At 54.4% G+C, this 120,109-nt stretch overlaps 1 protein-coding gene and 1 non-coding gene across 6 annotated transcripts; both read right to left on the bottom strand.

The window, feature by feature from the left end:
- Positions 1–15,714: 15,714 nt before the first annotated feature.
- GRIP2 (glutamate receptor interacting protein 2) lies at positions 15,715–119,592 on the bottom strand. Of its 5 annotated transcripts, none has more exons than XM_024983320.1 (24): positions 119,506–119,592; positions 53,601–53,681; positions 52,994–53,129; positions 51,582–51,727; positions 50,837–50,923; positions 49,827–49,902; positions 48,405–48,550; positions 45,199–45,346; positions 44,919–45,088; positions 43,122–43,247; positions 42,689–42,838; positions 39,376–39,562; positions 38,579–38,724; positions 37,813–37,893; positions 35,761–35,827; positions 35,518–35,663; positions 25,888–26,032; positions 24,945–25,084; positions 24,158–24,337; positions 23,042–23,213; positions 21,306–21,411; positions 19,996–20,139; positions 18,870–19,016; positions 15,715–17,904 (listed from the first exon to the last, which is right to left on the bottom strand). In XM_024983320.1, the coding sequence occupies exons 1-24, from the start codon at positions 119,558–119,560 to the stop codon at positions 17,746–17,748; spliced, it is 3,141 nt and encodes a 1,046-aa protein (XP_024839088.1). In that variant the 5' UTR covers positions 119,561–119,592; the 3' UTR covers positions 15,715–17,745. The 5 variants fall into 5 exon arrangements, with proteins under 5 accessions (XP_024839088.1, XP_024839089.2, XP_005223212.1 ...); XM_024983321.2 differs by lacking the exon at positions 119,506–119,592 and adding an exon at positions 78,016–78,294; XM_005223155.5 differs by lacking the exon at positions 119,506–119,592 and adding an exon at positions 62,227–62,273.
- Positions 51,032–51,099, bottom strand: MIR2888-2 (microRNA mir-2888-2). Its single transcript, NR_036355.1, has one exon. It is a non-coding gene; the product is annotated as a microRNA mir-2888-2 (primary transcript).
- Positions 119,593–120,109: the final 517 nt, after the last annotated feature.

Genomic DNA, 120,109 nt, shown 5'->3' with positions numbered 1-120,109 from the left:
GCACCCTCAGAGGGCTGACCCCCCAGCAGACCAGGGAGAGCCCATGCAAGGTTAGCAGCCAATTCTTAGTCTCAAGACAGAAAATTCCTGGCATTAGGTGATTAGTTGGGGCTTCCCTGGTGGCTCAGACGGTACAGACTGCCTGTGATGCAGAAGATGCGGGTTCTATCCCTGGGTTGGGAAGATCCCCTGGAGGAGGGCAGGGCTACCCACTCCAGTGTTCTTGCCTGGAGAATCCCATGGGTGGAGGAGCCTGGGGGCTACAGTCCATGGGGTCACAGAAGAGTCAGACACGACTGAGCGACAAACCCTTTAGAGCAACACAGGCTGAGTGCCAGGGTGAGCGTTTCTGCCTAGTTTGCACTCAGGGGGCCTGCTGGTGATACCCAGGGGGGCTTTTGGCAATTGTGACGAAGGGGCTCCGCCCACTTCGGAGGTGACCTTGGTTCTGGGCTCTGCTTCTGTGGCCGTGGGGCAAGATTCCGCAGTAAAGAGTCAAGAGGGGACAGTTTGCCTCAGGACGCAGAAGTCCCTGAAAGTGTGGGCAGTGGAACTCAAGTCCCTGAATCCCTGGTCGGCTTCAGCAGCTTCTAATAATAGGGCTCGGCCAATCACCTGGGCCCGGGCGGGGTCATCTGATCGAAAGTGCCGCGGGCCCATCGGAGGTGCTGCCCACCACGCGCTGGCACCAGGCACCACCCCACACTAACACCCTGGTCGGGCTCTGATCGCCACGACCCGGGGGCGCTGAACACAGGGCGGCTGGTGAGAGACCAGCCCCGCCAGGAAGGGCCCCGGACACTGGGCCCTCAGAAGGGACAGCCGTCAGGACCCCGAGGTCAGGGTTGGCGCCGCCGCGTTTGGGCTCAGGAACTGTGAGCCCAGCCCGCTGGTACAGATGGGAGAACTGAGACAGGGAGACCAGCTGGCTGCCCTGGGGTCACGGGGCAGGGGACATCTGGGGCAGCATTCACGCCCACTGGCCCAGCCATCTTTGTGAGTGTGCGAGGTCAGGGGGCTTGAGGGGTCTTTCCTCCCACTCCTGAGACCAAAACAAAAAGCAAAACCCAAAAAACAGCCCTTCTCCCTAACTCCTGACACAGACACGAGGCTGGAGTAAAACCTCCCTCCCCGCCCCTTCTGGGCACCTAACCACATGGCCTGTGTTTGTGTCCTGGTCCATCCCTGACTACCTGTGTAAACTCCGTAACCTCTCTGCCTCCAATCACCCCTTTCTGTTGCTGGCGTGACGATGCAGCCGCCTCCAAGGCCATTGGGAGAATCTGGAAGGGAATTTTTTGTTTTCTTTAGGTGGTTCAGTGGTATGGTAAAGAGTCCATCTGCAATGCAGGAGACAGAGGTTCCGTCCCTGGGTGGGGAGGATCCCCTGGAGGAGGACATGGCAACCCGCTCCTGTATTCTTGCCTGGGAAATCCCACGGACAGAGGTGTCGCAAAAGAGTTGGCCACGACTTAGCGACTCAACAACAACAAATCGTTAATTTGCAGCGTTGTGTGTCAAGTATAAAGCAATGTGATTCAGTTATGCACACATGCTTGCTTTTTCTGATTCTTTTCCATTGCAGGTTATTACAAGGTACTGAGTACAGCTCCCTGTGCTATGCAATGCGTGGTAGTCATTCAGGCGTGTCCGACTCTCCATGGCCCCATGGACTGCAGCTCGTCAGGCTCCGCCGTCCCTGGGATTCTCCAGGCAAGAATACTGGGGTGGGCAGCCATTCCCTTCTCCAGTTCTATACAGTAGGTCCTTGTTTATTTTATATATCGGTGTGCATGTTATTTGTTAATCTCAAACTCCTAATTCATCCCCTCATCCCCTTTTGTAAGCATTCACTTTGTTTTCTGCATCTGAGTGGATTTCCGTTCTGTAAATAACTTCATTTGTATGCTCATTATTCCACAAGTAAGTGATATCATCGGCTGTTTGTCTTTCTCTGGTCTCTAGGTCCATTCACGTTGTCGCCAATGATACTATTTCATTCTTTTTATGGAAGGTTCCCTTTTCTCCACACACTTTCCTGCATTTATTATCTGTAGACTTTAAAAAAACAAACCTTTTTTGGGAGTCTTAGTTGCATCCTGTGGGATCTTTCTTTGCGGTGCGTGGGCTGCAGAGCCTGCAGGCCCGGTGCTTGGCGGGACACAGGCACGGAGGCTGAGGCACGTGGGGTCCACACTGCACAAGCCCCGTAGTTGGCTGGTCGCACAGGCTCTGGAGTTGCGTGGGCTCAGGTGCCCTGTGGCCTGCGGGGTCTTAGTTTCCTGATCAGGGATGGAACCTGCATCCGCTTCATTGCAAGGCAGATTCCCAGTCACTGAACCACCAGGGAAGTCCCTGGACTTCTGAACGACGGCCACTTTGATTGGTGTAAGGTGATAGCTCACCGTAGTTTGGATTTGCATTTCTGTCTGACAATTAAGGATGTTGACCATCTTTTCATATGCCTGTTGGCCATCTGTCTTCTTTGGAGAAATAACTATGTTTTATGCTAAGATTGATGGGATGTGTTTTTTTCCCCCATATTAAACTGTATGAGCTGTTTTTATATTTTGGAAATTAATTAATTCCTTGTCAGTCACATCGTTTGCAAATATTTTCTCCCGGTCCATAGGTTGTCTTTGTTTGTTTGTTTACAATTTCCTTTGCCGTACGAAAGCTCTTAAATTGGATTAGGTCTCATTATTTTTGTTCGTTTTTATCTCTATTACTCTAGGAGATGGATCCAAAACTACACTGCTGCGGTTTATGTCAGAGTGTTAGGCTGATGTTTTCCTCTAGGAGTTTTATAGTTTATGGTCTTATTTTTAGGTCTTTACTCCATTTTGAGTTTATTTCTATATATGATGTTAGAGAATGCTCTAACTCTATGCGTTCTTGCCTCCTCTGGTGTGCGTTGGCTGGCCAAAAGTGTGCGGGTTTATCGCTGGGCTTTCCAGCCTGTCCCGTTGATCGTCAGGCGTGTTTTCTGTGCCAGTGCTCTTGTGCTTTGAGACTGTAGCTTTGTAGAACTGCCTGAGGTCAGAGAGCTTGATTCCTCCCTCCTGACCCGTGCTTTCCCAAGATTGCTCTGGCTAACTTTTGTGGGTCTTTTGTGTTTCTATACAAACTGGAAAAAAAGAAAAAAAAGCGGTTGTTCTTGTTCTGTGAAAAACGCCATTGGGAATTTGAAAGGGATTGCCCTAACTCTTTTGAACTGTGGCGTTGGAGAAAACTCTTGCGAGTCCCTTGGACTGCAAGGAGATCCAACCAGTCCATCTTAAAGGAGATCAGTCCTGGGTGTTCATTGGAAGGACTGATGTTGAAGCTGAAACTCCAATACTTTGGGCACCTGATGCAAAGAGCTGACTCATTTGAAAAGACCCTGATGCTGGGAAAGATTGAGGGCAGGAGGAGAAGGGGACGACAGAGGATGAGATGGTTGGATGGCATCACCAACTCAATGGACATGGGTTTGGGTGGACTTTGGGTGTTGGTGATGGACAGGCAGGCCTGACGTGCTGCAGTCCATGGGGTCACAAAGAGTCAGACACGACTGAGCAACTGAACTGAACTGCCCTGCCTCTGCAGATTGCCCTGGGCGGTGTGGTCATCTTAACAAAACTGAGTCTTCCAGTCCGAGAACGAGGTAGACCTCTCCATCTGTTAGAAGGAGCCTTGCAGAGCACTCAGACGGTGCTGGGCTCACAGCCAGGCTGTAGGACCAGTGCCCCCTCTCCGTCTTGCCGGTCCAATCCACACCTCCTTCCCATCTCAGATGTGCCCCTAGCCTGTCCCCCCCCCAGCACTAAGGAGAACAGCAGTGCTCTGAGCACACGTCTGGCCCCCCAGCCACGCCGGTCCAGCCACGCAAACGCGCCTGATGTGACCCAGGGCCTGCCTGCACCCCTCCCAGAGATGGGGCTCACGCCATCCTGCGAAGCCGATGGCATGGCGGCACTTGCTCTGCCCACGCAGAGCCGTGGTTCCCCCAGCCAGGTCCACACTGCCCCCTGGGCTCCTCCTGCCCTGGAGGCCTGGGAGAGACTCAGGGGCGTCCCTGGGCCCCCACCCCCAGGCGAAAGGAGCTCCGTACAGCAGACCCACTGCTCACCCACATCAGTGGCTCCCCCTGCACCCAGGGTAAAATCCGCAGTCCCCAGCCAAGCCTCACTACCGCGCCCTGCCACCTCCAGCCCCGCACCCCTCCCTGGCCTGCTTTCTCTTCCTGGCCCACCGGGCTCCGTCCACCTGGGGGTCCTTGCACTTGCTGTGTCCTCTGCCTGGACACTGTTCCTCCAGATCTGAGCATAAGTGTCACCTTCCTGCCCCCTGAGCTAAAACCCCCCTGGTCACTTTACCCTTGACCCTCTGTTGTTCCAGCCTCCAGGGCCCCCTGTCCCTCTTGGAATCATTGGTGGCCCACTCACTGGTAAACTGTCTTCCGTGAGGATATGAGCCCCCGCATGCACACAGGCCTTCGTCTGTCTCGTCTGTGCTGTCTGCCCAGGTGGGAGAATGAGGCTGTGTGTGTAAGCTTAGTTGCTATCTGTGTCTGAGTCTTTGTGACCCCATGGACTGTAGCCCACCAGGCTCCTCTGTCCATGGGATTCTCCAGGCAAGAATAGGTTGCCATGCCCGCCTCCAGGGGATCTTCCAGACCCAAGGATCGAACCCAGGTCTCCTGTGTCTCCTGCATTGCAGGCGGACTCCTCACCTGCTGAGCCACCCAGGAAGCCCAAGTACTTTACTACTTTTTGAGTTCATGAATTACTCAAGAGCAGGTGAGCTGTGACAAGATCCAAAATAAAGATGACTCTTGCCAGGCTGGGATGTTCCTTCTTCATTTTTTTCTTGAAGATATTTTTTTTTTTTTTGATGTGGACCATTTTTAAAGTCTTTACTGAGTTTGTTACAATATTGTTTCCGTTTTATGTTTTGCTCCTTTGACTGTGAGCCCTGTGGGATCTTACCTCCACGACCACGGACAGAACTGGCAGGCCCTACACCGGAAGGTGGAGTCTTAACCACTGGACCGCCAGGTGAGTCCCTCTTATTTAAGCCGACGTATACTTCGCTTACAACATTATGTGAGTTTCTGAGGTACACAGACTAATTCAGATATATATACAATAGATACAGATATTCTTTAGATTCATTTCATTATAGGTTATTACATGATACTGAATTTAATTCCTAGAGTTATTTACTAGAACACTGTTGATTATCTGTTATCTGTATAGTGTTGGTGTTCAGTCGCTCAGTCGGGCCCGACTCTTTGTTACCCCACGGACGGCAGCACGCCAGGCTTCCCTGTCCTTCACTATCTCCCAAAGTTCACTCAAACTCAAGTCCATTGAGTCAGTGATGCCATCCAACCATCTCATCCTCTGTCGTCCCCTTCTCCTCCTGCCTTCAATCTTTCCCAGCATCAGAGTCTTTTCCGTTGAGTTGGCTCTTTGCAGCAGGTGGCCAAAGGGTTGGAGCTTCAACTTCAGCGTCAGTCCTTCCGATGAATATTCAGGGTTGATGATCTTGCAGTCCAAGGGACTCTCAAGAGTCTTCTCCAACACCACAGTTAAACAGCATCAATTCTTTGGCTCTCAGCCTTCTTTATGGTCCAACTCTCACATCCATACATGACCACTGGAAAAACCATAGCTTTCACTAGATGGACCTTTTTTGGCAAAGTAATGTCTCTGCTTTTTAATACGCTGTCTAGCTTGATCATAGCTTTTCTTCCAAGGAGCAAGCATCTTAATTTCATGGTGTAGTTACCATCTGTAGTGATTTTGGAGCCCCCAAAAATAGTCTGTCACTATTTCCATTGTGTCCCCATCTATTTGCAATCAAGTGATGGGACTGGATGCCATGCTCTTAGTTTTTTGAATGCTGAGTTTTAAGCCAGCTTTTTCACTCTCCTTTTTCACCTTCACCAAGAGACTCCTTAATTCTTTGCTTTCTGCCATTAGGATGGTATCATCTGCATATCCGAGGTTATTGCTATTTCTCCTGGCAATCTTGATTCCAACTTGTGCTTCATCCAGCCCAGCATTTTGCATGATGTACTCTGTATACCATGTATGCAGGTCAGGAGCCAACAGTTAGAACTGGACATGGAACAACAGACTGGTTCCAAATCAGAAAAGGAATACGTCAAGGCTGTATATTGTCACCCTGCTTATTTAACTTCTATGCAGAGCACATCATGTGAAACGCTGGGCTGGAGGAAGCACAAGCTGGAATCAAGATTGCCGGGAGAAGTATTAATAACCTCAGATATGCAGATGACACCACCCTTATGGCAGAAAGTGAAGAGGAACTCAAAAGCCTCTTGATGAAAGTGAAAGAGGAGAGTGAAAAAGTTGGCTTAAAGTTCAACATTCAGAAAACTAAGATCATGGCATCCAGTCCCATCACTTCATGGCAAATAGATGCAGAAACGATGGAAACAGTGAGAGACTTTATTTTCTTGGGCTCCAAAATCACTGAAGATGGTGACTGCGGCCATGAAATTAAAAGACACTTGCTCCTTGGAAGAAAAGTTATGACCAACCTAAACAGCATATTAAAAATCAGAGATATGACTTTGCCAACAAAGGTCCGCCTAGTCAAAGCTATGGTTTTCCCAGTAGTCATGTATGGATGTGAGAGTTGGACCATAAAGAAGGCTGGGGGCCGAAGAATTGATGCTTTTGAACTGTGGTGTTGGAGAAGACTCTTGAGAGTCCCTTGGACGGCAAGAAGATCAAACCAGTCCATCCTAAAGGAAATCAGTCCTGAATATTCATTGGAAGGACTGATGCTGAAGCTGAAACTGCAGTACTTTGGCCACCTGATGCACAGAACTGACTCATTTGAAAAGACCCTTCTGCTGGGAAAGATTGAGGGCAGGAGGAGAAGGGGACGACAGAGGATGAGATGGTTGGATGGTATCACTGACTCAGCGGACATGAGTTTGAGTAAACTCTGGTAGTTGGTGATGGACAGGGAGGCCTGGCGTGCTGCACTCCATGGGGTCACAAAGAGTTGGATATGACTGAGTGACTGAACTTGAACAGAACTCTGCATATAAGTTAAATAAGCAGGGTGACAATATACAGCCTTGACGTACTCCCTTTCCTATTTGGAACCAGTCCATTGTTCCATGTCCAGTTCAAATTATTGCTTCTTGATTTGCATACGGGTTTCTCAGGAAGCAGGTTAAGTGGTCTGGATTCCCATCTCTTGAAGAAATTTCCACGGTCTGTTGTGATCCACAGTCAAAGTCTTTAGCGTAGTCCATGAATCAGATGTTTTTCTGGCTCTTCTTTTAATCCCAAGCTCCTATTTTATCCCTTCACCCCATATTTCTCCTTTGGTGATCGTAAGTTTGTTGCCTATTTCTGTTTCGTAAATAAGTTCATTTGTATCAATTTTTCTAGATTTTACATTTAATTGATATCACATAATATTTGTCTTTGTCTGACTTACTTCACCTAGCATATTAATCCACAGGTCCGTGCATGCTGCCGCAAGCGGCATCATTTCATTCTTTTCTGGCTAGTAATATTCAACTGTGTGTGTGTGTGTGTGTGTGCGCGCGCGTGCGTGGCGTCTTCCTTGCCATTCAGCTGTCAGTGGACACTTAGGAGGCATTTGGGTCTTGGCTATTTGTAGGTAGTGTTGCAATGCATGTTGGGGAGCAAGTGTCTTTTCAAATTACGGTTTTCTCTGGTTATATGCCCAAGAGTGGGGTTGCCAGATCATAGGGTAGATGTCTTTTTAGTTTTTCCATAAAAACCCAAATACTTTGCTCCAAAGTGGTGGTTACCAGTGCACATTCCCACCAGCAGTATAGGAGGGTTCCCCTTTATCCAGGTCCTCACTCACAACTCTTGTTTGTAGACATTTATAAAAATTATTTTTATTGCAGTATAGCCGCTTTATAATGCTATGTCAGTCTCTGCTGCATAGCAGAGTGAATTGGCCATATATGCCCTATTTTTGGATTTCCTTCCCAGTTATGCCATCAGAACAGATTGAGTAGACTTCACAGTGCTATACAGTAGGTTCTCATTAGTTACCTGTGTTATAAGATCCCTTGGAGAAGGAAAGAGCAACCCAACCAGTATTCTTGCCTGGAAAATCCCATGGCTGGAGGCGCCTGGCAGGCTACTGTCCATGGCCTTGCTGCGAAGAGTTGGACATGACTGAGCAACTTCACTTTCATTTCACTTTCATACATAGCAGTGTATATCTTTAGTATACAGTCCACAGGATTCTCCAGGCCAGAATACTGGAGCGGGTAGCTGTTCCCTTCTCCAGGGGATCTTCCCAACCCAGGGATCGAACCCTGGTCTCCCGCACTGCAGGTGGATTTTTCTGTAGCTCAAACGGTGAAGAATCTGCCTGCAACACAGGAGACCCGGGTTTGATTCCTGGGACGGGAAGATCCTTTGGAGAAGGGAATGGCTACCCACTCCAGTATCCTTGCCTGGAGAATCCCATGGACAGAAGAGCCTGGCGGGCTACAGTCCACAGGGTTGCAAAGAGTCAGACACGACCGAGCGACTTCACTCCTGCGAGTGTATGTCTTTAAGTGCCAGTGCCCCAGTTCCCTCAGCCCCAGCCTTGCACATGTTCTCTGTGTCTGTGTCTCTATTTCTCCTTAACGTAAAAGCTCATGTTTATCATTTTGGGGGGTTCCACATAGGAACAACATTATGCAACGTAGGTTTTACTCTTTCTGAGTGACTATACTCTGTTTGACAGTCTCTGAGCCCATTCACAACTCTGCAGAAGGCACGATTTGGTTCATCTTAGGAACAATATTCCACTGTACGTATGACACACGTCGTGTTTGTCCATCACTCTGTTGCTGAATATCTAGGCTGCTTCCGTGTCCTGGTTATTTTAAATAGAGTTATGTGAACGTTGCAGCGCCTCTATCTTTTGGAATCACGGTTTTTACAGGTATATGTAGTAGACATTATTATGAAACCCATTCTGACTGCTGCCAACTGATACCTTATTTTAGATCTGACTTCAATGACTCTGATCATTTGCAGTGTTGAGCATATCGTCATGGACTTTCTACTTACACAAAAAGAGTGAGCCAACTACCTCCTGAAATTGACGCCCGGAACCGTGGAGCTTCCCAAGCTCCTCGAGACCAGGGGTTTGGACCAGCACCCTTTAGGTGCCCTGGGGACTCTGGTCCCAGCCAGAGCCAACCAGGCTGTACAGGTTTAAGAGGGGACTCAACTGAGGGCACCCTGCCCGGCTGTCTGGACCCCACCCCAATCCAGCTGTGGCACCAAACCCTGGCCAGGGCCAAGGACAGGACACGATCTCGAGTCAAAAGGCCGAGGCTGTGAAGCAGCCACTGCTTGTCTTTGCTTGCCTTTCATTCCCTGATGCCAGTGCTCCGTCAGAGGACAGCCGACTTGCAGAGCTGTGCTCCTTGTCAGTGCAGAGCCGCCTGACTGAGGTATTACGTATCCATGAGTATATCGATTCTGTTCTTGTTTGGATTCTTTTACCAGAGAAATCATTGCAGAAAGTGGGGCAGAGTGCTGGCCACAGGTCCTTGTAGAGCGCTACAGAAACGGGGGGGATGGAAGGAAGGAATGAGCTAATCCCGCGGATTATCTCTTAGAGTTTCAGATTTCTGTTTGTTAGAGACACAGATGTCTGTGTATACATGGAAGGAAGGAGATAATCCTTTTGATTATCTATTACGATTGCAGACTGCTGTGTCTACGTTGTTGCGACACCCTGATTAATATCGGACCCTTCAATTTTGGGGGGGGAGCCCTTTGGATTCTCAGGGACTCTTTGGTTGTAAATTACATGTTTTTGGTTGTAAATTACATGTCTCCCCAAAGGGACATGATACGGTCTTGTCACCCTCTGTCTCGCTGACTTCACTTCGAGCCTTCAGACTCCATCCAGCGGCTAGCATTTCACAGTTTCAGGGGCATTTCTCATGGCTGAGTGATCGTTCACCACACACGTGTGCCACGGCGTCCCAAAGCTTTATCTGTTGGTGCGTATTCTGCGTTTCTCTGTCGTGGCTATTGTAAGCAGTGCTGCAGTGAGTGTTGGGGTGCGTGTGTATTTTTGAATGATGGATTTTGGGGGGTACAGGCCCCGCTGTGGGTGTGTCACATCCTAGGCTTAGCCCCTCTTGATATTTTTTTCAGGCATTGGGAAACTGTCCATTAGACTGGCGTTGCTCGTGTACATTCCCACCAGGAATGGAGGGGGAGTTCCCTTTCCTCCAGACTCTCTTCCCCATTTACTGTCTGCAGACTTGTGAGGATGGCCATTCTGACTGGTGGGATTTGATTTCTCATCGTTTTGATTGGCTCGCCTGCACGGATTAAGGACACTGAGCACCTGGCCCTGTGGTGGAGTTTTCGGTTGATTTTTTTTTTTTTTTTTCCTTCAAGTGTGTGAAGAAAATTTACCTGTGCCAGTTGGTGTCTTGAGTCACTTGTGTTTGGAAATTATTTCTGCAGTACTCACGCCAGGGCATGTCCTGAGGGCAGCTGTGATTAAGGGCACCCCGTCATCTCTATGCACCTCCGTCCTTTAAGCTTTAATCTGTCAGAGAATTTGCTGATTCTGTGTTTTCATTCTGTATGTAGTGTGAGCGTGAAGGATCGGGGGCAAGTGTCTTTTTGAATGACAGTTTCTCAAGATACAGGCCCATGTATGGGAAGGTCAGATCCTAAGGTTAGCCTCTCTTAATAGCATTTCTGTGTGTGTGGCATTTCGATGCTGTCCATTACAATGGACCTGGCCAATGTACACTGTTACCCACAGCTTAGGGAAGTTCCCTTTCCTCCCGGCTGTCTCCCGCATTTAATGTTTGTAGATTTTGAGGATGTCCCTTATCACAGGTGGGATGTGATTTCTCTTTGCTCTTTGATTGACATTCCTACAGTAATTAGGGATGCTGAGATCTTGTTCTGTGGTGGATGTTTGGGGTATTTTATTCCCTAAACGGTGTGAGGATAACTGACCACTGGCATTGGGCTTTTTGAAAGTCAGGTGCTTTGGAAATTTTTTTTCCATTACTTAGGCAGGATGTATTCTCAGGGCAACTGTCCTTAACAGTCCCCCCAGGCCTTGTGAGTGAGACGGGCAAGTAGACACACGTAGTCAGCTGGTGGCTACAGGAAATGTCGACAAGGCGGAGGAAATTTTCGGTGCCCACCTTTGTTCCTGAGGCAACTAGAGCTTTAGGGAAAGAGGTCAGCTGTTATAAGAGCCCCCCAGGCCTTGTGCTGAGCGCCAAAGAATTGATGCTTTTGAACTCTGGTGTTGGAGAAGACTCTTGAGAGTCCCTTGGACTGCAAGGAGATCCAACCAGTCCATTCTAAAGGAGATCAGCCCTGGGCGTTCTTTGGAAGGAATGATGCTAAAGCTGAAACTCCAGCTTTGGAGTTTGGCCACCTCATGTGAAGAGTTGACTCATTGGAAAAGACTCTGATGCTGGGAGGGATTGGAGGCAGGAGGAGAAGGGGACGACAGAGGATGAGATGGCTGGATGGCATCACAGACTTCATGAATGTGGGTTTGGGTGAACTCCGGGAGATGGTGATGGACAGGGAGGCCTGGAGTGCTGCGATTCATGGGGTCGCAAAGAGTCAGACACAACTGAGCAACTGAACTGAACTGAACTGAACAGGCCTTGTGGGTGAGAGGACCAGGAGGCACCAGAGCGCAAGATGTAGTTACAGAAAGTGTCCACAAGATGGCAGCGCCGCCCATGCCCAACTCTGATTCCTGGGCCAACTAGAGCCGTAGGCAAAGGGGACTCCCAGGACTGAATGAGAGTGGGATGTGCCCAGGAGACGCACTTAAGGCCTTCATTCTCATTAATTCTTCTCCTAATGAGTCACACCTCCCATCTCAGAACTACCTGCTGAGGGCTTTGGTGGTTGCACACACAGGAAGGAGGCTTGGGGTGCGAGCCCAGGTCAAGTGCAGGCTCGGTGACTCTCCCGCCACAGTCCCAGTGGAGACTCTGGTCTCAGCCCAAGCAGAGGACACACCGGAAGTTAAAGCGGCTGCTCACCGAGGCGACTCTGCCAGGCCGTCCCGACCTAGCTGCAGTGCAGACAGGGCACTCCAGCAGGCTCAGGTGCCAGGGACAGCGGAGCAGCCCAAGGCAGGGAGGCTGGAGGGGTTAGAAGAGGCATTTCCCTCCCCTTTCATGTCACCCACATGCTGTGGTTTGAAGCTCCCGCCAGCGTCTGTTGGAGGCGAGGTGATCTGAACAAGGGCGTGTGCTCTGAGTGCACACCAGCCTGATGCAGGTCTCGGGTCTCCGGGACGATATCACTCCTATAGTCCTGGGGAGTCTTTGGCCACAGAGCTTATTTGAGAAGGCCCAGCAATGTGCTCAGGTCCTTGCAGTTTCTGTCTTCCTGATACAGGTCTCTGCATATGAGGGAAAACGGATGGAAAGAACCCTCCTCCTTCCTTCCTCATACACACAGAAATCTCTGTCTAACCTCTAACAGAGACCTGTGATCAATACTGCAGAGAGGATCTGCTTCCTTCTGGATACACACTGAAAATCGTGGGGCTAGATAACAGATCAGCACCTGATGCTCAGCTTGGTGCTCGACCTTCTGCAACGAGCTCTGTCCAAAACAGACTAGACACACTCTGTGGCAAAGTCATACCCGAGTCAGGCGGCTGCACACTGAGGACAAGTGCACCACTGCAAACCGACCGCTGCGGGAGCACATCGGCCGACGCGAGCGGGAAGGAAGGAAGGAAAGGGAGGGAAGGGAACCACGCCTCCTTTCTTTCCTCCCACCTCCCTGACTTGGGCTGTGAAACCCATCCTTGGGGCCCAGGGCTGGGCCAAGTGAGGGTCCACACAGCCTAGCAGCCCCTGAGGACACCTCTACTGCCTGCTCTGCTGTGGCTCGGCGCAGAGTTCCGATGGCATCCAGGCAGCGAGGATCTTGGAGGCTGGAGTCACTTGGCCTCCACCTCTCCAGTGCTGGGCTTCCCAGCGCGAGCCTCCTTTCTGACAGTCCAGCTTCCTGGGCAGTGAGCAGTCTCAGCAGCGTACAGGGGCCCTCATCGTGATCAGTCTTGAAGGGGCCCGGTGATGACATCTTAGGGGGAGTAATGAAATGCCCTTGGGCGTTCGCTAAGGCACATCCCATGCTCACTCCCAGCCCAGGAAGCTGCCTTTCCCTCTAGCTTGGTGGCCCTAAGAACCAGAGGTGGGCATGAAGAAGTGCTGCCACCTTTTGGACGTTTCCTCTAACAACAACTTTCCCACAAGTCTGTTTTCCCTTCTGATTCACAAGGCCTGGGTTGTGTCATGACCCTATTCTCAGGAAAAAGCCTGCAGTAGATAATGCTAAAAAAAATTTGAATCTCAGCTGACTTTCAGGAAGTCAATTTGAAGAAGTAAATATACTCACACTGGGGATAGAGAAATAAGTAAATAAACCATACCCCAGGATGCTCTAGATAAATAAACCGTACCCCAAGATGCTCAAGATCCCTAATATTTACGAGAATGCCAAGCAAACCTACAAAAGACGGTCACTGCTCCAGGCAGGAGGAAGTCTACAAACAGTACCTGCTGGAGCGACCGAGGAGGAAAGGAGAACTCCTGCACTGTTGCTGGGAATGTACATTGCTAAGAGCCACCATAGAACACTCTCCGACATCCTGAACAACGCTTACAGCAGAACAGGCCCCTGATTTGCCATTTTCTCTCCCGGATGTATGTCCAGAGAAAGCTCTAACTGGAAAAGAATGCACCCCAACATTCACGGCGGCAATGTTTCCCTGTGCCCACGCAGAGCAACCAGGAGACTGTCCACCCGGAAACGAGTGGCAAAGGAAGCTGTGCTAGAAATAGACGACGGACTATTAGCCAGAAAAAGGGATGAGATGCGCCACTGGCCACAAAACGGATGCCCCCATGGAGACCCTCCACCAGCTGAACTGCTTCACACAGAGGAGGGCAGGTAAGACACGCCATCACACGTGGAGGGGTTGAAGCACAGATGGAAGAGACCGACTTTGCAAACGACAGAGTGGCTCAGAGACTTCAGCCAGACAAGGAGGGTTACAGGAACGGAGGAGATGGTGGGGCGGCAAGTAAAGAGGCCTGGATTGACATACGCAGAAATATGTGTGTGTGTGTGTGTGTGTGTGTGTGTGTGTGTGTGTGTGTGACAGATAATATAGAAGGGCCTGAGACTGAGGAGGTCTGCATTGACATACACAGAAATACATGTGTGTGTGTGTGTAACAGATAATATAGAGGACCTGAGATTCAGCACATGGAGCGCTTCTCAAACTTCTGGAATTCTCAACTGCAAAAGATCCAAAAGTGAAGAGATATGCTCTATGTATAAATCAAGGAGAGCAAACCAGTCCATCCTAAAGGACATCAGTCCTGAATATTCATTGGAAGGACTGATGCTGAAGCTGAAACTCCAGTACTTTGGCCACCTGATGCAAAGAACTGACTCACTGGAAAAGACCCTGATGCTGGGAAAGACTGAAGGCAGGAAGAGAAGGGGACAGAGGATGAGATGGTTGGATGGCATCACCGACTCGATGGACATGAGTTTGAGCAAGCTCTGGGAGATGGTGATGGACAGGGAGGCCTGGCGCGCTGCAGTCCATGGGGTTGCAAAGCGCAGGACACAACTGAGCGACTGAACTGAGCCGATAAGTCGAGTCAAGCTGCTGTACATGGAAAACAAACAACAGTGTAAACCAACTACACTCCAGCATGTCATAAAAATGGAACTGGAAACAAAAAGTAATGAAAGGAAAGGCTTTTCATAATGCTCTGTCCTCCTCGTCTTGGGCTGCTTGGTATTACATCCCTGGAGCCTGAGCCAGCTTGGGTCCCATGGCTGAACTGCCCTGGGGCTGAGAGGCCTGGCGTGTGTGTGCTCTCGACCGAGCCCCACTTTGCTCCTGGAACACATCTGTTTTGCTCCAGATACCACCGCAGTCTCCAGACCTAGGCAGACCGTCCTACAGCTAAAGCAAGCCTGGTACCCCTGAGCAACAGTGGACCTTCTGGCCAGGAGGAGTTTAAAAAACCTCACGTAGCCTCTGCGTGCCCTGGTGTCGGGTCCCCACCTCAGCCTGCCTGCTCCGAGTTACCCCTTCTATGAACCGCCGGCCACTGAGGCGGCCATTTGTGCAAGGCTTGGGATGTTTTTTTGTCTCGGTTGAATCTTAAGGGGGCATCAGTGGTGAGACACAGGCCCGGAGTTCTTTGCTCAGGCGCATTCTTCATGAAGAACACGTCCCCTAAGGCTCTAGCTCCCCCAGTAAGCACAAGGAGATGTAAAGAAGGGCTACTCCCTCATGGACGTTGCCCGTAACAACTTTAGTGTGTAAAGGTATCGGGATTACAGTATCTTCTTCCTGTGTATTTCTGTCTCCTTTGTCGAAGACTAATTGGTCAGATGCTTGTGGGTTTATCTGTGAGCCCCGTATTCCCTTCTATGGATCTATACGTCATCTCTCTGACAGCGGCATGCCGCTTTGATGACCGTAGCTTTGCAGTGCTGTGTAAAGTTTGGGAGGCTTATGCATCGCTGTACGTTCTTTCTCTTCGGGATTGCTTTTTACAATTCTGGGTCTTTTGCAGTTCCATAAAAATTTTAACATTACTTTCCGTTGTGTTGTGAAAACCATCATCAGTAATTGGGAGAGGTATCACAAGCCGATGATTTATTTTTTACAGCAGGCACCCTAATCCAGGTGGTTGTAAATAGTTTTATTTTTTAAAAAAATCACCCCAACAGCAATCTCCCACCCAACCTCCAAGTCATTGCAACTTGGGGGGGTCTGTACACGTGTCCCCAGACAGACCCCAAACGGCCTTTACGATCTGGCACCCTTGTCACGTTGTGCTTCCCAAGAGCCCTAAGAAAACCCCTTGTAGAAAAATACTTTACAAGGAATATGCTCTAATCTCAGCCAGAGAAAAATACAGCTTTTAGGGGTGGGAGGGGCACGTCGCGGGGGGCTGTACTGAAAATGCATAGGCAGGCAGGATGCTCGCTGGGGAGACGGGTGTCAGGAAACGTGGATTCTGCGGGTGACCAGTCCCCGTGAGAAGACAGGAATGTTGCATATGAGAAGGCCGGCCGCAGCCAGGAGGCTGAGGCTTACCCGCAGGGCCCGGCTGCAGACGTGTGGGGGAGTGGCAGAGGCCTCAGCCCGAGGATGGGGGGGCTGGCCAGGTTCAGGGCGCATCTTCCTCCCACAGGCAGAGCCGGCTCTGAGACCATCTCCGCCCTAATCGTGCAGAGGGGTCAGCCCGCAGGGGGCACGTGGCAACGTGCAGTGACCCAGTGTGCAAACAACACAGCTCTGGGGTCCTCACCGAGCCCCTTGAGGGGAAGAGCGTTACTCTGGGGCACAAGGGTGCGAGGAGGAAGGTGCGGGCGGGCGGCGCCTCCATTTTCCTGGGACCCTGTTAAGAGCTGGGCAGGGTCCAAGCACGGCCGGAGAACTGGCTGAATGCTTTCTGCCCACCTCTATCCCCGGGGTGGGGTGGGGGGCCCAGTCCTGACCTCCAGGTAGATGTCCCGGGCCCTTTTCCAAACCCAAAGGTAGCAGAACATGAGGAAAACCATTTTAAGCGATGCTGGTGCTTCCAGATTTTCAAGCAAGAATCCACTTCCCTCCATGACCCCTTTGGACACTGTTGCCCCCAGGAGTGAGGAGGAATGGCCCGTCTCCCCCCGCCCCTCCAGTCTCTCCATCTGCTTCTGCCCCCTCCTCCGCCGGCCTGGTGAGGAGCTGGATCCCCTCACACGCATCTTGTTTCCACGGTTCCCCATCTTCACGGTCACAGCAGTGGAAGGGAATGCCCCTGGCTCTTCGGTCCGAGAACGACTCCCTCCCGCCCTGAGGGGCCTGGGCTGAGAAGGGTGCACTCGTACCGGGCAATGGCCACACGTCCGATGAAAGCAGAGGGAGAGATGGACAGCCTGAAGCCCGCTTTGTGAAGCTCACCCAACGGGCCCAGAAATGCGATCACAAGTCACAGAGGCTTCGACCAGAGTCTCAGAAATGGAAGAACTGCTCAGAGGGCCTGGGATTCGAGACGCCCCAGCTCCAAGTCTCCTGAGTGCAGCATGGGAGGGTGTGCCGGTGAGCCCTGGACCCAGATTCTGGAGAGAAGGGAGTTGGCCCCCTTCCATCTTTCCTGGCGGGAGGCCGTCCAGATCAAGTAGCCCCCAGCCTCACCCTAGATGCTCCCCTGAGGGGAAACTAACCATCCCCGAGAAGCTGCACATCCCTGCCTGCGACCACGCAGCTGGGATCGGCTCCTCTTGCTCACCTCCTGAGACAGGGAGCTCACTCCTGCCCTGCAGTCACTCGGCTCCACAGCTCTGCTGGGCGATCGCTCCCTGCGTGGCGCTGAGCTGTGCCCACTTGGACGCTCTTCCCAGGGGCCCTGCAGGGACCTGGAGTAGCCCCTTAACTCCTGGCTGAGCAACCTGCCTTCACCTCTATTGGGTGCCCCGCCCCACCCTGGCACATCTCAGAGGTCCAGTTGGAGAAAGACCTCGATGTCACTGGAACAGGCCCAGACCCCTGCCACCACAGATCTGGAGGACAAAGTCCGGTCCGAGCCTGCCTGATGACAGACGGACAAGCGAGTGGCCACTTCTCCAGTCCGGCTGCAGGCGTGGGAGCCAGGATCTTCCTGGATGTCCAGATCACGGGCCAACTTCAGAGCATCCGTGGGCCGCTGGGGCCGGGTGCTCGCGGGGACCGGCTGGTCTGGGCCAGCGGGTTGCGGCTGATGATCAGCTCCACGACATCGCCCGCGTCAGCCAGGAGCGGCACGGTCAGGCAGCAGTCAAGGTCCCGCGTGCGGACGTGGTTGACCTGCACACACGCACAGCCATGGGGCAGACGGCGTCCACTCAGCCTGGGCTCAAGTGGGTGAGGACTTCCCAACACACAGACCCTGCCCGGCCCGGACACGTGTCAGTCTGAACACTGGCCCAGAGGCGGGCACTCCCATTTAACTCTCTTAGCCCTTCCACGCATCCTTCACTCTCCAACACCTGCACCTTCTCTCTGTTTGTTAACATCACAAGCAGACCACACGCTGAGCCTCCTGCCCAGCAGGGGCATGAGCAAGGGTGTGCCCACTCACAGTGCCCAGGCTCCCTTGCTGTGAGGTTGCACGACTTAGCTGCCATGGAGTCTGGGGCATTTCCTAGAGGGTGGACCCTCCCAAGCCCAGGTGGAATAAGACCCGCGGTGGACATATAGGAGAGGTGATAGATAAGTGTTCATGTGCGTTAAATCATTGAGGTTTGGTGACTTCTCTGTTGATCCAGTGGTTAAGAATCTGCCCGCCGATGCAGGGGACCTGGGTTCAATCCCTGGTCCAGGAAGATCCCACATGCCGCAGGGCAACTAAGCCGCGTAGCACAACCACTGAGCCAGCACTCTAGAGCCTGCACACCCCAACTACGGAAGCCACCAGCACACCTAGAGCCTGGGCTCTGCAGAGAGGAGCCACCGCAGTGAGAAGCCCACGCACCCCACCAGAGAAAGCCTGAGCACAGCCAAGAGCTAGCACAGCCAAAACTAAAATAAAAATATTTTAGGAAAGACATACTTAAAACCACTGAGATGTGGGGTTGTTACTGCAGCATAACTTAGCCTAACCTCACTGATATAACTGTGCGGTCAGCCCCTTCTCTCAGATGAAGCAGCTGGCTCTCAGAGACGGGAAGCCACCTGCCCAAGGCCACTCAGCCAGGGTAGACGTTGGGCTTTCTCCCCACCCTGGGGCTAGGGAAGACCACTCTACCACAGTATCCCCACCCTGGTATTACCTGGAGAAGCCGGTCAAAGGGCCGGAGACCCCCACGCTGGGCTGGCCCGTCAGGCCGCACGGTGTGCACGTAGACGCCCTTCTCCAGGAGGCCGTCTGAGACGCTGAAACCGAAGTCACTCCGCACGGGGTCCTTGTGCAGCGTCACCTGGGAGCAGCAGGAGGAGGGGCCCTCTGGAGCCCTGACCTTCCCCCAGCGTCCCACAGTTGCCCAAGTCCCTTGGGCTGGCATCGGATGCCTCTCGGACTCAGCCCCAGCCCACCTGGATGCCCCCCCGACCTCTGAGGACCCTCAGTCTGCAGCACTCGGTCACCGCGGAAGCCATGGGAACAGAGTTCCTTTCCATTTCTTTTCAGTCTTCCCGCTTCCATTCCAGAACCACGTCTCCGTAGGGTGGCCATGTGCACTCACCAGCCTCCGACACTTCCCATTGCCCTGCCCACCAAAGAGCTCAGAATCTCCTGAAGACTATTATGGGGCCAGAGGTCTCTTTGCTCCTGTGTATCTTATTTTCCTAGACTATAGCCTACAGTTGACAAAAATGCTGGCCTTTCCTTGAAGGTAGCGACATGCATGCGTACACACACATGGGCTTCCCTGGTGGCGGCAGCGGTAACAAAATCCGCCTGCCAATGCAGGAGACGCGATCCCTGGGTCGGGAAGATCCCCTGGAATAGGAAGTGGCGACCCACTCCAGTACTCTTGCCTGGAGAATGCCACGGACAGAGGAGCCTGGCGGGCTACAGTCCACGGGGTCATAGAGAGTTGGACTCGACTGAGTGACTAAAGCAGCACTGCCATACATACATACACACATACGACAAGCTTATATATCGTATATACTCACACGCACAATCACTTCAGTGGGATAAAAGTGAGTCCACTTAAAGAAAAGCATCGCGCGTGTGTGTGTGTGTGTGTGTGTGTGCGTGTGCGCTCACAAGTGCACGAATGTATATGTGTATGTTTCACTCAAATGGCAGGAGTTTTGGAAAACTCTCCCTTCCACCTACTCTTGTGTTTTACTGGTGGAGGAGAATGAAGCCTGGAGAGGACTGGGGCCCAGCGGGGGCCGCATCGGGACATGCGCCCCGGCCTCCCGCGCACCCTGAGTCCCACTGCCCACCTTGTGCATCTCCACGGGCGTTGGCAGCAGCAGCTCCTGCATCTCTTCGGGGGAGGCTCGCAGCTCCCGGCTCCTCCTCCAGGGCCGGTGGCCGGGCCTGCCCTCCGGGGCCACGCTCTGCACGGTGCCTGTCATGATGGACGCCTGAGGGGACACAGCCCTCCACTCAGACGCTTCCCGTTCTGTCTGCCGTCAGCAAACTTTTGCAAGCGTATCCAAAACGGTTACTAAAGCTGATCACGTCCTTGGCCACCAAGAAAGAAGTCTTACAAAAACTCCCAAGAGTTAGTATCAATTCGAATGCAGTTTCACAACCCAGTGTGAATGGGTTTTAAAGTTGGCATCAAAAAATAAAACCAAACATATGCAGTTCCAAAATCAAACACCCCGCTTCTAGAAGTGTAATTAAAGGGCTTCAGCAAAAATCACAATGGAAATTTTTTAAATATTAGGAATTGAATAGACCATAAAAGTACCACAACTTAGAGTTTATGGGATGCAGTCAAGCAAGGGCTGTAAGTACAGGTAAATTCGTTCTTTAAATGTTAGGGAACAAGAAAGATTGAATATTAAGGAGTTGAGAAACCAGGAAAAGTATCAGGACTTAAAACACAAGTAAAGTAGAAGGAAGGGAATATGGAAGCAAAATGTGAAGAAGGGTAAACAAAAAACCAAAGAAATGTGAGAGAGAATGAACAAAACTTGACTCTCTGATGAGCCAAGTACTTGGCAAGACTAATAGAGAAAAAAAGCTCAATCCAAAATCCAAGGAGCAAAAACAGGGCATAAGCACAGATAAAGAGAGTGTAGATTACTGATCTCGGAGCGGGAAGGCGCTCCAGGAGTGACCCGTAGGACCCCCAGCCCGGGTCTCCCCACGCAGCCTGCCCCATCATGGGGGACGTGGAGCTCACTGCAGCCACACTCACCTCCCGGCCCCGCATTTCCTGCTGTTACCGATGCTGACATCCACAAGCTTCCCAGGGCATGCGTACAACCATGCCAGACCACTGTACTGCACACACACACACACAACTGCCCTTATGCATTGACATGTGCACACCCGGACACGTGTTGTGATGATACACTGCACTGTGCATGCCTGAGCGTGCTCACACGCATGCACACACATGCTCCAAACATGCTTGCAGCTGCACGTGCCCAGTCGCACACGTGTCCATCCGTGCATGTGTGCAGCATCTTCCCCCGGAGGACACCGGTGCGTGCACTTGCACACATTACACGGGAGCACAGCCCCACCACCGTGCTGCCTCCCACGGGCACACGCACCGCGGTGCCCAAGCCCGTACCTCCAGCTCCCTCAGCAGCTCTGACTGACCACACGACTCCAGGTCTTCGAGGGCTTCCCCGAACGTGCGCCAGAAGCCCTCCTCGCGGCTGGGGCCAGGGGCTGGGCTGCAACGTAGGAACCAGAGAGCGTCAACTCCCGGCGGGCGGGCAGGCGGGCAGGGGTCTGAGGCGTCTTCCAGGCCCTGGGGACCCTGCGCTGGGCTCAGGGGGGGCCAGAGGGTGGGCGGGCGGGCGGGCTGGAAGGCAGCTCTCCTCGGCGGCAGTGCTGGGGCCCCGGGGCAGTGGCTGGTGACACGGAATGGGGGGGAGACGCAGTGAGGGGCCACCGGGACTGGCGGTGAGCGGCTAGAACAGGGGCAGATGAGACGGGGCGGACAGCGGTGACACAGGACGCCTGGGGAGAGAGACAGACGGACAGACAGACGGACAGAGAGACAGACAAGAGAGGAGATCCATGGTGCAGCCCCGGAGGACAGCCCCTGGCCTCCCCTCCCCGCCCAGACACGAGGCATCACAGGACAGTGACAGACACAGCTGGAGCCGGCGTGGACACGGACGGATGAGGATGAGGGTCTGGGCTGGGGGAAGAGCCACCCCCCCGCCCTCAATTTCCATCACAGGAGGTCAGGCCCCTTCTCGCTCTAGACTCGGGTCCCATCAGAACGCAACGGGCCACATTTTCACGCTTCACCGCCTGCAACGCCCTTCTCTGTCAACACAGCCCCGGCCGTTATTGAGCGTGCCGTGGTGTGCAAAGTACTCTCTCTCTCTCTCCGGAAGGCACCCAGGCTTTCATCTCCTAGGCAGCCTGAAGGATGATGATACAAATGAGGCGGCCCCCTCGCCTTCCCACTTCAGAGATGGGAAGACGGAGAAGGCCATGGGCTGCGTTCAAGTCCATTCTACAGACGCGCTGAGCCAGGCCTTCTCCTGGGCGCAGGGCCGTGGAGGGGACTAAGGTGAGGGCCCTGATCTCACGGCGTGTGTGCGTGAGCAGCTACTGGGTGCCAGGCTGAGCTAGGGGTGCCACGCAGAAGACTCGACAGCCAGGTCGTTAACAGGCAGACCCAAGGCGGCCAGAGCCACCAGGGGGCTCGTGTGCACGGCCGTGGGTTCCCGCGGAGGGAGGCAGGCCTTCCTTATGAGACTCAGGGAAGCCTGCCGCGGGGAGGGGACTTTGAGCCCGGTCTGGAGGGGACAGCACTCTCGGCAGCAGGCACGGTCGGGTTGAAGCACGGAGGTGGGAAGAGGGCGGCTGGGACTCCTTGGGATCGCTCCTCGCAGGAGCCGTGGGCAGCCGAATCCCTCCGAAGACGCCACCACAAACACCATCACACCCACAGCCCAGGGCTGGCGCTTGTGACCACAGGCACCCCGGGGCAGGGGGGGTGGTCCCCGCAGGAGGGCCACTGCCATCTGGGCCAAGTCGGGAGGGTCCGGGTTCAACGTCTCAGGTTCTGAGAAGAGCCGATCACCAGACACAGGGTGGGGTGGGGTAGGGTGGGGTGGGGGAGTCAACCAGGCTGCCTCGCTGCCCCCTACCTGAGCCTCCTGAAATGGAGACGGCTCTGCCCCACGCTTGCTCTCCTCTCCCGGGAGGTGCCTCTCCTGGGGGCCACACGAGACTCATCCATCACGCCCACCGCCCTGGTACAGGGACCAGCTCCCTAAGCCCATCCCAGCCGAGAGGCCAAGCCTGCTTCCTCCCCTGGGGTGCCCCCCGCCCCCCACAGACCTAGTGGGTGGCTCCCAGTCCTCCTCCTCCTCCTCCGGGACGCTCTCATCAGCAGGGCCTGGGGTATAGCTCGTCCTCCGGGGCTCGGTCAGCGGGGGACTGCTTCTCAGCCAGCTGGACCGCCACTCCTGGGGGGTCATGGCCCGAGCTGCCGTCTGTGCAGTGTAGGAACCTGGAGGTGGGAGAGAGAGGGTGTCGAACATCCTCTCCGTGTGTTCTGCTGGCCCTCCTTCCTGCCCCACCTCCAGCCTGGCTGGGTGGCCTGGGAGAGAGGTCTTTCCCTCCTCTAGGCTTGCCGGACCACCCGGACCACCCAGGCCCCTACCCCAGAACCCCGTGACCATCAGCAGAGTGAATGCCAGGCCTCCAGGACCCTGTCCCAGCTCCATGGGGCTCAGCGTGGCCAAGCCTGAGAAGGGGTCCACTCTTAACCATCCCTTTCCCCCTCCCCTGAAGGTCCTGCCCTGCGGGGTGATGCTGACCCAGGGCTGCAGGTGGGGAAGCTGAAACCGAGCGGGCAAACACGCAGTGAGGGATGACCAGGGCCAAGGGCCCCTGAGACTGCCTCGAGGCCTCACCCCATTTCTCCCTGAGCTGGGCCTTGGGGAGTTCCCTGCGGTTCTGGGTCACAGAGATCAAAGATTCAGACGTCCCCCAAGGCTGCCCATGGGTCTCCACTTGCAGTGGGCAGGGGGGCGTGTGTCCTGGGGAGTGGCCTCCCAAGTGGGTCTCGTAGGAGGGACGGCAGGGGGCTTTCTGCCTTCCTGTCTTTGATGGGATACAATCAGCATTGAACACTTGCTGCGTGCCGGCCATCGGGCTGGGAATGGAGGAGGCAGAAGTCAGACCCCTTAGTCTCAAGCCTCATGGGGGAGATCTGGATGGGCAGCTTTGTGCCATGGATGCCAATCAAAGTCCAAGAAGGCCTGCGGTCCACGCTCTGAGGGTGAGGGGCTGTCAGAATGGCTGACCGGGCCCAATCAGCTCTGCCGTCAGGAAGTGTCCCTAAGGGATGGAGCCAGCAGAGGAGGAGCAAGGAGGTGGGGCAGGGGGAGGGCGCGGCCCTGCAAAGGCTCAGAGACAGCACAGCACTTGTCCAGGGGTCCGAGGCGATACCTGGGCCCCCAAAGCCACCCTCTGTGGCCGAGCCGCCCCAGGACTCCACAGCACTGTCCACGCTGGGCACAGTGGGCGAGGATCGGGCTGCCAGCAGACCGCCTTTCAGCGCCTCTGGCGGGTCTTCATCCGCATCACTGGCTTCGCTGAGGCTGCCCGACTTGCGGGGTGTGAGGGGGCCTAGAAGGAAGAGCGGGTGTCACTGCCACTGGCTTCTGACCTTGGAGACAGAGATGTCCACCCAGTCTGTTTCCCTGCTTCGGCCCGGTTTGCGGAATCAAAGGCCCCTGGGTGACCAAGTGGACACACAAGGTGGGAGGCAGGCTAGTGGGCAAACCCATTTCACAGACGGGAACACTGAGGCTTTGGGAAGGCTGCACCACACACCCAAGGTCACATGGTGGGCAACAGTGGAGCCCAGATTCAAAGGAGAGCTCCAAAGTCTGGACTCGTGTCCACTCCCTACCAAAGCGTGGGGGATAAACACAGGGGAACTGAGGAACGTATAAGTGACAGCCAGAAGGGAAAACAAGCAGGCTCCTTAAGAGGCAGGAGGCCGAGGCGGGAGGTGATGACGAGCATGGCTCAGGCCCAGAGAGCTCCACAGTGGCTGTGTGACCTTGGGCGCATCACTCCGAGCCTTGTCTCCTCATTGTCCCAGGGACCTCCTCGGGGTGAGCAATCAAATCATCTTGTGAGGCTGGGCCCAAGAAGCGGGCCACAGTGCCCGAGGGATCTCTGTCCCTAAGTGGGCTGGACGGCCCCCAGGGTGCGGGGTGAGGCTCACGGTCTAGCTGCTTCTTGATCTTCAGGGTGACGGTCTCGCCAGCCACCTGCAGGAGGTGGATGGCCTCGCTCAGGGGCCGGCCCTTGAGGCTAACACTGTTGATGGCCAGGATACGGTCCCCAACGTGGATGGCGCCAGTCCTGGGGAGGAGGCACAGGGTACAGGATGGGAGTTAGGGACTTGAAGGGGGGGGGTGGTCTGCCCTCTGGGAACTCAGGAAACCCAAAGCACAAGCCTGGATAACCCCAGGCAAACCCACCTGTGGGGGATAAAAAACAAAACAAAACAGCGTGATTGTGTTAATAGAGATGTCAAGTCTTTTATCTGGGAGGGGTTCTTCCTGCTCAGCTCTAAAGTTAGGTTCTGGAACCAGTGTTCAGCATGAATTTTGAGGATGTTTGGAATGCCTCTTATTAGCTACCAAATACTAATGTGGTCTTTTCAAGCTGAGTGCTGAAAAATTGATGCTTTTGAACTGTGGTGTTGGAGAAGACTCTTGAGAGTCCCTTGGACTGCAAGGAGATTCAACTTGTCAATCCTAAAGGAAATCAGTCCTGAATATTCATTGGAAGGACTGATGCTGAAGCTGAAACTCCAATATTTTGGCCACCTGATGAGAAGAGCTGACTCATTTGAAAAGACCCTGATGCTGGGAAAGATTGAAGGCAGGAGGAGAAGGGGATGACAGAGAATGAGATGGTTGGATGGTATCCTGCGTCTCCTGGATTGCAGGCAGATTCTTTACCCACTGAGCTGCCCGGGAGGGATTTATCCAGCACTTACCTGAAATCGGGATGGCTGCCAGGGGCTAGCCCCCATCTAAGGAACTGAGGTTCAGAGAGGGATAGGACAGGCCCCAGACCATCGATACTGGAACAAAGCTAAGAGCCAGTTTTGACTGACCCCAAAGCTCGGCTCCTGCCCCATGAGGTCCCTGGCTCACCTCTCAGCCAGGCCACGCTTGGTGAGGCCCGAGATGACGATGGGATCAAAAGGCTCCTCTGTGCCTGAGATGGTGATGCCCAGGGGGCCCCCATAGCGTTTCAGCTCCACTGTGTAGCTGATGGCACCTGTGGTCTCCTGTTCATCTGTGGAGGGTGGGTATGCATCAGAGGTTCGGGGCACGTATCAGGGGCTGGGGCATAGGAATGGGCACGCCCAGAACCCCGCAAAGCTTTAATGCACCACACTCATCATGCTGCTGCTGCTGCCGCTGTCACTTCAGTCGTGTCCGACTCTGTGCAACCCCATAGACAGCAGCCCACCAGGCTCCCCCGTCCCTGGGATTCTCCAGGCAAGAATACTGGAGTGGGTTGCCAGTTCCTTCTCCAACACTCATCATATGCTTCCATTAATACACCCACTCCCTCAGTCAAAATAAAGTTACCCATTCCCTACACCACAGATATCCCCAATTCCTCTGCCATTAATACACACATTCCCTCAGTCACTGATACACTCATCCCCTCATTCCGTTAATACACCTATTCCCTCAGTCTTTCCTTGTGTTAATTCAGCCGTTCCCTCAGCCATTCATTCAGGCATTCCATCAGCCATTCATTCAACCATTCCCTCAGCCATTCATTCAGGCATTCCATCAGCCATTAATTCAACCATTCCCTCACCCATTCATTCAGCCATAATTTCAAACATTCCCTTAGCCATTAATTCAAGTCCTTCATACCATTATTATACCTATTCCCTCAGCCATTAATACACCCATTCTCTCAGCCCCAATACACAAATTCCCTCAGCTATTAATTCACCAATTTCTTCAGCCATTAATTAATCCATTTTTTTAGCTACTGATTCACCCATTCCCTCAGTCATTCATTCACCCATACCATTTACCATTAATTCACCAGGAATTCATCCATGCACTCATTCCATTAATACACCCAGAACCTCATGCCTTGGTTCCACCCATTCCCTGAACCATTAAATCACCTACACCCTCAGCCAGTAATTGATTCATTCCCTCTGGCATTAGCTCACCCATTCCTTTAGATTCTACTGTTCCCATTCACTCAGCCATTAACCCACCCTCTGCCTGAGCCATTTACTGCAGCCATTGTTTCACCCACTAACACACCCATTCTCTCATCCACTAACACACCCATGGACTCAGCATTTAGTTCACGCATTCTCTCAGCTTTAACTGACAGATTTCCTCTGCTCCTAATTCATCAATTCTCTCCACCATTAAATCAGCCTTTTCTCATACATTAGTTCACCCATTCTTTCAGCTACTAACACACCTATTCCGGCAGCTATTTCATTCATCCATTCCCTCAGCCATTAATTCACTGATTCCCTTAGGAATTACTTCCCCATATCCTCAAGTATTAATTCACCTATCCACTGAGACATCAGATCACCCACTCCCAGAGCCCTTGATTCAGCCAAACCCTCGGCTGTTGTTTCACACGGCGTGCACGCTACTCACTCAGTCTTGTCGACTCTTTGAGACGCTGTGAAGTGTAGCCTGCCAGGCTCCCCCGTCCCTGGGATTCTCCAGGCAAGAATACTGGAGTCAGTTGCCATGCCCTCCTCCAGGGGATCGTCCCGACCCAGGGATCAAACCCAGGTCTCCCACATTGCAGGCAGATTCCTTGCCATCTGAGCCGCCAGGGAAGCCCCTGTTTCACACGTTATCTGCTGTTTATTCAACTATTCCCTCAGCCATTATCACCCATTGCCTCAGTCATTAATACACCAATTCTTTCATGGCTAACATACCCATTCGCTCAGAGATTAGTTCATCCATATCCTCAGCCATTAGTTCACTGATTCCCTTAGGAATTAGTTCAACCTCTCCCTCAGCTTCCCTGGTGGCTCACGGGGTAAAGTGTTTGCCTGCAATGCAAGTAGACCTGGGTTCGATCCCTGGGTAAGGAAGATCCTCTGGAGAAGGAAATGGCAACCCACTCCAGTACCTTTGCAAGGAAAATCCCATGGACGGAGGAGCCCGGTATGCTACAGTCCATGGGGTCGCAAAGAGTCAGACACAACTGACCGACTTCACTTTCCCTTTTCCCTCCCTCAGCCATTAATTAATCCATTCCACACCCACTAGTTCACCCATTCCCTCAGCCTTTAATACACCATTCCCTCAGTCATTAATATACAATTCCTACGTCCATTAATTCACCCATCCTGCCTCCAGTAGTTCACCCTTTTCCTTAGCTATTAAATCAGGCATTCCTTCGGCTATTAACTCAGCCAATACCTGAGCCATTAATTCACCCAGTCAGCCATTAGTTTGCTACACCTTCAAACATTAATACACCAATTCCCCCAGCCTTAATACCCTCATCCACCTAGCGATAAGTTTACCCAGTTGCTCAGCCATTAATTCACCTTTTTCCACAAAAATTAGGGGACCTATTCCTTCGGCCACTATATACTCATTCTATCAGCACTTAATTCAGCCATTCCCTCAGCCTTCAATACACCATTTCCTCAGTCATTAATGGACTCAACTGCCTCCATTAATTCACCCATTCCCTCAGCTATTAAATCAGGAATTCCTCAGTCATTAACTCATCTAATACCTGAGCCATTAATTCACTCATTCCCTCAGTCATTCACTTAAACCCTCAGCCATAAATTTATCTGTATCTGTTCAGTTCAGTCGTTCAGTTATGCCCGACTCTCTGCAACCCCATGAACCACAGCACACCAGGCCTCCCTGTCCATCACCAACTCTCGGAGTTCACCCAAACCCCTGTCCATTGAGTCAGTGATGCCATCTAACCATCTCATCCTCTGTTGTCCCCTTCTCCTGCCCTCAATCTTTCCCAGCATCAGGGTCTTTTCAAATGAGTCAGCTCTTCCCATCAGGTGGCCAAAGTATTGGAGTTTCAGCCTCAGCATCAGTCCTTCCAATGAATATTCAGGACTGATTTCCTTTAGGATGGACTGGTTGGATCTCCTTGCAGTCCAAGGGACTCTCAAGAGTCTTCTCCAGCACCACAGTTCAAAAGCATCAATTCTTTGGCGCTCAGCTTTCTTTACAGTCCAACTCTCACATCCATACATGACTACTGGAAAAACCATAGCCTTGACTAGAAGGATCTTTGTTGATAAAGTAATGTCTCTGCTTTTCAATATGCTACCTAGGTTGGTCATAACTTTCCTTTCAAGGAGTAAGCATCTTAATTTCATGCTGCAATCACCATATGCAGTGATTTTGGAGCCCAGAAAAATAAAGTCAGCCACTGTTTCCACTGTTTCCCCATCTATTTGCCATGAAGTGATGGGAACGGATGCCATGATCTTAGTTTTCTGAATGTTGAGCTTTAAGCCAATTTTTTCACTCTCCTCTTTCACCTTCATCAAGAGGCTCTTTAGTTCTTCTTCACTTTCTGCCATAAGGGTGGTGTCATCTGCATATCTGAGGTTATTGATATTTCTCCTGGCAATCTTGATTCCAGCTTGTGCTTCTTCTAGTCCAGCGTTTCTCATGATGTACCCTGCATATAAGTTAAATAAGCAGGGTGACAATATACAGCCTTGACGTACTCCTTTTCCTATTTGGAACCAGTCTGTTGTTCCATGTCCAGTTCTAACTGTTGCTTCCTGACCTGCATACAGGTTTCTCAAGAGGCAGGTCAGGTGGTCTGGTATTCCCATCTCTTAGAATTTTCCACAGTTTATTGTGATCCACAGAGTCAAAGGCTTTGGCATAGTCAATAAAGCAGAAATAGATGTTTTTTCTGGAACTCTCTTGCTTTTTCCATGATCCAGAGGATGTTGGCAATTTGACCTCTGCTTCCTCTGCCTTTTCTAAAACCAACTTGAACATCTGGAAGTTCACGGTTCACATATTGCTGAAGCCTGGCTTGGAGAATTTTGAGCATTACTTTACTAGCATGTGAGATGAGTGCAATTGTGAGGTAGTTTGAGCATTCTTTGGCATTGCCTTTCTTTGGGATTGGAATGAACACTGACCTTTTCTAGTCTTGTGGCCACTGCTGAGTTTTCCAAATTTGCTGGCATATTGAGTGCAGCACTTTCACAGCATCATCTTTCAGGATTTGGAATAGCCCCACTGGAATTCCATCACCTCCACTAGCTTTGTTCGTAGTGATGCTTTCTAAGGCCCACTTGACTTCACATTCCAGGATGTCTGGCTCTAGGTCATTGATCACACCATCGTGATTATCTTGGTCGTGAACATCTTTTTTGTACAGTTCTTCTGTATATTCTTGCCACCTCTTCTTAATATCTTCTGCTTCTGTTAGGTCCATACCATTTCTGTCCTTTATTGAGCCCATTTTTGCAAGGTGGCTGTGACGGCGCACATGGCAGGCCGAGAGGAGCTGCCCCACGTCCAAGGTCACCCAGGCAGTTAGTCATCAATTAGGCCAATCCCAGAGCCATGACTTCACCCATTCCTTCAGCCACCAATTCACCTATATGCTCAGAAATCCATCAATTCTGCCAGGCCTAATACACCCAATCTCTCAGGAAATAGTACACCCATTTGCTCAACATTATTTTCCTCACAGCCATATGACATTATTTCACCAATTCCTTCAGCTGTTATTCCAACCATTCCCTTAACCATTAATTCAGTTAATCCCTCAGTCATTAACTCAGCCAATTCCTCAGCCTTTAAGTTACCCATTCCCTCTGCCATTAATTCACCTATTCCCTCAACCATTAGATCATCTGTTCCATCAGGCACATTCCCCCATTTCCTAAGACATTTGTTTATCCATTCCTCATTAGCTGACCCTTTCCATCAGCCATTTAATTCAGACATTCCCTCAGCCATTAATACAACCATTCTTTCATCCATTAATACACCCATTCCCTCACGCCATGGATTCGCACATTTCCCCATCACTGATATACCTGTTCCCTTCTCATTTATCAGTAATTTACCAATTCCCTCGGTTTACAATTTACTCATTTCCTCATCCATTATTTCACCCATTCCTGCAGTCTCTAATACATCTATTCCTGCAGCTATTCATTCATTCATTCCCTCAGCCATCAATTAATTAATTTCCTTTGGAATTAGTTCACCTGCTACCCACCTAATTTACCCATCCCCTCAACCATTAATTCACCTATTCCTTTGGCCATTAATACATCCATTCTCTGAACCATTAATATACCTATTCCTTTATCTATAACATACTCATCCCCTCATGGCATTTCACACCCATTCTTTCAGCCATTAATTCATCTATTCCCTCAATCACTGATATATCCATTCTTTTTGTCCATTACCATATCCATTCCCTTATACCACTAATTCACCCATTTTCACATCACTAATACATCTATTCCTTTCATATTTAATTCACCAAATTCCTCAATTCGTAATTTACTCATTCCGTCACCCATTAATTCACTCATCCCATCAGCCATTAATAAAGCCATTATTTCAGCCATTCCCACAGCCTTGATACATCAATTTCATCAATCATTAATACACACATTTCCCCATCCATTAATCACTCATTTCTGTCTCCGTTAATTCACCCACTCAGTTTGGCATTAATTTAGGCACTCCACCAGCCTATACCCTCACCCATTACTACACCAATTCCCCCAGGTCTAACACCTAATCCCTCGGGAATTAATTCATCCATTCACTCAATCGTTATTTTACTCATAACCTCAGGATATTGATTGATAACCAGTCAATCCTAAAGGAAATCAATCCTGAATATTCATTGGAAGGACTGATGCTGAAGCTGAAACTCCAATACTTTGGCCACCTGATGCGAAGAACTGACTCATTGGAAAAGACCTTGATGCTGGGAAAGATTGAAGGTGGGAGGAGAAGGGGATGACAGAGGATGAGATGGTTGGATGGCATCACCAACTCAATGGACATGAGTCTGAGTTAACTCCGGGAGTTGGTGATGGACAGGGAGGCCTGGCGTGCTGCAGTCCATGGGGTCACAAAGAGTTGGACACAACTGAGCGACTGAACTGCTCTTCCATTCCTTCAGCTGTTATTTCCACCATTCCCTCAGCCATTAATTCAAGCAGTCCCTCAGCATTATTTCTGTCATTCCCACAGTCTTTGATACACCAATTCCTTCAATCTATAATACCACATACCCGCATGCATTAATTCATCCATTTCATCAGCCATTAATTCAGGCATTCTCTCAGCCCTAATTCACCCATTCCCTCAGCCATTAATCTATTCCCACACCCATTAATATAGCCATATCCTCATGCCATATGAAAAGATCCTCACCCATTTCCTCCACTCTAAGTCACACATTCCCGAAGCCATTAATTCCCCCCTTCCCTCAGCCATTCATTCCCCTATTCCTTCAGCCACTAATTCACCTATACCCTCAGCCACTAATTCATCTGTTCTTCCAGCCATTAATTCAGCCATACTCTCAGCCAGTAATACGACAACTCTGCCAGGCCTAATACATCCAATCCCTCAGGAATTGTTCCACCCACTTGCTCAACCATTATGTTCCTCATAACCTCATGTTCACCAATTCCTTCAGGTATTATTTCAACCATTCTTTCAGCCATAAATTCAGCCATTCCCTCAGCCTATTTTTTGTTTGACAGGTAAGAAGTGGATTTATTTAGTTACACATTCCATAGACAGGGTGTGGTCCATCTTGAAAAGTGGGAGCGACTTTGGCAGAAACACTCCACAGAGGGTGGGCCATCTCAGAAGGCAAGAGGCCTCCCTTAATCTTTGATACACTAATTCCCTCCGTCATTAAGACACACATTCCTATATCCATTACTTCAACCATTCCCTCAGCCATATTTCAGGCATTCCTTCAGCCAACCAATCCCTCAGTCATTAACACACATTTCCTCATGCTATTAATTCACACATTCCCTCAGGCCTAATACAAACTTTCCATCGGCTATTAATTCACCCATTCTCTCAGCTATTAGTTTCGCATTATCTCAGCCACTAACCCATTTACTTAAGTTGTTAAATCACCCGCTCCTTCTGCTGCTGAGTTCAGTCATAAGCCCCCAGTTCACCCAGTCCTGCCATCATTAAATCACCTTGTACCTTGGCCATTAGTTCATTCATTCCATCAGTCACATCCACCTCTTTCCTTTGAAATCTCTCACCCATTAATTCAGCCAACCCAAGACGTTTTTACACATTCTCTCGGCCATTAAACTATTTCTTCAGGTAGTAAATCCCGTATTCTCTCAGCCATTAATATAGCCTCAGCCACTCCTGCACATATTCTCTCAGACATTAATTCACCCATTCCATCAGGCATTAATTAAACCAATCCCTTAGCCATTATTTCACCAGCCCTAATACACCAGTTCTCTCATTTTAATACAGGTTCCTTAAGTGATGAGTTCACCCATTCCCTCAGCCATTAATACAGCCAGTCCCTTAGTCATGAATTCAACCAATCCTGCAGCTATTAACTCAGCCAATTCCTCAGTGATTATCGGAGCCATTTCCACAGCCTTTGATACACCAATTCCTCCATTAACATACACATTCCCCCATCCATTAATTCACCCATTCCCTGGCCATTAATTCAGTCAATCCCTCAGCCATGAATTCACAAATTTCCTCAGCCACTAATACATCAATGCCCTAATGCCTAACACCCTGACTTTCTAGTTAGCAGTTCACCCATGTCCTCATGCCATGAATATGCTCATTCCCTATGTCACTTATAAACCCATTCACTCAACTATAAGTTCAGTTACCTCAATCTTTAGTCACAGATCACCGAACCCATAGTTTAATCCACTCCTTCAGCCACTAATTCACCCATCATTTCAGCCACTAATTCTCTACCACTTATTCAGCCAATCCATCAATCATTAATTTACCCAAACCCTGAATCATTCACTCACCTATTCCTTCAGCCATTAATTCGCCATTCCCTCAGCCACCAATACACAAATTTTCTCATGCCTAAACAGCCTGTTCTCTTAGTGACTAGGTCACCCATTCCCTTGTGCCAGCATAGAGCCACTGCCTCAGCCATTACGCCACCCACTCCCCCTCAGCCATTTTTCAAACACTCCCTCAGCTGTCAGTTCACCCATTCCCTCTGCCATTCACATACCGATTCTCTCAGCTCTAGTACAGATTCCTTCAGCCACTAATTCAGCCATTCCCCCAGCCACCAAGTCACCCACTCCCTCATGCCATTAATTCGCCCATTCTCTCATGCCACTAATTCACCCATGCCGTCATGCCATTAACATAACCATTCCCTAGGCCACTACTTTCAGAGAAGGCAATGGCACCCCACTCCAGCACTCTTGCCTGGAAAATCCCATGGACGGAGGAGCCTGGTAGGCTGCAGTCCATGGCGTCACTAAGAGTCGGACACGACTGAGCGACTTCACTTTCACTTTTCACTTTCATGCATTGGAGAAGGAAATGGCAACCCACTCCAGTGTTCTTGCCTGGAGAATCCCAGGGACAGGGGAGCCTAGTGGGCTGCCGTCTATGGGGTTGCACAGAGTCGAACACGACTGAAGCGACTTAGCACAGCATAGCATGGGCCACTACTTCACCCATTTCCTCTCCATTTATTCACCCTCCTCCCAGGCATTATTTCACTATTCCTCCAGCCATTACTACACTCATTGCTTCATGCCTTTAATACACCTGTTCTCTCAGCCATGAATTCACCCATTCCTTAATCCCATTCATTACACCCATTCCCCCAGCCATTAATGCAGCCATTCACTCTGCCATTATATCATCCATTCACTCTGCCATGAATACACCCATTGTTTCATGCGGTTAATACACCTATTTCCTCAGCCATTAATTCAAACATTCCGTCAGTCATTAATCCACCCATTCCCTCAGCCATGAATACACCCATTTCCCCCATGGGAGGACTTCAGATGGCACCACTTGAGGCCATCTTCTGCTGCCAACAATGTTTCATTTCACCCAAACAGCCATTTCAGTAAGAGCAGAAACCCTGAACCAGCATTTTTATAATAAAGATTTCACATACCACGCAGAACAAGAATAATGATGGTGATGATGATATTGGCTATAAGACGACACCAGATTTCCTGTTTTTCTTAAAAAAAACTCTGAAATCTGCCCATAAGTGATCCTCCTACCCAGGGTGGGAGTTGGTGGCAGCCCTTCTAAACAAGATTCTCACCAGTGGCCACAGTCCTCTCCTTCTGTCTACCCAGACTGAATCATTTTTCTCAGCTTCGGCCCAATTCCCTCCCTCTGTCACCTGTCCAGCCTCAGATGTGCCTGAGTTTGCAGCCTCAGCTCATTGACAGCCACCCATGCCGTGGTACATCCCCCACCCCCACCCATTCATCGTCACACCCCGTCATCTGCGCCCAGCAGCTGTGGGCAGGGCCTGTTGGGTCCAGGTCTCGCTCAAACTCTAGCAAACCTCACAAGGGCCTTTGGAGAAGGCCAGATCTGGGGACAGGGACACATCTGCCATCTTCCCCCCCGCCACCCCACATCTTCATTCAAGGGCTCTCCACCAGCAGCCCCTGGGTGGCATCCTTGGCTGGAGGGAGCACCAGATTGCCAGCTGGGCACCGTCTGTTGGCATGGGTGGGCAGGGATCAGGGCCCTCACCCGAGTTGTCCTCATCCTTGCGGATCTTTAGCTTCACCAGGTCCTCACACTGGCGCAGGATTTGCACAGCGTCCTCCATGGGACAGTTGTCCAGGCGGATGTTGTCAATGGCCAGCAGCTTGTCCCCTGGCTCGAGGGTGCCGGTCCTGCAGGAGCAGGGAGGGGACATGGAGGATTGGGCACATGCAGGCGCCCAGCCCACCCCCGTGGGCCAGCCCCCCGTCCTGCCAGGGGCCCCCCTACCTGTGCGCCACGCTGCCTTTCTTGATGTCGGAGATGACCAGGGGCTCCCCTCGCTTCCTGCTGGCCGCTAGGGGAAAGAAGCCAAAAGCCCATCCTTGGCCACCTTGGCCTCAGGGGCCCAGGAGTTGGGCGTGGACTCGGAGCCCCATGCCCCGCTTCCCATCCCTCCCGGGCTGGGTGGACTGTGAGCAAACAAGCTCCCCTCTATGTGCCTCAGTTTCCCCTCTGTAATATGGGGATGAGGCCACAGAGTTCACAGGGACATCCAAGATTAACTAGACGAAGCAGGACAACACCTCCCACACTCAGCTCATTCTCTAGCACATGGAGCTCCCTGAGGGGCTGTGTCTGGCTGGTGTCTGTGTTCCCAGCAATGGGCAGACAGGCCCAGGTTCCAGAACCAAGTGACTTAAAAGCTGAGTTCTCCCTTGCCCGCTGCAGGGAATGCTGGCTGCGAACACTGCAGCAGGATCCTGCTGGGGAATGGCCTTTAGCTGAGGGAGCAGCCTCACCCAAAACAATGTCTACATCCATCGACCGGTCCACTTGACAGTGCCAAGGCCCAGCTCCCAGCCTCTATGCAGGACAACTCCCACAGAAAGTGAAAGTATTAGTCGCTCAGTCATGTCCGACTCTGTGACCCCATGGACTGTAGCCCACCAGGCTCTTCTGTCCATGGAATTCTCCAGGCAAGAATACCAGAGTGGGTAGCCATTCCCTTCTCCCAGGGATCTTCCTGATACTTGGATTGAACCCACATCTCCTGTATTGGCAGGCAGATTCTTTACTGTGTGAGCCACCAGGGAAGCCTCAGCTCCTGCAGCCTCTCCAGCAAAGAAGACTGGGGGAGCCCTCTACTGACTACATCGCAGCCTAGCTCCTCCCACTGCCTGGTCCTACAGTCGCCTCCACCCACAGGTGTTCATCCTAAGAGCCCGCCTCAATAAGGCCCCTCTACATCACTCCTTGTGGGAGAGGCTATTTCCCAGGGAACACGATCTAAGACAACGAGGGGCTGAGTTTTCCTGCAGAAAGAATCCATTTGGGTTAATGGATTTTCCCATGACTGATCAGGTGTAAAGCGGTCCCTCTAGCCCAAACAGCACCTTTGCAAATGAGACAAAGGGGCCCCATCTACTTAGTCTGTTGAGAAAATGTCAGAAAATCTAAGTCTACCTTGAATGGGCACCTTGTGTCATGTACAACCTGTGCACTGCACCTGGTGGCCCTGCCCAGAGGTTCCTGGGCTGGAAGCACCTTCTCCCCAGCAACTGCTTCAACTTCCACCACCACTGGCTATGAGGTCTGGGGCCAGAAGGAGCTGCAGCACCAGCCCTTCCGGACAGCTGCTCCTCCAGGGTGTGGTGGGGAGATGGCAGGAGATGAAGTCAGAGGGGGCTTCCCCAGTGGCTCAGTGGTAAAGAATCTGCCTGCAATGCAGGAGCCACAGGAGATGCGGGTTTGATCCCTGGGTCGGGAAGATCCCCTGAAGATGGGCATAGCAATCCACTCCAGCATTCTTGCCTGGAGAATCCCAAGTACAGAGGAGTCTGGTAGACTACAGGCCATAGGGTCTCAAAGAGTTGGACATGACTGAAGCGACTTCGCATGCACGCACGCACAAAGTCAGAGGACTTCAGCTTTTCCAGAGTGAGATGAGGGCTGGGGGAGGGTCTGTGACCGTTCCTCTACCTTCTTCCCATTCTGCAGTCCCTCACTTTCACTCCTTTGACAAACATGAATTAAGCACTGACTATGTTCCAGACCTTTCCTGGGCCCCGGGAATACAGAGGCAACAGAAAACCAAACCTGGGCCACGTGACTGGTGCCTCATAAAACCACTTAACCACCCCTGGAGACTAAATAGGCCAGGAGACTCCCACTGTGCAGAAAAGAAAACCGAGGCTTCCAGAAGCCTTGCCTGAGGACACGCACTGCAGACAGAGGGAAGTCAGGTCAGCCAGCCCCCTCTCCCACCCAGAGTCTTCCCCTGATCGCCTCATGCTGGGCGGACTCGGGGCAGGCTGGAGGGCACACAGGACGGGGACTCACAGCTGATGGTGATGCCCAGCTCCACGCCGCGCCTCTTGGGCAGCTTCACGTGGAAGGTGCCGCTGCTTGGGATGACGGACTCTGGGTGCAAACAGACACAAACCTGGGAGACTCAAGCGAATAGCCTCAGGGAATCCACACCCCACACTCATTCTGGTCCAGTGGAGAGGGATGCTAAACACAACCCCATCCTGCTTCCTCCACCCACAGAAGAAACTGAGGCACGGTGCACCGATTTGTCCCAGAAAAGCACTCACCGGGTCAGAGCAGAGTCAGGATTGGTACCCCGACCTACAGCTGCCACTGGGGCCCCCTAGCCTGGCCCAAGCCATTCGGATCCAGCAAGGACTTAAAGGGCACCTCTCACATGACAGACCTCAGCTGGTGCTTCCAGGAGCTTCATCTCAACAACACCCCTTGGGATAGAGGATTCTATCCACTTTACACTATTTTTACACTGGGGAAAACTGAGGATGGAGGAGGACAAGCCCTGTCCGAAGTTACACGGTGTCCAAATCAGGAACCAGAATTCTAACCGAGTTTTTTTGGGATCTTTGCATAAACCCTCACCTCCCCCACCCGCGGCTGCTGTTCCCTTGCAAAAACCTTCATTCACACTGGCGTGTGCAATTCCTTCACTCCCGCCCCGTGCCTTTCTCCCAGCGTTCTGGGGACACGCTGCAAACGCGGAAAGAAGCGGGGTGGGAGGAGCAGGGTGGAGAAAGGGGTCGCGAAGGAAACGAGGAAGCCGCAGGTACCCACTCACCAGCCACGTCAAACTCCACCTCCAGCACGACCTTGTGGGCCAGCGCCGCGTCCCGCAACAGCTGGTTGGCCTCCTCCATCGTCCCGTCCTCGGTGGCGATGCCGTTGATGGCTAGGACGCGGTCCCCTACCTGCAGCAGTCCACACCTGAACCGGAGAGAGAAGCGGCCCCTTTAGAAGCCAGAAACATGCTGCGCAGCAGCAGTGCCAGGCCCCGCCCACATCCCGGGCGGGGGCGGGGTTTGGGCGGGGCGGGGATGGGGCGGAGAGAGGAGCGGCCCCTTTGGAAGCCAGAAACATGCTGCGCAGCAGCAGTGCCAGGCCCCGCCCATATCCCGGGCGAGGGCGGGGCCTAGGCGGGGCTGGGCGGGGCCTAGGCGGGGCTGGGCGGGGCTGGTAGCGCCCCGCCCTGTACCCGCGCCAGCGGCAGCTCCTCAGGCCATTTACCCGGGACACTGGCTATAAGGGATGCCCTCGCTGGGCCTCAGTTTCTCTGTCCCGTGGGGATGATGCCATGCCTCAGGAGATGTATATACAGGACTCGGACTTCAGACCACACTGGGGTTCGTGTCATGGGTCACTCCCAAACTGTGTGACCCTGGGCAGGTGAATCAGCTTCTCTGAGCCTCAGACCCCTCGTCTACAAAACGGGGCCGGCGACGGGGTGGACCGTGATGGATGGTAAGATACACCTGTGCAGCCAGGCTAAGCGTGTGACTGGACTTCCCCGGCTGTCCGTGAGGCCCCACCCCACCGAATCGGAGTGGCAGGCCCACGGCGAGGGGGCAGTAGGCTCACCTCTCCGCCGGGCTGTCAGGCTCAATAAAACGCACGAGGGGTGGGGAGGACAAAGTCTCGGTGGCGAAGATGCCGCCCTGGAGCTGGAGGCCGAAGCCGCTGAGGGGGTCTCCGCAGAGCACGACCTCCGTGGTCTCCGTGTGCACAATCTGTCCGCCTGGCCCCACCGTGCTGGAGGCCAGCGACACTGCGGGGCAGGCGGGCACGGCGCTCAGGGCACTGTCCCGGGGGTTACTTCCTGCCAGAGCCCACCCACCCTCGGCGGGACCACCTGAAGTCGGAGAGGGCGCGTGAGTGGGAGGCCCGCCCCGCCCCGGGGCGGGGCCAAGTCGCGGCCCATTCTGAACCTTGGGGTCATGGGTTCCACCTGGCAGAGCGGCGCCCAGGATCCAGGAAGACAGCTCCTGGAATGCCATGTTATAAAACAGGCTCTGAGGGTCCGTGATATGACGTCCTGTGATGTGTGATGTTATGCCGTGCTCAGTCGCTAAGTCGTGTCCTACGCCTTGCAACTCTGGGTTGTAGCCCTCCAGGCTCCTCTGTCCATGGGATTTCCCAGGCAACAATACTGGAATGGGTTGCCATGCCCTTCTCCAGGGGATCTTCCCGACCCAAGGATCAAACCCGTGTCTCCTGTGTTAGCAGATGGATGCTTTACCCCTGAGCCACCACGGAAGCCCTGTGTGATGTTATACTTCAACTTATTTTATTATTGTATCATATATCAAATATCATATTATATTACTATTAGATGCAATAGTATATATTATGCCATTTTTGGCAACAGCTTTATTGAGATATAGTTCAGCTTCCACAGTATTCACCCACAGAATGTACAATTCAATCGGTTTTAGTAAATATATTGATTATTTAGTATATTCAAGTTGTACAACCATTCCCTCAATTAATTTTAGCATTTTCAATCCCTCAAAGAAACCCTGTTTCCATTAGTCACTCAAATCCTCCCGTTTCTCCCAGCCCTGAGCATACTTTCTGTGTCTATAGATTTGCCTGTTCTGGACATCTCATATCAATGGAATCATACTATAAATGGTCTTTTGTATGTGGTTTCTTTCACTTAGCATGTTTTCAGGGTTCATCCATGTAGCATAGATCAAGATGTCCTCCTTCTTGAGGCTAATATCCCACTGTATGATGGTACCACATTTTTTAAAATTCATCCATCGATAGACATCTGGGTTATTCCCACCTTTTGGATATTATGAATGACACTGTATAAACATTCATAAATATGTTTTAGGGTGAATATGACATATGTTCTCATTTCTCCTGGGTATTTACTTAAGAGTGGAATTTCTGTGTCACATGATAATTCCATGTTTCACTATTTAATGTGTTATTTAACATATTGTATTTTATATTCCACATATAAAATACACTTGTATTATTAATATGGATATTGGATATCATTTATTAAATAAAATTTATATGTCATTCTATTAGTTATACCATTGTGTCTTTATATATTATTTTCTTATATTATTATACATCACACATTATAATATGTGTAACCTACTTTATTGTTGGATATATTGTATTATTATATTTCTATTCATTATTTTTTTCACAATTACATCACCAATGATAAAAGTGGTATTTGGAACATTGGAAGTATTCAAAATTTTTTATTTAACTAACTAGTCATTATCATCAAGGAAGGAGACAGGTAAGGGGTCCCAAGAGTCTCCAGGCTCCATAAGCTCCTGCCTGTGAAAAATATTTCTGAATCTCTTCACCTACATACCCGCTGCTTCAGTGGGTGACAATGGTGGCTGGTAAAGTTGTATTTTATCTATCACCTGACTCTGAATTCTGTTTCTCTTTTCGCCTTGGCTGCCAGGAAGCTTATAACCATGTTTAGCGCCTTTCAGTGCCAAACTGACTTATATTTCTCTCTTCCCTCACCTGGTTCAATCCTAACTGGCCCAGTTTGACCCTCCATTCTTCCTGGAGGCCTCTGCAATTCACATGGAAAGAGGCTGGGAACCCTCTCTACGTCAACAAAGGAAAGATTCTTCCCAGGCAAGATTTCAAAATTCAGGGCCCTGGACTTCGCTGGTGGTCCAATGGCTAAGACTCAGCACTCTCAATGCAAGGGGCCTGGGTTTGATCCCTGGTCAGGGAACTAGATCCCACATGGTGCAACTAAGACCTGGCGTGGCCAAATAAATAAATATTAAAGAAAAAGATTCTGGGCAATCTTATGACTTTTTGCTACTTCCACATGTCTCCTGCATTATCGTTCATTACTATTCATTTTAAAAAACACTTAAGGGACTTCCCTGGTGGTCCAGTGGTTAAAAGTCTGCCTTGTGATGCAAGGGACACAATCTCTGGTCAGGGAACTAAGACCCCACATGCTGCAAAGCAACCGGGTCTGTGCACCACAACGGCTGAGCCCACCCGCCACAACTAGAGAGGATCTGTATGCCACAACACAAGATCCCAGGTGCTGAAACCAAGACCCAGTACAGCCAAATAAATAAAAACTAAATAATTTTTTAAATTGTTAAATAAAAAATTCTTAAATGCCTTCATTTCAAAAGGAACTATATGTATTGATCACAAATAAAGAAAAGTGTCAACAAGCAAAGGTTGAGTAGAAATATATACCTAATAAAACTAAAAATTACTATATTCTGGATGGCTAGTTTCAGGCCTGGATGGCTAGTTTTCACTGCCTTAGGGAAAATTAACAAATGTCAGAAGGGTGGTAAAGACAAAATAACACCACCCCCTGGAATGGATCAGAGGGTTGAAGAAGAGAAAAATGAAAGGAAGTTACTCTGAGACCGTCACACAAATCTGGAAAAGGCAGCCTTTCCTCAAGACACTTTGCCACCACCTGCTGGGAATTTTTCATAATAAAGGCTTCCCTTGTGGCTCAGCTGGTAAAGAATCCGCCTGCAATGCAGGAGACCTGGGTTCAATCCCTGGGTTGGGAAGATCCTCTGGAGAAAGGAAAGGCTACCCACTCCAGTATTCTGGCCTGGAGAATTCCATGGACTGTATAGTCCCTGGGGTGGCAAAGAGTCAGACACAACTGAGCACCTGTTGGGAATTTTTCATAATAAAATTACAAGACAAAGTGTACAAATTCACTGTCACTCCTCAGGAGAGCCCTTGTGCAGTGTGCAACCTGCCCAACCATCCTCAGCAACCTGGTGTACCACATACTCTATGTAATGCCACCTCCCCACACCTGGCCCTGCCCCAAATACCCCACATGTTGGCAAATCTCTCTCTCAGGCATACTGGCAGCCCAGAGGGGAGAGAAGAGACCACGGCTTACATGAGCTCTTGTGTTCCCTTCTCCGCGGCCGCCTCCGCCCCATTGTGGTCCGGGGGCTCATGGGCTGGGATCCACGAGGCAGAGTGCTGGGGTTGGTGCAAGAAAAGGTGTGGTTCACGGTCGGCGAGGAGAAGGGAGATGAGGATAAGGCTGGGGAGATGAGAGCAGACCCATGAGCCCAGCAGAGCCCTCCACCCCACCCCAGGGAGACACAGGGGTGCCTCCTCCACCCCCGACCATGCTCGCTGTGTGACCTCAGGCCTGTCTCTCCCTCTCTGGGCCTCAAAGCTTACAGGCTTTTCACAGACCTGGTGAAACTCAGCTGCCAGACAGGGGCCCCTCACTTCTCTGAGTCTCAGCTTCCTTCCCTATAAAACAGGCTCCAGCACCTCCCCAGGGACAGAGAAGAGTGACCGTGGGGAGGGCACTTTACAGCGGTTCTGGTCCTGGCCGGCAGGGGCGGCCCAGGTGGGCGTCCTGCAGCGGCCGGGCCGGGGGCTGTGGCAGGAGGGCACGCAGGGGTCCCAGCGATGCGGCTGCTCGCTCCTCTGCACCTTCACTGTGGTGGAGGAAGAGGAGAGACAGGCGTTAGGGGCTGGGCGGGTCTGGACTCCATGCCCCTGAAGGGTGAGCTCCGTCTGCCCAGCAAGGGGAGGAGAGCGGGAACAGAAGGTCTGGAGTTTCTGAGCCAGGCTGGGCATTCCAGACTTTGCCCACATGTCCCGGACGCCCGCTGTGTGCTGGGCCCTGTGCTCAGGGCTCAGCTACGCAGCAGCCTGAGAGGCAGGGATCCGAGAGGGAAAGCCGTACCAGCCCACAGGTGGGAGGGCTGGAGGAGCAGGATGTGAACCAGGCCAACCGACCAGTCAGCTCCAAGGAGTGCAGCTGGCAGACAGTGACCAGCTGGAGCACCTCCGGGGACTGTGGTCATGCTGTAGCCTGGGCAGCCTTGGCCTGGGGCTGGGCAAGCAGGCACCGGGGCCGGGCATTTCTGCCCCACGCTGAGCTCTTGGGGGCCACATGGGTCTCTGTTGGATTGGCCCAGGCTTGCAAGGACCCGCATCGCAGTCTAAGGCTGTCCCCCCTCAACCTTTCACGGGCCTTGACTTCAGTGAACTCTTGACTCCAGCTAAGCATCCGCTTCCCAGGGGAGTCCACGGACCCTGCCTCTCTCACCTCCCTGACCTGGTCCTCCTCCCCGCAGCCCCAGACCCCGTTCTGGCTCTTCCTTCTGCTGCAGGACTTTGTGGGGAGTCGGGGTGGGGGATGTCCAGCCTAGGGCAGCATGCTCTTGGATGGACGGACGAGGTCCCTGTGATCTCAGCCCATTGATTCTGCCTCCCTGTGCGGCGTTCCCACCGCCACCCAGGGGCTGGGCCGACTCTGGGGCCAGGAGCTGAGTCCAATCCCAGCTCCATGGCTGACGAGCTGCGGGACTGGGACAAGTCCCTGCACCCCGCCCTGTGCCTCGCTGTCATAACTGTAAAATGGGACAAGGCGGCTACTTCCCAGGGAAGCTGGGAGGATAGGAGTTACCACATGGGCTTGGCAGACGTTTATTTAGGGAGAGCCAAGGGGACTGTCGGCAGCCAACTGTCATCAGAAGGACCTGCACTGCTCAGACCCTCAGAGCCTCCATACTGACCTTGTAGACGTGTCACGGGGGTGTACCCAGATGACCCCTGGGAAGCCCCAGCAGCACAGCAGCGGGTGGGAGAACAGATGCTGGGACATCTGAGGGACTCACAGGGGTGGCTCTAGGCCCTCCTGACTGCCTGGCTGCCTCCTCTGGACCTGCTGAGGGCCCTGGGGTGAGCCCACGGGTCCAAATTCTGAGTAGCACAGGGCACAGAAGGACTATCCCCTCCCTTGTTCCAGCCCTCATACTTCTATTAATGCGACCAGTGATGGATCTAGCTTTGGGGGTATCCACGCCAGCAAACTGTCAGATCAGAAAGTATGAAAGTGTTTGTTGCTCAATCCTGTCTGACTCTTTGTGACCCCATGGACTGTAGCCCACCAGGCTCCTCCATCCATGGGATTTTCCAGGCAAGAATACTGGAGTGGGTTGCCATTTAAACACCCAAGTTATTTATCTGCCCTATCTCCCCACCCTTAGCTGCTGCACTTGACACTTTGAGCGTCCCTGTGGGACTGGACATTTGTTCCGCTAAATGCTAGCCTGCCCCTTGCCCTTAGGGTTGAGCCCTGAGGTCTGCAGGGGACTCACCTGCCTCTGACGGCTTGAGGGGCCGCCGGCTCTGGGGCGCAGGCAGGATCTCCAGCCGCACTTTCTCCGACACGCTGGCCAGGAGCTTGGTGGCTTCAAGCAGCGAGCAGTGTTCAGTGCTGGTACCGTCGATGGACAGGATGTGGTCTCCGGCATGCAGGGCCCCGCTCCTGGCCAGGTCAGGGAGCAAAGGGGAAAGGGTACAGCCAGACAGCTCCAGACGATTCTCCCCCTGCACCCCCCCAACACACACCACGGCAGCTCCCAGCAGGTGCCCCACCTGTCCACCACGCTGGCCGGCTTGATGCGGTCGATGGTGATGACGGGCTTGTTCCGGTGGGAGCCGGTGGTGAGGGAGATCCCCAAGGCTGACCCTGGAGTCTTGGTGATTTCCACTATTAAGGGCCCTGAAGCGTTGGCCACCGTATCTGATACATGGAAGGAAAGAAGAGTTTGAGATGCAAATAATTCAGCACCTTCCTCCGTCTCAGCTTAATTCTGTCAGGTAGGGATCAGTGCATCCACTTTACAAACAAGAAAACTGAGGCGCCTGGAGGCAAAGGCCTCGTCCAAGTTCACATGGCCTCTCGGTGGCAGAGGAGGGGCAGGAATTCAGGTTTCAGAGAGGCTCTGACCCCAAGGCTTTGCTGAACAGTACTAATTTGCTCACATATATTGAGAGCCTGGGCTTCCCAGATGGTGCTAGTGGTAAAGAATCCGCCTGCCAATGCAGGAGACATAAAGAGACGTGGGTTTGATCCCTGGGTCAGGAAGATCCCCTGCAGGAGGGCATGACAACCCACTCCGGTATTCTTGCCTGGAGAATCCCATGGACAGAGGAGCCTGGCGGGCTACCGTCCATGGAGTCACAAAGAGTCAGACATGATGGCAGCGACTGAGCACTCAAGCATCAAGAGCCTACTGTATACACTGAACTGTGGGATTTCACTACCAGCCTTCCCCATCTCAGAAAACAGCACCCCGTGCACCCACCCAGTGGCTGGAAAACAAAACCCGGCTTTTTCCACTCTTTTTCCCACCCACGTGTCGAAACCTCAGCAAACCAGGCCAGCAGAGCTTCATCATCTTTCCCAGATCTAACTCCTCTCTACACCCCCACTCAGCCCCTGGTCCAGCCACCATCACTTTTCGCCCACCTGCACGGCCACAGGTTACAAAGTATCTCCTAGCCTTCCCCATCTCTCTCCCTGATTTTTTTTTTTTTTTTTTTTGCACACTTATCATCCTCTGTGAGTACAGTTTCAGTGTGTCTGCCCTCTGATGACCTCTTGCAATACCTACCGTCTTATTTGGGTTTCTCTTACCTTGGGCGTGGGGTATCTCTTCACCGCCGCCCTTCCTGACCTTCAACATGGGATAGCTCCTCTAGGCCCTCCTACCCCACGTCTGAGGTCAGGGGCAGAAGCCGGGAGGACCCCATGCCCAAAGGGCGGCGGCCAAGAGGAGTTACCCCATGTCCGAGGTCAGGGGCAGCAGCCAAGAGTGCCAGGCTGCAACGGCGCAGGAATGGCTGAGAAGAGCTACCCAAGTCCGAGGTCAGGGGCAGCAGCCGAGAGGAGTTACCCTGCGTCCGAGGTCAGGGGCGGCGGCCGGGAGGACCAACCCCACATCCAAGGAGCTGTAGCTGTGCGATGGTGTGATCACTGACCTAGAGCTGGACATCCTGGAATGTGAAGTCAAGTGGGCCTTAGAAAGTATCACTACAAACAAAGCTAGTGGAGGTGATGGAATTCCAGTTGAGCTATTTCAAATCCTGAAAGATGATGCTGTGAAAGTGCTGCACTCAATATGCCAGCAAATTTGGAAAACTCAGCAGTGGCCACAAGACTAGAAAAGGTCAGTGTTCATTCCAATCCCAAAGAAAGGCAATGCCAAAGAATGCTCAAACTACCGCACAATTGCACTCATCTCACACGCTAGTAAAGTAATGCTCAAAACTCTCCAAGCCAGGCTTCAGCAATACGTGAACCGTGAACTTCCTGATGTTCAAGCTGGTTTTAGAAAAGGCAGAAGAACCAGAGATCAAATTGCCAACATCTGCTGGATCATGGAAAAAGCAAGAGAGTTCCAGAAAAACATCTATTTCTGCTTTATTGACTATGCCAAAGCCTTTGACTGTGTGGATCACAATAAACTGTGGAAAATTCTGAAAGAGATGGGAATCCCAGACCACCTGACCTGCCTCTTGAGAAATCCGTATGCAGGTCAGGAAGCAACAGTTAGAACTGGACATGGAACAACAGACTGGTTCCAGATAGGAAAAGGAGTACGTCAAGGCTGTATATTGTCACCCTGCTTATTTAACTTCTATGCAGAGTACATCATGAGAAACGCTGGACTGGAAGAAGCACAAGCTGGAATCAAAATTGCTGGGAGAAATATCAATAACCTCAGATATGCAGATGACACCACCCTTGTGGCAGAAAGTGAAGAGGAATTCAAAAGCCTCTTGATGAAAGTGAAAGTGGAGAGTGAAAAAGTTGGCTTAAAGCTCAATATTCAGAAAACGAAGATCATGGCATCTGGTCCCATCACTTCATGGCAAATAGATGGAGAAACAGTGGAAACAGTGTCAGACTTTATTTTTTGGGGCTCCAAAATCACTGCAGATGGTGACTGCAGCCATGAAATTAAAAGACGCTTACTCCTTGGAAGGAAAGTTATGACCAACCTAGATAGCATATTCAAAAGCAGAGACATTACTTTGCCAACAAAGGTCTGTCTAGTCAAGGCTATGGTTTTTCCAGTGGTCATGTATGGATGTGAGAGTTGTACTGTGAAGAAAGCTGAGCGCCGAAGAATTGATGCTTTTGAACTGTGGTGTTGGAGAAGACTCTTGAGAGTCCCTTGGACTGCAAGGAGATCCAACCAGTCCATTCTGAAGGAGATCAGCCCTGGGATTTCTTTGGAAGGAATGATGCTAAAGCTGAAACTCCAGTACTTTGGCCACCTCATGCGAAGAGTTGACTCATTGGAAAAGACTCTGATGCTGGGAGGGATTGGGGGCAGGAGGAGAAGGGGACGACAGAGGATGAGATGGCTGGATGGCATCACCGATTCAATGGACGTGAGTCTGAGTGAACTCCGGGAGTTGGTGATGGACAGGGAGGCCTGGCGTGCTGCGATTCATGGGGTCGCAAAGAGTCGGACACGACTGAGCGACTGAACTGAACTGAACTAAACTGATCATCCTCTGACACACTCTATATATGACTTATCCCATCCATGATCCATTTCTCCCCACCAGAATGTCAGCCCCATGGGAACAGAGACCTCATCTGTGTTGTTCTCAGATGGATCCCTGGTGCCTGGCAGAACGTGTACCACCCAGAGGGGCCCAGAGAGGCTGCGACCAGGCCAGGGTCACACAGCCCTTGCAGTGATGGGGATGTGTGCCCCCCACTCCCTGCCCTCCACCCCGGGGCCTCTTCTCGCTGCAGCCCGAGCCCTCAGGCCACAACTCACCCGGAATGGTCACGTCGTACTCCACCTGGAAGAGCGCCTCGTGGCTGCACTGCCGCAGCGTGGCCAGGGCAGTGGCATGGCTGGCCCCCTGCAGCGGGATCCCGTCAACGCTGAGCAGTCTGTCCCCCACCTTCAAGGAGCCCTCCCTGTGGGGAAGGGCCAGGTCATGCCGCCTCGTCCAGCGAGCGAGAGAACAGATGGAGGGCAGGGATCGGAGGAAGGAGACAGGGGCAGAACGGATGAGGGACAGCACGCGTGGGTGAACAAACCAGGAGGGCATGTGGAAGAAGCCGAAGAACTGACGGAGGTCGGGTCAGCGACGACACCCCCCGCCCCAATTCAGTTCAGGTCAGTTCAGTCACTCAGTCGTGTCTGACTCTTTGTCGGACTGCAGCACACCAGGCCTCCCTGTCCATCACCAACTCCCAGAGTTTACCCAAACTCATGTCTATCGAGTCGGTGATACTGTCCAACCATCTCATCCTCTGTCGTCCCCTTCTCCTCCCGCCTTCAGTCTTTCCCAGCACCAATTAGTGCTTACGAAATTCACAGTCCCAGGTCAGCCCTCCAGCGGCTGAGCTGGAGATGCCCTTTGAGGTCACCTCCAGGGCCTTACCGGGGTCCCAGCCCTGCCAGGGCCGCCCAGCACCAGGGGCGGGCCGTCTGGAGGCTTGGAGCTGTCTGCACACAGGGCGCCCGCCAGGGCCCCTCCCTGGGTCTCAGCAGTGACTCTGGCCTGGTGACAAACATGCCTGGGAAGGAATTCCGCTGGGTCCCAGGGGTACGGCCCAAGGGGGTTCGCCTTGGCCTGGGTCATATCCCAGCTCTGGAATGCCTGCCCCAACAGGTGGCCAAGGCTATTCTGGGTGGTTCTATGAATAGCTCATCACAGGCCCCAAGGACGGGTTTAGATTTCTGAGGAGGCCATTCCAGGCTTTTCTTAAAATGGCCAGGAATTGCCCTTCGGGAGGTCGGGGGGCCAGGAGCTGGGAGCTGGGCGTGTTCCTCCCTCACCTTCTCTCCTCCTGGAGCTTCTGAGCAGGCCCCGGGCAGGGCCAGCCGGCAGTGTGGCCAGGACTGGGGAGGCTGTGTCACTGAGGGCCACAGTGACGCCCGTCACCAAGCCCCACAGCCCTCGCATCAGCTCTGCGGGGCTCCACTATTGGGTCCATTCCACAGATGGGAAAACGAAGGCCAGGGAAGAGGCAACAACACCACACCAAAGCTCTCCACCCCGCAGACAGCAGGATCTTGGGAAGAAAGAGCTCGGGGCCCCCCTCATGTGGGACTTAGGGCTGGCTCCACCAACAAGCTGCTGAGTGACGCTGGCCGGGGGTGTCCCCCGTCTGGACCTTCGTCCCAGGGGAGCTGGGCGAGGGTGGTGCAGGCCGAGGCTGTAAGCTCCCCCCAGCTCAGGCTCACCTGTCGGCAGGGCCGCCGGGCCGCACGTAGGTCAGGACAAGTGGGCGGGACTTGTGCCCGTCTTCATGGGCACCTCCTGGACAGAATTTGACAAGAAACTGCAGTCATCCACCCATCGCTGCCTGGTGCCCGGAGGCCCCGACCCAGACCTTAAGCAGGCTTCCTTCATCCCCTCTGCTCCAGGACTCTGTCCCTGCTGTTCCCTGCCCCTCCTATGAGACATGGGCTCTAAATCCCATCCAGAAGTGGGACGGAAAGTAGGGAATAAAACCAAAGTCCTCTCTTGATTAAACAGCTTGCTTTCTCTCCTGCAGTCTCATCCAGTTTCCCTTTTCTCCCTGGTTGCTAGGGAGCTCCGAACTTAACTTTCTGTTACAACTTTTCCCTTTCACTTCCTCAATCATGCACACTTGGTTGGCCAAGTTTTCCATCTAATACTTGATTTAATGATCCTGGTTCTTAAAGTTCAGAAAAAGATTATATAAATATAAATATATTTATATAAACATATAAATATAACTGCAAATAAATATATAAATATAAACATTATTATATATAGTTATATAAATATAAGCTATATTTAAAATATAAATTATAGTTGATAAATATAATATAGATATATCATAAAGATATATCAATTACATATTTGTAAATATATTTAAATATAAATCTAAATATAAATTATATTAATATATAATTATAAAATGTAAATATATTAATAAATATAAATTTATTTAAGTATAAATATAAATTTAAGTATAAATATAAATTTAAATATAAAATATATGTATTTATTTAAATATAAAAATGAATTTATTTTAATAAACTTATGTTTATTTTAATATAAACATGTTTATTTATTTAAATTTAAGTTTATTTAAATTTAAATATATATTTATTTATCTAAATTTAAATATAAATATATTATAATTCATCAGAGCAAAGCAAAACACACAGAATTGGCATTAGCCTTCCCGTCCCTTGACCCCAAAGGTGACTCTTACACTGACCTCTGAGGACAAAGCCAAAGCTATTGCCCTCCTTGAGGAGGGAGACATCCACTGTCTTTGAAACGATCCCTGGGTTGTTCTCGGGGGCTGGGGAGAAATGGAGACCCTCCTGAGTCCTTGGGTCGCATCACCGAGCTGGCAGCCGTCCCCAGAGTTCGTTCCAGGACAGGCGGGTCACCAGTCGCAGATACTACAGGAAAGGCCAACCCCCCCACCCCACCCCATTTGACAGGCAGGACAAGTGAGGCTTAGAGGCACCCTCCCCCCTGAAGCCCACTCAGTCCTCCACTTAGAGAAGGGACAGGGCCGGCCCGGGCTCTCACAGAGACAACAGCAGGACTCAAGCCTGAGTCCAGGGCTGGCAGTCTTAGGCCCGAGCTCAATTCCAGACAGTTATTCAGATTTCAAGACTTCAGACCAACTTTGGAAATTCAGAGCTGAGCTAAAGCACCCCAGGCCACTGTACTCGGTGCAGCACGGGAAGGGCGGGGACCTATGTACTCAGAGACATTCCTAAAACCTTCCCCCCAAAGAAGCATCTGGAAACCAAGTACGACAAGGGTGTTACAAGCAGGCCCTGCCGCCTCCTGGTGACAGCGCACTGCATTTGCAGCAAAGCCCCGGGTGCGGCCTGGCGGTCTGTGGCCAGTCCCCAGGTCCTGCCCACCCGGGTGCTGGTGGGGAGGCAGCCGCGTCCCCCCACGACCAAGGCAGTGGAGGGGGTTCCCGGCCCGAGGGCACCCACCGGGCGGGGGCAGCTCAAACTCCACCTCCAGCACCACGCGCTCGCCCACGTTCTTCAGTAGGGTGATGATCTCATCGTGGCGGAGCCTGGTCAGGTGGATCCCGTTCACTGACCGGATGTAGTCGCCCACGTTCAGCAGGTCACTCCTGGGAGAGAGAAGGCCAGTGCACGCGCCGGCTGACACGCTGGCGTGCACATCCTCCCCGCCCACTGAATCCTGGGGGTCTCTGCGGCCCCATCTTACAGGTGTGGAAACTGAGGCTCAGAGAGGGCAGGCCTGGTCCAGGGCCACACGGCGGGTGAGCAGGAAAGTGCGGATCCTACCCTGGATCTGGGGGACACGCAGGCCTGGCCTTCTCCCCACCACCCCCCATCGATGCTAGCCGGCCTGCTTTCCCTCCTGCGGGGGCGTCACCCTCACAGAGCTCTACAGAGTGGCCAGATGTCAGTGCTTGCTATCCCTTAACGCTCTTCCGGGGCCCAGAGGGGCAGTAATACAGAGGCTAACTCCCAGTTTTCATGGACCTGAATCTGCCTGCAACGCAGGAGACCCTGGTTCGATTCCTGGGTCGGAAAGATCCACTGGAAAAGGGATAAGCTACCCACTCCAGTGTTCTTGCTTCCCTTGTGACTCAACAGGTAAAGAATCCACCTGCAATGTGGGAGACCTGGGTTCGATCCCTGGGTTGGGAAGATCCCCTGGAGAAGGGAAAGGCTACCCACTCCAGCATTCTGGCCTGGAGAATTCCATGGACTGTATAGTCCATGGAGTCGCAAAGAGTTGGACACGACTGATCGACTTTTACTTCCATGGTCCAGGGAGCCCCCGAGGTAAAGTAAACAGTACGAAAATGCAGGCAGTGTGTGCGGAAGTGCCAGCCAAGCAGAGTGGCGCTTCAGCCTGGGGCCTGGGGAGGGCTTGCCAGAGGCAGTGAGAAGGGAGGAATAGGAATTTGCCAGGAGGGTCTCTGGGCTTCCCTGGTGGCTCAGCGGTAAGGAATCTGCCTGCCTGTGTAAGAGACCCGGGTTCAGTCCCTGGGTCGGGTGGAGCCCCTGGAGGAGGGCATAGCAACCCACTCCAGTATCCTTCCCTGGAGAATCCCATGAACAGAGGAGCCTGGTGGGCTGCAGTCCATGGGGTTGCACAGAGTTGGACACACAATGAGAGGAGGAGGGTGTCTAGGGAAGGGGCCTTCTGGGCAGAGGGTTCTGCGCGTGAAAAGGCCTGGAGGGCCCAGTGAGCGTGGGGTGCTGGGGTCGGGTTGGCTCCGGAGGAAAGGGAATGAAGTGGCCTCTAGCCCTTCCTCCACAGACACCCAGCCCTTACTGCTCTGCAGAAGCCCCAGGACCCCCACCCCTCCGCCCGGCCCCCTTCCTGCCCATCCCCTACCCACTGAGCCCAGGCTTCTCACCTGGCCGCAAGTCCCCCAGGCCTCAGGTTGGAGACCCTGGGCTTCCCATCCTTGTCGGTGCCCCCAGAGATGGTCAGGCCCAGCGTGCTGCCCTCCTTCTTGGTCAGCTCCACCGTGGTGACCCCTCGGAACTCCTCTGCCAACAGAGAGGGGGTGAGCAGGCAGTGTGGGGCAAATTCTGAGTCCCCGGCTCCAGGACAAACCAAACAGATGCTTGGTAAGCAGCATGCATGATGCTGGGTGAACTCATCTCCTTTTTACGGATCAGAGAGGCTAAGGGACTAGTCTAAGGTCACAGAGCCAACTCATTGGAAAAGACCCTGATACTGGGAAAGATTGAGGCGGGGAGGAGAAGGGGACGACAGAGGATGAGATGGTTGGATGGCATCACCGACTCAATGGACAGGAGTCTGACAAGCTCCAAGAGGTGGTGAAGGACAGGGGAACGTGGCGTGGCACAGTCCAGGGGACAGCAAAGAGTTGGCACGACGGAGCGACTGAACAACAAGGTCACCGGGCGAGTTAGCGGCAGAGCTGAGGCGGTCTGACCCCCGCCCGGAGCTCTCTGTGCCTCCAGAGAGAAAGGGGAAGGCGGGAGGCTGTTTACCTGGGATGCTCTGCCGGCGGCGCGCCAGAGCCCCGTCGGCTGCTCCGGTGTCCTTGTCTCCTTTGGTGTAAGGCCCATTGTCTGCAGGCGGCAAACAGAGGGAAGGCCCTGAGCCGCGCGGTCATTTCCATCAGGCAAACCCCTCCTGCCTCGGCAAGCTTCTGCTTGGCGGATGCGGCCCCTGAGTGGTTCCTTCTTGCCTCCAGCCCCACCCGGGACGTGCTGGGGGAGCCTCATGGCTTCTCCCCCGCAAGGGCAATGCTGTCTCATCTCTCAAGTAACACGCTTTGGGGCGCCCACCACAGTCTGGGCGGTTCTCTGCCACGCAGCAACTCGCCATCTCTACAGCCATCATACCACGTGCAGAGAAGGAAGCTGAGGCTCAGAGAGGGACGACTCGTGCCCACGGTCACAAAGCCCTCGGCCAAGGTAGCTTCTGCAAAAAGCCAGACGCCTGGCTCTGTTGTCCAGCCCACCCCATGTTCCAGGTTCCCTGGACTGGGTTCTTCTTCTTTTTTTTTTTTCCACATTCCCTCTCCAAGTCCCTTCTTAGTCCTGCACAGAGCTGGGTCAGGTCAACTGGTAAACCCTCAAGCAGGGTGGCTCTCCCATGCTGCCCCTGGGGCCGCCCCTCCCCACCTCCAGGGACCTGTACAACCCCCCAGGCTTTTGCTAAAGAGCCTGCCTGCCAGTGCAGGAGACACAGGAGATGCACATTCGATCCCTGGGTCAGGAAGAGCCCCTGGAGTAGGAAGTGGCAGCCCACTCCAGTATTCTTGCCTGGAGAATCCCCATGGACAGAGGAGCCTGGCGGGCTACAGTCCATGGGGTTGCAAAGAGCTGGACATGACTGAGCACATAGGCTTCACCCAAGTCTGCACACGCCCCCACTGCCCCTCAGGAGCCCCCTGTGCGGCACCCGCCTTCACCACTCACCAGTTGTGGGAAGGCCACTCCCTCCCCGGCCCCCTGACCTCCGCAAGGCCTCACTCACAGGACCGTCCCCCTTCCCACACTTCAGAAGGGGGGATGAGAGAGGGCTGGGGCAGGGGCAGAAACATCCCATCCCATCCCATCCCATCCCAGCCACATCCTTTTCACAAGGGAGAGGCTCAGGTTAGTGTTCAGCCAGAGATGGGGTCAACCGGGGTCAAGATCAGGACACAGTCTGGCCAGGGCTCCGGGCTCAGTCAGAGGCAAACAATGGGGTTCAATAAACGGCAGGTTTCTCAACAACACTCCTGATGCTTTTTCTGCCGGATGCTGTACCGATGTCTGGGCTTCCCTAGTGGCTCAGATGATAAAGAATCTGCCTGCCAACGCAGGAGACCTGGGTTCAATCCCTGGGTCAGGAAGATCCCCCGGAGAAGGGAATGGCGACCCACTCCAGTATTCTTACCTGGAGAATGTCCACATTCAGCAGCATCCCTGCCCTCTAGCCGCTAGAGGACAGCAGCATTCCATGCCATCATCACAGCCAGAAATGACTAGACACCCGCCTTGTCCTGTAGGCGAGCAACACTGCCTCCCGACCCCCACTCAGCCCCTCACTGAGAATCAAACTTTAGATCAGGGGTGAAGCTCAGGCTGGGTCCGGGTCAAGTTCAGCCTGGGGTCAGGGCTCAACCCAGGACTAAGGAAGCCTGAGAACCTTCACCACCTGCAGCTCTAACCATTGAGAAGCGGTTTCTCCAGACCAGGGACAGGCTTCCTTGGCTTTGCCAGAAGGTGGGAAGTAACAAATCAAACCGCAGTTAAGCCCAGAGTCGTTTCCAGGGCCCCTGGAGTGAGCCCCCAGCCGCTTTGCTCACCACAACGCAACCCCAGGCCCCGTGTTCACATTCTCAGCCACGGATTCAGGCAACACCCCATTAAGTATAATGCCTCGTATTACGGTTCCCTCATTCGCACTTCATTTAGATTCAACAAGACGTTTCTGAGCTAATCAAATTAAAAAGACCAGGTTCTATCAACTGCGTGACAGTGAGCGTCTCTGATATTTCAATGTGGGCAATTCTGGAATTAAAATGTCTTGTTCCGTGCAAATTAGATTCCGTCACTGGAAAATCCTTCTCTCCTGGGCTGCCCCGGGAAGACCTGAGGTAAGCTTGCTTCCCAGGGGGTGCTCATGGTAAAAGAACTCGCCTGCCTAATGCAGGAGACTTAAGAGATGCGGGTCTGATTCCTGGAAGGAAGGCATGGCAACCCACTCCAGTCTTCTTGCCTGGAGAATCCCATGGACAGAGGAGCCTGACGGGCTATAGTCCACGGGGTCGCAAAGACTCAGACACGACTCAACGACAAACACTTTCACTTTGCTTCAAGTTTGCTGGCTCCAAGTTTGGGAGTCTGGAGACAGGGGAAGGGGGAGATCTCCTAAGGACAAGAAAGCAGAGAGTCAAGTTTGCCAAATTCAGAGCCGGAGAATCTCAAACAATGGAGAGGAATGGCAGCGGGTTCTGGCTGATTCTGGGGCACAGGATCTGTTTCCTGGGGTGTCTCTGTGGTTTGTCAACACAACCTCACTGAGCTTTCCTCACCCCAATATTCAAATTCTGCTCCAGTGAACGATGTGGTGCCTGCGATGTCACCAACTGGGCTGTGACGGCACGCTTGTCACGGCTTAGGCCGGGCGGGTGTGGGGAGGGGGCGTCTGCTGGCTTTGGGCTGTCAGGCATCTGACCCCGCGATGCAAACGAGACGCATACAACTATGTGCGGACAGTCAGCAGGCGATAAGCGAGGACAAGAGAGTCTTCTTCAGGGAAAGCACATGCATTTTAGGGTGTGGCCTTGATGAGTTCTCCGGGAAGCTGAGGCCACTCAGGACAGCTGGCTGCCAGGTAAGGGGCTTCTGGATATTTCGGACCCCTGCCACTTTCAGAAAGGCACCCACAAGGAACGCTATGATGTTCACTGATGCTTGCTCGGAGGGGACCGTCCCCCACTTTCACAAGTTTCCCCCCTCAGGTCAGGGGGAAACAGGCGGCATTTACAGCAAAAACCAAGACAGGGCCAGAATTACTAGTTAACCGTGTGACCCGAGTCTCTATTTCTCTGTGAAATGGGGGTGTCTCCCCCATCACAGGCAGGAGAATTTGAGGGAATTATTTTATTTATGGAAAACCCTCAGAGGGCTCAGACCCCAGTCCTGCTCCCTCAGAGAACACGCCTGCTCTCTTTGGCTCTCTCTCTTTTTTGTTCTGGGACCTGGTAATTATATGCTTAGAGATGAAAGCTTTTCAAAAACATCTTTCCCACCAATTTTCAGCTGGAAACGTGCATAAAAAACAGAGATATTTTTATCTGGGTGTTTTTTTTTTTTTCCCCTGTCTCCTCCTTCCAGCAATGGGCAATTATGAGCTCTTGCCTTCAGTCAATCTGTCCTGTAAGAACTCGCTTCAGAGAGAAATTCATTTCCGCAGTGATGCCAACCCATTCAGCAAGCGGGCTGGGCAAGTGGCGGGGGACAGGAGGGAGAGACGCCTGGCGGAACACAGACTTTACACGTGGTCCCCAGGCCCCAGGCTGCAGTCCGGGTGGGTGGGCTTCTCTTCTATTTCATTTCTCTTGAAAGCAGTGCTCATTTGCCTTCATTATCTCCGTTTCTCTGAGGCCCCAGGGAGCTATTGAGCTTTGACAAAGGGGAAAGGAAGTCAGCCCCCGGCCAGGCTGCCTTTGCCAGGGTCCCGCCTAAGCAGGGGAGAGGGGCTGGGGCGTGGGGCTGGGCAGGGGGGCTGTGGATGGGGCATGGCTGACCTTTGGCTCTGCAGGCCTCGAGGAGGGAGCACTCAGCATCTGAGAGGGGCCACTGGGAAATAGAGGCCCTGGTGGGAGGTTCAGCTTGGGCCGGACAGAAAATGACCGCTTGACTGAAAGCCACCAGCAGGGCCAGCCCGGCCCGAGTGCCGATGGAGAGAAGGGGGGCTCCCAGTCGCCTCTGGGTCCAACCACAACAGTGCACAGAGTGACCCGCTGTGGCTTGCTCCCTGCCAAGTGATCTGCCGAACCTGGCTGGCTTGGCCCCACCTCGGAAGCCATTGCCAGCTCGACGCAAAGGATGGACCCTGGAGCCTCAACCTGCTGCCGACTGGCTAAGCGGTCTGGAACGTGTCGCTTCGCCTCTCCAAGTCTTGGCACAATGCTGGTGCCCACCTCGCGGGCTGGTGGGAGGAATCAGTGTGGTTATGGGGTGCCTGGAGCCAGGACGCATGTGAAGTTCTCCCCGTGGCCCTTCTTGTCGCCTCAGTAGAAAGACTTTCCTATTAATAATGGTAACAGTCCCTACTGATTAAGTGCCAGTGCTGTGTTAGAGGCTTCACGAGCTTTATGTCATGTATCCTCATCACCTTCTGAGGTGGGATAATCGCCATTCCCATTTGACAGATGGGTGGGGGGTGGTGGGCTGAGGCACGACAGCTTAGGTGACTTCCCACAGCAAGGGGCAGGGCCAGGATTGGAACCCAGGCTGTAGTCTAAGAAACTGCAACTTGTTACCACTTTATCCTCACATGGGGCTTCCCAGGTGGCACTTGTAATAAAGAATCTGCCTGCCAATGGCCGAGACCTATGAGACGTGAGTTCGATCCCTAGGTCGGGAAGATCCATTGGAGAAGGGCATGGCAACCCCTCCAGTATCATCGCCTGGAGAATCCCATGGACAGAGGGGCCTGGCGGGCTACGGTCCGTGGGGTCACCGAGAGTCGGACACGACTGAATGTCTGAGCAAGTATCCGCAGGTGGGTGGGTGCCATGATCATTCCTACGCTATCAAAGAGGAAACCAAGGCAAAGAGAGGTTATGGGAACTGCCTAAGGCCATACAGCTGCTGGGTTGCATAGCCATGGGCCGCTCCTGCCTCCTCCCCTCGCTCCACGACGGTCTTGAGGGGACTCAACTCGGGGGTGATGCCTGCGGCCCTCCTGCCAGCAGCCTCGGCTCCTTTGGGCACTCCTGACCCACCGAGTGATCACCCCCTGGCCCCGGCGGGCTAGACCAGGGCAGACAGCCGGATGGAGGAGCAGCAAAGCCAGCTGCGGGCTGACCTCAGAGGACAGCCCCAACCCTCGCAGCTCACAGGGCTCCCCAGAAGCCGTGGAGAGGTCACTGGCTCAGCCACGAGTGACCCTTGCTCTGTTCAGCGCATGTTTTTAAGAGAAACAAAAAGAAATTTATTAATAGATTTAAAAGGCAGACACCTGTTTCACTTGGAGCCAAGGACTGAAAAAAAAAAAAACCTGACAAAGGAAGCGGGAGCTGATCAGCCCGGCGCCTGGCCCGCTCCAAGCTCTTGGCCACAGATGCATTCAACTCCTCCGAGAGCTCGCGAGCATCCCCCTCTACGGACAAGGGGACTGAAGCCCAGAGGGACCACTCAGCTGGGGAGCTGCAGAGGACAGACTGGAATTGGTCTGTCTGGCCCCAGCAGACCACATCCTTAATCACCAGCTCTGCCCCTTCCCGCCAAACACGAGGGCAACGGACCCCAGAAGAGGGGTGCCTGGGGAGGCAGCGCCCGCCCCCAAGAGCCCCCTGTCAGGGCTCGGGCACCCACAGGCTGGACATGACCAGAGAGGTTGCCAGCCCCGCAATCTCCCTTCCACAAGGCATGTGGGGCCCCCGGTACTGGACCCTGAGCCCACACTCTGGCTCATGTTCCCCCTCTAGGGGACCACGATGACCCCGGCATCACGTGGGGCTGAGCACAGGCTCAAGAGGGGCCGTGGCCTTCTGGACCTGTGCTGTCCCACGTCCCTCTGAAACCCACCATATCGGAGTGCACGACCCCCAGACCAGCTCACCAATAGGAGCCGTGAAGACTCAGTTCACCCAGCAGAGAATCAAAGCAAAAGATCTGCCCACAACTGACCGACCTGGGCCTCCCTGACCTCGCCTGCTGAAGCTCTGTCCTGGGCCAACTCCACTCCGTGCAATGGTCGTCCCACACCCAGCTTCCACAGCACCCCAGGGCCTTTGCACTGGCTGTTCCCTCTGCCCAGAATGCTCCTTCCCCAACATCCACAAAACCCCCTTCCTCACCTCCTTCAGGACTTGTGGAATCTTTACCTTCTCATCTTCCCCAAGCAGCTTGTTTGAATTCACACCTGAACCACTGCTATTTCCAGTATGGAGAGTCTGGCACACAGGAAATGCTCAGTAAATCATTCGAAACGCAATTCCCACTTACAGGTTAGATGAATGGGGATCAAAGAGGTGGAATGAGTTGTCCAAGGTCATGGAGTCAGGAAGAGACAGAGGCAGGAGGCAAGCCCGAGTCTCCCTGGGTCTGGAGGCCTCGGCCTCCATGGTCTGGCGCCGGGGGTTCCCCCCCATGACCAGGGCTCTGCTAAGAAGCAGGAGGTCAGGCCTGCCCGAGGTCAGGCTGGGCTAAGACGAGGTCAGGCCTGCCCGAGGATCCAGGTGGTTCTGGTGAGGGCCCCCCCCGCCAGCCTGGAGGAGTGGGCAGCTCAGGCCGTGGCAGAAGGACCCTCCCACCACCCCGACGCACACGCACCCTGTCTGAGCCTCCCAGCTGGGACAAAGTCCGCTTTGTGGCTGGCCGGCAGTCAAAGGAGAGTGCACACTGTGGGGCGTGGGGCTTCCTGCCCAAATCTGCTTTCAAGCCTAACTGCGCACCCCAGTCCAGGACACACCCCTTCCTGCAGGGCTCGGGGTCCGTGGGGTGAATAAGGCTCCCAGCACCAAGACGGCAGCAGCAGGGTATGGGCCTGAGAAAGGACTTGTGCTGGCAAAGTCCATCGGGGAAGAGAAATGGCCCTGGGCACTGTGCCCCACAGGCCCCAAGCCCCAGCCTGGCTCTCCCAGAGGAGCCTGCCTGAGCACAGCCTGCCCGGTCAGGGCCCCAGCCGGCTCTGAGAAATGCCGAGGGTGCATGGACTGGCCACCTGTTGGCTGCCTTTGGCCCCAGGCTCCAGAGAGGCCATGTGGCCAGAGGCCCAGTGGGTGGTCACGTGATCCAAGCTGGGTTGATGGGAACCAGCCCTGGGACGTTTGCTGGAAATACCCTTAACCTCAAAGGCACTAGGGGTCCCCTGGGCACCTCAAGGAGAGGAGTCTGCCTGGAAATAAAGCCTGCCTAAAAAGAGGCAGAGAAGAGGCAGAGACCTGGGGTCCTAATCATGTTAACTGAGCACCTGGATCACACTGTGCCTGAAGCCACATCTGGGACTTTTCCTTTTAAGAAGAAGCCTGAGTGCCAACACCAAGTGAGACAGGGGTGATCGTGAAGCGATGTGACCCGGGGAGGAGACCACGGTGGGGTCCGCAGGCGTAAGGGAGGGGGTGTCAAGGAAGCCAAATATTCAGAGAGGAAAAAGCCAGGGAGATCATGAAAGGCCTTGAATGCCAGGATAAGAAGTTGTGACCACATCTGAGTTTCAGCAAAAAGAACCGTCCCAGAGCAGCATGGAGAGGGTGGGAGAGGGGAGGCCCAGGAGGCCAGTGAGGAGCCTGGGGCTAAGGTCAGGCAGGTCAAGGGCAGAGACCACAGTACGGAGAAGAGCGGGAAGACATCTCCCCAGCGTTGTTCCAGGTGAGGTCTCCAGGGCACTGCCACCCTTGTGGCTCCGACCACTGCAGGACGAAGTAATCCCCACTTCTTGGGCCTGATGTCGAGAAGACAGATATGCCCAAGCCAAGAGAGGGGTGGAGTTTCCAGGAGGGGGCAAGGGCAGATCACAGGGGGTCAATCCCAGCCATAGCCCTGGACAAGTCACTTAACACCGCCCTGCCTCGGTTTCCCCAACTATAAAATGGGGAGATTAACTGTGGTGTGAGGACGCCATGAGAAAAAGCACAGACAGCGCTGAAAAGAATCTGGCACAGAGTCCAATCTCAACAGCTGTCAGCTACTATTATTATTTGCATTATTATTATTATCTGGGGGCCTGGGGGTAACTCCGCCACCTGTGGGGGGCGGGGTGGGGGGAGGCGAGAGCTTCAGTTCCCGGGCCCTCGGAAGCACGGTGCAGGGAGCTCTGCTATAAGAGAGATCTGGGTGCCAAGCCCGCCTCGGCCCTGTGGGTCTTGGGGGCAGCCGAGGGCCCCTCTGACCCTCAGCTTCCCCACTGTGACCACAGTCCCTACCCTGGGAGCTGTTGTACAGAGATGACACCAGGAGTATGCCAAATATGGGAAGGCATCACTGGGGCTGCTCAGGACACGAGCTGAAGGGTGAGCTAGTGGCCCCCGAGCCCCGCCCAGGGTCCCAGCCCTGGGGCCACCCAGGAGTGTGACAGCTGAGCGATACCTGCCGCCCACCCCGCCTCCTTCCCACCAACCAGTCGCCCCCGCAGGTCAGGGGCGCCTTGAGCCAGGGCAGGAGTTCTCCAACAGCACCCGTGGGGCACACGGGCGGGACATGCCCCACTGGTGCACCCCGGAGGCCGGAGCGCTGGGGCAGGACAGCCCAGCAGACTCGGGCCCCCAGGGCCGGGTCAAACAGACAGCCCTGCCACCTGCCCACCAGCTGGGTGTCCGGCCCCCGCCCACCCTCCCCGTGCGGGGTCTGGAAGTGGCCGTCCCAGGCCTGGCCCCTCTCTGGGCAGCGGTTCCAGAGGACTCCGTGAGTTCAGGCCCCCTCGCCCCTCCTGCCGTCCGTTACTCACCCGCCTCTCCATGGGTCTCCCGGCTGAACCCACACAGCATGACTGCTATTGTCTCCCCGGTGCCACCACCGGCTCCCTCCCTCGCCCTCCCCAGGGAGGGGCCGTGGGAGGGGAGCTCCTGGCTCCCACTGGCTGGGCACATGTCCACCCACTGCAGCGGGCGGCCCTCTGCTTAAAGGGGACACGGCTGTCGTCACGGCTGATTCCTGGACGGGGCTCAACACCCCTCCCCACCCCTCAGCCCCCTGCCACCCAGTCCAAGTCTGGGCAGGGGGTCTCTGGAGATGGCAGTCCGCCCCCAGGGCCCTCAGGCAGACAGATCCCTGGGCCAACTCTGCCCCTGACGCGTCCCGGGACTTTGGGGAGTGACTGCTGCCCGCCCCAGACTCAGTGTTTCCACCCGGAAAAGGGGAACAGTGCCTGCCAAACTTTTTTTTTTAAGTAGCAGATGCTAGTGGAATCTTGCACGGGATTCCCAGGACATAAGGCAGAGGAAAAGCAGTCGTTGAACGAGGCCAGGGCGAGTCTGCAGGGCGTGTCTCAGTATAGAAACCCTCACCCTCGGAGCCCCTTGGCCCTTCCACGGACATTCCAGCTTCTTCTCCCAGGCCTCCGTCTCCTCTGCCCAAAGGTGGGAAAGACGAGCCCAGCCTGTTAGCCGGAGCATCCCCCAGCTATGTGGGAAGACAGAGCAAGCCCGGAGCAAGTTCCGGCTTGATGAGCAGGGGCAGCTGGTCACAACTCCAACCCCCATTGGGCCTCGGGCCAGCACCCTCCTGGCTTCCTCTGCACCAGCCTAGGATGGCCCTGACGACCCTGATGGCCCCCTGGGGCTCCCCTCCAGCGCTCCAGCTGTTCCTGCTCCCCACCCACCAACACTGGTACTGGCAGAGAGCCATACACCGCAGAGGTGCTGGGAGAAGGATAGGGGATGGGGACTCGGGGTGTCAACAGCCTGGAACTGAACAGCATGTTGCAGCCAGCTGAATGAGCAGAGAAAGAGATGGACAAGGTCTCGGCTCCCTGGAAGCGCTCCAATGCATGGGAACAATGGGGCTCAAGTGTCCCCAGGTCCTGCAGCAAATGGGAGGGTACAGCCCGTGGCCGGGAGCCCGGGGCTTTATCTGAGGTTCCTCCCCAGCAGGGACGCCCACCACAGAACCCAGCCCACAATTCCTGGGCTGCCCGTGCTGGCTCTTGCCAGCCCCACCCTACTGGCACCTTCAGGACAAACTGGGATGCTGAGTGTGTGTGGGGGTGTCTCTTGCACCCCTGGATCCACAGGTCACGTTCCTTGCCTGATGCCCACCTCCCGAGGGTGCCTTCCTGTTTGGTGACTTCAGGTACGTCCCAGGGTGCAGGGTGCCTTGGGCTTGCAGTGAGGTCAAAGGTCAAACAGAGATACCAAGGTCTCAGCCATGGGAGGGAGGGTGAGCACCGAGTCGGAGAGGGAACCTGATTTGGGAGGCGTTTGCTGGGAGAGGGCCTGTGGGCTCTCTGTGTGGCCCGCGATGCCCTGCAGCCGTCACGATAAGGCCCTCGATGAAGAGCCTGACAATCCCCAGGGCACCGAGAGCCACCTTGGAGCAGCCCAGCTGCACACCAGGCAGGAAGGGGCACAGCTCTTCACAGACCCTCATCCTCTTCCCCCTCCACCGCCCCGACTTACAGCCCCTTCAGGGAGGAGGGCGCTATGGTGCCCAAGGCTTTGGAGTTCCATTTACCCGCTTTCATAAGAAAATATTTGCTCTCCGAACACATGGATTTAAATGAGCGATTAAGACTGAGGGTCTGAAGCCTTGCCGTGTTTCTCTCGCGGCTCCTTTGGAATTTACTCTCGTGGACGAGGAGCGGCCGGAAAGGTCACACCACGGGTTATGGGAGAGCAAGCGAGGGCCAGCATCTTCCTACTGCCCTCTGTCCCTGCCAGCCCACCAAGCACGTTTCACTCCACTTTATCCAAAAAGTGGGTTTGAAAGCAACTGTGGGTCCATTCTGGAACAAGGCAGGGTTTCAGTGAATATTTGGCACAGAGAGAGGTTAGCTGACTTGCCCGAGGCCACCCAGCTGTAACAGCAGAGCCAGGCATACGCCTAAGAGGGCTGTTCTTTTTTTTTTTTTCAGAAGACTGCTTTTTTTTTGTTTGCTTTTCCTTTAACATAGAGATGCAGTACTTTTATTTTTTATTTTATTTGGCTGCGCTGGGTCTTAGCTGCAGTATGTGGGATCTAGCTCCCCGACCAGGGACCGAACCTGGGGCCCCCTGTATGGGGAGCAACGAGTCTCAACCATTGGGCCACCAGGGAAGTCCCAGAGGTGTGTTCTTAAAGGCACGGCTAGATGCCTCTCAAGGTGAAGAGGTTTGGGAGTGAGATGAGGGGGGTCCCCCAAGAAGGTGTCTTTGAGCCTGAATGTGCAGGATGGAAAGGACGGTGCCGTGAACACAGTGCCACGGGACAAGGGAGGAGGAGACCAGGCGGGAGACACAGATGGAGCCAGACCACCGAGGGCTAGTGGCAGCCACTCCTCTGGGTGTGGGCTGAGGACCAGCAGCATCAGTATCTCTGGCCCCACCAGGAGCCCCCCAAGAAAGGCAGACGCTCAGGGCTCCCCGGGGCTGCTGACCCGGCATTTCAACCGGCTCCCCAGAGGATGCGGAAGAAGTTTAAGAAGTGCTATGTTACGAGCCAGGCTTTCATCCTGCAGACAGTGGGAGCCATAGATGGTTGAAGAGCAAGCGTGCGAGAGGCTCTGCGAGGACCTGAGACACAGAACACCGGCCCCCGAGGGAGGAGGTGGGAGGCCCTGGGATGAGCAGCAAGGGCCCCTTCTGGGACCTGGGAGCGGGGGAAACTGCAGCGGGGCCCTGCCCCAGAGATGAGCCCTCTCGTCCACTGCGGCCGAAGCTCGGGGAAGCAGAGGAAAAGAGGCACAGATTGCTGGGCGTGCGTGCGGCTAGAAGCCAGGTCTGCAGGGGCCCGGGCCGCCAGTCGCTCGTGGGCACAGGGTTTGAGTGTTCTACATTTCCATCACTGCGGATGCCCCGGGAGGGGCACTGGGCAGCCTGGGGAAGGAGGCAGGGCCACTGAGCTGACGAGCGGTCCCTCCATGGCCAGGAGAGGTCCTGACACCTCCACGTCCTCAGCTCTTACGGGACAAAGAATCGATTGCTGTGTGACCTGGGGCATGTGTCCAAAGCTCTCTGGGCCTCAGCTTCCTTAGCTGCACAAGGGGAATAATAACAGCACCCACCCTCCAGGGTTAGGAGTCCAGATATAGACTCAGGAAGCATTTATGAACCCACTTTTCTTGCAAGGGTCTCATCCCAATGCCTTGGATGAATGAGGCCAGAGAAGGGGAACTTCAAGGTAGCTGAGCACACAGGCCAGGCGCACCCAGGTTCAAACCCCAGCTCCGCCACCCAAGGACCTTGTCATTCCGGGCAAATCACTTCTGTGCAAACTGCGTCCCCACCGGTGACAAGCGAGGGCACAGAGGCCTTAGGAGGTCGGCCCAGTGCCCTGACCTCCTCCCTGCAGGGCATTCTCGAAGCCTCTGAGGGTACCATGCGGTGTAGGACCCTGGCATCACTGACCCCCACCTACCCAGGGACAGTGACCCCCTCATCTCCATGAGTGGGAACTGACCCCACGCTGCACAAATGGGAAAACAGAGACCCAGAGAAGGTAATGTTGGAGCCCCCCCAATCCCCCTCCCCCAGAGCAGAGTGGGGCTTGGACCCCAGCCTCTGTCCCTCCTCTCAGACCCCAGGGCTGGTTCGTCATCACCATGCAGACAGATCATGTCCTGAGCTGCCAGACACCCTGAATGACGGCCGGAAATGAAGTCTGGGTGGGAAGGATGCAGAGATGGCGGTCCGAGGACAAGAGATAAACCATTTATTGCTGTTCTGTTGCTTCTTCCTCCTGGTCTCCCTCCCTCCCTCCTCACACTACCCCTAGGGCCAGGCCAAGACAATCACTCCCCTCTCCTCTCTCAGACATTCCGTAAGTGGGCACTATCGTCCCCATCTCACAGATGGGGACACTAAGATCTGGGGTAAAGCCACACCTGGGCTGTGCCTGGGAGTGGGCCCCCGGGCTGACACCTGCCGGTCCCCAGTGCCCTTCACCCCAGCCTCCCTCCAGCCCTGGAGGGCAAGGTGGGCTCCGGCAGGCTGTGTGCAGAGACGGGGAAGGGTGAGGCTCGGGAGGCGAGAGGAACCGCAGCGGGCTCTTCACGGAGAAGCTCTGCGCCCGGCCGCATCCTCAGCATTTTACACCTGTCTTCTCGTTTCATCCATATCCCTCGGACGTGAGGAAACTGGGGCCCAAAGAGATGAAGCCACTTGCTCTGAGTCACACAGAGTCCGAGGACCAAGTGGGATTTACACCCAGGCCCTGCTGATGCTATCTACACAAACATCCCACTTGCAGGCCCCCCTGAGAAATGCACACTCACGGACACAGGAAGAAAGAGAAATGGGTGGGGGGGTCCCCAAGCTGCTGCTCCTGGAGGATCTCTCTGTCCTCTGACTAGGGCAGGCCAAGGGGCCATTGTCCAGGCCCGGACACAAACGGGGAAGCTCCTTGGGGCTCCCTCTCGGCCTCCATGCAAGACACCGGCAATGGCTTCTCTCCAGGAGGAGAAACACGGGGTGATGACCGTGTAGGGTCCCTGGAGCCTTGGGCTCCTCCTCTGAATGATGAAGCTGTCTGTCCTCATGGGGTTTTGTTGAGAAACTCAGTGACTAAACAAAACGCCTGGAAAACTGTGGTGCGCAGGCCCCATGGAGGTGGTCAGGGTGAACATGGCCGTGCCCTGCCTCTCTGGTCACTCGGCACCCGAAAGCACCCACTGCCTTCCAGACACTGAGCTGGGCGCCAGGTTTCCAAGAGGCCAAAGCAGGTGTGGAGCCTGCCTCTCGGGCTGCTGCTCTGGGGGAAGGACAGAGCTCAAAGGAGTAGAAGTGTAGTCGCTCAGTCGTGTCTGACTCTCTGCGACCCCATGGACTGTAGCCCGCCAGGCCCCTCGGCCCATGGGATTCTCCAGGCAAGAATACTGGAGCAGGTTGCCATTCCCTTCTACCAGGGGATCTTCCCGGCCCAGGGATTGAATCTGGGTCTCCCGCATTGTAGGCAGATTCTTTACCGTCTGAGCCACCAGGTAAGCATCCAAAGGAGAGAAACACACAAATACAGGTAAGTGATGGAGTCAGTGCTAAGGGCTGAGGGGCCAGGATAACAGGCGGCGGGCGGGGGTCAGGGAGGCCCTGGAGGAGGTGCCTCCAGGCTGAGACAGGTTGGGAAGGAGCCAGGGTGGCTGCGGGGGTGAGCGTGGGTTGTCTGGGGAGCAGGAGGAGGAGGGGAGCCGGGATTCTGCTCTGAGTGCGGTGCCAAGGGAGGCACCAGCAGGTTTAAACAGGGTCCTGAGTGATCTGACTTGTGTCCAAAAAGCAGCCGGAGGGGCTGGGCTGCCAGGGTGCAGATGGCATGGGGGGACCAGAGCAGGAAGGGCCAGGCACCTCAGGGGCAGGAGACCGGGAAGCCAATTTTCTCCATGCCTCCGGCCAGTCCCTTCCTGCTCTGAGCCCGCTTCCCTCCTCGTGACCAGCAGTGTGAGTCTGGGGACCTGCCAGGGGGTGAGGGCGGAGGGGAGAGGTCGAAACCTGGAGTCAGGATGCATCGCGATGCAAAACAGGAAGAAAACGGAAAGGGGGCCAAGCTTAAAGGAAACATCCCAAATGTGTGCAAGGAAACGCAAATGCGTGCGAGAGCCGCCAGACTCACTGGCAAGCAGAGAGGTGAGGGGGAGGCAGTGCTTCTCCCACTGGACTCCTCAGGGTGGTGGACATGAGACATGCAGGTGAGAGCAGACACTGGTGCCCACCGGGAGGCGGAGGGGCAGGGGCACTGCAGCGGGGTAAACTGAGGCAGCCAGGAGAGACCCAGACCCTCCCCCCTGGTAGGCAACCTCCGCAGTCAAAGGAAGAACGCTGAGCGCCAAAGAATTGATGCTTTTGAACTGTGGTGCTGGAGAAGACTCTTGAGAGTCCCTTGGACCAGGCAATCCTAAAGGAAATCAGTCCTGAATATTCACTGGACGGACTGATGCTGAAGCTGAAGCTCCAATACTTCGGTCATCTGACACAAAGAGCCGACTCACTGGAAAAGACTCTGATGCTGGGAAACATTGAGGGCAGGAGGAGAAGGGGACGACAGAGGATGAGATGGTTGGATGGCGTCATCGACTCGATGGACATGAGTTTGGGTAAACTCCGGGAGATGGTGAAGGACAGGGGAACCTGGAATGCTGCCGTCCACGGGGTCACAAAGAGTCGGACGCGACGGAGCGACTGGACAGCAACCCTGAGGGGCAGCAGTAAACGCCATTTGTGGAGATGACCTGCATCTCCATTCTGGGGGAGGGGGCGCGTAACACGACGGCCACACCCCGGGCACAGCCACGGGGATGGGTTTAGAAATATAGTGTCGAGTTCACGGGAGCAAGGAGAGGCGGAAATGGCAGGAGGAGAAGGGAAGGAGGACAGAGGGGAAGAAAAGAGGCCGGGAGAAGGCAGGAAAGATCATGAGATTTCCCTGTGACATCATTTATAAACTACAAACACACATAAAGTGCAACGTGTGCCCAAGGGCACATACGCAGTACAGATCTACTTCACAGAGTGAAGGTTTCCAGGACGGTAACTGGGAAGAGAGGCAGGGCACGAGGGAGGGAAAAATAAAGCAACCAGAGCGGGTGCCAGGCTGGCTCAGGACCAAGTGCGCTATGAACTGAAGAATCTAGCTCAACCGCTGAAGCCTGGGATTAAAAGTAAAAAATAAACAGATGCCTCGAATGGCTTGTTAAGAAGCTGAAGCTCTCTCCTGAGGATACTGGGGAGCCACGGAAGGTTTTAGAGGGAGGGAGGGATGGGGTCAGCCCAGCTCCTTAGAAAAGCAACCAAACTGGGAGCTGAGAGAGCCCTGGGTGAGGGTGGAGCCTTGGCTGACCTCAGTCACCCTCCCCACCAGGACCACACAGACTGCCCACCTGCCCACTCGCTGCCTGAACAAAACCAGAAAACAAATGGGTAGGCAACACGCATCCTCATCTCGGAGTGCCAAGGACACCACGGCAGTGCCCTCCCCAACCCCCACGCGTGTCCAGCCTTGCAGAGAGCCCTGGGCTGGGAGTCAAGAGATGCAGGTTCGAGGCCCAGCTGCCGCCCACACAGGACCAACTCTGTGCCGAGAATATCACAGGTAATGCAGAACACCAGGGTCTCTTGTGGAAGGGACCACCCTCAATGAGGACCCGCCAGGAGCCCAAATATAACAAAAGGGGGCCAAAGAGTCAGGCCGCTCAGGGAGGCACCAGGGAAGGCTGCCTGGTGGAGCCGGTGTCCAGGCTAAGCCTTAAGGGACGCAGGAACCAGACCCTCCGAGATGCTCCAGGAAGGGCATTGCAGGCAGAGGGACAGCCTGGGCAAAGGGTGGGAGGGGGAAGGCACGCAGTATCGTAGGGAGAGGCACCAGCCCACGTGGCTGAGGTTGGAGGTCCCCCAGGAGCAGGTGGGCTGGACAGGCGAGGGGCTGAGTCCTGATAGCCGGAGACCTGCTTTAGGGAGAGAATGAATTGAATGGAGCATCCTGGTACCTTGTGGATAACACCTGAGGAAGGAGGGCTCTCCTCAGCTCCCTCCACGAGATGCTGGCAGGAGGACACGTGGAGGGCCTTCCCACGTGACCGAGCTGTTGGGAGCAGGGCGAGCGTGGAGAGAACTGGACCCAGAGGACCGCGACGTCCCTTGGGGCTGGTGACCCATGAGGCTGTGGAGGGGCAGGCGCAGCTCTCCTCCTGTGCCCTCAGCCACCAAGAGGAGAGGCAGGTGGGTTCAGCCTGTGGCTAACTCTGGACTCCCACCATCCCGCTCTGGATTAAGCCGTGCCCTCTGTGTCCTTGTGTAAACACCCCAGAGAAAGGGCATCTACACACAGCTTTGCCATTTTGAGTGCAGGGCCTCACAGAACCCCTCAGGAGCCCTTGGATGTGGGCACTCCTGCTCCGCTCTTACAGAGAGGAAACTGAGGTTCAGAGAGGGGAAGGGACTTGGCCAAGGCTCCCTGCTAGGACAGGCCGAGGGTCAGAGCGTCAGAGTCAGGTGCTCCCACCCGGGGTCCTTTACATGGGCTCTTCCTTCTGCCTGGAACTCCCTTCCCCCTGCATCCCTAGAGCCCAACCTAAATGCCACCTCCACCAAGAAGTCCGCCCTGACCACACCAGGTGGGTCCTCTTTTCCCTCTCCCAGCCTTTCCTTCAGTGCATTTGCTCACCTGACCCTGGACTGTCTTGCTTATTGATTTTGACCCTGTGCTCCGGGCTGGGCTTCATACAAAGTAAGAGCTAAATAAGGGTTTACTGGATGAATGACTAAGAAATAAGTAACCTCTGGATTGCTCTATTGGAAAGAAACCCATCATTCATCCCTCTTCAATCTCATGAGGAAAGCCTTTCTGTTGTCTGGGAGAGCTTGCATACTTCCACGAACAGGGAGCTCACCACCACACAGGCAGCCCTCCCTATTTCTGAATGGCTGTCAGGATGGGAGTCCTTCTGTTATCCTGAGCTGGAGCCTATTTCCCTATGGCTTCTCTGGGCCCTGCCCCGGACCAGCCTGCAGAGACTCATAGGTCGTGCCTGGAGCCAGGTCACCCTGGCAAGAGAAGTCAGAGCTCAGAGTCTGGATGTGGTTCCAGTGGGGACCCACCAGCTTCCCTCCCACCCTGAGGGTCTCTCCTGGGTGTGTGGCTGGAAAGAGTGGGCGGCCATCGACACCCCACACCACCAGGAAGTCTGGGGCCAGGCTCTTCAATCCCCTGTGAGTGTCACTGTGCTTCTAACGTCCAGTGGCTTCAGGCCCACGAGGCTGGCACGATCACCTCTTTTTACAGATGAGGAAACTGGAGTCCAGAGGGGCAGGAGACAGGGGCAGGTGTCTGACTTCAAAGCCTTAATCTCAGCCCAACACATTCTCAAAAGGGCTTTGTGTGATGGTCTTATTTTGTGTCCTCCTGGTGGACTATTTGAAAGAGAATCCTGCTGTTGTGGACTCATTAGTGGTACAAGCTCATGCAGGGAGAGACTTTGGGAAGGCAAATTTTGGAGAAGGGAATGGCAAACCACTTCACTATTCTTGCCTTGAAAACCCCATGAACAGTACGGAAAGGCAAAAAGATATGAAACTGGAAGATAAGCTCTCCCCCCAGGTCAGTAGGTTTCCAGTATGCTCGAACGGTGGTGCTGGAGAAGACTCTTGAGAGTCCCTTGAACACCAAGGAGTTCCAACCAGTCAATCCTAAAGGAAGTCAACCCTGAATATTTATTGGAAGGACTGATGCTGAAGCTGAAACTCCAGTACTTTGACCACTTGATTCGAAGAGTCGACTCATTGGAAAAGACCCCGATGCTGGGAAAGATTGAAGGCAGGAGGAGAAGGGGACGACAGAGGATGAGATGGTTGGATGGCATCACCAACTCAATGGACATGAATTTGAGCGAACTCTGGGAGATAGTAAAGGACTGGGAGGCCTGGTGTGCTGCAGTTCGTGGGGTCTCAAAGAGTCAGACGTGACTTAGTGACTGAACACCGCCACCACCAAGGAGGTCGCACAGCCAGCTGAGAATACACCGGTGAGATCCAGGCAGCAGGACTCCCTGGTGGAGGTGCAGGGCAGGGGTGGCCCCTAGCACAGGCCACTTATTTGAGGACAAGGCTTGACGCTGAGATTTCTGGGTCAGTGCCTGCTCCCGGCCAGTTGAGGCTCCCCACGTTCCCTGGCTCCCTCAGTGCTGTTTAGGAAGAATCCTTGGGAGGTTGCCAACTGGTGTCAAGAACCCGCCCACCCCTGCAGCCTGGCCTCCCTCCATCCCCACCATCAAGCCTTCACGCTCTTGGTCCCCCAGGAATGAGCTGGCCCTAAGGCCTCCTCTGCCTGGCAAAATATGCTCCCCAGGGTTGCCCTGCTGTCGCTTCCTGGGGGCCGCTCCAGCTGGTTGGTGTCCCGCCTGGGTCTCCAAAGCCCTGGGGCATCCCTCAGTGCCACTGTCAACTCACCGGCTGCCCCCCTCTTCCTCGCCCATCTACTCTGGACAAGCCTGACCCCTGAGGGGTGGCAAACATTCCACCCCTGCCAGCACCCCCTCCTCCAGCAGCAGCAGCGTGGGGGCCTGTGAGGGGACTCTGGGCTTGGCTAGGTGACTGTGAGCAAAACTGGCCTCAACCTTTCCATGTGTAAAATGGGGGTACATGTGTGGGCTGGTGCAGGAGCCATGGCCTGTGGCCTCTGGGGGCTGCTCCAGCTCCTACCTCGCCAGCCTGGGACCCCTTCGCCTCAGTCCCCAGCTTGGACTCAACAACTCTGTGTGCTCTGTCGCTGAGTCGGGTCTGACTCTTTGGGACCCCATGGACTGTGGCCCGCCAGGCTCCTCTCTGTCCATGGGATTTCCCAGGCAAGAATACTGGAGTGGGTTGCCATTTCCTTCTCCAGTAGGAAAGCTTCTGGACCCAGGGAACGAACCTGCGTCTCCTGCATCTCCTAGACTGGCAGGCAGATTCTTTACACTGAGCCATCTTGGCTGTCTCCAAACCTCAAACAAGCATTCCTTGACAGACTGTTTTGCAACCAGGGGGCCGAGCCTTGGTGACGAGCAAGGACTGTCCCCAAGGTCACCTGCAGGGACCCCAGCGGCCCCGGTTGTGTGGCTCGAAGAGGCTGCTGGGTGGGTGCCCGCCCCCCTTCCCACACATGCACTTATGAGTCACCATCACCTGGGCCGAGTCAGTGAAAGGCGGGGGCTGGAGGGACAAGGTCAGCCCAAGGAGAGCCATGGGCGGATGGGAAGCGGGGTGACGAGACTTCCAGCCTCAGGGGAGCCGAGTGGGGGCACAGAGGGAAACTGCGGCCAGGAGGAGCAGGGAAGGGCTCCAGGGCCACAGGCAGCGGGGTCTCCTGTGTGATGGCTGTTCTTTCCGCTCCATCAGCCCGTCTCCCCAGCGAGGAGACAGGGGCCGGCAGCCTTCACAATCATCGGGGCGATTAGCAGGCAGATGGTCCTGCTGGACTAAACGTTCAAGCCGACAAACGGAGACAACGCTGGGACACGGGCTGACCCGATCAGCATTGGTGCTCGGCCTGGAGGGGGAGCCATGGGGGACCCCGTCACTGTCTCTGCAGGGCCGTCCTGGGGCGGGGGGGAGCAGAGGAAGTGGGGAGAACCTGGGGGAGAGCCTGAGGAAGACAGACTAGTAGCTGTACGCTGAGGGGTCCTCTCATCCTGGCTGAGAGGTCAGATAACTGACCACTGAGAAAAACGCCCGTGGCGAGATTTTGGGCTTGGAAGTCAGACTGCCTGGGGGTGGGGATGGGGGTGGGGGTAGGGGGTTACACAGACACTACCATTTCCTTCCTAGCTGTGTGACCTTGGAAAGTTGGCAAGTCACATCCTCCCTGAGCCTCAGTTTCCTCACCTGTAAAATGGGGCAATTTAGTTCACAGCTCACAGGATTGTCGCGAGGATGAGAAAGTACACAGGAAGCACTTAACACAATGCCTAGCAAACATCAAGTGCTCAATAAAGGCCTGGAGAACATAGAACAGGTCCAGAGGTTCACTCCTGGCTGCGGGGGCTCCAGGAATTATTCCAGGCTGAGAGTTGATCCTTGGCCCTCTCTGCCCCCAGGGAGGGAGAAATCCCCGGGGACTCGGGACACCCTGGCTAGTCTGAACTTGGCTGGGTGGGGCGGGGAAGGGGCGTGGGGGTGTGGGCTGCTGTCTGGGCGCTGGAGGCGGGAGGCCTGTTCCCACACTGAGAGTCAGATCCGAGACCCCCAGCGCAGCTGCTGCAGCGTGAGAAGCGCCGGGAGCCGGATGTGGAGGCGAGAGGCAGACAGAGGAGAGACTCATTACGGAGGGAGAGGAAGCAGTGAATAATTCATCACAGATGTGCGCCACGGAGGGGGCGAGGGCAGACAGAGCTTGGGAGGGCACGCGCGCGGGAGAGGCCCCGCTCGGCCGGCGGGGGGCACTGCTATCCTTGATAACCTCGTCATCCCTGAGCTGCCCCTGGCTCCCCCAGCACCGCAGGGGCCACACCAGAGGGTCCTCCTCACCATCCGCCCTGACCGCCCCTGCTCCAGCCTCACCAGCCTGGGGACACGCAAGCCGTCCGCACCCCAGGCCCTTTGGCCTGGCTGCGGCCTCTGCCAGCCACTCTTCCCCTGGACGGTCCCCTTGCTCCCTCCCTCCCCTGCGTCAGGGCTTTGTCCCAGGGTCACCTTCGCCCCACAGCCTTTGTGAAAGTGTACCCTGCTAGCCACTGACCCTCATGCCCTTTCCCTGCCTCGTCTTTCTTTCCAGCACGTGGCACCACCATATATCTCCCTCATCTGTCTTGTTCCTTAGCTGCCCCTCCTCCTAGAAACATCAGCTCCACGAGGGCAGGGATTTCTGTTAGTCTTCCTGTTTTACCCCCAGGGCCTAGAACAGTATGTGGCACGAAATAGGGGCTCAGCAGGTATCCCGTGAGCGAGTGAATGGCTCGGGGTATTCTCCTGCCTCGACAACCATCAACTCCCCCTCCACCCCCTACAGCCCCAGCTCTCTCCCCACATCCCCGCCTGTGGTTTGCTCAGTACCCAGAGCCCGTCCTAACACTCACAGTTGGCCTCTATCCCTTGCTGCTCATGCACCCTCCACGGCATCTCCTGCGCCCAGGACAGAGTCCAAGCTCCACGGTCTCCCACCTGCTCTGCCCCAGCTCCCTTCTGTCCCAAACCCTTCATGCTGACCAAAGTCGCCTGACCGATTCTCTGAGGCAGATCTTTGTACAAACTGTTCCCTTTGCCCAAATTCTCTCTTCTTCCCTTAGTTGTCTGGAAAACTCCTACTCATCCTTAAAAACCCCACTCTGGGACCTTCCTCCCCTCTCACAAGAAAATCACTGCTTCCTTCTCCAGGCATGAACAGGACCCAGTCCGTCCCCACATCAAGCCACCCCCCACCCCCACCATGCTCCGACATCATCTACACGTCGTTTCTCCCTGGGCCTGAGCCCCGAGTCAGGAACTGCAAGTGACACCTAGCACTTTCAAAGTATGACCTTACTGGTCCTTGCAGCCACTCAGAGAGGAAGGTTCCAATATTAATCCCATTTCACAGGTGGGAAAACGGAGGCCCAGAGAGGTAAAGACACTTGCCCTGGTGGCACGCCTGAGACTTAAACCCGGCCCATGGCTCCAAGACTTGTGTCTCCTGCCTCCCTTACATCAGCACACATCAAACTACATCTCTTTGAATTGAATGTAACCATTTTATGCCTCTAGAGGCTCAAGCTCCGCTCAGAGTCCAGCACTCAGGTCAGAGTGCAGCTCTGCAGGCCCCCGGCCCCCACTGTCCAGATGCACCAGCCAAGGCTACTGTGAGGACTGAGGCGGGCGGGGAGGACACTAAGCATCCAGCATCCTGGAGGTGTTCCCAACGCTGGGTGCACACAGCAGGGGCTCCCCTGGCCTCTCAGGCTGCAGCAGAGATGGGGTGCCAGCCAGGTCTGAACCCCATCTTTCCCCAGTCCCAGCCCCGGCAGGAAGCATGGCTCCTCAATTTAAGCCAAGCCTCAAATCCCATTCTGGGAGACACAGGAGCGGTTGCAGATGGCACAAGGCCCAGGGACCGCCCCCCTTAAGCAATCACAGGGTGAGGAGCTTGGGGGTCTTACCCAGGAAAGATGGGAAATAGGTTTATCTATGTTAAAAAAAAAAAAAAAAAAAAGGGCTGGAGGTGGAGAGACGTGTCCTCGCACATTTAAAAAAATGTTTTGGAAAAAAAGAGAAACGCCTTCCCTCCCCCCACAACCTCTTGAATCCCTCTTCCCCGAGAATTCCCGTTTTAAATGGATGTGCAGGCTCATAACACCGGCGAGCAAGGTCCCTAGGCCTCCTTCGAGCACCCCCAAAGGCGTGGGGAGATGCCACAAAGCCTGGCACCCATCAGCGCAATCTGTCCTCCAGCAATTAGGGCATGCTTCCCTCTGCCTTTTTCGCTTCTTTCCCGTTAAGGGCTTGCTGGTCCCAGACACAACCACCCTGGGGTCCCTGTGTTTGTGGGGTAGGGGCAAGGGGGGAGGGGGAGGAGGAAGTTGGGCTGCAGATGGCAAGACGAAATTCAAGATTACCAGGGGGGTCTCCTGGGTGCCAAGCCCCACCCCAGTCTTTTCTAATCGTCACTGCAGTCTCGGAAGGGCGGGCTTTCCTTGGGTGCCTTTTATCGACAGGGAAACTGAGGTTCTGAGCCAGCCATGCAGAAGTAAGAGCTGGGTCTGTCGGGGACAATTCAAGCACTTTCTGCACCTCCAGGACCCAGAACTGGATCCGCAGCATGAAGCTGGCTATTCTCCAAATCCTGGGGACACTCAGATCAGATGCAGGTCAGGCTGGGTCTGTCCTTCCTTCCAGCCTGGGTGGAGCCCTCTGGGTTCTCGGGGTGGGGGCGGCTGTGGTACCGAACAAGATGACAAAAGCCTTGATGGGGGAGGGATTCTCCCCTGGGGACCAGCGTCTGGGAAGCCCCAGGGGAGGTCCTGTCCCTATCAAGGCTGCTCTGCCCCCACAGAAGGGGATTCCAGGGGCCTCTGGGATGTCAGACCGCCAGCGAGCCACCCACAGGCCAGTGCAGGACCCACTCTGCCAACCCACGGACCCTGCCACCTCTTGGCCACTCCTGAGGCAGCCCCTCCCCCCATGGAGGCCCCTTAGCATCTGGAAAAAGATGCTGCTGACAGTTTTCAGAGCTGGCTTGAGAAACCCTCCGCATGTCGGCTGTGTGGCCACGGGCAAGTTACTTAACCTCTCTGGGCCTCAGTTTCCCCCTGTGCACCTCAGGGTGAGGATAGGGCCGACTGTGCAGGGCCACAGGGAGGAATTAAAGGGTTAGCCCAACGCCTGGCACACAGTCAGCTCCTTCTGAAAAGTACCATTATCCTGAGTTCTGAGGCCAGGAGCACAGAGGCTGCAAACCCACGCCCTCCACCCCATCCCACGTCCATGACGAGGCCTGGGGTCACAGGGCCTGGAGGGCTGGACTCCCTGCTCCAGACGCTCCTCCGCGCCCGCCCTGCAAGAGCCACTTCTGGAGCTCAGCCTCGTTCGGGTCCCAGTCCTGCATTTGCCCACAGCCCCCAGCCCCAACTCCCCCCACACAGCCCCTCACCCTACACACAACACACACACACACACACACACACACACACACACACACACTCTCTGCTGGTCCACCTCCACCCGCAGCCCCATGCCCCGAATCAGGAGAAAAGCCAAAGTCACCAGGGACATGGCTGATGAAGGGGAAGAAAAGTGGAGCAAGGTGGACAGTCACAGAAAGGCCAGGAGAGAACCCAGAGACGCGGGGACAGAGCAGGAGAGAGGACAGGAGGCCAGAGGCGGGTCAGAGAGAGGCAGGGAGGAGACAGGACCAGACCAAGAGGGACTGCGAGAGACCCGGAAGAGACAGAGGCGGAGAGAAGAGCCGGAGTCGGACACTCAGACAAAGACGTGGAGAGGTGGAGACTCGGGGAGCCAGCCAGGGCAGGGCGCCGAGTCACACAGCGCAGATTCCCGGACGAGACCCCAGAGCCGAGAGGAAGGCGGAGCCGGGGGACGGGGTGGGGAGGGGGCCCCTCAGCCGCCGCCCTCCAGCTGGACCCAGGGCCAGCCCTAGCCCCGGGGCCCCGTACCTTTGGGCCGTCGCCTCACCACGCCCAGCCGCCACTTGAGCGACACGGCCAGCATCGCGCTGCCTGCCCTGGGCCCGGGGCCCCGCTGCCCGGCCGCCCGGCGGCTCCGCGCTCCTCCGCGCTTCTCCGCGCGGCTTGCGCTTCTGGCAAAGGCTGGGCACTCCCTGCTCCTCCCTCCCCGGTTGCTAAAATAGATAATCCTCCCCGGAGCCGGCAGCGGTGCCATCAGTGAGGTCCTTCCTCCCCCGCAGCCCGGCCTGGAGAGTGCGGCTCCTGGGGGGGCGGGGGGCGGAGTGGCGGGGAGACCCTCGACATCGGAGCAAACCTTCACCGGCCCACCGGCTCCTCTATCCTCCCAAAGCGCTGACCTTGCCTGCTCACCCCATCTTTTGCCCAAATCTACCAATCCCCTTCCCTCTTTCCCCAGGTGGAGGGTCTGTTTGATGCCCCCAGGCCTTTGCACTCCCTGGAATGTTCCTCCACTCCTAGATGTCTCTGCCCAGGGAGGTTTGCTCAGAGATCCCCACCCGCCTGCTGGGCCCCAGTAATGCTTTGCATACTAGGTTGAGATTGTCTACCCCCTCCAAGCCTGGGAGCCCCTCCAGACAAGGACAGGGTCCTCTCATCCTGCATCCCCTGAGGTCAGCACAGGCATCTCACAGCCATGGGTGTCGAATGCTGAGTCTGAGGCCCCACCGCCTCACTCCCAGCTGCTACCCTTAGCCAGGTTTGTAACACTGAGCAATAAGAGAATCCCCACCGAACGGGCTGGGGTGAGGGCGGGGCGCGTGGTGCTGATGGAGACCTGTGAGAGCTCCAGGCATTCAGCAAGAGCTCAACAGATGCATCTGGTGTCCCTTCCTGTCTCATACAGCTAGCCTCCTCGCTAACCACCCCAGCACTACACTTGGAGCCAGGCAGAAGGGCAGCAGGGGGCTCAGGGTCACAGAACAGATGCGTGGCAGAGATGGGATGGACGCCAGGTGGGGCCCCTCCCCATCAGGGCGGCTCCTGCTTCCTCCATCCTTTCTGCAAACCACTGAGGCCGCCACGATGAATCAGGCCACAGAACACCTTCACAGGGAGGGCCAGATGCCCTCTTGGGAATCACGAGCTAAGTTGCTTCAGTCCTGTCCGACTCTTTGCAGCCCCACGGACTGGAGCCCGCTAGGCTCCTCTGTCCATGGATTTCCCAGGCAAGAATACTGGCATGGGTAGTCATTCCCTTCTCCAGGGGATCTTCCCGACCTGGGGATCAAACCTGCTTCTCTGGCGTCTCCTGCACTGGCAGGCGGATTCTTAACCACTAGAGCCTCCTGGGAAGCCCCCACTATGGATGGAGCGTGGGGCAATTATTCTGAGTCAACAGACCCTGCAGCTAACAGAGGTGACTCACCCAGTGAGACACTGATGCCCTCCTCAGTGATCCCCCCGTCCTTCAGATTCCACCCAGGAGTCTCCACTCGGCTCTGTCACGCCTTAATGCCTCCCTGAAGCTTAGAGATCAGCCAGTTTTGACAGAGAGCAGGCCGCAGACTCAGAGCGTGTCCCCTCCTCCCCCAGTGTGGGTTCCAGCCCAGTGCACTGGGAGGCTCTTGCTGGTCGTCTCGGGGAAGCCCTGTGGGGGCAACTCAGCGAGGCCAGTGTGCCTGGGTCCTTTCTACTGCATCTGGTGGGGTCTCCCTCCCTTCATCCTGAAGGCAAGGGTGGCAGGGGCCGCTCAGGGCAGCCCGGCAAGATGGAAGCAAGCATGTGAGGGGATCACACAGCTGCTTCCTGAGACACAGGGCAGGGTGTAGGGCGCCCCCATCTCAGATCGACCCACTCCACCGCAAGGCTGCCCACAGGCAGGGAGGCCCAGCCTCCAGCCAAACAGCAAGTCTCTGGCAGAGCTGTGCAGAGTCAGGTGAGAAAAGAGAGCTCCAGCCTCAGAGGATGGGCAGGCCCAGGTTCGAATCCTGACTCAGGGTGCACCCCACTGAGAGCCTCAGTGGGCTTATCTCCCAACTCACCCCAAGCTCAAAGTACCGTGGGTTGCCCCCATCAAGAGGGGCATGGACTCCACTCAGAAGTCACTGGGGCCCAGACACTCGCAGGCGATTGGGAGGCAACTCCCTGGGTGTCAGAGGGCCCAGGTCCTGGAGCCGTGTCAGGTGTCACCCCAGGAGCTGAGCGAGGAGCACGTGGTCCCTGCCCTCTGAGAGCACCCAACCCAGGAAGACGCTCTTCACCCAGAGTCTGCCTATCGGAACCCTGGGGACAGGACTCTGCTCTGTGTGGTGATCCCACAAGTTGGAGCATCTGTACACTGCAGATGCTCAACACCTCTCACCACGCACAGTCCAACTTCTCTAGACCACAAGCTCTCGGAGAGCTGGTGTCAGCCTGGACTCCGGCTCTTTCTGCTTCCTGCTCCTTCTTCCTCCAGCAGCGTCACCCCACTTTTCTGGGGGGGCTGCTCCTCCCCTGCACTCAGCTTGGGTGGAGGTTGCCCCCCTACCCCCCGCAAGCTCCTGGAGGGCCCTTGACCCAGAGCCCGCTAACCAGCACTCTCCTAGCCCGGCCACAGTGATGGGCTCAGGGGTGAGCACACGACCCAAGTCCTGGGACCTGATCAAAGTCCTGGGAAGGGGAATTCTGTCCATTGCAGGGTGTGCAGGGAAGTGGAGTCATGCTGGAGTCTCTGGTGGCCACTGTGACGCCAAAATGGAAACGGGAGCCGTGAAACTGATCCAACCCTGATGATGACGTGCCTGACGTCAGTAATATCGCTTTTCTGTTACTTTAGCCAATACATTCCCTTCTTGGCTTAAGCGAGTTTGGGTTGAATCTTTGGTGACTTGGACTCCACCCAGTGCCTTCCTCATTCAGCTTCCAGGGCAGAACAGGGACTTGGCCAACACTGAATGAATGAATGAACAAGTGAACAGAACACAGATTGACATGCTCCCCAAACTCTGCCTTCAGTGGTCGCCCTGAAACCTAGACTTGAGCTGAAGGAGGTCGAAACTGGATGATGGGTTCCTAGCTGCCTCAGGAGTCCCCAGACTGGCAGGAGTGGAAAAGAGACACTGGGGCATTCTGGTTTCTGGCCGTCGAGAACTTGTGTGTTATCTGAGCGGCTCCTGTCAGGTGCCCCCTCCCCCAAATTTTCACAGGGCTCCTTCTGCAGAAACGGTAGCTTGAGGGAGAGTGTGGGAGAGCGCAGGAGCCCCTAAAGGAGATGAGACCAATGGTGAAGGGGCAGATCAGGGGGCTTCCTGGTGGCTCAGTGGTAAAGAATCTGCCTGCCAATGCAAGGGACACAGGTTCGATCCCTGGCCCAGGAAGATCCCACACGCCTCAGAGCACCTACGCCCACGCGCCACAACCACTGAGTCTGTGCGCCTCAGCTACTGAAGCCTACACGCTATACAGCTCATGCTCTGCAACAGGAGAAGCCACTGCAGAGAGAAGCCCGCACACCCCAACCAGAGAAGAGCCTGCACAGCAACGAAGACCTGGCCCAGCCAAAAACAACTAACTAAATAAATTTCTAAAAAAAATTAGCAGATCAGCCCAGGTGGGGAGCCAGGAGGCCTGAGTCCAGGTTCCAGCCATCTGGGGCTACAGGGTGGCCCCAAGCAAGTCCCTCCTGTTCTCTGGCCTCTTGGGCTGAAGTCCACGGTCCTCCCTGGGCTCACCCTCCCTGTGAGTCCCACTTCCTCTCCCCTAAAGCCCAGAGACGTTCCTCCCATCACCTAAGGTCACACAGCCACTGAGGCAGCCAGGTCAGGATTTGAACACAGGGCCACCTGATTTCCCTTAAAAATGAGCTAACAGACCCCCAAGAGCTGGGCTCAGAGAAGGAAACCAACCGCAGAGGGATCCAGGCTGGGCTCCACCCTGGATTCTGCTTTTTCATCCCTGCCTCAGCCTCACGAAGCCCCAGAGGCAGCGGGTTGCTGTCACCCCCACCTGCTTTACCCCCACCCGCTTCCCTGAGCAAATTAACATCTCATCAGATATGCCTTTAATCTTCTCAGCCCGGCCCTTTCTTCCCCGTGGGCCAAGTGGTGTGACATTTCTGCTGCCCAGCTCTGCTGATCTAAATAAGACAGAGGCCCCCAGGCTCTGTATGGCAACGTTGTGGGGGGTGGGGGGAGGGGGGCGGTGGCCAGAACCCTCTTAACCGCTTCTCCAGGCTGGTGGAGGGAGGAAGTGAAGTGAAAAGTGAAAGTGTTGGTTGTTCAGTCATGTCCAACTCTTTGAGATCCCATGGAGTATAACCCCCCAGGCTCCTCTGTCCATGGGATTCTCCAGGCAAGAATACTGGAGTGGGTTGCCATGCCCTCCTCCAGGGGATCTTCCCGACCCACTGGTTGAACCCAGGTCTCCCACACTGCAGGCAGATTCTTTACCATCTGAGTCACCAGGGCGGAGGGAGAGGACAATGGCTATCCATCCATCCAACCATTCACTCTTTCAACCAGCGTTCTATTAAGCACCTTCTGAATGCCAAGCCGGGAGGTCCAGCCACCATCAGAACCAGTCTTCACCGCACTATCATTCTAGCGGGAAGGCAGAGTAAACGTCCCAGGATGTTAGAATAGAAGGCGAAAAATGCTAGAAATGAATGGAGCAGGGTGAGGGGTATGTGAGCACAGAGGGAGACGTTGCCAGTTCTAAAGAGAGTGGTCTCCTCAGAACCCACACTGTGGTCTCTAAATACCTTCTCCCAGGAAAAGGGTCCCCAGGGCTCCTCAGAGAGAGGCTGACTCCAGGACCGGTGCAAGATGAGCCCGGCACATCTCGTGTTGCTGTAAAGTAAGGGCGGGCTTGTGGCAGCGTTAGTGGTAAAGAACCTGCTTGCCAGTGGAGGGGACATAAGAGATACAGCCTGGAACCCTGGGTCGGGGCAGATCCCCCGGAGGAGGGCACGGCAACCCACTCCAGTATACTTGCCTGGAGAATCCCATGCACAGGGGAACCTGGCGGGCTACGGTCACAGGTTCACAAGGAGTTGGACACGACTGAAGCGACTTCACACACACACACATGGCCATGCTTGAAGGCTAATAGGGAGGGCTGAAAGGACACAGGAGCTGGTTTGAAGGGCTCCCACCAGCCACATGTGGGCCAAGCTGAGCATCGGAAAGAACAATGACTGCAAAACTGCAAAAATCCGTGTGTTCACGCTTCTCAAAAGAAAGAAAAGCCTCCTCAGTTCCTTTCGAGGGACTCAAGGCAACAACTGATTATCCTACGAACAGAAGATGCAGGTAAAGAATGAAGCATTTATCCCTTCTTTCTGTATGAACGGTACTCGAAAGGAACAAAATGAGGGACGTCATTCTTTACAGAAGAACGGCTGCAAATGGGTGCGGAAGAGACACAGAGCCGGAAAGCCGCCTTTTTGCAGCCCTAACGAAATCAGGGATCCGGCGCTGGGCATCAAGGGAGGGCAGAGCAGGACCGGTGACAGCAGGGCCAGGCAGACACCGCCTGCACCCCTGAAGTGATCTTAGCGTCACCAAAAGTGGAACATTCTGGCACGCGGGCCTCTTGATAGCATGTGGAAGGAAGCCCACAGCACCACCTGCTTTGCCTGCAAAATCAGACCTGAAAGAGGAGAGTGAAAAAGCTGGCTTAAAACTCCACATTCAAAAAAGCGAAGATCACGGCATCTGGTCCCATCTCTTCACGACAAATAGAAGGGGTAAAAGTAGAAACAGTGACAGATTTTATTTTCTTGAGCTCCAAAATCACTGCGGATGGTGACTGCAGAAATGAAAGTAAAAGACACTTGCTCCCTGGAAGGAAAGCTATGGCAAACCTAGACAGCGTATTAAAAAGCAAAGACATCACTTTGCTGACAAAGGTCCATATAGTCACTATGGCTTTTCCAGTAGTCATGTACGGATGTGAGAGCTGGACCAAAAGGCTGAGTGCTGAAGAATTGATGCTTTTGAACTGTGGTGTTGGAGAAGACTCTTGAGAGTCCCTTGGACTGCAAGGAGATCCAACCTGTCCATCCTAAAGGAGATCAGTCCTGAATATTCATTGGAAGGACTGATGCTGAAGCTGAAGCTCCAATCTTTTGGCCACCTGATGCAAAGAGCTGACTCACTGGAAAAGACCATGAAGCTGGGAAGATTGAGGAGGGCAAGAGGAGAAGGGAACGACAGAGGATGAGATGGTTGGATGGCCTCACCGACTCAACAGACATGAGTTTGAGCAAACTCCAGGAGATAGTGGGGAACAGGGAAGCCTGGCATGCTGCCGTGCCTGGGGTCGCAAAGAGCTGGACATGACTGAGCAACTGAACAACAAGATCCAAATCTCAGTCGATAGAAAGTACAAAGACTGAAGAATGTATTAATGACACCATGAGGCCGTTCCACAGGACAAATGACCCAGTTTTGCCAACACATAATTACAGTGAAAAAAAAAAAAAGACGGAAAGGCACTGTGAAAGATTAAAAGAGACTTGAGAGATTGACAACCAAATGAGATTCGAAGATCCTGGTTGGACCCTGATTTGAATAAACCAAGTGTGAAAAGACACTTGGGAGGTGAAGAGGGGAAACAGCACAAGGACTGAACAGGAGACGATGTGAAGAAATTCTGTTGGGTTGATGCTGTTATTTTAATTATATATAAGAAAAGGACTTTGTTGGAGATACATATGAAACAAACAAACAAAAAAAGCTGAAGATCTGCCCCTAAAATGCCTCGGGGGTATTCCTGTGCTATCAGTGCCATTTAGAAGTAAATGAAACGCTGAAATGTAAAATAAAAGTAAGTGGGGGGTTCACAAGGGCTTCCCTGGTGGCTCAGACGGTAAAGAATCTGCCTGCAAGGCGGAAGACACAGATTGGATCCCTGGGTCGGGAAGATCCCCTGGAGAAGGAAATGGCGATCCACTCCAGCACTCTTGCCTGGAAAATCCCATGGACGGAGGAGCCTGATAGGCTACAGTCCATGGGGTCGCAAAGAGTCGGACATGACTGAGCGACTTCACTTTCACTTTTCACTTTAGTCAGGGCACGGATTTTCAGAGAGGGACAGTGACTGTTCCAGCATCACACAGCTTCCAAGTAGCAGGGGAGAGGCTCCACCACGACCCAGCCGACGACCTTCTCCCCCGACCCTCTGCCGTCCACCCTCATCAGACCCACTCTGGGCCAGAAGCAGCCCCACGGGGGACTCAAAGCCCACCAGGCGAGCAGCTTATCCATCTGATGGCTCCTCAACTTTCCTGAGTCAAGGAAGAGAGTGCCATCAAGCATTTTCTGAGTGGGCCGGGGCGGCTGTCCGACAGGTGTGCCAACAGGGCCACCTGCCAGGAAACAGGTGGCATGCCTGTTAATAGTCCTGGCACTGCCCTCACAGCGCAATGATTAGGAGCAGACGCCTGGGCAGGACATTAACGAGCATGCAGATTAAGTCGTGGGGTGCTTGGGCAGAGGTGATGGAGATGCTGCATTTATGGTCGGTCCCGTGAGCCACCAGGGCTCCCCCACCAGCACCCATGCCTTCCCCAGCCTGACCTCCAGGGCTCCTCCCCAGGCTTGTCCACCGAGTCCCCGGGAGGGGACAGCCTGGGGGCAGCTTTAGCGGCCAAAGCACTGGGTTCAAATCCCGCCCTCCCCTCATCCATGTAGCGGGAATCCCATCATCCAAGTACACGGCCTCAGGAAATAACGCGGGTCTGGGGCCAGTCAGGGCTTCCCTGGTGGCTCAGACGGTAAAGAATCCGCCTGAATGCAGGAGACCTGGGTTCGATCCCTGGGTCGGGGAGATCCCCTGGAGAAGGAAATGGCAGCACACTCCAGTATTCTTGTCTGAAGAATCCCATGGACAGAGGAGCCTGGCGGGCTACAGTCCATAAGGTCACAAAGAGTCGGACACGACTGCAGCAACTTAGCCTGGGCCAGTCAGGGCGCTGTGAAAGGGACCTCCCTTATTATTACCTGCCAGGTGTCTGCTTTCAGACTATACCTTGTTTGAAAAATCTGAATAAAACCAAAGTTTTAATTGGACTCTGCACAAGATACTCCCCTTGGATGGCAAAATCAAGCCAGTCAATCCTAAGGGAAATCAAGCCTGAATACTCATCGGAAGGACTGATGCTGAAACTCCAATACTTTGGCCACCTGATACGAAGAACTGACTCCTTGGAAAAGACTCTGATGCTTGGAGAGATTGAAGGCAAAAGGAGAAGAAGACGGCAGAGGATGAGATGGTTGGATGGCATCACCGATTCAGTGGACATAAACTTGGTTGAACTCCGGGAGGTAGCGAAGGACAGGGCAGCCTGGCGCGCTGCAGTCCACGGGGTCGCGAAGTCGGACACGACTGAGAGACTGAACAGCAGCAGCCAAGACCTCCCCAGCCTCTGCACACAGCAACCCTCCCCACGAGCCCATGATGTGCGGCTAAGATTAGTCCCAGATACCCGGTGGAGAGCTAGGCAAAGGGCTGGCGGGGGGTGCAGCTCTGAGCCTGAACCCCACAAGCAGGCTCCAAGCCAACCCTCTTCCAAACACAGACGCCTCTGTCGTGGTCCCTGCGGGAGCGTGTGGGCAGGTGTGATTAAAGACAGCGAATGTGGCAAAATGAGGGCTGGGGCTGCAGCGCACCCCGGGCTCTGGGCAAGCTCCCAGCCTCGCTGCCCTTCCCGCCGTGTGCCCCTCCCTGTGACCGTGCCTGCGGGCGCGCAGCCCAGGGTGGGGCCCTCGGGGGTTGTGAAAGCCCTGCATCCCCTTGGCCACCGCGGGGGCAGCACCTGGCATTTTGGGAGGGTGGGGAGGTTCATCCGGGTCTGTGTGTCTGCTTTCAGTGGCCCCGAGGCTGCAGGTGGATGACATCATGGCCTGGGGGAGCCCGTGGGAGGCCCCAGGAGGCAGCCACATCCAGGCATCACCCTTCCTGGGGCGGCCTGCAGGTCTGTATCCCCCAGCCTGGCACACAGAAGACCAGGAGCCCCCACGGAGGGGTACAGGGGCTTGTACCCATCCACCCATCACTGGCATGGTCTGTGAGTTTCATCCCAAACCCCCGACCTCAAGCACACAGGAAGGAGGGGGCTGGAGGTCACAGAGCTCATTAGTGGCAGCTTCAGACCGAATGCTTGCGCTACATGCTCAGTCTCTTGGCAGCATCGGACTCTGTGGCCCCCACGGACTGTAGCCCGCCGGGCTCCTCTGTCCATGAATTCAGGCAAGGATACTGCAGTGGGTTGCCATTCCCTTCTCCAGGGGATCTTCCTGATCCAGAGATCCGAACCCACATCTCCTGCATTGGCAGGCGGATTCTTTACCACTGAGCCACCTGGGAAGACTGAATGCTTGTATTCCCCCCAAATTCTTACGTTAAATACCTAACACCCAGGGTGACGGTATTAGGAAGTGGGGCCTTCAGGAGGTGATTGTGGTCAATGGGATCAGTGCTCTTATAAAAGAGACTCCAGGGACTCGCCTGGTGTCCGGTGGCTGAGAGTCTGGGCTTGCAATGCAGGGGGCACAGGTTTTATCCCAGGTTGGGGAACTAACATCCCACATGGCATGCAGTACGGCTAATAAATAAATAACATTTTAAAATAAATAAGTAAAAGAGATCCCAGAGAGTCCCTTGTTCCTCCCCTGACATGAGGACAGGGCAAGAAGGTGCCGGCTATGGAAGCGGGCCCTCCCCGGAATCTGATCTTGGACTTCCGGCCTCTAGAACCGTGAGAAATACATTTCTGTTGTTCGTAAGCTACCCAGGCAGCGTATTTCATTACAGCAGCCAGAATGGACTAAGACAGTGGGGCCAGAAATACCAAGCCCTGTTACCCACGCCCACCCCAACCCCATGCAGGCAGTAACCACACACTCCAGCAACACCCAGGGATGGCCCTGGTGGGGGGCGGGGTGCCAGATAAAGAAAGGGGGAGTGCGTCCCAAGGGAGCCCTCTGGGCTGTCCACAGAGAGACTGGCCCAGCCAGGGTGACCTCTCTCTGCCCACTTGTCCTCAGGGCAGAGGTATCAGTAATCTGAGCAAAGTCTTGGGGCTCTGGCCGCTCGAACAAGCCACCACCGTGTGGGAAACAGGGCCCAGGACGGTAGGAAGCCGGGTGATGGCCCACGGGGGCACAGAGCTGCCCCCGGGACAGGGACACGGAGCCACGCAACACGGGGGACGGGGTAATCAGCCACAAGGTCGCACAAGATTGGAACCCTGGAGCTCCAGCGTGCTGGGTCCAGGGCCACGAAGCACTCACCGTGGGACCACGCCTCGCTGGGACCTGGCCACAGGCCCCCGGGCAGCAAGGGACCGTGTCCGAGTGACAGGCACAGAAACCACGGCGGCGAGGGAACCCCAAGCCACAGGTCATCAGACTTAGGGCGAGGACAAGGCCAAGGAGGGCCCCGTGGGCCCCGGGCCAGGTCGAAAGGCACAGTGGGAATTACTGGTTTCTCGCCAAGCAGTCTGTGTCTCCCAGAAGTTCCCTTCCATAGCCCTGAGTCTCCCACGCTTGCCCTCAGTCCCACCAGACTCGTCTTCCCAAGGCAGTCCTGTGGCTACCATGTGACCCAGGACAAGTTCCTGTCTGCCCTGGGCCTGTTTCCCCACGGTAAAGTTAGGGGGATGGCCCTTTCTGAGGATCTGTTCGCCACCAATAATCTATGAAATGACCATCACTCATCTCTCCTTCCTGAGAAGCTTCCATGGTTCCCAAAGGACCTCACTTGAATGAATGGACAAGGCACCCTCCTGAAGTCTGACCATCCCGCTTCTCTGGGCTTCCCTCCTGTGCCCCTCCTGGATCCCGGCCTCTGCTCTCTGTCCTCCAGCTTTTGTCCTTCGTTAACTGCACAGCCCCCTCCTCGGAAGGCCCCCTCTCCACCTCCCGACGTCCCCTATTCATGGATCACCTCCCCCAGGAAGCCCTCCCTGGCTCCTCCAGCCCTGGATAATGTCTCTCTTCACCCTGCTGGACCAACCGGACAGTCCTCGGCACCCCGTTACTCCCTCCCCCGTCCCTGTGCAGCTGCCAGCGTTGCTCCTCAGACAGCAGTGGCAGCCTCCTCCCTGGTCCCCCTGCCTTCCCTTCCCTATCCTTCCTAACCCACCTTCTACCTGCCCACCTTGAGGCAGTCAGAAATCAGATCTCATCTTTCCCCTGTTTATATCCTCCCATGACTCCCAGGGTGCTAGATGAAACCCAAATTCCTCCACAGGCCAAGGCCCCCTGTGACCTCTGGCCTCATCTCCTTCCACTCTCTTCACACTGACTCTAACGCCCACCCAGGCCCTCAACCACAGGGCCTTTGCACTCACTGCAAAGTGCCCTCTGCCGGAATATCCCCCCACCCACGTCCACACCTGCTGTCTGCACAGCTCCATCCCTCCCTCTCCCCTTTAGGTCCTTATTCAAAAATCACCTCCTCCATCTCCTGAAGGGGCTTCCTGGGTGGTTCAGATGGTAAAGAATCTGCCTGCAATGAGGGAGACCCAGGTTTGATCCTTGGGTCAGGAAGATCCCCTGGAGGAGGGCATGGCAACCCACTCCAGTATTCTTGCCTGGAGAATCCCATGGTCAGAGGAGCCTGGCGGGCTGCAGTCCACGGGGTTGGACTGAGAGTCCAGAGAGTTGGACATGACCGAGTGATTCACATGTTCACTTTCATCTACTGAAAGGTGCAGATTTCACCCCCCGGCATCCCTACTCCCTTCCTTGTTTTCTTCCCTCAGCATTTATCATCTGACAAGCCACTCTGTACTGGTATTTCTTATTTATCGTCTGTCTCCCACACTAGAATGGCAGCTCCACTAGGGCAGGGTGCATGTCCCAGCACACAGTAGGCGCTCAACGATAACCTGTTCAGTGAGGGACTCGAGGCACGCCCGGCCCGGAGGCGATTTCCTGCTCTCTGCCAACCCGAGGCCCCCTGGGCTCCCAGGGACTGGACGGGGGGCGATGCATCCTCTCAGTCCCTCTCCTAGGCTGCTGCGGGTATTTGCACAAGATCACCAAGCCATGAGGACAGAGCTGGGATTCGAACCCAGAACCCTCAGTTCCAAGCTCTCTTTTGATCTGTTCCTGGGCACTGAAAAACTCTGCAAGGAGGAAGAAGGAGGCACCCCGAGAGGAATCCTGGAGCCAGTGATTCAGAGTCCCCTGCCTCCGCATGGGTTCCAGCCGAGGGAGGCAGCCAGCCGCCGCCAGGACATTAAGTGCTAGGCCCCTCCCTGGGGACATGCCAGCCTCGGGGCTGCAGATCACGTGGTGTCCTGGGAATCCGGGCAGAGAGCAAGAGGTTAGGAGTGAGGGCACCTCACTCCTGGAGCTGCCGGGGCCTCTTCTCTGCCTGAGGCTCAGGCAGGGAAGGAAGAATAAGGAGGACGACAGCAGTGATAACCCAGTGGCACTTCTGCCCAGACCTCATGCGTTCCCAGCAGTCATTCACTCCCTTGCTGAAGACATGCTGAGCCGCGCTCATGCTCAGGCAATGAATAAAGCTTGTACGCACTAGGAGACACATACAAGAAGGCGGACAGAGATGCAGTCTAACGTAGGTGGAAAGAAGCACATCGAAGAAAAATGAGAGTCGGGTGAGCGGCCTGTGTAGGGGAGGCGGCCTCTCTGAGCAAGTCTTCACACGCAGGAAGGAAGCGGGGGACCCAGCCGGGCCGATCACCGAGGGAGGCAGAGGCGGCAGTCAGTGCAAAGGCCCTGAGGCAGAGTGGCACCTGGCCTGTCTGTGGACCAGGAAGGGAACCCATGTGGTTGGAAGCTGAGTGAGCGAGGAACTAGCTGTCTCAGGATGTCAGAGGTCACAGGGCAGACCACAGAAGGCTGGGTCTGTGGAGGGGGAAGTAGGGGCCATGGGAACAGGCACTGTGGCAATGGGGTGAAGGCGGGGAGGAGGCTTTAAGGACAAAGGTGTCTGATGTTCAACTGGGAGACGTGTGAGTTTGTGCGATGAAACCCTCTCCATTGCCTCTTCCTGGCCAGCATCTTAGTCAAGCCTGCCACCCTGCATCAGTCTCCAGGGCTTACTGTGTCCCAGCCTGAACTCAGATGGGCCTCATGGGGGCAGAGACCACCCCTGTGGGCAGGGATGTGATCCCTACCCTGAGGCAGCAGTAGCTGAAGGTCAGAATCAGGACCTGGGGGGTCGGTGTGGCTGCCCTGGGTGTACAGAAAGCTTGAGGGTATTTGGACCACCCGGGGTCAGGAATGGAGGTGTTGTGGCAACTGCAGCCTCAGCCAGACCGAGAGTGGAGCCATGTAAAGTGCAGCCTGTGGACCCAGGCCTGCCCTTGAATTAATTCTCGATGAACAACAACAGAAAAGTTCGGAAACAATAAATGGTTAGCAGCTCAATGCTGCTACAGCACCCAAAGCGCCTGATCAGGGCCTGTCTTTTCCGTGTGCTGTTTTCTTTCACTTTTCAAGAATTCATTGCTAATGTAGTTTTTAAAGGGCTTCCCTAGTGGTTCAGATGGTAAAGAATCCACCTGCAGTGCAGGAGACCTGGGTTCGAGCCCTGGGTTGGGAAGATCCCCTGGAGGAGGGCATGGCTACCCGCTCCAGTATTCTTGCCTGGAGAATCCCCATGGACAGAGGAGCCTGGGGGGCTACAGTCCAGAGGGTCACACAGAGTCAGACACAACTGAAGCAACTTAGCACGCACACACACATGTACTTTTTAAATGTATCAATATCCCATAGATTAAAAAGAAGAAGAAGAAGAAGAAGAAGAAGAAAATGCTGGCCCTTCACCAGACAATCAGAGAAGCACCGCTTTGGAGGAACTAACCAATGACAAAAAGCTGGTGCCCAGCCTGAGGTGTAACTCAGCATAAAGTCATGCTGCAAAATAAATGTTTAGCTTTTGAAATGACACAAAATTGTTATGTATGCTGAGATGGAGATAGCTTTGTCAGATCAGGGTTTCTCAAGCCCTGGCACAACTAACATTTTGAACAGGATGATTCTTTATGATGCGGGCTGTCTTATGCATCCCGGGATGTTTGGCAGCCTTGATGTACTCCTTCCCCAATTTGGAACCAGTCCATTGTTCCATGTCCGGTTCTAACTGTTGCTTCCTGATCTGCATACAGGTTTCTCAGGAGGCAGGTAAGGTGGTCTGGTATTCCCATCTATTGAAGAATTGTCCACAGTTTGCTGTGATCCACACAGTCAAAGGCTTTAGCGTCGTTCGTGAAGCAGAAGTTTTTCTGGAATTCTTTTGCTTTTTCTATGATCCGGCGGATGTTGGCAATTTGATCTCTGGTTCCGCTGCCTTTTCTAAATCCAGCTTGAACATCTCAGTTCACATACTGTTGACATCTGGCTTGGAGAATTTTGAGCTTTGCTTTGCTAGCATGTGAGGTGAGTGCAATTGTGCGGTAGTTTGAGCATTCCTTGGCATGGCCTTTCTTTGGGATTGGAATGAAACCTGTAGGCATATGAGTTTGCAAACCCTGGTGTCACCCGAAGGGGCGACCTGTCGGATCCTACCTCCCTAAAGTTGGCCCATGGAAGAGGCACAGCGACCACTGAGGACCGGTCTGAAAAGGTCACCCTGGGAACCAGGAGAGCCTCAGAGACGCTGTCCACACAGCGGTAAAGCTTCCTTCAATGCCTCCCAGAGCCCAGGGGCAGTAGACCAGCAGCTGGACAGAAGCCACAGCCTTCAGCCAGAGGTTGAGGCTGAGAGAGGGGTCTTCGTGAACGGCTGGTCAATAAGAAGCTGGATGACAGCCTGGAGAAGGGGAGCTGGTGGAGGGGACGCTCCTAAAGACGCCTTGGGAAGCTCGACTTTCAAACCGCCCGTGTCTGTGCTCCAGTGGGGGGCGGGAGTCGGGGGCAGCGCAGATTCAGAGGGACTGGATGCCTGTGCTCTAACCTGGGGGGCTCCAATTCACAGTGATCCAGCAGGGGTCTCAGGGTCTGCCTTTTTAAAGCTCACCAGGTGATTTTCATGCACACCAAGTGTTGAGACCTCCCTCCGAGGGCCTCAGAATCTCCTGGGAAGGTTGATAAGAAATAAAGGTTCAGGCAGGAAGGTAAGAAAAGAGGGAGGGAGGGAGGAACAGACGGAAGGGAGGAAGGAAGGAAGGAAGTCTGACGACAACAAGTGTGGGTGAGGATGTGGAACCACTGGAACTCACACGTGGCCTGTGGCGATGTAAAGCAGTACAACTTTGGGAAGGAGTTTGGCTGTCTCTCTCTAAATATGCATATCCTAAAACATACCTCGATAAAGCCGTTAAGAATATGCTTACCCTACGGGCTGACAGCTGAACTTGAAGGTGTGTAACCAACAGAAACGTGTGCACCAGGCTACCAGGAGGCAGGGTCAAGAAAACGCAGAGCAGAAGTTTCTCATAAAGTCAAAAATTGGAAACAATCTGGCAGTCAAGCAAAGGAATCCTACACACACTGCTGCTACCCGGGCCGCAGTGAAGGAGCTCCCAAACCTGGTGCTGAGGGAGAGGAGCTGGACAGAATACACAGTCAGTTTATGTGAAGTTCAAGAACAAACAATAACAAACTTCATCATGGAAGGATATTTACAAGGGGTAATGCTGCAAGGAAAACGAACAGAACGATCATCCAGAAAGTCAGGAATGTGCATACCTCTGGGTGGAGTGAGGGAGATGCAGCTTGAGATAAACCCACAGAGAAAATAGAAATTTCTTAACCCGAGTAGTTACAAGGGTGTTCACTTTTCATCATCTTTTCCTCCTCTTCTGCGTTACAATCGCATGCATATTTTACAATTTTCTTTATTTTAACATTTTTTATGCATCTATTCCCAGGTGGCGCTAGTGGTAAAGAACCCACCTGCCAATGCAGGAGACACAAGAGATGCAAGAGACACACTTTCGATCCCTGGGTCGGGAAGATCCCCTGGAATAGGAAATGGCAACCCACTCCAGTATTCTTGCCTGGAGAACCCCAGGGACAGAGAAGCCTGGAGGGCTATAGTCTATAGGGTCTCAAGGAGCCGGATACAACTGAAGCAACTTAGCACACACACACCTATTTATTGGCTGTGCTGGGTCTTGGTTGCAGCAGGTGGGATCTAGTTCCCTGACTGGGGATCGAACCTGGGCTCCCTGCATTGGGAGTGTGGGGTCTTAGCCACTGCACCACCAGGGAAGTCTCTACAATGTTAAGTTTCCCTTCTAGTTCCAGCAATGCTGATTCCTCAGGCTTGGGTTGGGGCCCTGGGATGAGCATTTTAAACATGCCCCCGCCAGCCCTGCACCCTGAAGATTCTGATTCCCAAGGTCCTGAGGCCACACCAACCTCTAAAACACCCATGTGTTGGGAAGAGGAGCCTAGAAAGCCAGCCCCCAGTTGGCAAGCTGGGCCGTCGCTGGTTAAAAGTGCCCAGAGGACCCCCAGCACCGTGGCCGGCCCACAGCAAATCCAGTCCGAGTCGGTGCACTAAAGGATGACCTTGGGGGTTTAAGGAAGGAAGTCCTGCCGGCGGGTGCCACTCTGGATGCGGGTGATACTGGAGGGGAGCGTGACACAGAGTGGGTGAGTCAGTGAAATCCCATCGCAGAGGGGCTGGCGGCCTAGTGTGTCCACTCTGGAGGCCAGGCTCGGTGACTGCCCTTTAAGGAAAACAGAAAGGATGAGGAGGAAGCAGTTAAGAGGCTGCCATCAGGAAGGCGTCTGCTCGGGCTTCTGCCGAGGCGTGTTCGGTCTCCCCAGAGTCCAGGTGGGGATGGAGGAGACGGGAGCGGGGCAGCTTCAAGCCCACCCTCGGCACGAGGCCATGGAAGACAGAGCTGCGTGGATGCCGCCAATCCGTGTCAGTTGCTACCCCGTCACCACGGGAGGGAGTGGGCTACCCCCACAGTAGCTCCTGAATTGCTGATCGCCTGCTAAGTGCCAGGCCCTGGGGCAATGCTGGGAAGAAAAAGACGGCAGTCCCAGCCCTCTGCTGTGGGACTCAGGGCATGAGAGGGGGCAAAGGGAGGCTTTCCTGGAGAGAGGATGCTGGGCCAGGTCCACAGGATTAGTGCGGGTTCCCCAGGGAAGCCCCCTGTGCCCCAGAGGCAGAGAGAAGTGCATGGGCAAGGGTCTGGGGTGAGAGTAAGGATGAACACGCCTGGGTGCTCCCCAGGCTTGGCTCTGGGGCTTTATGCATCCACGTGGATTATCGCATGATGACACTTTCATGCAGGTGCTGCTATTCCCACTTGACAGATGAAAAGACAGGGCCACAGAGAGGTTAGGTAGCCCACACAAGGTCACACAGGAGGCCTGCGTGGCTGGAGCCCAGAGAGGGCAGAGGGAAGCGGGGATGGGAGAATGGAGGGGGCAGAAGTGCCAGGCCTCGTGAGAGGACGCTGACCTGCAGCAGCCAGGAGCCACTGAAGGAAGGAGGAAGTCAGGGCATCAGCCACGCTTCAAAGGTGCCCTACGGCCAGGGTACGGCCAAAGTTGAGCACCAGTAGACGGCGGACAGATACCTCTCTTGTTTTGCACTGATGGAGCCTCAGTGCACCATGGTCTTTCCTGCAGACAGCACGGTCCATACCGACTCCTGACAAGGCCATCTTGGACACAAAAGCACAAATTTTACCATGTGATGAACATAAGGAAGTGCTTCCTGGCACGAGCCTCGAAGACCCCACTTAAACCTTTGATTAATCCTCTACAAAGCGCAGTTAAGCCACTTCCGCGGTTTCTGTTGCCGTTTTTGCTTTACTGAGGTCGATTTCATCAAGACGGAGTCTTTCTTAATTAAAACCTGTAATGAAGATTTGACTCATCAATCAGTTCCTTTGCCCACAGCACACACCACTTGATCACAGCATCTTCTGCCGCCTCAGATTCCCCGTTCCGGCCGTGATTTCTGTCCATTTCAATTCTATCGGGTCAGAATTTTGCAGATCTTAATGTTGGCATGGAGATTTGATTCTTCTGTCAATTTTTAGATCAATAACTACTTTTTTTTTTTTTTTTTTACTGTGCACAGTTTTAGCCAATGTCAGTTTTATTTTGTGTCGGTTATTTCTACTGGCAATGTTCATGACAGATTGGACTGGAGACGAATGGTCCGTGATTTTTTTCTCCGGGAATCTGTGACAAATGGAAATATGCTTGCAAACCAGAAAAAGCACAGGGCTCTGAAGACGGGGAGAGAGAGCCAGACCCAGAGAGAGACCACAGATAGAGGCTACCAGGGAGACACAGAAAGACACGGAGGCGGGGAGACACACAGGGAGAGGGAGACCTGTGAAACGGCAGTGCAGCTCCTGATGGCTCCTCAGAGTCACATGGCGCTGTTCGAGCGAGTGGGCCGCCCTGCCCTGCTTCCTCTCCAGCCCCTTAAGGGACAGCCCCACCTGCAGGCGGGGGTCCTGCCTGGAAGGAGAAGAGGTTCTCGGAGTCCTTCCCGGCTCCGCCTCGCGTTCGCGCCAGGGGAGGGCCTTCCGCCAGGTGGACCTGGACTCTGAGACGGGCCGGGGCCAGGGCTGGTTTTGGTAGGTCTCCTCTCGTCTGCCAACCCCGATCCATCAGGAGTGGCTGCATGGAGATGGGTTTAAAAAGCCTCCGAGGTTAAGTCAGCAGGAAGCAGCGCGGCAGTCAGCTGGCAGTGGGCCGGGGGGCGGGTCTGGCGTTCCCTGCGTCTCCAGTTGGGGCAGTGAAAGGCGAGGGCCCAGAGATCTGAGTTTGAGTCTCAGCCACAGCACCATCTCTCTGGGCCTCCGTCCATCTGGGAAATGAGAATGTTTCTATGATCTGGCCTCAGGAATTGTCGGGAGGATTAAATGAAATAAATGGGGCGCATGTGTGTGTGCGCTCAGTCGCTAAGTCTTGTCCAACTCTTTGCAACCACAGACTGCAGCCCGCCAGGCTCCTCTGACCACGGGATTTCCCAGACAAGAACAGCGGTAGGTTGCCATTTCCTCCTCCAGGGGATCTCCCCGACACAGGGGCTGAACCCGAGTCTCCGGCGTCTCCTGCACTGACAGGCAGATTTTTTACCGCTGGAAGCCCAAAGGGTGTATTACGCAGGCGCCAATAAATATTATGAATGAAGGGAAATTTGTTGGGTGAGTGGATGATGAGGTAAGAAGCCCTGGGCTGGACTGTCTCACACGGGGTGTGCCAGGTCAGCTGCTTTCTCTCTCTGGCCCTCAGTTTACTCATCCATAAGATGGGTCTGCTTCTTATAAGCAGCTGAACACACACTTGGCATGTAGCCCACTGGTCCCACTCCTGGGTGTTTAGCCAAGAGAGACGGAAACGTGTGTTCACACAAACCCTGGCCTAGAAGGGCTCCTGGCAGCTTAGGTCATAGTAACCCCAAACTAGGAACCACCCAAATGCCCACGAACAAAAGACTGAGTTAAGACACCCTTTTTCTTACACTCGGCAAGAAAAAGAAAGAGGTTCCGTCACACAGCAGCACTGGGGGAATCTCAAGACATGACTGTGCAAAACTATATGTGTATGATCCCATTTCTATGAAACTCTAAAAAACACAAATCAATTGATATTGATGAAAAGCAGATGGGTGCTTGCCTGGGTCTAGCAGGAACGATTTGGGACGGGCACAAGAAAGCTTTCACGGGTGATGGGAAGGCTCTATGCATGGATCGGGGCAGTGGTTACACAAGTCCATACATTTGTCAAAACTTTCAAACTGTACACTGAAGACGGGTGCATTTTATCATACGTAAATTATACTTCAATACGGTTCATTTTTAAATGGGTCCTGAGACAACCTTCTTGCAAAGTTTCTTGGGTTGGTCTATGATCAGATGGTATATACCGATGGACAGGCCAGACCTTGTCACCCTGGAACAAACTCTACAAGCGGGAGGGGTGGGGGGCATTTCTTTAGGTGGTACCGGAAAAAGGAGCCCACGGCACCAGCTGTGTTGAGATTCCCCTGTGAGGGTGACCCAGCTCTGGGGTCAGGCTGACCCGGGCAGGAACCCTGCCTCTCGCCTTCACCAACTCGCTGTGACACTTGGGGCAAAGCAGTTTTCCTGCCAGAGTCTCAGTTTCTAGAACAGTCCTGTTTGTTAGCTCCTAGCTCTGGGCTGAACACCAGGCCATGCTATCAGCCCTCATCAAAATTGGGAGACCAGTACGGACATGAAGCGCATCTCTGGGGCTCCCAGCTCTGCAGAGGTGGCCAGAAGCTCTTGCATGCCGCTCCACTGGGCAGTGAGGCGGGCCTGCCCATCTAATGCGTGACGGTCTATCTGCCGCTAATTACTGTGATTCTCCCATCAGCCTCACAGCATCTCCCTTCCTCCAGCAAAGGGGCTGATGGTGAAACCACCTCATGTCAGAGTATTCAGACAGCTGCTGACCCCACCATGGGACTGCATGATGGACGCAGGAGGTGTCCCCAGCTGCCCCGACAGCTTGGGGGGCCTCAGAGGGTAAACCACCCTCTCCCTGACCACCAGGAAGCCTGGGAAGACCCTGCAGGTCTGGCCGCCCCGCAGTCCAGAACCCAGAGCAGATGAGAACCAACACTCGTCAATGAGCTCGGGATGAAATCTGCACCCAGCTGCCCCTCTGACCCCAGAAGGTTCTCCTCTTCTCTCTGCTGAGGTCATCAGCCTCTCCTGTACTTCCCTGAGTGGTTTCTCCCAGTCTTAAGTGAGAAGGGGACAAATGCACCTTGACGTTGCCAGGTGGGGCTTATTTCAACAAGCACCATGGTTGCTCTGTGACGGTTCCCTTTATGTGTCAACTTGGCTGCTCGGTCAAACCCCAGTCTAGACGTTGCTGTGAAGATATTTTCTAGATGTGATCGACATTTACAATCAGTTATTTAGTGAAGCAGATGACCCTCCATCACGTGGGTGGGCCTCACGCTGTCAACTAAATGTCTTAAGAGCAAAGACCGAGACGCCCCCCATAAGAAATCTGTCTCAAGGCTGCTGCACAGAAACCCTGCCTGGGGCTCCAGCCTGCCCGAGCTGCCCTATGGATTTCTGTATGCAAGCCCCAGCATCACTTCCATCAATTCTTTAAAGCAAATATCTTCTTTTTTGATAGCTATAAAGATAGATAGATCTCTTATCCCTCCTGTTTCTCCAGAGAACCCTGACTGATACACTCTGAGCCCACGCTCCTCATTTAAATGACTGAGGCCCCCACCACAGCAGCAGTTGTTTCTACCCCTCCATCATCCAGACTCAGGTCTTCTGGTAACAACACTCTGATTTTGCTCTGGGGAGACCCCCACCCCCACCCGCTGTCCATGCGATTCATGGGGCTGACCTTCCTTCCAAGGTGGGCATAGCTGATTAGAGTAGCTCACTCTCTCTGCCACCTGGACCCAGCTGTGCATTCTTGCCCCACGAGACTGTGGGATGGTATGAGTCTGGAGCAAAGCCAGCAGCACAGAGAAAGAAAGATAAGGAACGGGAGGACGGAGCGCTGATATCATCCTTCGAGTCCCTGGATTCAGCCCTTCCTGAAGCTGTCGTGAGCATGTCAGGCCTCTTCCTTGGGGTGCCACTTGGGGTTGGGTTTCTGTCGTTTCTAACCTGCAGCTTCCTGCCTGACACCGCCTCCTCTTCAGGCCTGAGAGTGAGCAGGTGGCCACGGCTCACGGAAAGGGCCCGGTTTGTTTTGGATCCTGGTGTGTGAAAGCCGGAAGCAGAGCTGATGAGCAGAGTGGTGGAGGGGAGGCTGAGGAGGGAGAAGGAGTGGGAGGAGGCACCCAGCATGGGGCTGCCAGGGGGCACAGGCTGGGGGAGAGCAGGGAGCGGTGGGCCAGGTGAATTCACCTGGCACTGCTGTGGGTGTCATACACTGGCCTCTCGTCTCTCCAGGGAGCCTGCAGCAAAGCGAGGTCTCCGCTCCCACCCTCAGCACGTGATGCCCCGCTGTGCCACCTCCACACAAATACTCAGCAGTTTCAGCCTTTTCAACGTGGGCCCTCTGCTGGGGATCTCTCTGTGCTTTGTTTTTTTTTTTAAAAATTACTTATTTATATCTGGCTGCATCAGGCCTTATTTGCGGCGTGACGGATCTTCATTTTGGCACGCGGGCTTACCTGCCCCGTGACATGTGGGATCTTAGTTCCTCAACCAGGGATAGAACCAGGGTCCCCTGACTTGGAAAGTGGATCCTCAACCACTGGACCACCAGGGAAGCCCCTCTCCGTGGCTTACTTTCCAGTCCCTCTGTGAGATGCTGCCAAGCACTTCCGCACACACTTTACTGGCCGTTTGGGTCTCCTCTGTGAACTGCCTGCTTGGGAATCTTGGTCAGTTCGCTTTGGGGTTGCCTGTCCTTTTCCTGTTGATCTTTATGTATTCTGGATGAGCCCTTTGTCTGTCAGCAATATAGGCTACATATGAAGGCGTCTGGACCTGGGCTTTTGTTTGCTGGAAGACTTCTGATTACAGTTTCAATTTCTGTGCTTGTGATGGGTCTGTTAAGATTTTCTATTTGTTCCTGGTTCAGTTTTGGAAAGTTGTACTTTTTGAAGAATTTGTCCATTTCTTCCAAGTTGTCCATTTCATTGGCATATAATTGCTGATAGTAGTCTCTTATGATCCTTTGTATTTCTGTGTTGTCTGTTGTGAACTCTCCATTTTCATTTCTAATTTTATTGATTTGATTTTTCTCCCTGTTTCTTGATGAGTCTGGCTAATGGTTTGTCAATTTTATTTATCCTCTCAAAGAACCAGCTTTTGGCTTTGTTGGGTTTTGCTATGGTCTCTTTTGTTTCTTTTGCATTTATTTCTAGGCTACATATGACTGCAAGGCGGGCCCAGAGAGAAACCACAGGCCACTCGTGGGGCTCACGCTTATTCAGGATGGGTCTTTGTTGTTCAGTCGCTCAGTCGTGTCCGACTCTTTGCGACCCCATGAACCGCAGCACGCCAGGCCTCCCTGTCCATCACCAACTCCCAAAGCTTGTTCAAACTCATGTCCATTGAGTCCATGATCCCATCCAACCATCTCATCCTCTGTTGTTCCCTTCTCCCCGCACCTTCAATCTTTCCCAGCATCAGGGTCTTTTCCAATGAGTCAGTTCTTCGCATCAGGTAGCCAAAGTATTGGAGCTTCAGCCTCAGCATCAGTCCCTCCGATGAATATTCAGGATTGATCTCCTTTAGGATGGACTGGTTGGATCTCCTTGCAGTCCAAGGGACTCTCAACAGTCTTCTCCAGCACCAGAGTTCAAAAATATCAATTCTTTGGCACTCAGCCTTCTTTATGGTCCAACTCTCACATCCGTACATGACTACAGGAAAAATCATAGCTTTAACTATACAAGTCTTTGTCAGCAAAGTGATGTCTCTGCTCTTTAATACACTGGTCTGGGTCATACGCAGGATGGGTCTAAAAAAAGTCAAGTTGTGAAGCTTAGATATTTTAGAAATCTCTGACCATTACACCATGAGTACAGGAAGACTCAAGCACAGGCCAAGCACAGGAGGGCAGGGGAAGGAGGAAGAAGTCCAGTGAGTGTCTGCCCTGTGCCAGGCCCTGTGCCAGGCCCTGTGCCAGAGTGCCACCTGCTTCATCTCAAGTGCTTGTGTGGCCCTGGCGTTCCCTAGAACATGCAGACCTGTCTGCACCTCGGGGCCACCGCACTGGTTGTTCCCTCTGCCCATGCAGTTCCCTGCAGATCGGGCTTCTTCTCATCGTCCCAGTGTGTGCTTGACCATCCCCATCTCGGAGACACCTTCCTGAGGACCACAGGTGAGGGGAGCCTCCCACTGTTTTGCCTGCCTGGATTACGTTCAATCTCATGCTCATCCACCAGTTGACAAGGCACTCGGCTGGCTAGCACAGTGGCATGGAAGATCCATCAGGCACAGTCCCATCTGTCTCATTCACACTCTACCCCCAGGGCCTAAGGCAGTGTCTTCACATAACAGCTGCTCAGCCAACAGCTGTCAAACAAATGGACGAACAAGTCTCACGACAACCCTGTCAGGCAAATACCAACGGTGTGCCCATTTCACAGATGAAGAAACTGAGACTCCAAGGAGTTGGGTAATGTGTTGAAGGTCTCAGAGAGAGTGAGGGGAATCCTAGTCCTTGCAAAGTCTGCAGGCTGCGCCTGCCCCCTGCCCGTCTCCAGGTTTCTTTCAGCCCTGGAGGGTGGCAGATCCCGTGAACTGTTAATCCTGTCTTAGAACTGGATTTTGTGGCTCCAGATGAGCTGGGCAAGGGGGACAGAAGAACTGAATGGGGAGTGGGGAAAATGCAAGGCTGGGCCCCCTGCCAAGAGGCCAGTGCATGAACAGAAGCAGGTCAAGTGTGCAAAAGCTGGGCCCACCAGCGTGTCCAAGGCATCTCCAGACACACCCTGAGTCCCGCAGCCCAAACCCCGCCCAGGACAGAGGCCCTTCCGGCAGCAGCCTGAATGGGGCACTCAATGCCTCCTAGGGCAGTCTGGTTCAGTCTGGCCCAGCCCAGGGAAGCAAGAGCTGTGGGAGTTGTCCTCAACCTGAGCTTGGCTGGGAGGCCTAGAGGGGATGCCCAGCACCTCCGGAACTGGGAATTTCGAGAACTGCGGGATATCTGGCTAGAAATTAGGTTAAAGCAGGAATAATCAGCTCATTAACCCCCTTGCTAGACTCCACACACACCCAGCCTGTCTCAGAGTGACGCTGCCTACTGTTGCTGTCTGCCTAGATCCGAGGAGAGCGGTACAAGTGAGATATTTTATTTATGCATTGTGCATATTTATTAGGAAGAAGTAAATAAATTAGCTGCCTGCCATCTGCAACCACCAGCCCACACTAAGTTCCCTCCGTCCTCGTCTGCCTCAGCTGGGGCCACACCAGAGAAGCTCAGGCCCAGTAAAGAAGGGGTTCCTTTCTAGAAGGATTTTTTTTTTTTCTCTCCAGGGTTTGAGCAGCGCTAGGATTACCATTTTTCTGAAAAGAAATCGATATCAGGTACTATTCTAGGCCATTTGCCGACAGCTGCTCCTCCCATCAAGCCTGGGAGGTAGGCATATTGCCATCCTCATTTTAAAGATGAAGATGCGGAGACTCAGAGAGGTCAGGTCACTTGCTCAGGGACACACAGCAAATGAGTGGAGAAGCTGAGCTCAAGTCAGGGGAGGCTGAAAGACTTCTGCGATGTGTTGGGGAGAAAGGTTGGGCCAAGAGGCAGTTATATTCCCATTCTGGTGCTAGTTGCTGTGAGGTCCAGGCTGGTCCCATAACTTTCCTGGCCCTTCTCTGTTGAATGGGAAAATAAAAACCATAGTACAGACTTCATACGATGGAAAAGCAAATCACCACCCGTCCAAAACCTGAGTGGCCTTCAAGCACACCCCAGAGGCTCCTGACTCCCCTCTGGTAAAGGGGCCAAACAGCACCCCCCACACCTGCCCCAGACCTGCTGTGTAATTCCGGGCACATCAGTGAACCCCTCAGAGCCTCAGTGTTCTCCTCTGTAAAATGGGAAAACAGCTGGCTTGGGGAGGGCACGGACTGTGGGGAAGAGGATCTCATGGGTGTGGGAAGCCTCTTAGGTCTGGTGGAGGCAGGCGGCAGGTGGGGCCAAGGACAGAGGAGCTGGAGGGAGCCCAGAATACCCGGTGGTGCTCCAGAGCCCAGAGAAGGGCGGTGACTTGCCTAGAGCCACACAGCAATCACAGCCACCTGGAGTCTCATACCATCTGCCTCCCAGGGCGCTGAGCCCAGCACCGTCCAAGCTCAGCCTGGATCTGAATCTTTTATGAAGCGCCATAAATCTCCCCAGAATCACTCCTGCCCACAGCCTGCAAGCCCTGCCTCCCTGCCTCTGCCTCCCTGCAGGCTCTTCTCATTAAATGAAGTGCAGAATCCAAAGGAATTGCTTTTGATTTTCCCCGAGGGGACACCTGCCACCTCCCTCCAGGGTGCCTGCAGGGCGCTGACACTCAGACAGTTCGGAGATTTCTAGATAAAGTGTTATTGTTTAAGATATTTGGTTTAGCATCTCAGAGCCAACATGGGTGAGCCCCCTCTAGGTGCCAACACAGCCCCCTGAAAGCCCTGGGAAGTAGAATTGGCCCACTTCACACAGAGGACAGTTCAGAGCAAACGCAGGCCCACCGGGTCCCCTAATTCCTGGGCCAGGGGAGCTGGCGGGAGAGGAGCTGCCGATGCATAAAACCAGCTTGTCCTCAGGCCACCGTCAGAGAGAGACAGGGGTGAGCTGCAGCAGGAACGGGACAGGTCAGACTCGAAGGAGACCAGACAGTGCAAGCCCGGCGCACTCGGCATCGAGCGAGTCTCAGCCCTCCGTCTCCCACACGACGAGGGTTAGACCCGGCATCTTCCGTGGGCCAGGACCTGCAATGGTTTCCCAGGATGCTCAGAAGAAATTTGGACTCCTCCGCTCAGCCTGCAGGGCCTGGTTGAGCTCTCCGCCTCACCCCACAAACACGCCAGGGGCACCCCTGCCCCAGGATCTCTGCCCCTGCCCTTCCCTCCACCTGCTGCGCTTCTCTCCTGGGTCTTCCCTCCGCTGGTCCACGCACAAACATCACCTCCTCCAGGAGGCCTTCCCTGACCACCTGGTCACCCTTTATCATCTCATCCCATTTCTTTACTTAAATAGTTTTATTTATTCACCTACTTTTGGCTGTTCTCAGTCTTTGTTGCTGGGTGGGCTTTACTCTAGTCGCGGGGAGTCGGGGCTACTCTCTAATTGCGGCTCCTCTCACGTTGCGGAGCACAGGCTCTGAGGCACGTGGGCCTCAGTAGCTGCAGTTCCAGGGCTCTAGGGCACAGACTCAATAGTTGTGACGCACGGGCTCAGTTGCTCCATGGCCTGTGGGCCAGATCCGGGATCAAATGGGCAGGCGTATTCTTTACTGCTGAGCCACCAAGGAAGGTCCCCGTTAAAAAAAGATATTTATTTGGCTGTGTTGGGTCTTAGTTGTGATGCACAGATCTGTGATCTTTGTTGAGGCATGCAGGATTCTTTTTTTTTTAAGTTGTGGCCTGCAGGATCTCTTTCAGCTTCGGCATGTGAATTCCTAGTCGTGGCATGTGGGATCTATTCCCTGACCAGGGTTTGAACCACCGGACCACCTGGGAAGTCCCTCATCCCATTTCCTTGTTTTCCTTTGTTTCCATGAACTCTTATTTATTTGTTCGCCTGTTTATGGCCCAACTCCCCTGCTCCATAAGGACAAAGACTGTCTCGTTGGCTGCTCCAGGCCCAGTTCTTAGAGCAGTGACTAGAACCTGGAGGGCCGTAGAATGGATGAACACGAGGAAGGAAGGAGTCAGTCCACTAGGGGCCAGGCCAGGCAGGAGGGAGGCAGCAAATGCTTGGGGTCCCACATATGATGACAGTCCCCTCCTGGCCTCTCCCGCCCCCTCTCCCCCTGACCACCCAAGGCCAGTTCCCTGAAGCAAAGGTGTTAGGGGAGGGGGAGGCTTCCTGGGGCAGTAGGGAGACCTCATGGGATACAGAGGGCTTCCCTCATGGCTCAGTTGGTAAAAAATCTGCCTGCAATGCAGGAGACCCGGGTTTAATTCCTGGGTGGGGAAGATCCCCTGGAGAAGGAAATGGCAACCCACTGCAGTATTCTTGCCTGGAGAATCCCATGGACAGAGGAGCCTGGCGGGTTACAGTCCATGGGGTCACAAAGAATCAGACACGACTGAGCGACTGACCTACGGCTGCTACGGGATACAGAGAGCGAGAAATGGTTTAGAACATGAGGAACAGCAACACTCGAGGAGATTATGTAGCCATTAAAGATGACAAGTGTGAGAAATAACATCTGCAAGGGAAAAGCCCAAGCAGAATTGCCTTACAGGCTGATGACAACCACGAGGAAGCTGCGGCCTTCTTTGCAACAGCAGGACGCAGGAGATGCCTTGTGAGCCAGCTCGCGGGGGAGGGGAGCAGGTGAATGAATGGTGCCCCACACCGACACTCGGCAAGGCACCTGCAGCCACAATAACCCGGGGGGATGCTGACCCAGTGAAGCCAAGTGAAGAAAAAAACAAAAGCAAAACGCAGAAGGGCATGTCATATAACACCAGCAAAAACAGACAGTGGAAAGGAGACTCGGAGGGAGAGCATCAAAGCGCCCCTGGATGGCGAGTTGACAGAGGATGATTTTAGTTTTGTTCTTGGTCTTCATGTTTCTTTCCAAAATGGTCTGCTTTTAACAAAAAACGCACGCTCAGTCAGATAGAAACTTAATTTTTTCTTTCTTTTGGCTGCTCTGTGCAGCACGCAGGATCTTAGTTCCCCAACCAAGGATCAAACAGGCGCCCTCTGCATTGGAAGGGTGGAGTCCTAACCACTGGATAATCAGGGAGGTCACAGAAAGTAACTTAATTTAAAAGGATACTGTTGTTAATCTTTAATGATGGCAAAAAGCCAGAGGAATGTGCCCACATCAGTGTTACACGGAGAAGGAGGGGGCATTGGAATGCCTTTTTAAAAATCGATATTGCTGTGCCTAATTATTTTAAATAGTTTAAATGCCCAACAAACGTTTTATAAGATTTCTTTATTGCAAACAGACAAAGGAACAGACAAAACAGACAAAGGAAGAACCAGGAAACTGGTCAACAGGAGGGTCAGAAGACCAATTTCAGCTCAGGGACCAGGTGAGGCCTTTTCCCCTTGGGGCCTCAGTCTCCTGGTCTGTAGAATGGGATTAATCCTTTGCTTCCCAATCTTGCTGCAGAATCCAGGCCTCTAGAGAAGGGGTGTGCCCATGCCCAACACTTGGTGGAAGCTCAGTAAATGCTGGTGCCCTCTGCTCTCCAAGCAAGGGACATCCCAGTAGGGTCCTCCCTAATGCTACGCTCCCATCAGGTAGGCAGGAAGTGGTCCCCAAATGCTTTGGATCTCGCACTCCCATCTACAGAAAAATGTTTGTACGCTCGCTTGCAGCAACATATGCACATCGTTTATGGACTATCCATGCTTGACCGCATCTGTGTATCACGGCATACAACATGCAAAAACAGAAATAGTTAAATAGCGAGAAAACGCCACCATAAACTGAAACTCGATGTTTTTTTCCATCTTCCTCTTCAAGAGACGTCCTGGGTGTGGCAGCTGCACCCCGCTGTGGGGGACCACTAGCTGAGCCGCAAGCTTCTGGAGGGCAGAGGTCACCAGAGGGCTCGAACCGCCAACCGTCCCAGCAAACTGCTGACGTTCAGGGGGGTGACAGAGGATGAGGTGGCTGGGTGGCATCATTGACTCAATGGATGTGAGTTTGAGCAAACTCCGGGAGATGGTGAAGGACAGGGAAGCCTGGTATGCTGCAGTCCATGGGGTCACAAAGAGTCTGACACCACTGAGTCACTGAACAAGGGCAGTTTGGAGGGATGTCTGTGGTTCAGGCCGGTTTACATTTGAAAGAAATGAAACAATTGCAGAAGGTCAACCGCTCAAACCAGAGCCTGGCTCCTCCGATCTGAAGGAACTCTGGGCTCCTCAGAGGCACTGGGCCACACTCTCCCTCTCCCGGGGCAGTGTCCCCACCGAGGACCCGAGAGAACTGGACCGAGTGATCTTGGAGGGAGGGTCCTTCCTGCAGACCCCAGGCATCACCGCCCCCCAGTCCCTTCCCACCCACTCGAGGGAGGCGGCCTCTCTCCAGAGGCTGATAGGTCCGTGATTTACATCCTCCTGGGGTCCAGCCTCACTGTAAAATACAGCCGTCCCCATCCTGCCAGCCCTCCAGGACTCCTGCCAACCCAGAGCCAGCTGCCCGTAAACCTCCAGACGTAAATCTTGAGACCCAGTTCCATCAGGACAGAAGGCAGGCAGTAAATTCATGGCTCCAGGGTCTCGGGCAGCAGCGCCTCCTGGGAGAATTCATTTTTCACCCTAGGATGAATCACCCTTGCCGGATGGGAGAGGGGAAGGATTTGTTCATTCAGTTGAAAAATGATTGTTTGAAGGGCATCCCCCTTCCGTGGGGTTCCCCAGCTGGGCTGCCAGCTCCCAGAGCTATGCCGCCAGCCAGGTGCCTCCAGCACAGAAGTCTCTTGGCAGGCCCCTCCCACTCAGCCCCCTAAAACCCACTCCTGCACATCCCCCAGCGAAAGATACCAGTGTAACTCCCCAGGCCCTGAGGAATCCTGATTAGGAAACTCCGCGCGTCACTAGGTCAGCTGGGTCCCCTGCATGGCCCGCTGCCTGCCTCCCTCCGGAGGCTCTGGGCTTCAGCTTCCACCCTGCTGGGCAGACAGACCTGAAGCCCAACCAAAGTCACTACCTGCCTAGCTTGGGGACCCCGAACAAGTACAACCACTGCTTTATCTTTTTTTTTCTGTAAAACTACACAAATCCCCAAAGGGAGTATTCGTCAGAACAGCAGTTTTGGAGAGTGTGTGGCCTTGGGACGGGGCAGGATTTATTTCTCACCCCAGGTGGGATGCATTGGTGATTGCTTTATGTTGATCTTTAAAAGTACCCATGCTTGAAGAGCTCTTCTTTGTGTCCAGTATATCTTTTAATGAAAGCTCAACGTGCAGAATCGAAGGGTAGCGGGCCACCACTTAAGTGAGGGGAAAGAATAGGAATGCAGAGTTGTTTATTACACACAGAAGAAATTTCTAGAGGCGTGCACTAGGAAGGGATGATGGTTTTACCTACTGCGGGAGAGGAGGGGCTTGGTAAACAGAAGACAGACACTGGGGAGAGACTCTTCAGGGAAGTATTTTGAGGTTTTCTATCTGCACCACGTGACCCTTGAGCTCTCAGGCCAGCTGCCTGCCAGCGGACAGTTGCTTTATGCTCTTTAATTTTTTTCACTAACATTACGATGAATGTCCTTATCCATGTTGCCTTATGCATCTACGTTAGATTTTTCCTGAGCATAGATACTTAGAAAAGGGAGGGGTGGGACTTCCCTAGTGGTACGGCGGTTAGGAATCTGCCTGCTAACGCAAGGAACACAGGTTCCATCCCTGGTCGGGGAAGATCCCACATGTCGTGGGGCAACTTAAGCCCACAGGCTGCCACTACTGAAGCCCGCTGGCCTAGGGCCTGTGATCCGGAGTAACAGAAGCCATCGCAATGACAAGCCTGCACACGGCAACTAGAGAAAGCCTGTGCGTAGCAACGAAGACCTATTGCAGCCAAAATAAAAAGGTTTTACAAAGAAAAGGGACGGCTGAGTCACAGGATGTGAGCACTTTCCATAACTGTCAAACTGTCCCCCGAAAACGGTCCTACCCGCTGGCTGCATTCATCAGTCTCTGCTCGCTCACGGTCTCACCAGCAGTAGACGCTACTAATGTTTTCATTTCCCTTCAAAACTGGTAGTGTGCTACTGTTTCTATGAGCATTTTTCCTGACGCTAATACAGCAATCCCCCGAGATGGTGAGGCTGACCATCTTCTCATTCGCTTTCTGGTCATTTGTGTGTCTTCATCTAGTAACTTCCTGCTCAAATCCATTACACTCCTCCTAAATGGCTTTCTTTTCTTATTGATTTGCAGACTTCCTTACACTCTAGATATTATTCTTTTTTTCAGTTTAGTCACTCAGTAATGTCTGACCCTTTGCAGCCCATGGACTGCAGCATGCCGGGCCTCCCTGCCCATCACCAACTCCCAGAGCTTACCCAAACTCATGTCCATAGACTTGGTGATGCCACCCAACCATCTCACCCTCTGTCGTCCCCTTCTCCTCCTGCCTTCAATCTTTCCCAGCATCAGGGTCTTTTCCAGCGAGTCAGATCTTCGCCTGAGGTGGCCAGAGTATTGAAGCTTCAGCTTCAGCATCAGTCTTTCCAGTGAATACTTAGGACTGAGCTCCTTCAGGATGGACTGGTTGGATTCTTTGGTAATACTGATCTGTTTCTGGCTGTCTCGGGGCTTCGCTGCGGCACGCGGGATCTTCGGTTGCCGTGCGCAGGCTGTTCCCTCGCTGTTGCACACGCTCCAGAGCACACGGCCTCCGTGGTTGCAGCTCACAGGCTCAGCTGCCTTGTGGCACGTGGGATCCTAGTTACCCGACCAGGGATCGAACCCACGTCCCCTGCGTTGGAAGGCGGATTCTTAACCACTGGCCCACCAGGGAAGTCCCTGGAGTAGGTATGTTTTAAAGACTTTTCCTCCCGGCCTGTGGCTTGTCTTTGGACCTTGCGAATGGTTTCCTTGCTCATACAAAACTACATTTTTTGGTGGTCCAATCTCTCCATTCTTTCTTTCGTGGCATCTGCGTTTGGAGTTTCCATTCCCTCATCTGATAACCGGAGAAGGCACTGGCACCCCACTCCAGTACTCTCGCCTGGAAAATCCCATGGACGGAGGAGCCTGGTGGGCTGCAGTCCATGGGGTCACACAGAGTCAGACATGACTGAGTGACTTCACTTTCACTTTTCACTTTCATGCATTGGAGGAGGAAATGGCAGCCCACTCCAGTGTTCTTGCCTGGAGAATCCCAGGTACGGGGAGCCTGGTGGGCTGCCGTCTCTGGGGTCGCACAGAGTCGGACATGACTGAAGCGACTTAGCAGCAGCAGCATCTGACAACCTGGCCTTGCAGGGTTAATACGAGGAGTGAATACGGCATGTAGTAGGGCTGAGCAAATAGGCCTAAAAATGACAAGGACAGTCGCTGGAGAGGGGGTGGGTCTTCCTGCCTCACCCTGCCTCCCAGTCCCCTGGCAGCCAGCAGGAGCTTTCTGAAGATAATCACTCTCCGCCTGAAAACCTTTCAGCTGCCTCAAGAAATGACGCATAAACTGCTTTCGTAGTTGAGTTCAAGGTCTCCCGCACCAGGCAAGTGCGTGAATACGTCATGGGTTGGCTGGGGGTGGGGGGTGGTAACCACACTCCACAGGGCACAGCAGCAGGGCGAGCCCAGGGTCGCGAGGTCCTCTGAAGAGAGCTGCACATCCTGCAGTTTTCTAATGTGAAAGCTCCCCGCCTCCTCCCACCTACCCTTAAAATTTAACAGCAACTAATTTGTTTGAGTTACTGTCAGTGCCAAGCAAGGTGTATTCATGGGCTGGGTACGGTCGTCTCTGCCCTGCCAATCTGGCCAGACCCACCTTTCCAGAACAGAGCCCCACTCCCCAACCCCAGCCACTTCATGCAAGCCCACACTACACAGCTGTGGACACGGAACGCTTTTCTGAGCTTTTTCGCCTGCTAATCTGTGGGTCTAAAGTGCCTTTCCCTGATCCTTTCCTTCCTGGCCAACTCACCATTGCTCTTTGAAACCCCAGTCAGAAAGTGAAAGTCGCCCAGTTGTGTCAGACTCTTTGTGACCCCCATGGGCTGTACAGTCCATGGAAGAATTCTCCAGGCCAGAATACTGGAGTGGGTAGCCTTTCCCTTCTCCAGGGGATCTTCCCAACCCAGGGATCGAACCCAGGTCTCTCGCATTGCAGGAGGTTTCTTTACCAGCGGAGCCACAAGGGAAGCCCACTCAGGCCAGATGTCAACACCAGTTCCCCAACCCAGACAGAGTTCCATGCTCCTTCCCTGAGTGCCCCATCACTCGTGACTCTTGGGACTGGAATTCCAAAGGAAGCAGCCTAGGGTCACAGAAGGAGCCTTGGCTTGGGAGAAAGACACCCCCTGAGGTGAAATTCCTGCTGTGCTGCAACCCAGCAGTACATTCTCAGACAAACGACTTAACCTCCCTGCACCTCACGTTCCCAAGGGTTAGACGGAGATACTGAGCTCTGAACTCAGGCTGGGGTTCTGAAATGGTATAAGCCGAAGAACTGATGCTTTCGATTTGTGGTGTTCGAGGAGACTCTTGAGAGTCCCTTGGACCTCAAGGAGATCAAACCAGTCAATCCTAAAGGAAACCAACCCTGAACATTCATTGGAAGGACTGATGCTGAAGCTCTGATACTTTGGCCACCTGATGCCAAGAGCCGACTCATTGCAAAAGACCCTAAGGCTGGGTAAGACTGAAGGCAGGAGGAGAAGGGGACGACAGAGGATGAGATGGTTGGATGGCATCACCGACTCGATGGACATAAGTTTGGGCAAGCTCTGGGAGAGGGTGAAGGACAGCGAGGCCTGGTGTGCTGCATGCAATCCACGGGGTTGCAAAGAGTCACACGACTTAGCGAGTGACTGAACAACAAATAAGAGAAGGGACTGGCACTTAGTAGGGGCTTAGTAAGAGTTTGCAGAATGAAAGGACAAACTTTAAAAACAAACAAATATTTTCTCAGAATGCTCTGAACACCCCACATGGAAAAGTTAGCTAATTTTCTGGAAGGGAGCCCAGGGGTTCCCTACACTCCTGAGCAACCTGTCCTCTACTGCCATCTCCTGATTTCAAAGAAGGCCACGGACTATCTGCCCCTCCGTGGCATGCACTCTGAGGAGCCATTCAAGGCTGAGGACTGGGGAGGAGTCCCTGGAGGGTAAACTGAGGCAGACCAGCCAAAGGAAGAAGAGTGGGCAGATCCAAGCCCCTGGCGTTTGGGAAGCACCACCAGAGGCAGCAGCCCACAGGGCTCAGCCGCACACGCGCACGCTCTGTGAGAGCTCGGCCTCCTTGGTCTTCAGCACTGCGTGCCCACGTCTGGCACGCAACAGGAGCTCAAAAAACCATCCGCTGATTGAGTGGGCTGCTAAGTAAATAATACCAATAAGGATGTTTTGCAGGGACGTCCCTGGTGGTCCAGTGGTTAAGAATCTGCCTGCCAACATGGGTTCGATCCCTGTTTGGGGAAGCAAGATTCCACATCTGAGCCCGAGCACCCTAGAGTCTGTGGAAATCAACAAGAGAGCCCGCTGCAAAAGAAGCCCACACCCTGCAACTAGAGACTCGCCGCCACTCACTGCCGTTAGAGAAAGCCCGTGTACAGCAATGAAGACCCAGCACCGGCAAAACACACACTGAACTCCTAAAAGGGCAATATGGCTAATAAACCAATCGGATCAGACCAGATCAGTCGCTCAGTCGTGTCCGACTCTTTGCGACCCCATGAATCGCAGCACGCCAGGCATCCCCGTCCATCACCAACTCCCGGAGTTCACTCAGACTCATGTCCATCGAGTCAGTGATGCCATCCAGCCATCTCATCCTCTGTCGTCCCTTTCTTCTCCTGCCCCCAATCCCTCCCAGCATCAGAGTCTTTTCCAATGAGAAACCAATAACATTAAAAAAGGCAGCGGGATGTTCTGCAAAGCATAAACTGCCGTAAAAATGCAGTTCCCCATGAAGGGGTTTGCTGCCCCCTCCACACTCAGATCTGTCCTGGCCGGCTCTGGAGCTGGGGCCCCAGGGCGGGACACTGAAAAGATGGATGGGACAGGGTTCCTGCCCTATGGAGCCCGAATCCAGCAGAGAAGAGAGATGAGCAGACACATGGTTATGTTCCAGTAGGAGAGGAGCTGGAATACAAATGTGGTGGGAGAGGCCAATTCTACCATGTTGGGGGGAAGGGACAACAGGAAGCCGCACCCTGCCCTGGTCTAAGGCAGGAACCCGAGGAGACACTAATTTGCTGGGTGAGAAGAGGGTGGGAGAAGAGGTGGCAGCCTGAGCGAAGGCTCAGAGGTGGGGCAGAACAAGGTCTATGCACGATTCTGGAGCAAAGAGAGGTTACTGCAGCCAGATCCCAAAGGGCTGGGAATATCAGAGGCCTCCAGCTTCAAAGGCAGTGTCATCTGACCCCTCAGAGTTCATTTAAATTGATGCTCAGCATTTTAAAGTTGGCCGGTAGCACTTAAAACTGGATCTTTAGCTTCTCTAGGAAAAAAGAAAACACAGCAACAACAAAAAGGATCAGAATATCTGGTGGGCTGAGCCAGGGCTCCTATAAAGCCTAACTCTCTGTTTCAACTCTGTCCTCCAGGCTCGTTTTGCTCCCTTCAAATATTTATTGAGCAAGTACTATGGTTGTTCCTGTTGTGTTTCCCCCCTCAAGCCTACCTGGGCTTCTGCTGTAGAAAGTCAACAGTGATCTAAAGAGAAATGAGGCAAATGAACTTATTTAAAAAACAGAGACAGATTCAGACTTAGAGAACGATATCATGGTTACCAAGGGGGATGGCCAGAGGGGAGGGATAGTTAGGGAGTTTGGGACAGACACATAGACACTGCTATATTTAAAATGGACAATCAGCGAGGACCTACTGTGTAGCACATGGGACTCTGCTCAAGGTTATGTGACAGCCTGGATGGGAGGGGGGTTTGGGGAAGAATGGATACCTGTGTACGAATGGCTGAGTCCCTTTGCTCCCCATCTGAAACTACCACAACATTGCTAGTCAACTATACTCCAATACAAAACAAAAAGTTAAAAAAAAAGAGGAAAAAGTCAACAGCAAAGGAAACACTTGGATGAGGTTTTTGCTTGTTTGTTTCCCCGCTCCCTTTATAAGCAAAATTAATGTGCAGATCTCTTGTCCTTTTGCCCACCAAGTGAAAGAAAAAGAGATACTATTTTTTAAAAAAAGGAGAGGAGAGAAACACCAGATCTACAATGTTATACCATCCTCGGCTGGGCGGGGGAAGCAGGCGATTCTGCACACTGACATCACAGTCTGCATCACGGGACACAACTTCCGCCACTCAAAGCTTGCTGTGCGTTTCTGGAGGTACAGGGAGACGTTTAAAGTCGGCTTCAGTGTTGACACCGCAGTTATTAAAACCAAACAAAAGATCCTTTCTCAAGTCTGGCTGGCTCTTCTGAAATTTCTCTGAGCCCCCACTACCTGATTTAAGGAAACGAGCAGATGTTTCACAGCAGGAAGCACATTAGCTCCAGATGCCGCCGCTTTGTTCAAGACGTGCACACAGACGCACTGGCAGACACACACACACACACACACACACACACACACACACACAGAGGACTTGGGGCAGCGAACGTTCGCGGCTCCCCTTCCAGCACTTGGCATGCCCACATGGACCATTTGTAACCTCTGCCTGCAAGTCTGACAGAAAGATGAGCAGCGGGAATAAGTAGCCAATCAGATCCCACCCCATCGTCTTCCCGCTGTCTCCTAGGTAACCAGCAAAGGGACACACCAGCTAGCTGGGTACCACAGGGACGGACACACACACACGATCCCCTAAAAGTCCATAATTGCAGACCCGCTGGATGAGCCTGTCAGAACCCTGGACAGTTCCCCCAGCGCGCTTTCAGTGCCTTTGGTTCCTGCTCATCCGGCAGTCTTAGCTCCTACAGCTCTCCCACCTCCGCCCCTATACCCATGCCTGGCGTGCCTCTCCCACTGCCATCTCCATCAGTCAAAACCTTGCTCATCTTCAGAGCCAACCCAAGTCCTTGGTCAAGACTTCTGATGCCTCCCATCGCAGAATAAAACCCACCCTCCTCTCCTATGGTGATCTGGCCTTCCGTGACCTGGCTCCTCCAGCGTCTTCACTCATCACCCTCCTCCCTCGCTTCTTTCTCTTCCTCCAATAGGTCAAACCCGTCCTCCCCACACTACCCCTTGGAAGTCAGGGCTTTTGACACTTGCTGTTCCCTCTACCTACACAGGAGAAGGAAACGGCAACCCACTTCAGTATTCTTGCCTGAAGAATCCCCTGGGAAGAGGAGCCTGGCAGGCGACAGTCCACGGGGTCACAAGAGTCGGACATGACTTAGCGACTAAACCACCAACAACCCTACCTAGACAGCTCTTCCTTCTGCTCTTGGCATGGCTGAGCTTTCTTGTTCTTCAGTCTTGGCTCAAAAGTCACCTTCTCAGAGAGGCCCTCCCTGACACCCCCCTTGGCCACCCTCTCTAAAGAAGTCTCCTCCTCTGGGACTCTCCACTACATCACCATGTTCCTGTGTTGTCTTCCTTTCACCGTTGATGCTGAGACGATCCCATTCCTATTTACTTGCTTACTTGCTCCCTGTCTCTCCCCAGAATGTAGAGTCCCTTACAGAAGAGTCTCTGGTTCATGCTGGTTTCCCAGCCCCCAGAACAGGGCCCAGGAAATATCTGGTGAGTGACTAAAAAGTCATTTCCTCCTGACTGCTTCTGTATTTCGCCCTCTCTCTACTAAGAGTCGGGCGTGATGAGTTCTATTAACCCTCCTGGCTAACATTCCAAAAGTCCATTAGAGAGCAGAAAGGACTGGCATAAGGAGGAAAATTAATCAGGCCACACCACGGGAAGAACTTGCTGGTGGAGATCCGACTGTCTCCACTGGGTCGCAGGGCCCTCCTCCTCTGAGCAGCCTCTCTCTGACCGGGAATTGGCTGCTGCTTTCAACTCCACGTTCCCCAGGCACTGGGCACCTTGAACTTTTGTTATCTGAGGGACTGGGGGGCAACCTGAGGCTGAGGACTGGTGTTTATTTTTCTGATCCCACACAGAGATCAGCAGGAGCCTGGAGGAGAGAGGCGAGTGTCCTCTAGAAGGGTTTATTGTGGCGAAGAGAAGGGAATCTGTTGCTGTCTATGGGGCCACAAAACTCAAGGTGATGGTTCATTAGAACACAAGTTTCTCTCTCTCCGTCTCCCATCACACACACACACACAAACACACCCCTCAAAAGCATCATGAAGAGTCGCAGAGTTCCCCAATTCCTGTGGCCGTGTGTGTTTCTCTTCAAGAGACATGACTACTACATAAGGTGCTAAGTACTGTGCAGTGACCCAGACACACACACTGGGTAAGTGTGTGCTGAGCACAACCACACTTTTGGCCAACCTCACTGGGCAAGGCTGGCCGATGGATCCAAGTATCCACACAGCAGACACAATCCAGACTGGATTCCCCCAAACCCTAGGACTTCCGAGCCTCAAGATGACTGCTCATAATCCAGAAACCCACCCTGAGTCTTGAGTGCTCCACTGACCAGAACACTAGATCACTTCCCCAAATCTAAGCACGCGTGCATGCTCACTCAGCTGTGTCCGACTCTTTGCAACCCCACGGACTGTAGCCTGCCAGGTTTCTCTGTCCATGGGATTTCCCAGGCAAGCATACTGGAGTGGGTGGCCATTCCTTCCTCCAGGGGATCTTCCTGACCCAGGGATCAAACCAGTGTCTCCTGTGTCTCCTGCATTGCAGGTGGATTCTTTACCTGCCGAGCCATCCTGGAAGCCCCGTCTTCATCCCACCAAACGTGAAGCGGATATAAAGATCAGGAAAGGAAGATGGGGATTAGTATTTCTTGAGCACCGACCACTTGCCAAGCCATGTTAACACTGACTCTCCAAGACCACATGCAAGGGTACCTTTCCCACTTCACAGATGGAAAACCGGAAGCTCAGAAGAGCTAAGCACTGGGCCCAAGGTCACACAGCTGGCCAGCAGAGACGCTAAGCTGGGGCCCTGGGTCTGGTCTCCAAGCCCACTCTCCTTTCCCTGGGGCCTTAACTTACGCCGCCCAACAAGCAGACAAGCTGGTCTTGTTCAGAATGTCCCTCTTGCTGGCTGAAGCTCTTCTCTGAGGATGCCAGGCCTGCAGCCCCATCTCTGCAGCCATCTCTCTCCCTCACTCAAGCTCGGCTGACCTCCCACAGGGCTCCTGTCCAGCTGGGCCCACATTGCAGAGTTTCTCATCTGAGACCTGGCCCACGGGAAACCATTTTCCCATGGCCCAGAGTCAGCTGGGGATTTTTGTCTTTTTAAAATAGCAATTTCCTGCCAGGCAAGGGTGGAGACACCAGTCACCCTCCGATTCAGTGCTGAGCTCAGAGATCAGTCTTAGGTAAGATTTCCCAAGGAAAACTCAGACGCTGGGTATCTCATGGCATTGAGGCAGGGGACAGGGGCTCCTCTTCAAGACGGTGGCCAGCGGCAGGTGAAAGGTCTGCAGGCGTCACAAGACCCCCGCACCTCGTACAGGTCACCTGTGAGCCTTGGGCAAGCCCACGTGCATCTCAAACACGCCACCCGCGTGCCGGCATGCACACCTCACACACACACACACACACCACCCACGTGCCTCACCCATGGCGAGTGGGAATCCAGGAGCGAGGCAGCAACACCCTCCGTCTCAGGACATCACAGCCTCCCACTTGCCAGTCTGCCCTGGGCTGTGCGCAGTGCCCAGGGGCCAAGATCTCACATTTTCCTCCCTAGGCAGGCCCTCCCCTTAGGGACACAGAAAGTGAGCCTCGCAGAGCCGGAAGTATTGGTCCAAGACCACGGAGCACGCCTGTGGCTGAGCTGCGCTGTTTTCTGAAGGCACTGGGCCCCTGGCTCTGAAGATGCACTTCTTAATTTATTCCTCTCCTTTGGGGCAGCTCCATGGTGCCCGCTCTACCCACCTGCCCCCTCCCTCCACCGAAAGGAAGGAAGCCTGGGCGCCTGCCCCGCCCCCACCTTTGCCTGTTTTCCAGAACTGACCTAGCGTTGGGGACAGGACAGGAGGGGCAGGGACCTGCTCTCAGCTGTCCCTCTCCCCGCTTGCCTCATGCCCCATTCAAGAGCATCCTGGGCTGGACTGGACACGAATCCTTTCCCAGGAACTGAGCCTGGTCCGACTCTGGGCGGGCAGAAACGGGAAGGAGTCGGGGCAGGGGGCTGGCACGACCGAATTCTCGCCAGTAACGCAGACCTGGGTTCGTTCACCTCCAGCTTTTCCACTCAGCGGTGCCGTGACCTTGGGCGAGAGGCATCCTCCCTGGAGCTCAATGCCCTCCCTGGCCAGGAGGAAAGAACAGCGCCCTCCCCAGGGGTGGCCGCGAAGGTGAAAGGCAGAGGCGGAAGTGTGGGCCCGGACGCACAGTGCCCGCTGCCTGTAAGCCCGCCTTCGTGCCCCCCGAAGTGAGCCGAAGGTGGGCACTGCCATCCCTGCCTGGCTCTGCCCCCTCGACACCGTTCTGGCAATTCACCGAAGCCGAACTTCCCTCGGCGGTGGCCAGACCCGGGCGCGGGTCCTCCTTAACCTCCAGCCCGCGCGGCCAGCGGCCCCGGCCACAGGTAAGCTGCGGGGCAGCCCGGGGGGGCGGCCGGCGGAGGCGGCTGCGCCGCTGCGCTGCGGCAGGGCCCGGCCGGCTCCCCGCTCTCCGCGCACCCCTTCCCGCCTCCCCTCCGGCCTCTCTGCAACTTTGAGGAACTGCAGACTCTGGGGTCGTCGCGGGGCGGCTGCCGGGCGCGCGGAGGAAAGTTGAGTCCCAGCGACGGCAGCCTCGGGATCCCCAGGCCCCAGCCGCGGTGAGCGCGCGCACACAGGACCCCCCCACCCCGGGCCAACTCGCGGGGACGCACGTGGTCGCTGCGCCGGCCCCGGCCGCTCCAAGGACCAGACTCGCGCGCCGGTCGCGGGCTGCGCCCTGGGGCGTCCAGAGCCCTTCGCCCCCGACCCCCAGCCCCAAGCGGTCGCCCGGGCCCCGGTCCCACCTCCGCGCGCCCGGTGCAGCCGCCCGCTGTGTCCCCCCGGCCCGGCTGCGCTCCAAGCCGCATGTCCTGCGGTGACCCTTCGGGCTCGGCGCTTCAGGCGCTTCCCTCCCGCGCCTGGGAAGCAGACGGCCGTCCGCCCCTCGCCTCCCGCGGGGACCCCCAGCGGACGCCCCCCGATCAGCCCCGCGCTGGGCCCGCCCTCCTCGCCCCGCGCCGCGCCGGTGCTCACCGGCCTGGGCGGCGGCCGCGTCCTACCTTCGTCCGGCAGCCGCTGCAGGCAGAACGCGAGGTTCCTCCGCCAGCCCCGCATCCCGGCGGCCGCCCTGCGGCCCGGCCCGGCCTCGCCAGCCCGGCCCCGCCCCCGCCGGGCCCGGCGGCGCAGCGCAGCGCTGGGGAGGGCCGTGCGCCCAGGGCGCGGCGGGCATGGGCGGCCGCCGAGGGTCGAGGGTCTCGAGCGGCCGCCAAGCGCTCGGCTCAGCTCCGGAGCCCGCCGCTGAGCAGAGGCGCCCCGAGAGCGCGCGCTTTCCCGGGCGCGGGGGCGCGGCGGCCGGGGCTGGCGGGGGCGGCGCGGAGCGCGGCCGGAGGGGCCCCCGCAGCGGCCTGAGCCGGCTTGCCGCGCCAGCCTCCCGCGAATCCGCACTTAGCACGTCCCAGGAACGCTCATCACCGCGAATCAGACCGTGAATGAATGAGTGCAAACAATGAATGCCGGAATAAATGGGTGAATAAGGGAGGGAATCAGTGAGTGAACACATGGGTGTATGGATGAGTGCGAAAACGGTGACGGAATGAGTTAATGAATTAGTGAATGGGTGTATGATTTATGTAAATTAGCGAGTGAATAAATGGGGGGTGGGGA

This window comes from Bos taurus, chromosome 22, assembly GCF_002263795.3.
Source record: "Bos taurus isolate L1 Dominette 01449 registration number 42190680 breed Hereford chromosome 22, ARS-UCD2.0, whole genome shotgun sequence".
NCBI lineage: Eukaryota > Metazoa > Chordata > Mammalia > Artiodactyla > Bovidae > Bos > Bos taurus.
Note: the sequence above shows the minus strand (reverse complement) of the source record. Positions and strands in the feature narration are given on the sequence as shown.

What these genes read in the sequence shown, in the direction of transcription:
- GRIP2 (XM_024983321.2), bottom strand. Translation starts at nt 78,241, where the DNA reads ATGGCACCGCTGCCGGCTCCGGGGAGGATTATCTATTTTAGCAACCGG. An exon ending in AGCTGCTGAGGGAGCTGGAG is followed by an intron (nt 20,140 to 21,305) that starts GTACGGGCTTGG and finishes GTGTCCCCTCAG; the next exon opens with GCGTCCATCATGACAGGCAC. An exon ending in CGCCCGTGGAGATGCACAAG is followed by an intron (nt 19,017 to 19,995) that starts GTGGGCAGTGGG and finishes TGCTGCTCCCAG; the next exon opens with GTGACGCTGCACAAGGACCC.